The 110,297-nt window shown below is 53.3% G+C and overlaps 3 protein-coding genes and 1 non-coding gene across 4 annotated transcripts; all 4 read right to left on the reverse strand.

The window, feature by feature from the left end:
• Positions 1 to 2,599: 2,599 nt before the first annotated feature.
• On the reverse strand, positions 2,600 to 109,792 carry LOC141978939 (uncharacterized). Its single transcript, XM_074941340.1, is given in 11 exon segments — positions 2,600 to 4,271; positions 18,151 to 18,164; positions 30,013 to 30,782; positions 58,212 to 58,222; positions 64,207 to 65,012; positions 90,983 to 91,144; positions 91,147 to 91,505; positions 91,812 to 91,833; positions 103,659 to 104,714; positions 105,077 to 105,181; positions 109,671 to 109,792. Coding segments are annotated over 11 exon segments (4,614 nt in total). The 5' UTR covers positions 109,705 to 109,792; the 3' UTR covers positions 2,600 to 2,996.
• On the reverse strand, positions 31,449 to 41,396 carry LOC141978935 (zinc finger protein 785-like). Its single transcript, XM_074941336.1, has 4 exons — positions 41,033 to 41,396; positions 40,290 to 40,416; positions 35,861 to 35,945; positions 31,449 to 31,560 (listed from the first exon to the last, which is right to left on the reverse strand). The coding sequence occupies exons 1-3, from the start codon at positions 41,177 to 41,179 to the stop codon at positions 35,899 to 35,901; spliced, it is 321 nt and encodes a 106-aa protein (XP_074797437.1). The 5' UTR covers positions 41,180 to 41,396; the 3' UTR covers positions 31,449 to 31,560; positions 35,861 to 35,898.
• Positions 66,789 to 78,369, reverse strand: LOC141978930 (uncharacterized). Its single transcript, XM_074941325.1, has 6 exons — positions 78,178 to 78,369; positions 74,617 to 74,705; positions 73,841 to 73,967; positions 72,665 to 72,928; positions 69,058 to 69,267; positions 66,789 to 68,219 (listed from the first exon to the last, which is right to left on the reverse strand). Exons 2-5 carry the CDS (start codon positions 74,692 to 74,694, stop codon positions 69,116 to 69,118), a joined length of 621 nt encoding a protein of 206 aa, XP_074797426.1. The 5' UTR covers positions 74,695 to 74,705; positions 78,178 to 78,369; the 3' UTR covers positions 66,789 to 68,219; positions 69,058 to 69,115.
• TRNAG-UCC (transfer RNA glycine (anticodon UCC)) lies at positions 80,448 to 80,519 on the reverse strand. Its single transcript has one exon. It is a non-coding gene; the product is annotated as a tRNA-Gly (tRNA).
• Positions 109,793 to 110,297: the final 505 nt, after the last annotated feature.

The following is a 110,297-nucleotide window of genomic DNA, read 5'->3' on the forward strand; positions in this document are numbered from 1 at the left end:
TCCCATAAAATAGGATTTGCTACGAGAGATCTTCTGTAGGGCCTGGGTTACAAATGCTCTGGGAACCAAATATAAGGGCATTTTGCCTAGTTCCAAGTCACTTACTGTGGAATGATCTCCTCAGCTCATCTGAGAAAATATTGACTTAAACCAGCAGTTCTCAAACCGTTTTGAGGGGATCGCCAGGGTCGGCGTTAGACCCTGGACTCAAGCAAAAGCCCCGCTACCTGGGGTTGAAGCCAAAGCTTGAGGGCTTCAGTCCCCCCGCCGTCAGCAGGTCTCGGGCTGCAGCTTCATCTCCCCTGCAGAGCTCAGGCTACTGCCCTGCCGCCTGGGGCTGACGCACTTTGGCTTCCGCAGAGGGGGTAGGGGTCATGTAGAAATTTTTGTTGTCAGAAGGGGGTCACGGTGCAATGAAGTTTGAGAACCATGGACTTAAACAATGGAACTCCACTGTGATCATCTGCACTTGCTTCAGTTCGTTGCACAGTTTGGGGTTTGCTGCTGTTCACCATTTCCGAGTGGAGATTTCAAATCACGGCTGTTTCTTTGTTAGCATGTCCAGTAAATGGGAGAGTTCTCTCCTGTTGACAGAACTGCACTTCAGCTTTCTCCATGTCATCATGGAGAGGTGGGGAAAAAGCAAAGCTAACGTGAGAAGTAATGACTTTAACAAATGGTCATTTGTCTCAAAGTCTCCAATAAATCTGAGCTCCAGCCTGTCAAACTAAACAAATCTCCAGCTGGGTGACCAAACAGCCTTCGGGAAAGAGAGAAACCCACATCACAGAGAGGTAGACGACATGAAAATGCATGCATCCGATGAAGTGGGCTGTAGCCCACGAAAGCTTATGCTCAAATAAATTGGTTAGTCTCTAAGGTGCCACAAGTCCTCCTGTTCTTTTTGCAGATACAGACTAATACGGCTACTACTCTGAAACATGAAATTGAAAGTATCAAGTGAAATTTCAGAGGAGGTTACATCTGATGACTCAGAATTAGGACAGGAGGTTCTCCCATCACATTCTCCTCTGATCCATTCAAACCTGCTTCACTCAGCACTCTCATTATTGAGTTATGTCATATACAAAAGTTTTAGCATCCTCATAATGAGGGGAAAAAACAGCCAACCTTCCCACAAGTGGTGTTGCCAATAGATGGAAACTGGAATTTAAACCCCAAATGATCCCACTGTCTTTGGGATCCATTTGAAGTCCCCTTCCAGGTCTTTGACACTTTCATCTCCAGCCATAGCGACTCTGATTTAGGATTAAAGAAGTCAAAACATCATCTCCAAGCACAGACAGCTGAGAACACTGCATCACAGGACACTTTGAGCGGTGGGAGGTTTAGAATGTGATGAAGATAAACTCTGCATGCCTCAGCCAGGAGGTAACCGTTCTGGAGTGATGGGGAAGGAGGGAATCTCTCTGAGTCACCCCATCTCCTTCCAGTGTCACAGAGGCAGAAATGACATTTTTTTCCTGCCCCTGCTCTTCATTATATTTAAATATAGCATAAATTTAAGAAAAGGTCCAAAAATGCCATTGAGCACGCTCCAGAGCAATGTGAGAACTGGGAATGATACAATTTGTATCATCGGGGATTCTAAAAATAACTGTAGAATAAGAGCAACGGTATAAATGTGATGCTCCTTGTTTCGTGGAAGGAGAGACAAACTCCCATTACTCATGAGATAATGGAGTGGATAGAAAGGACAATCGGGTCCACCCCAAAAAAGGGTGAGCTGCCAAAGGGAAAAATGGGCAACTCGCCTGGACAAGCTGAGGGATAACACTGATGCAAATGGTTTAAACAGCTTTAGAGGTTACTACATGGGAATAGCAAAAGTGTTAAAGAAAAAAATGTCTGGATAGCCCTAGAGGTTTTTATGGTGTTCAGCTCCCTTGCAGATTCTCTGATAAGGGCTAAGCTCTGAGTGAAACTTTTCCCACACTCACAGTGTTAAAAAGGTCTCTTTCCTGTGTCAAGTCCCTTCTGTCGAGCGAGTTGAGGGCTACGATTGAAGGTTTTCCCACACTCACAGCATTTATAGGATATTTCTCCCGTGTGGATTCTCTGATGTGCAGTGAGTAGGGCAGTGAAGCCATTACAAAAATGAATCATGATTAATCACACTGTTAAGAATAGAATACCATGGATTTAAATATTTTTGGATGTTTTCTACATTTTCAAAAATATTAATTTCAATTACTGTGACAGGTTCTCCCCTGGGGTGCCACCTGGAACTGGGGTACCAATGAGACCCCCTGACCCACCAGCCTGGGTTTCCACTCACGCTGTACTGCTATGACAAGCTGCCAAGCCCTCCAGGCTTCACCCTGTATTTCTACCAGTGCACATACAGGTAGGGATACACCCAGCTGCAGCTACATACACACGGGTTCTTTAACTGGTCCCTGCATGGGAAGGCACAGTTAAGCCACCTCTCATTTTCTAAGGCACGCACCCCCACCTGGAGGGAAACCCAAAATGATACCACCTTGTGCTCCACAGAGAACTGTACAGCATAAGCTCATGAAATTCACCCCCTCCCTCAATGTGCAGAGGGAATATAGGACAGCTTTCTGCCCCAAGTTATGACTTCCATGCACTGATTTTAGACAAAACAAAAACAAGTTTATTAACTACAGAAGATAGATTTTAAGTGGTTATAAGGGATAGCAAACAGATCAAAGGAGATTACCTAGCAAATACACAAAACACAATCTAAACTTAATATACTAAAGAGACTGGCTATGAGTAGCAAATTCTCACCCTAGATGATGATTTAAGATGGTTGCAGAGATTCTTAAGGGGTCACCTGCCCTTCCTTGCAGCTTAAAACCCCCATGTATTCCTTTCACAGGCTAGAAACCCCTCTAGCCTGGGTCCAGCCCTTCTCCCCCCAGTTCACTCTTTGTTCCTTAGGTGTCTCCAAGAGTCTCTTTGGGTGGGGAGTCAGTGAAGAACCCTGATGATGTCACTCCCCTGCCTTAAACATAGGGTCTCTCCCCTGTGTGGATTCTCTCATGTCTAGTGAGCTGTGAACCACAATTGAAGGCTTTCCCGCACTCACCGCATTTATAGGGCCGCTCCCCAGTGTGGATTCTCTGATGTTTAATAAGGTTTGAGGTGGAAATGAAGCTTTTCCCACACTCACAGCATTCATAGGGTCTCTCTCCCGTATGGATTCTCTCATGTCTAATAACGTCTGAGCTCCTAGTGAAGGTTTTCCCACACTGAGAGCATTGAAAGGGCCTCTCCCCTGTGTGGATTCTCTCATGTGTAGTAAGATCTGAGCTGTAAGTGAAGGTTTTCCCGCACTCACAGCATTCATAAGGTCTCTCCCCCCTGTGCATTCTCTCATGTCTAGTGAGCTTTGAACTGCAACTGAAGGCTTTCCCACACTCACCGCATTTATAGGGCCTCTCCCCTGTGTGGATTCTCTGATGTTGAATAAGTTTTGAGCTGGAAATAAAGCTTTTCCCACACTCACAGCATTCATAGGGTCTCTCTCCCGTATGGATTCTTTCATGTCTAGTAAGGTCTGAGCTCCTAGTGAAGCTTTTCCCACACTGAGAGCACTGAAAGGGCCTCTCCCCTGTGTGGATTCTCTCATGGGTAGTAAGATCTGACCTGAGAGCGAAGGTTTTCCCACACTCACTGCATTCATGGGGTCTCTCTCCTGTGTGGATTCTCTCATGTCTAGTGAGCTCTGAGCTGCAATTGAAGGCTTTCCCGCACTGACCGCATTCATAGGGCCTCTCCCCTGTGTGGATTCTCTGATGCTGAATAAGGTTTGAGCTGGAAGTGAAGGTTTTCCCACACTCACAGCATTTATAGGGTCTCTCTCCCGTGTGCATTCTCTCATGTCTGATAAGGGATGAGCTCCTAGTGAAGCTTTTCCCACACTGAGAGCACTGAAAGGGCCTCTCCCCCCTGTGCATTCGCTCATGCGTAGTAAGATATGAACTGAGAGTGAAGGTTTTCCCACACTCATGGCATTCATAGGGTCTGTCTCCTGTGTGGATTATCTCATGTCTGCTGAGCTGTGAACTGCAATTGAAGGCTTTCCCGCATTCACAGCATTCATAGGGTCTCTCTCCCATGTGGATTCTCCGATGTCGAGTGAGGTGTGAGCTGCGATTGAAGGTTTTCCCGCACTCACGGCATTCATAGAGTTTCTCTCCTGTGTGGATTCTGTGATGTGCAATGAGGGCTGAGCAGTCACTGAAGTTTTCCCCACATTCGGTGCATGTGTATTTTTTCTTCCCCCTGAGCGTTTTCTGCTGGGCTGTGGTTTCTTTGTGGTCCTTGTGAGTTCCCCAACAGTAAATAAATGTACTCAATTTCTCCCCTGGCTGGTTTCCCTGCTTTCTCTCTGCTCTGTGCTGAATCTCACAGGTTTTTCCCTGCTCGTGACTTCTGCACATGTTCCTTTTGGATATTTTGGATAATACTCCGTGTGGTTCCACTTGCTCAGGATCTTCCTGCTGAGAATTCTGCTCCTCATTCTCACTCACCATCGCATCACCTGCTGCAATAGAGAGAGAAACCTCAAACTGGGAGGGAAAAGGGACGACCAAACCAAAATGAGAGAGATGTCAAAAAACAGGAACTGAATTCCCCTTCATATCCCATCCAGATTCTCAGACGGAAGGGAGGAAGCTCCTGCTAGGTGTCAGTTAGGATCTGTAGGAAGCCATGAGCTATATCTGCCCTGATGATACAACACCTGCTGGGAACAATCCTGATGAGAGCTCTCAAGCTCTTTGTAGGGTACCCCAGATTTTTCGCTCAGGCACTTACAGATTCTGAGTTGGTTAAATGTTTCTCACCTGTGCAGGGATCTCTCAGGATCTCTTTTTCCTCTGATTCCTGGAGGTCTGGGACGCATGGCTCTTCCCCTTGTTCCAGCTGGGAGATCACATCAGGTTTGGAAACTGGAAAGCCTGCTCAGATGAAAGAAAACAAAGGAGATCAGGTTAATTCATAAGACTTTGTCATGATAATAATTATTAATTTAAAACCCAGGCCTTAGTAAACCAGTGAAATCCCAGGGCCAGCTCCTCAGGTCCTCAAAGATGCAGAACACTCTGCTCAAGAGGGATTGAAATACACACATATCTGCTAGGAACACACACAGACACACACTGTGACACACTGTAATCCTGTATTCATTCTTTTGCAAAATTATGATACAGTTTGTACAAAGTATGCCATGTCAGGTATCATCTGGAAACTCATAATATGCTGAACATTATTGTCTTGTTAAACTATGTATTAAAATAGAAACACTACATATATAAAGTGTGACAGAGCTCCTTCTCCACCTCAGTGAGTTCCATGCTTCCTGATAGTGGTGGGCTGGGGTATTCCTCTCCCCCTCAGGATTTCCCCATGCCCCTGGGTTTACTGTCCACAGCTTGCCTGAGCAGGATTCCTCCCAGCCTTCTTGATGGCAGAAGAGAGAAAGGAGCCTTTTAATCTCTGGTAGGCCCTCCGGGCATGGTAGCAACAGGCCAGATACACAGTTCAGTCTCTCCCCTCTGGTGAGTTCTCTTCCCTCAAACATCTGGGGCCCGGAAGGGCTGTTTGCCCTGTTGGGTAGGGTTTCCCTCCTGGTGCTTGTCAGCATCTGCACCACCCAGCTCTCCACTAGCACGCCTGCCTCCCACAGCTCCTATCACGCGCTCATATCTGGCTCGAGGGGAGGCTCTTAACAGGTTCTGAAGAACTGAACTTCGGGAGGCGGGGCCCCTGGCTGAAAGGAAACCGAGCCTGTCACAGCATATGGTGAGCAAGAGACATTTGCTGTGCATCTGTTTTAGCTTGTTAAGTTAGACGTTAGTTTGCGTTTCATCTTTTATTTCTTTTGTAAGCAATTCTGACTTTTATGCCTCCTTACTTGTAGTCACTTAAAATCTTTTCTTTCTGTAGTTAATAGATAAAACAGTAAAACAACTTTATTGTTTGGATTAAAGTGTATGAGAAACGCCACTTGGGATAACAAGCCTGGTGCATGTTATTTTCCATTGATGAAATGACAGACTTTCTATGACCTTGTACCGTTTAGTAATGTGCTGGAGAGTCCAAGACACACATTTGTGGGGGGAAATCTGGGACTAGAGAATATGCCGGTATTCCCCTGTGCTGTAATTCACGAGTGGCTGAGTAGTAGCATTCAGTACTGTGTAGCTGGGAGCGAGTTACAAGCTGGACAATGTGTGTTAACTGGCCAGGAGTGGCTGTTCTCACAGCAGAGCAGTGTGAAAAGTACCCCAGGTTGGAGAACTGATGGGACACAGCTATTCGACAGTCCAGAGTGTACCCTGGGTAACGTCGCAGACACTCATTATCAAAGAGGCTCCTAAAACACACAGAAGGTAAATACATGTCTCAGAAAGTGAAGACTCCAGACAGTGAGCAAGTCCCTCTGGAACTGTTCCTTGCTGACAAACAGGTCCAGAGACAATAAGAGAGTCCTGGGGAGTCTGGGAACAGTCAGCATGTGCTCGTGGGGTTCGGTGGAGGAAGGAACAGGAAGGGCAGGGAGATCACTGAATGCAGGATCTCAGCAGTACTAGATGTCAGGAAAGCGCATACTGCGGCATCAGGGAATCTAGTGAGTCAGGTGTAACGGGAGGGAATATAAAAATCTCTGGGTGTGGAGAATGCTGGGAAATTAGCCGCTATAATTCAGGAGTAACATATTCTATTTCCTCTGGAAAAGCAGAATGTGAAAAATAAGAATCAGGCCAGGTGACTTCAGGAATGATGGAGCCCAAGATCCAAGGAGCCTGCAAGGAAGAGAGATTGTGGCTATTGCAGATGGGGTTGGGGGAGCAAGTCTCTCAAGATGTTTCACTACCAACCTAGGCCATTGTCACATCCTGGGGTGCAATCTGGAGCAGTGAGGAGTTGTGTCATCTGTAGTCCTGGGTGACTTTCAGTGTTCTGCTGCTGGAGCTCCCTTGTCTGGATGTTCCCAGCCAGCATTCAAGGACGCACTGAGTGTCTGTGAGATAAATAACCCTGGACCAGCAGCTCTGACTCCAGCAGCCTGCTTCTTACACTCCAGGCACATTCTGGCTTCCAGCAGGCTTGGATACACCTGGCAAGAGATAGCAACATCTGCATTTTCCCAAAATCATGTGCTCTGCAATGGCTACTTTTTCCTGGATCATTCAGAGGAATAATAAGGATTGCTTGCTCCTCAAAAGAGACAAATGGCCAGCTCATCACTTCAACTGGAGTTGGCTATCACTTGAATTCAAAGACAGCACCGGATTCATTTAGATTAAGACTACAACAAGTTTAGTAACAAAAGCGTTAAGGTGAGTTCAGGTGTAAAGGAGAAAGTCAGAAATGGTTACAAGCAAGTGAAAGTGAAAAATGCTTTCTGGAGACTAGGACGACTTAACAAAACTACAGTCTTGGTTCAAGGTAAGATTCTTACCATACTACTTTCCAGCAAGAGGGCAGAGCACCCCCTTACTCAACGTTAGAGCCTACAAGTCCACTCAGTCCTATTTCTTGTTCAGCTAATCTCTAAGACAAACAAGTTTGTTTACATTTACGGGAGACAATGCTGCCCACTTCTTATTTACGTCACCAGAAAGTGAGAAAAGGTGTTCGCATGGGACTTTTGTAGCCAGCATTGCAACGTATTTACGTGCCAGATATGCTAAACATTTGTATGCCCCTTAATGCTTCAGCCACCATTCCAGGGGACATGCTTCCATGCTGATGACGCTTGTTAAAAAAATGTGTTAATTAAATTTGTAACTGAACTCCTTGGGGGAGAATTGTATGTCTCCGGCTCTGTTTTAGCCACATTCTGCCATATATTTCATGTTATAGCAGTCTCAGATGATGATTCAGCGCACGTTGTTCGTTTTAAGAACACTTTTACTGCAGATTTGACAAAATGCAAAGAAGGTATCAATGTGAGATTTCTAAAGATAGCTACAGCACTCGACCCAAGGTTTAAGAATCTGAAGTGCCTTCCAAAATCTGAGAGGGACGAGGTGTGGAGCATGCTTTCAGAAGTCTTAAAAGAGCAATGCTCCGATGCGGAAACTACAGAACCTGAACCACCCAAAAAAAAAAAAAATCAACCTTCTGCTGGTGGCATCTGACTCAGATAATGAAAATTAACATGTATCGGTCCACACTGCTTTGGATTGTTATCAAGCAGAACCTATCATTAGCATGGACACATGTCCCCTGGAACGGTGGTTGAAGCATGAAGGGACACATGAATCTTTAGCGCAACTGGCATATAAATATCTTGTGATGCTGGCTACAACAGTGCCATGCAAACACCTGTTCTCACTTTCAGGTGACATTGTGAACAAGAAGCGGGCAGCATTATCTCCTGCAAATGTAAACAAACTCGTTTGTCTGAGTGTGTGAGCGACTGGCTGAACAAGAAATAGGACTGAGTGGACTTGTAGGCTCTAAAGTTTTACATAGTTTTATTTTTGAATGGAGTTATTTTTTGTACATAATTCTACATTTGTAAGTTCAACTTCCATAGTAAAGAGATTGCACTACAGTACTTGAAAATTACTATTTTGTTTTTTACAGCGCAAATATTTGTAATGAGAAATAGTGAGCACTGTATACTTTGTATTCTGCGTTGCAATAGAAATCATTGATTTGAAAATGTAGAAAACGTCCAAAAATACTTAAATAAATGGTATTCTATTATTTTTAATAGTCTGATTAATCACAATTAATTTGTTTAATTGCTTGACAGCCCTAATTGGTATCTTAGGCTAGATAGACAGTACAGATTACATCGGCATCAATTATGTTACATCTTCCTGAGCGACGCAAGTTACAGTGACGTGTTGGTGTGGACAGCACTATGTCAGTGGGAGAGCTTCTCCTTCCAACATAGCTACTCCTGCTCCTGGGGCCTGGAGTAATTAAGTCGATGGGAGAACTCTCTCCTGTTGGCTTAGAGTGTCAGTAGTGCAGCCATAGCCTTAAAAAGTTTAAAAAAAAGATTTGACACGAAAAGGAAACCATTTCTGTGCTAGTTTCATTTAAATTAGGACGGTTAAAAGCAGCATTTTTCTTCTGCATAATGAAGTTTAAAAGCTGTATTAAGTCAATGTTCGGTTGTAAACATTTGAAAGAAGAACTGTCATGGTTCCTTCCCCACTCTGAACTCTAGGGTACAGATGTGGGGATCTGCATGAAAACCTCCTAAGCTTACTTTTATCAGCTTAGGTTAAAACTTCCCCAAGGTACAAACTATTTTACCCTTTGCCCCTGGACTTCCACTGCCACCACCAAACTTTATCTGGGTTCCTGAAAAAACGTAGTTTGGACACGTCTTTCCCCCCAAAATCCTCCCAACCCTTGCACCCCACTTCCTGGGGAAGGTTTGGTAAAAATCCTCACCAATTTGCATAGATGACCACAGACCCAAACCCTTGGATCTTAGAACAATGAAAAAGCATCAGTTTTCTTACAAGAAGACTTTTAATAGAAGTAAAAAGGAATCACCTCTGTAAAATCAGGATGGTAGATACCTTACAGGGTAATTAGATTCAAAACATAGAGAATCCCTCTAGGCAAAACCTTAAGTTACAAAAAAGACACACAGACAGGAATATTCATTCTATTCAGCACAGCTATTTTCTCAGCCATTTAAATAAATCATAATCTAACACATACCTAGCTAGATTACTTACTAAGTTCTAAGACTCCATTCCTGTTCTGTCCCCGGCAAAAGCATCACACAGAGAGACACAGACCCTTTGTTTTTCTCCCTCCTCCCAGCTTTTGAAAGTATCTTGTCTCCTCATTGGTCATTTTGGTCAGGTGCCAGCAAGGTTACCTTTAGCTTCTTAACCCTTTACAGGTGAGAGGATTTTTCCTCTGGCCAGGAGGGATTTTAAAGGGGTTTACCCTTCCCTTTATATTTATGACAAGAACCATAATGTTTTGTTCAGAATTACAAACAAACTCCATTCCCCAGGTGTTTGTAACTCTGAGGTTCTACTGCACAGGTTACGACTTTAGTGAGTTGGGGTGCTCTGAAACCATGCCCACTGAAACCAACTCCTTCTTATTTCTTCCAGTCCTCCATTGCATTGCGACTCCCTATAGGACCTACTCCATGGTACATCTCCTTCCCCCTGCCTCCAGACATCCCAGCTCACAGGAACTCTTCACCCCAAACCTCCCCCCGCACCTCTCTGCTCTCCAACACCCTCCCTCCCCATGCCTGGACCCTCCCAAGGATTGGTATTTATTATTTTTATTACCATAATGCTCATATCCCCAGCCACTGACCATCATCCCTCTGTGCTGGATGTTCTCCAGACACAGAACAAAAACACAATCCCTGCCCCACGGAGCTGACAATCTAAGAATAAGACAAGAGACAGATGGGAACAGACAGGTGGGGGAAGTGTCCCAGTTTGTACACTGAGCCAAATGCTAATGAAGAAATTGTGAACTCTTCAAGAGAGGAAATTTACACGAAATAACAAAGAGAAGGATCCTGTTTATGAGGTAAGATAATGGCATGTCGAGGAATATTTAGCTGTACAGAGGTACACCCTGCATCCTCCAGCGTGGCGGCAAGCTGGCAGTGTGATTTGTCTCATGAACAGAAGGTCACAGCCCAGCCTGGCTGTAAAACACTGCAAGGCCTTTGCGTGAGCATTGCTGTAGGACATACGAAAGGCTCAAGGTCTGTACGTCTAGGATCTAGACAGAGCGCTCTGATTGTACTTGATGTGTAACTGTTTTTTCCCAAGACTTCTCCTTGCTATCACTGGAATCTCTAGACTTCATTCATTAAACTATGACTTGTTTTCTCTCTACACACATCTCAGACTATGTCTACATGACAGAGCCACAGCTGCACCACTCAGCTGTACCGCTGCAAGTCTCCCATGTCGCCTCTCTATGCCGACGGCAGAGCTCTCTCCTCTCGGCAGAATGAAACCCCTACAGGCGGCGGTAGCTATGTCAGCGGGAGAGCGGCTCCCGCCAGCATAGCGCTGTCCGCACCACTGCTTTTGTGGGGGATACTTCTGTTGGTCAGGGGTGTGTTTTTTTCACACCCGACCGACGGAAGTGTTACCGACAAAAGTGCTAGTGTAGACATCGTCTAAGTGCTGTGTTAAGCTGGAATATCTGTGAATCTGAGTGTACTGTGAGCGTCCAACGGAACAGGGGCTGGACTCTCCAGGGAGACTCTCAGAGGGCTCCGCGGTTGGGGTATGTCTATCGCTTCCCTGCTGAGAATATTTTGAAGTGTTGTCTCCTGCCTTTCACCATATGGACGGTAGCTAAACTTAAATCTCTGCAAACCCAGAAAATGAAAAGTAAATGTACACCCCATCCCTGCATTGCCCCTTAACTCTGTTGCTCCCATCCTCATCCCTGCAGCTGGTAAGAGCCACTGGAAATGGTTCTCTAAGGGCAGTGCAAAGATTAACAAACTACCCCAGTCCCTGGGGTATTCTCCGTCAGTTCAGGACTTCACATCAAGACTGGAATCCTTTCTGAAAATGATTTAGTCAAACAAGGTGTTCAGCTCAGTAACTGAAAGAAATTCTACAGTCTGTGTGATAGAGGAGATCAGCCTAGATGACCTAAACATCCCTTCTGGCCATAATCCCTTCAAGAGTCTATGAATCTAGAATATCTACAAGGAAGGACTAAGAATATGCTGTTGTTTGTGTTGTGTTCTACAGAGGGAATGCCAGCATTTATCCGCATCCCCTCCGGCTGTGTGCACTGGGTCAGGTGTAGCTGTAATCAGATGGTGGAAGGAGTACTTGGAGCAGCTTGGCAGAGCTGTGACTAGTATGCAGAGAGGTGCATGTGAACCCTGAGGGACCGAGTCTGCCCCATTTCAGTGCTCAGGGTTGTAGGTTGCGGTCACTAAAGGTGCACAAGGGGGAGTTCCTGCCCTGAGGATTGCCAGCACTCTGGTGGGATACACGCTAGTGGTCTCCAGGGCGTAGTGAGGGGCAAGTGAAGGCAACGACTCAGAAGGAAACCTCACGGTGAGGGTAAGGGAGTGGGATCACTTTGCAACTCGGAGCTGGTCTGGGTGGAGTAGGCTCGGGGTTCAAGTGAGGGGCAGGGGTAGGAAGCTTCTGTTCATTATGTGGGACCCAACCCCCAGTTTTACCTGAGCAAACAGGAGATATGTGACATTGTGCTGTAGTTCTCCTGTGCTCTGTTCCCACAGTGTTGTGTAGCAGGGGAAGACACAGTGCTAGCGCGTGTCATTGGCATGTTGGGGTGATGCTGAATCAGGGCCGTGTAATGGGTACATTGTAGGGGTGACATGAACCTTAATTAGTCACTTCCCCTTCTAGTAACCACGGGGACAGGAATCCTTACCCAGCGAGGTCACATTCTCGTAGTTCTCCTGCATGACGTCTCTGTAGAGGGCTCTCTGAGCGGGGTCCAGCAGAGCCCACTCTTCCCTGGTGAAATACACAGCCACCGCCTCGAAGGTCACCGGCCCCTGAAAAAGCAAGAGTCCCACACTCAGTGCCTGCTGCCCCAGTCATAGAATCTCAGGGCTGGAAGGGACCTCAGGAGGTCATCTAGTCCAACCCCCTGCTCAAAGCAGGGCCAATCCACAATTTTTGCCCTGGATCCCTAAATGGCCCCCTCAAGGATTGAACTCACAACCCGGGGTTTAGCAGGCCAATGCTCAAACCACTGAGCTATCCCTCCCCCTGCGAAACAACAAATGATTCGCACAGCTCTATTTGTATAAACAGTCCATGGTGGGAACATGCCTAATTTCTGCTCTGAGGCTCTAGAAGAGTTTGATTGGTTCCATATGCGTTGAAGAGAAACATCTTTCCCTGACTGGGAATTGAACACAGGCTGCAGCACTGAGAGCACCAAATCCTAACCACTAGACCACCAGGGAAGTAAAACATCATATCCCTGCATTGGCCGGGAATCGAACCCGGGTCAACTGCTTGGAAGGCAGCTGTGCTCACCGCTATACCCCCCCGAGAGGCATTGGTGGTGTCTCCTATGTGCCACTTATACCAAATGACTCACCACCACATCTAGAGAGAGCACAGCAAAATAACCCCACTATTCGTGGGGGAAAGGAGCCAACCAAATGAAAGCTCTGGATGGTTTGTTATCAACAGAGTCCCACCTCCACACCACTCAGAGCATCCAGGAAACACCAGGGTGAGGGGCGAAGAGAGAGCCCCTCATCTCTCCCAGCAGATCCATCACACACCTGCTAGCCAGAGACTGATACAGGAGATGGAGCCCCCAGCAGGGTCCAGGGACAGCTCCCTGGTAGGAAGCCCAACACCCTCCTCCTTGTGAGGAGCTGGATATGAGGGGAGAGACATGTCTCCTACGCCTCACCTGTGGGTGCCCCCTTCATACCTCATAGTAGCTGGTGGTTAGTCGGGTCAGGCTTCAGCACTGGGAATCTGGTTCTTCTTCCTAACCCCAGCTAGGTGTGTTGTTTCCTGTTCCACAAATTAGGGCGTTTCCACCTCCAAACCCCACGCGTGTGTGCAGTGAGACCCAGCGCAATGCTGGCCAGAAGAACTCCAGAGCTCACCTCTGGAGCCGGGCCAGGATACACGGGGCTGGTCTCAGAGCACGGACAGGACCAGCTGGTGGAGCATCAGTGTCCCCCCCATAGGGAAAGGCACCGGAGCAGTCACATCCACCTCCGCAGCCGCTCAGAGAAGGGTGGGGAAGGGGAGACACGAAACTGTCCCCTGAGGATCGTCCAAGGGAAGGGGAAACGAGACGACCCCAGGGGCGGCAGCAGTATGAGAGGTGGAGGGGAGAGAGTTGGAGAATACGACAGGGGCAGGAGCAGGATTGGGAGTGGGAACGGGATCAGGAGCAGAGGCAGAAGTGGGGTCAGTGTCCCTAGGGTACAGCACCTTTCGACTGGGTTCAGGGGCTGAGGGTACAGGGAGAGAAAGGGGGCCCTCAGTGACGCTCAGCACCCGCAACCACGGTGTGGGGCAGGATGGCATCTGCAATTGGGCCCCCAGCTGGGAGGAAAGGCAGCAGTCCGCCTCAAGAGGGGGTGCACCCAAGGGCTCGGGGCTCGCGCTCTCGGCACTGCCCATCGCCACAAGGGAACTGGCGGGCGCGGGCTAGGTGCTGTCTGGGGCTGGGCAGATGGACGAGCCCAGGAACACCCCAGGGTCGAGAGTGGAGGCAGTGGCCTGGGGTAGGGGAGGGAAAGGAGGCAGCAGCGTGACAAATCCGCTGCCCAGATCGAGGCCCTCTGGCAAGGGGTCGTCCTCCCGCTGGGTGACCGGGGTCAGACCCAGGGCCTCGATTTCCTGACAATTGGAGTGAAAATCTCCCCCGCCACCCCAGAGTTCTCCCCGCCAGCAACGGAGGCAACAATTGCCTCAGCGCCGAGGGGGGCACAGATGACGAGGGGGCGGGAGGGGCTCCATCCGAGGCCCCCTCAGGGAGCGACTCCAGGCGGAGGGCGGTGCCGTTCCCCACAGCATCCTCAGCTGGCTCCACCTGTGGGCCCTCTCGGGGGGTGCGACAGACGGCTCGGCAGTCGCAGCCCCCCTCGGTCTTGCGGGGGGCCTCCTCCCCCTCCGCGTCAAGGGCGGTTGTGAGCCCATGCCTTCCATTTGACGCATTCCCCTCTCTCAGCACCCAGCCCCACAGGGTGGAGGCAGAGGGCTGACTAACAGGGGCCGAGCCGAGGGGACAATGAGGGGAAGAGATACCTCCCACTGCGGTGGGCCCTCTCCCATGCCCGGCAGCAGCCCTGCTGTCCTCTCCTCCAGGGGCCCCACCAGACTGTGTCCGACGGAGGTGGGGCCCCACCAGACTGTGTCCGACGGAGGTGGGGCCCACCCACTCGTCTGGGCACCACGGGGGGGTTACCCCCAGTCTCTCCGGACATGCCCCATCACGTGGCAGAGGTAGCACCGGGCCTCCCCCGAAGAGTAAAGCACCAGAAAGGACCCCTCTAGCACCTCCAGCAGGTGGACCTGGACCTGCCGGCAGAAGGACAGGACGTGACAGAGGGCGGGGTCCTTACAGCCCGGGGGAGGGGGCTGATGACAGAAAGGGGTTTCCGCAGGGTGGAGAGGAAGGACAGTAGGGTAGCATTGGGAAGGGCGGGACTGGAGGTAAAAAGCACCCGCACACCCAGTGATGAGCTGGAGCCGGTTCGCACTGGTTCGCGCGAACTGGTTGTTAAACTTTGAAGCAGTTTTTAGAACCGGTTGTTAACCCGCTTCCCTGCACTTAGGACGGAAGAATCCCAGGCACCGCTACAGACTAGGGACCGAATGGCTCGGCAGCAGTTCTGCAGAAAAGGACCTAGGGGTGACAGTGGACAAGAAGCTGGATATGAGTCAGCAGTGTGCCCTTGTTGCCAAGAAGGCCAATGGCATTTTGGGATGTATACGTAGGGGCATTGCCAGCAGATCGAGGGACGTGATCGTTCCCCTCTATTCGACATCGGTGAGGCCTCATCTGGAGTACTGTGTCCAGTTTTGGGCCCCACACGACAAGAAGGATGTGGAAAAATTAGAGAGAGTCCAGCGGAGGGCAACAAAAATGATTAGGGGACTGGAACACATGACTTATGAGGAGAGGCTGAGGGAACTGGGATTGTTTAGTCTGCGGAAGAGAAGAATGAGGGGGGATTTGATAGCTGCTTTCAACTACCTGAGAGGTGGTTCCAGAGAGGATGGTTCTAGACTATTCTCAGTGGTAGAAGAGGACAGGACAAGGAGTAATGATCTCAAGTTGCAGTGGGGGAGGTTTAGGTTGGATATTAGGAAAAACTTTTTCACTAGGAGGGTGGTGAAACACTGGAATGGGTTCCCTAGGGAGGTGGTGGAATCTCCTTCCTTAGAGGTTTTTAAGGCCCGGCTTGACAAAGCCCTGGCTGGGATGATTTAATTGGGGATCGGTCCTGCTGTGAGCAGGGGGTTGGACTAGATGACCTCCTGAGGTCCCTTCCAACCCTGATATTCTATGATTCTAGGGGGCGCTGAGGCTTTGATGGGCTCTGGCCGGGAAGTGATGTAATTCCTCCTCCGGCCGCCGGGGGCGCTGCGCTGCGGGAGCCACGTGGGCTGCCGCCTGGCCCCGGGCACGAGCCCTGGTGCTGCTGCTGCACCCCCTCCCCCGACCCCTGGCCCTGGGGCTCCCGCTGCTGCCGGGTGGGTCCCCGGCTGCTCTGCTGGGCCTCGGCTGTGTCCTGCTGCTCTCCCCATGAGCACCCACCACCCTGCCCGCAGCCAGCCCCTGCCTCCAGCCACCCCCGCACCCCCTGCCCGCAGCCAACCCCCGCCTCCAGCCACCCCCTGCACCCCCTGCCCGCAGCCAGCCCCCGCCTCCAGCCACCCCCTGCACCCCCTGCCCGCAGCCAGCCCCTGCCTCCAGCCACCCCCTGCCCGCAGCCAAACCCCACCTCCAGCCACCCCTTGCCCGCAGCCAGCCCCTGCCCGCAGCCAGACCCCTGCCTCCAGCCACCCCCGCACCCCCTGCCCGCAGCCAGCCCCTGCCTCCAGCCACCCCCTGCCCGCAGCCAGCCCCTGCCTCCAGCCACCCCCGCACCCCCTGCCCTGCCTGCAGCCAGCCCCTGCCTCCAGCCACCCCCGCACCCCTTGCCCTGCCTGCAGCCAGCCCCTGCCACACCCCCTGCACCCCCTGCCTGCAGCCACCCCTGCCTCCAGCCACCCCCGCACCCCCTGCCCACAGCCAGCCCCTTCCTCCAGCCACCCCCTGCACCCCCTGCCTGCACCAGCCCCTGCCCTGCCCGCAGCCAGCCCCTGCCGCACCCCCTGCCCTGCCTGCAGCCACCTCTGCCTCCAGCCACCCGCGCACCCCCTGCCCTGCCTGCAGCCAGCCCCTGCCTCCAGCCACCCCCACACCTCCTGCCCACAGCCAGCCCCTGCCGCACCCCCTGCTCTGCCTGCAGCTAGCCCCTCTCTCCAGCCACCCCTGCACCCTCTGCCCTGCCTGCAGCCAGCCCCGGTGCACCCCCTGGCCTGCCCACACCAGCCCCTGCCGCACCCCCTGCCCTACCCACACCAGCCCGTCTCCAGCCAGCCCTGCACCCCCCTGCCCCTGCCTGCAGCCAGCCCCTACCTCCAGTCAGCCCCTGCCCTGTCTCCAGCCAACCCCGCACCCTCCTGTCTCCAGCCAGCTCTGCACCCGCTGCCCTGCCCGCAGCCAGCCCCGCACCCCCTTGCCTCCAGCCAACCCCCCACCCTCCTGTCTCCAGGCAGCTCCGCACCCCCTGCCCTGCCCGCAGCCAGCCCCGCACCCCCTGCCTCCAGCTAGCCCTGCCCCATGCCCCTGTCTGCAGCTGGCCCCACGTCCACTGGTGCCCTGCAGTTCCCAGTTTTAAAATTTAAAAATTCCTCCCGGGAAAATACGGACGTATGGTAACCCTGTTGGTACCAAAAATACATACTGGGGCACATCCCTTACATCAGAACTTTTTATAGGGAACCGGTTGTTAAGATTTTGGCAGCTCATCACTGCACACACCCAGGTCTTCCAGGGGCTCAATGGGAACATATACGCTCCCCACCACCAGGCCCTTCTCCACCGCTGCCTTCTCCACTGTTAGGCCCCGGGTCCCCCACCGCAGGGGTGGCAGCCTGCCCACCGTAGGCCAGTCTTCACCTACTGCCTGCCAAAGCTCGGGTGCTAGACTGTTCACCGCTCTGCCCTGCCTTAGGAATGGGGCCTTGGACCAATGGTGCCCACCCTGCCTGAGGCCTGGCCCCTAAACTGCTGTCTGCTCTGCCCCTGCCTAAGGGCCCAGAGCCTACAGACTCCTGGGTGACCTGCTCCTGCCTGAGGATCAGAACCCACATACTGACTGGGGTTCTTGCCTGTTAGGGAGGTCGGGACACTGACACCTGGACTGTTAATTCCCCTGAGACTAGGCAGTGATCCCGAGGACGTGGTGCGGCCTCCCTCCGACCCAGACGGAGAGGGACGATTCCACCATCACTACAGTCTGTTCCTAGAATCTAGGCCACTCATTAAACAAATCCCAGCAGGTTTGCCACACCCCGTCCTCCTCCCTTCCTCCACCCTGTGTATTTCCTGTCCCGCTCCAACCTCCAAACCAGACTGCGCAAACCTTCCCACCTCCTGTGTACTTACTGCCCCTCTCCCTCCTGCAGGAACCCACCAGCAACCCCCCCCCCGATAATCCCTACCTGAACTGGCTCCACTGCAGCCATTTCTCTCCCCTGTCCCATGGGAGGACGGGATCAGCTGGAGGGAAACGTGGGCGTCATTCTGCAGCCTGGCCGGGCGAGAAGGGCAGTTGTGGAGGTTTAGGAACGGGCTTTAGTTCATTTCACAACACAATTTCCCCAGGCTCCTTCCCTGCAGACAGACAGCCTAGATTCTGCCATGCTGGGAAAATGCTTGTTCTCTGTATTACAGTGTAGACCTGGCCCCTCCTGCCAGGCTAAGCCCACAGAGACATTTTTAGCCCCCCCAGTAACAAAGTGTCTGAACATAATGCTAGAAAAGAGCAGAAAGAAAGGAGTCACTTTGGGGGAGTGCCTCTGACACTGATCCCCGAGCAGGGGCACACCCCAGCAGGAGGAATGTGGAGTCAGGAACTGGCTTGTGCTCTCTCTGATCCTCACCTTGTCCACAGCAAAGTGATTCTGCCCAGGGATGCTGCAATACGTGTGACTGGGCAGATCAGAGATCTGGATAACTCTCTCCCCACTCATTTCTCCCACTGCCCCTTTCAGTCACATTCTTCTTTCCCCTTCTATCTCCTTTCCCATGTCCCCTCTCCCTGCCCCTGTGGCTCGGAAAGTCCCATCCCTGGGATGTTTGCTCTCCCATGGCTGGATTTTTTCCTGGAAATGGCTAATGGGAGGAGAAATGAGGAGAAGCTATTTGGCATGAAAGTGACTCTGCCTAATCCCCAGCACTTTCCCTGTGGGTCTCACACTTTTCTGGAGTCTCTGGCTAAAAGTTTACTATTAACAGAGCCTAGGGCTGCCCCCAGGGGCTAGTACCAGCTGGAGAAAGTCAATTCCCAGCTCCCGCTCTGCGCACGCACACACAAAAACAAAAATGTGGTCTCCCAGATCACAGTGGAGGCTGCAGCCTCTGACCCAGGAAGCTGAATCCTAATATCCAGGAGAGAGAGTTTGAGCAGCCTTCCCTCTTTTAGCAACAACCAGAGCTCTGTGGTAAGAGCAGCAAATGAAACCACCTCCCCAGAGGGACAGTTGTTCATGTCACTCCTTGTCTTTCCTTGCAGTGACTCTGGATTAACACTGGTCTCAATGACACCAGAAGCACAGTTCAGAAAGGATGAGGCCAGAATCCCCCTCAACAGATCACCGGGTACAAGTGCTAATCCCCTTCCCACCTCCCTCACCCCTAAGATGTAGGACAAGGACTCGGGGGAGGAATTTTCCCTATAGAACCTGAAGTTCCTGCAGTTTTCCAGAGGGAAGAGAAGAAAAAATCTGTTGGTGGTTTCACCTCACTGTGTTTGATAAGTGGATAGAAAGTTACCACCCTCCCCGCCCCACTGGCCAGTCGCACAGGCAGAGGGAGCCCTGGGGGAAGCTTCTTTAACAGGAGAATGGAGGGGGCCAAAATATTGAAGACACATCCATGCCCTGTCACTAGCAAATAATGGCCACCGTGGATCCACCCCAGAGGTGGCTGCATCTTAGCACTGTGGGAAGCACTCACGGAGACCCTTTGTCACGGGGTTTGGGATATTTCTGGACCCACGCTGCACTCAGAGGGACCTCCTCATCCCGTGCCAGCTGGAGAAAAGAAAAGGGTCCAGCCAACTCTCCTGTCGCCAGCTGGCAGCCACTGATCCCCCAAAGAGGGATTTGGTGGGTATTAAATACGTGGCTGGTCTCGTTCATCGGCAAACCTTTTAACAGAGATAACGGGGGGGGACAAACGAGTCTCAACGGAGAGGGGGAAGACGATCACTGGGCAGCTTAACCCCCTGCGATCTCCAGAATGGAGAAGGACTCAGGCCCACGGGTCCCCTCCAAGGAAGGAGAGGCTGCTGGGGTTTAGAGACCTGGGGAAGAGCCCCGAACCCAAGAGGATTTTTCACTGACGTTGGATGATGACCTGGAGCGAGGCCAAAGCTGGGAGGGGAGACCCGTGGTCAGACAAGGCCGGGGAACCGGCGGGATTTCCGAGAGGAGGTCGAGTCTGAGCGCGTGTCCCCGCAATGATGGACTCGGGGGAAAGGGGCGACGCTGGCAGAGATCGGATGCCCCCGGTGACGAGCTGGGGGGGCAGGGGTAACGCGGAGGCGTGGTTGGTGTGTTATCATGCCAAGAGCGGAGGGGATTTCGTGGGGGGGGTGGAAGGGGGAGGCGGGGGAGGCAGTTTGAAGGGATTTTTTGGGACTGGACAGTGACGCCTCCCCCCCATTCACAGGGGCTGCAGGGAGCTGGGGGGGGGCAGTGTGAAGGAGGGGCGGGAAGGTCCCTGGCCCAGGGAAGGGGGCAGCCAGTGGGGGAGGGGCGGGTGACGGGGCGGGGAGGTCTGGGGGCAGCCAGTGGGGGAGGGGCGGGTGATGGGGGGGGTCTGGGGGCAGCCACTGGGGGAGGGGCGGGTGACGGGGCGGGAGGGGTCTGGGGGCGGCCAGTGAGGGAGGGGCGGGTGACGGGGCGGGGGGGGTCTGGGGGCGGCCAGTGGGGGAGGGGCGGGTGACGGGGGGGGGTCTGGGGGCGGCCAGTGGGGGAAGGGCGGGTGACGGGGGGGGGTCTGGGGGCGGCCAGTGGGGGAAGGGCGGGTGACGGGGCGGGGGGGGTCTGGGGGCGGCCAGTGGGGGAGGGGCGGGTGACGGGGCGGGAGGGATCTGGGGGCGGCCAGTGGGGGAGGGGCGGGTGACGGGGCGGGAGGGATCTGGGGGCGGCCAGTGAGGGAGGGGCGGGTGACGGGGGGGGTCTGGGGGCGGCCAGTGGGGGAGGGGCGGGGGAGGGGGCGGGGGGGTCTGGGGGCGGCCAGTGGGGGAGGGGCGGGTGACGGGGGGGGGTCTGGGGGCGGCCAGTGGGGGAGGGGCGGGTGACGGGGGGGGGTCTGGGGGCGGCCAGTGGGGGAAGGGCGGGTGACGGGGCGGGGGGGGTCTGGGGGCGGCCAGTGGGGGAGGGGCGGGTGACGGGGCGGGGGGGTCTGGGGGCGGCCAGTGGGGGAGGGGCGGGTGACGGGGCGGGAGGGATCTGGGGGCGGCCAGTGGGGGAGGGGCGGGTGACGGGGGGGGTCTGGGGGCGGCCAGTGGGGGAGGGGCGGGGGAGGGGGCGGGGGGGTCTGGGGGCGGCCAGTGGGGGAGGGGCGGGTGACAGGACGGGGGAGGGGTCTGGGGGCGGCCGGGGGGGAGGGGCACAGACAGGGACCGGATCCAATTAACTCCCCCCCCCGGGGATTTCCTGCCGCCCAGGGACAGTTCAGCCCCCCCCGGCTCCGGCTCTTACCGGCTTCCGGGGCCGCAGCGCACCGGGCAGAACGGGCGCGAGGCGCGCGGCACAGGCCGGAAGTGACGCACCCGGCGAGCGCGGCGCGAGGCGGGTCCGTTAGGACGGTTGGAGCCACAGCGCGCCGCGCGCGGGGGGCGGGGCCGCTCCCCCCCGGCCCGTTCTGGGGGCGCTGCCTGGGCGGGGCCGGGGAATATCAGTGGGGCAGGAGGGGGCTAGTGAGGGGGGAGGGGTATGCTGGGGCAGGAATATCAGTAGGGCTGGGGGAGGGAAGAAGGGAGGCTGGCAGCGGGGTGAGGGGGGAGGGACAGGAATATCAATGGGGCAGGAGGGAGTCTAGGGGGAGGGAAGGAGGCTGGTGGGGGGTGAGGGGTATGCTGGGGTAGGAATATCAATGGGGCAGGAGGGGACTGGGGGAGGAAAGAAGGGAGGCTGGCGGCGAGGTGAGGGGGGAGGGACATGGTGGGGGATGGGGCAGGAATATCAATGGGGCAGGAGGGGGTGGGGGAGGGAAGAAGGAGGCTGGCCGTGGGGTGAGGGGGAGGGACATGGCGGGGGATGGGGCAGGAAGGGGACAGGGGGATGGGGGAGGGAAGAAGGAGGCTGGCAGGGGGGTGAGGGGGGAGGGGTATGCTGGGGTAGGAATATCAGTGGGGCAGGAGGGGGCTGGGGGAGGGAAGAAGGAGGCTGGTGAGGGGGGAGGGGTATGCTGGGGTAGGAATATCAGTGGGGCAGGAGGGGGCTGGGGGAGGGAAGAAGGAGGCTGGTGAGGGGGGAGGGGTATGCTGGGGTAGGAATATCAGTGGGGCAGGAGGGGGCTGGGGGAGGGAAGAAGGAGGCTGGCGGGGGGGTGAGGAGGAGGGACATGGCACGGGGGTGGGGCAGGAATAGCTAATGGGGCAGGAAGGGGACAGGGGGAGGGAAGAAGGAGGCTGGTGAGGGGGAGAAGCTGGGGTGGGCGGGGCAGGAATATCAGTGGGGCAGGAGGGGGATGGGAGGCTAGGGGAGGGAAGAAGGGAGGCTGGCGGGGGGGTGAGGAGGAGGGACATGGCGGGGCAGGAAGGGGACAGGGGGCTGGGGGAGGGAAGGAGGAGGCAGGTGAGAAGCTGGGGTGGGTGGGGCAGGAATATCAATGGGGCAGGAGGGGGATGGGAGGCTAGGGGAGGGAAGAAGGGGTGGTGGTGAGGGGGAGGGACATGGTGGGGAGCAGGGCAGGAATATCAGTGGGGCAGGAGAGAGTCTGGGGGGAGCGAAGAAGGGAGGCTGGTGGGGCAGGAATATCAATGGGACAGGAGGGGACTGGGGGAGGAAAGAAGGAGGCTGGCGGGGGGGTGATGGGGAGGGACAAGAGGGGGTGGGGCAGGAATATCAATGGGGCAGGAGGGAGCTGGGGGGAGGGAAGAAGGAGGCTGGCAGGGGGGGTGATGGGGGAGGGACATGGTGGGGGGCGGAGCAGGAGGGGGCTGGGGAGGGGCTCAGAGCACCTCTGTGTGGTCCGGCTCAGGGCTTGGCCCTGGCTGGCTGAGGCTCCGGGGTTCTTGGGTGCCGGCCAGCGGCCGTGGGGGTGGGGTGGGGTCTTGGGCAGAAGAGGCGGGGCAGGGGGCTCGCCGCCCCATACCAGGGGTGTCCCTGCCGCCCCTAAGAATCCCATACAACCCTTTCAGCCTTTCCCGCTCTCCCGTCAAATTATTGACCCGCCCTCAGATCTCAGTGTTTTGATCTTATATTATCCAATCTTTTGGTTTTGACCCGTTTTCTCCCCCGTTCTGCAGGACTGATCTGAAGTGCCGCGAGCGGCCAGGTGGGTGAGGTGACGCTGTCGCTGGACCGTGTCCGTTGGTGGAAGAGAAGCATTGGAGCCACAGAGCTTCTCCTCAGGTCTGGGAAGGTTCCGAGTGGAGCCGAAGCGTGAGAAATTAACCCATGTCGCCAGACACTCTTCCAGCTGAAGTGGGCCGTGACCGCCGCTGCGCTCGTTGGAGAATTCGTGGATTACAGACGGTTCCAGTGAGACCTGTAACCAGTGTCTCTCTTTTTTTCTTGGTTTGGTTGTTGAGAGCCCGATTTGTAGAGTCTAGCAACGTTATGCATTTCAGCTCCCAGGCTCGTCTTTTGAAGGGGTTTTGCAGGTTTCCTTCGCGGGCTCGGCCTGAGAGGTGAGATCTTGAGTGATCACGTTGTGAGGAGGGTTCGTCCACGGGTGATGGGGTGGTTTTGTCTTCTATTATTTGTCTGTGTGAGTTCGTGGATCTCGGCAGGTGTGTTTTGTGGGGTCGCAGCAGGGGAGTCATGGCGGCAGGTTTGGCAACCGTTGTGCTGGCGGAGTCTGGTGCAGCTTTGAGTTGGTGTGTCCTGGTCTGTAGGGAGCCTGGTTGGGCTGATGAGGTTGGGGGCCAGAAGAGTGGGTTGGGGAAAGATTTCTTTCAGGATGTGGTCCCCATCGGGTCTGGATTGTAATTGTTTGCTGATCCCCCACATGGGTTGTAGCGTGACCATTAGTGGGGTTGTGAATGTGTTCTTCTGTATTGAAGCAGGCTCTCTCGAGGTACGAGGGGGCCCATTCCATGATGCCCCGGCGATGGTCTGGTTGCTCAGGGAATTAGCTCTGTCAGCAGGGTGCCCTCCTCTTGTGGTGTCTCACTCTCTGTCGCTCCATCTCCACTGGCTGTGGGGACCCGTGTCGCTCCCGGGATGCGGCATCCTCTTCACGGCCCAGCCCTCCAGCTGTGCCTCAACTCCACTATCTCCCCCCCTTCCAGGGGAACCGGCAGTCCTTCGCCCAGACTCTCGTGGCAGTGGTGAACTGCAGCCCCTAGCCAGTCTTTAGGCTGGCCACTTCCCTCGGTGCCCAGTGGGGCAAAGGGGGCGGGCCAGGCCCACCTGCTACTCTGGGCCCCCACAGCTGGCAGCTGCTCGCTACCTCTCCTTCCCCCCTGCCGCTACCTGCTTTCCCTGGGCCACTTCCCCATAACCCCAGTACCTACTCAGCCCCTGTGTCAAGGCCTCAGTGTGGGAGCCAGCCAGGCTGGAGCTCCGCTTGCTCCTCTGACCCTGCCCAGCACGGCTCTGTCCCAGGCACTTCTCTCTGTGGACAGCCAGGCCTTCTCCCTCAAGCTCCAGGGAGAGACTGAGCTCCTCATTGCCCTGCAGCCCTTTTTATAGGGCCCAGCCTGGCCCTGATTGCCTGGGGGCTGCTATTAACCCTTTGCCAGCCAGTGTGGGGCAGCTGCCCCATCACAGGGAGACCCCAGGAAATCCCTCCAGCCTTGCACCCCAGAAATGTACCGTCTTACACTGCTCAAGACCTTCTCTGGAACAGTGCAAGCTCATTAATTAGTTTGCTGCTTCGTCAAAGGAAAGTGGATATGCACCAGCCTTTGTAATCTGAGCAGATTCCCCAAAGCACTTTAGACGTACTCACTAGTCAGTGTAAAACATTAAAATAAGTTTATTAACTACACAAAGATAGATTTCCAGTGATTATAAGTGGTAGGCATAAAGGTCAGAGATACTTTTTATTTCCTTAAGGTAACTAAACACTCATTTTAAATCCTAAACTTTTAGAGTTGAATCAAACAGCCTTTCTCACCCTAATAGATGTTACCAGTAGCTCATCGCTCTTAATACATGGGCTGAATTTCCTTCTCAGCCCCGAATCAATCTCCCCAGTTCAAAGTCTTTGTCTTCCCAGTGTTCTTGTTGTCGTCAACATAGCTGGGGGAGGAGTTATGGGCAGGGTGCATGTGATGGGGCTGTAGGCTGGGAACCTATGGGGTAGTGTTCTGATGGTCTGTGGATGTGGGTCTAGGATGTGCTGGGGTTCTTTTAGGGGACAGAGGGGAGGGGACAGGAAGTGGATGGGGTGGCAGAGGTATGTGGGGTGTGAGGGGTGCTGGAGTTCTTCTGAGGGGTGCTTGGGGTGGGGGGCTCTGAATGGAACTAGGGTTCTTGTGGGGATGGGGGCTACATAGAAGGTGAGTGTGACTTGGAGTGTCGGTTGCTAAAAGCTGCGTAGTACAAACAAGCCCTAAGCAAGATTTGAATCAAACTGGAACTGGAGAACTGGAGGTCCTGGTGATGTCAAGGAATTATGACATGATTGGAATAACAGAGACTTGGTGGGATAACTCACATGACTGGAGTACTGTCATGGATGGTTATAAACTGTTCAGGAAGGACAGGCAGGGCAGAAAAGGTGGGGGAGTAGCACTGTATGTAAGGGAGCAGTATGACTGCTCAGAGCTCTGGTACGAAACTGCAGAAAAACCTGAGTGTCTCTGGATTAAGTTTAGAAGTGTGAGCAACAAGAGTGATGCCGTGGTGGGAGTCTGCTATAGACCACCGGACCAGGGGGATGAGGTGGTTGAGGCTTTCTTCCGGCAACTCGCAGAAGCTACTAGATCGCACGCCCTGGTTCTCATGGGTGACTTTAATTTTCCTGATATCTGCTGGGAGAGCAATACAGCGGTGCATAGACAATCCAGGAAGTTTTTGGAAAGCGTAGGGGACAATTTCCTGGTGCAAGTGCTAGACGAGCCAACTAGGGGGGGAGCTTTTCTTGACCTGCTGCTCACAAACAGGGAAGAATTAGTGGGGGAAGCAAAAGTGGACGGGAATCTGGGAGGCAGTGACTATGAGTTGGTTGAGTTCAGGATCCTGACACAGGGAAGAAAGGTAAGCAGCAGGATACGGACCCTGGACTTCAGGAAAGCAGACTTCGACTCCCTCAGGGAGCGGATGGGTAGGATCCCCTGGGGGACTAACATGAAGGGGAAAGGAGTCCAGGAGAGCTGGCTGTATTTCAAGGAATCCCTGTTGAGGTTACAGGGACAAACCATCCCGATGAGTCGAAAGAATAGTAAATATGGCAGGCGACCAGCTTGGCTTAACGGTGAAATCCTAGCGGATCTTAAACACAAAAAAGAAGCTTACAAGAAGTGGAAGGTTGGACATATGACCAGGGAAGAGTGTAAAAATATTGCTCGGGCATGTAGGAATGAAATCAGGAGGGCCAAATCGCACCTGGAGCTGCAGCTAGCAAGAGATGTCAAGAGTAACAAGAAGGGTTTCTTCAGGTATGTTGGCAACAAGAAGAAAGCCAAGGAAAGTGTGGGCCCCTTACTGAATGAGGGAGGCAACCTAGTGACAGAGGATGTGGAAAAAGCTAATGTGCTCAATGCTTTTTTTGCCTCTGTCTTCACAAACAAGGACAGCTCCCAGACTGCTGCGCTGGGCATCACAACATGGGGAGTAGATGGCCAGCCCTCTGTGGAGAAAGAGGTGGTTAGGGACTATTTAGAAAAGCTGGACGTGCACAAGTCCATGGGGCCGGACGAGTTGCATCCGAGAGTGCTAAAGGAATTGGCGGCTGTGATTGCAGAGCCATTGGCCATTATCTTTGAAAACTCGTGGCGAACGGGGGAAGTCCCAGACGACTGGAAAAAGGCTAATGTAGTGCCAATCTTTAAAAAAGGGAAGAAGGAGGATCCTGGGAACTACAGGCCAGTCAGCCTCACCTCACCTGGAAAAATCATGGAGCAGGTCCTCAAGGAATCTCCTTCCTTAGAAGTTTTTAAGGTCAGGCTTGACAAAGCCCTGGCTGGGATGATTTAATTGGGGATTGGTCCTGCTTTGAACAGGGGGTTGGACTAGATGACCTCCTGAGGTCCCTTCCAACCCTGATATTCTATGATTCTATGATTCAAACAGTCTCTCACCCTAATAGATGTTACAGGCAACTCACAGGTCTCATTACTCAGACTGAACTCCCTTCCAGCCTGGGGCCAATCTCCCTAGTTCGAAGTCGTTGTCCTCCAGACATTGATAGTGGGGGTGGGGGGAGGAAGGGAGAGAAGCCAAGTGATGATGTCACTGTCCCTCTTTTATACTTTCTTCCAGCTCCTAGAAAGATCCTTGCTGTGACATTGGCTAGGCTGTCCCCATTACGTATTTGCCCTCTCTAAGGAGCCTCTGGGAGAGTGGATTCTTCTTGATGGACCATCAACGCCCGTCTGGCCAGCGACAGCTGTTCCTCTGTTGCAACAGAAAGGCTGGCTCTGGGCATTTCCCAACCTCACAACGTATTTCAGTAACACATATAGCAGTACTTCACAACTTCACATACAAAGACAGTACCTACAATTCAACAAGGTATTAAGGTTCAACAGACCAAGACTTCTAAAACGACACTTCACAAGGCATGCATTGTACAAACATATCAAGCATATGACAGTGGTGAATATGGGGATTCCAGGGTGCTACTGTCACCCCCCCCCACCCCCGTAGACAGTGCCATATTGGCGGGAGAGCTTCTCCTGCTGATAAAGCTACCACCTCTTGGGGAGGTGGATTAATCTCTCCTTTCACCTTAGAGCTTCTTCATTAAAGCGCGACAGTCACGCAGTTACACTGGTGCAGCTGTGCCCATGCAGCATTTGAAGGGTAGACGAGCCCCAAGACACAAAACCACAGAATCAGAACTCGAACATTTGTGTGTCCTGCAGAGCCAAATGAACATGTCGTTCATGACCATCGTTTCCACAGCGTGCAAGTGGCAGCCAGTTTGGGATTCACAGGGAAGGAATGTCCTTGGAAGGACTCTCTCTCTCTCTCTCTCGATTTGCCTCATGAAACTTTGGCTCCAAATGGTGAAAGATCAGTGTTCTCAAACTAACCATGGCATCCTTTGGGACTGTAATCCGTGACACTGAACTAGGAAGTGGTGTTGTACAAACAATGTTCCTTGGGCCATTGGTCACCTTAGCTTCCTTTGCTGGGTGAAAACCAAGAACTGGGTGTGTACTATTTCTACCCCCCCCTCTTTCCGAATCCTTGGCCATGGCTAGGGTACATTTACACTTCTCTGAAGTAGAACCCTTTATCAAACCACTCAAAATCTCAGCAGTGCTAGTGTGGAACGGCTTCTCCAAACACATCCAGGGTTTCTTTAACTTGGTGGCATGGGTCTAGACTAGGAACTAAATACAGGTCTGGACCAAAATCTCTGTAAGTTACCAGAGGTGGAGTTTCTATTCAAAAATAGATATTTTTCTGCAGCTATTCTGTGGCTTTCATTCCCTGAGCTGCCTGGGGCTGAAGTTCTCGGGCTTCGGCTTCCACCAGGGGGGAGGGGCATGTCATGTATTAATTTTTGTTGTCAGAAGGGGGGTCACATTGCAATGAAGTTTGAGAACCGCTGGCTTAAACAACTGAACTCCACTGTGATCATCTGCACTTGCTTCAGTTTGTTGCACAGTTTGGGTCTGCTGCTGTTCACCATTTCCAAGTGGAGATTTCAAATCACTGCTGTTTCTTTGTTAGCATGTCCAGTAAATGGGAGAGTTCTCTCCTGTTGACTGAACTCCACTTGAACTTTCTCCATGTCATTATGTAGAGGTGGGGAAAAAGCAAAAGTAAAGTAATGACTTTAACAAATGGTCATTTATCTCAAAGTCGCCAATAAATCTGAGCTACATCCTGTCAAACTAAACTAATATCGAATTAGGTGACCAAACAGCTTTCAGGAAAGATAGACACCCACATCACAGATATATAGAACGCATGAAAATGAAGGTCTCAAGTGAAATTCCAGAGCAGGTTACATCTGATGACTCAGAACTGGGACAAGAGATTCTCCCATCACATTCTCCTCTGATCCATTCAAACCTGTTTCATTCAGCACTGTTGAGTTATGTTATTTACAAAAGTTCTAGCATTCTCATAATGAGGGGAAAAAACAGCCAATCTTCCCCCAAGTGGCTTGGCCAATAGTTGGAAACTGGGATTTAAACTCCAAATGATCCCACACTGTTTGGGATCCATTTGAATCCCCCTTTCATCTCCAGCCATAGCGACTCTGATATAGGATTAAAGAAGTCAAAGCATCCTCTCCAAGAACAGACAGCTGAGAACACTGCACCACACGACACTTTGAGAGGTGGAGGGATAGAATGTGAAGAAGATAAATTCTGCATGGCTCAAAAAGGAGGTAACCGTTCTGGAGTGATGGGGAAGGAGGGAATCTCTCTGAGTCACCCCATCGCCTTCCAGTGTCACCAAGGCTGAAATGACATTTTTTTCCCCTTGCCACTGCTCCTCTTCATTTAAAATACATTTAAATATAATGAGGAAAAAAGGTCCACAAATAACTGCTCTTCAGCACAACCCAGAGCAACGTGAGAACAACTGAGAATGAAACAATCTGTATCATTCATGACCCTAACAATTACTCTGCAATAGGAGGAACAGTATAAATGTGATGCTCCTTGTTTCCTGGAAGAAGGGACAGACTCCCATTACTCATGGGACAATGGAGTGGATAGCAAGGACAACCGGGTCCGCCCCAAAACAGGATGAAATGCAAATGGCAAAAATGTGCAACTCATCCGGACAAGCTGAGGGATAACGGTGCTGCAACCGGTTCAAACAGCCTTACAGGTTACTTCATGGGAATTAACAAAAGTATTAAAGAAAAAAATGGCTAGATAGCCCTAGAGGTCTTTATGGTGTTTCTCTCCCTTGCAGATTCTCTGATGATATTTAAGGGATGAGCTCTGAGTGAACCTTGTCCCACACTCACGGCATTCATAGGGTTTCTCTCCTGTGTGGATTCTTTCATGTCTAGTAAGTTCTGACAACTGAATGAAGGTCTTCTCACACTCACAGCACTCATAGGGTTTCTCACCTGTGTGGTTTCTCTGATGCCTAATGAGGTGTGAGTGCTGAATGAAGGTTTTCCCGCACTCAGAGCATACATAAGGTCTCTCCCCCGTGTGCATTCTTTGATGTATAATGAGGTCTGAGCTCTGAGTGAAGCTTTTCCCACACTCGCAGCATTTATAGGGTTTCTCACCTGTGTGGTTTCTCTGATGCCTAATGAGGTGTGAGTGCTGAATGAAGCTTTTCCTGCACTCAAAGCATTCGTAAGGTCTCTCCCCCGTGTGGATTCTCTGATGTCTAGTGAGCTCAAAGCTCTGACTGAAGGTCTTCCCGCACTCGCAGCATACGTAGGGTCTCTCTCCCGTGTGGATTCTGTGATGTTTAAGAAGGGCTGAGCTGTCCGTGAAGCTTTTTCCACACTCTCCGCATTCATAGAGCCCCTGCCCGGTGTGGACTTTGTGATGCTTAGTAAGGTGTGAGCTGTCAGTGAAGCTTTTCCCACACTCGCTGCATTCATAGGGCCTCTCCCCGGAATGGATTCTCTGGTGTGTAATAAGGCTTGAGTTGTTAGTGAAGCTTTTCCCGCACTCACAGCATTCATAGGGTCTTTCCCCTGTGTGGATTCTCTGATGTCTAATAAGGGATGAGCAGTGAGTAAAGTTTTTCCCACACTCGGTGCATGTAGTTTTTCTCTTTCCCCTGAGGCTTTCCTGCTGGGCTGTGGTTTCCTTCAAGTCCTTCTGAGTTCCCCCACAGTAAATTAATTTCCCCATTTTCTCCTCTGGCTGGTTTCCCTGCTCTCTCTCTGGTCTGTGCTGAATCTCAGAGGCTGTTCCCTGCTCACGACTCCTGGACACATTCCCTTTCGATCTCTGCGATAATGCTCCATGTGATTCCACTTGCTCAGCATCTTCCTGCTGAGAATTCTGCTCCTCATTCTCACTCACCCTCCCAGGACCTGCTGGGACAGAGAGAGAAACCTCAAACAGGGATGGAAAAGGGAAGACCAAACCAAAATAAGTGCTGGAGAGAGGTCAAATAAAAACCAGGAACTGAATTCCCCCAAAGGGAATCAATTCTGCCTTCACATCCCATCTAAATTCTCAGTGGGAAGGGAAGAAGCTACTGACAGGTGTCAGTTAGAATCTATAGGAAGCCATGAGCTATATCTTCCCTGGGGATATGATGCTTGCTGGGGACAATCCTGAACTCAGAGAGCTCCCAAAGTTTTTGTAGGGTATACCAGAGGTCAACTTCAGGCACTTACAGATTCTGAGTAGGTTTAATGTTTCCTCACCTGTGCAGGGACCTCTCAGGATCTCCCTTTTCTCTGAACCCTGGAGGTCTGGGACCCATGGCTCTTCCCTTTCTTCCAGCTGGGAGATCACATCAGGTTTGGAAACTAGAAACCCTGCTCAGATGAAAGAAAACAAAGGAGATCAGGTGAATTCATAAGACTTTGTCATAAAGAATAGTCTAACTCCAATCCTTAGTAAACCAGTGAAATCCCAGGGCCAGCTCCGCAGGTTCTCAAAGGTGCAGAACACCCTGCTTATGAGGGATTGAACTACCTGCATATCTGCTGGGAACCCACACAGACAGACACTGTGTGACAGTCTCTACCCCTATGTTCACTCTTCTACAAAATTATGTATTTTGTACAAAGTATGCCTTCTGAGGTATCATTTGAAAACTCATAATCCACTGAACATGATCACCTTGTTAAAATATGTGAAGCAACACTGTTTGTAAAGTTATGAGATTTTACTGTATGATGTTACTGAAAATATTACAGTTTTGTGGAACACCCGGAGACCGGTTCCTCAGAGACAGCAAGGCTATCACCTGGTCAAATAGCCACTCTCTGGCAGGGGGACAGGCCAGTCCTTGCTTACAGACAGCCCCCGAACCTGAAGCAAATACTCACCAGCAACCACACACCACACAACAAAAACACTAACCACATACACTATCAGAGGCTCGTTCACTTGCACATCTACCAATGTGCTATATGCCATCATGTGCCAGCAATGCCCCTCTCCCATGTACATTGGCCAAACTGGACAGTCTCTACGTAAAAGAATAAATGGACACAAATCAGACGTCAAGAATTATAACATTCAAAAACCAGTCGGAGAACACTTCAATCTCCCTGGTCACTCGATTATGGACCTAAAAGTGGCAATTCTTCAACAAAAAAACTTCAAAAACAGACTCCAACAAGAGACTGCTGAATTGGAATTCATTTGCAAACTGGATACAATTAACATAGGCTTGAATAAAGACTGGGAGTGAATGGGTCATTACACAAAGTAAAACTATTCCCCCCCCCCCCCCCCCCCGTTCCTCACACATTCTTGTCAACTGCTGAAAATGGCCCACCTTGATTATCACTACAAAAGGTTTTTCCCCCCTGCTCTCCTGCTGGTAATAGCTCACCTCACCTGATCACTCTGGTTACAGTGTGTATGGTAACACCCATTGTTTCATGTTCTCTGTGTACATAAATCTCCCCACTGTGTATTTTCCACTGCATGCATCCGATGAAGTGAGCTGTAGCTCATGAAAGCTTATGCTCAGATAAATTTGTTAGTCTCTAAGGTGCCACAAGTCCTCCTTTTCTTTTTGAAGATATTTACATTCCATCACAGGGATGGCTTGAAGCTCACATCTGCAACTGACAGCCTGTTACCATGATTCAAAATTGAAGATGTTTCCAGTACAAAGGATGGAATGATTAAAGGAGGTAAGAAAATCGCTTGAGACTCTCTCTCTCTCCCTTTTCTCTGGGCTCATGACATCAACAACTCCTGAAGAACGGAACTTGGGCAGCAGGAAAGGGTGAGGGGAGCCCTGGCGGAAAGGGCCGCCAGCCTGTCTCAGCATATGGGGAAAGAAACATTTGCTTTGAATCCGTTTTAGTTTGTTAACTTAGACGTTAGCTTGTGTTTTATGTTGCATTTCTTTTGTAAACGATTCTGATTTTTATGCCTCATTACCTGTCGTCACTTAAAATCTTTTCTTTCGGTAGTTAATAAACCTGTTTTAACTAACCAGTGTGTTTGGATTAAAGTGTACGGGAAACTCCGTTTGGGATAATAAGGCTTGTGTATGTCATTTTCCGTTGACGAAATGACAGACTTTATAGGCGTATCCATAGTGTGCTGGATACTGCAAGAAGCGCATTTCCGGGGAAAAGTCTCAGACGAGTGAATTTGCTTGTATTGTCCCCTGGAATAATTTCTGAGTGGCTGACTAATATAGCGTTTCTCAAATGTGGTCACCAGGGGCTTTTCTTACCACCACAGCATGCTGGGTGGTGATTGGGGGAGGTAAAGCAGCAGCCTATCCCCCAGGGCTGGCAGCAGGGATTGGGCCCTGTCCCCGTTTCTGGGCATGGTGGGGCTCGGGCTTCAGCCCTGGGGTGGCAGACTCTGGTCGTGGGGGTTCAGGCTCAAGCCACACAGCAGCGGGCCTCATCCCAGGCACTCCAGCTGTGGGACCCCAAGATGCAGCCGTGGGGCTTACGGCCCCAGCATGTGGGGGGTGCCGGTTCCGGCCTCAACACCCCGCATCTCCCCTGGCCCCTGCTACCTCTTCAGGGTCTGGTCCCTGGCTTCAGCTGGGCAGCGGCAGGCTCTGGCCCTGGGATCCAGCTGTGGGGCTTTGGGCTCTGGTCCTGGCCACATGGTAGTGGGTGCCAGCCTGGGCTCAAGTCCCCCTCCCCACTGCCCCTGGCGCCCACTAAGGGCTCCGGTCCCCTGCTGCAGGACTTCAGGCTCCAGCCCTGGGTCCCGGCCACAGGGCTTTAGGCCCTGGCCACACGACAGTGAGTGCCAGCTCCAGTCTCACCCCCATCGACCCACCTCCCCCAGCTCGCCAGGGCTGAGTAAGTCTGCTGTGAAAAGTGATATTTCTATTTTAATATCACTTTTCACAGCAGACTTAGTAGCTAGCAAGTCTAGAAAGAAAAAAAACGACCACCACAAATGCAAAAGAAACGAGAACAAAAGAGAAGAACATGCAAAGCACCTTATTTGTTAAGCACCTCTCTGCTGTTAAGGTCCAACAAAGAATCGAGACAACTGTACACTATTTTATTATTGAGTCTGCAAAAACCCCCTACATAAATTACAAGGCTTTGGACATGCATAGGTGCCTATTTTTGTTTTTCCTAAAGCTAATTAAGTATTTTAGGGAAAATGGTCAGCGCAGCAGCCAGCAAGAGTTCGTGGCTGCACTCCAAGGCCACCAAAACCTATGTCGTGAGACCCCCCTGGACTAGTAGCACTCAATACTCTGCAGCTAGGAGCGAGTTACAGGCTGGAGACTGTGGGTTAACTACCCAGGAGTGCAAAAGGCACCCCACATTGGGGAACTGAGGGGACACGGCTGTTCAACAGTCCAGATTGTACCCTGGGTAATGTCACCGTGGCGCGGTGAGCAAGATCTACGCACAGCTTGTTATTTTAAGCAAGAAGCCACAGAAGCTGAGGAGGAGAGGAAATATGGGGGCGGGGGGGGAATCTCATTTTACCCCTAGGAAAAATGATATTTGGGAGCCGAGGCATTCCCCCCACCCCAAATCATTCCTCTCCTGGTAATCTCCATCGCAGACCCCCTGTGAAGGAAGAGAGCCCAAGAAGGTGTTATCAGTCTATCAGTACCCTGCTGAAAGAAACCAAGCCCCAACCAATCCATGTTAATGCAGCTAGCATTAGCCCAAAAGCCCCACAGGCGTCTGGAGTCTACCTGACACATTTTGGGAGAACTGGCTCTGCAGAGACAGATATGGAGCATATTAAGGTTGTCAAAATCAACGGGCAGGCATCCATGGGATGGAAATAGGATGGTGCACAGATTTCTCTGGTTAAACAAAGGGTGGTCCTAGAGACTGACAGGTTACCTGGTCGAATGGCAGAACTCGTGTTAACAGGAGGATCTAAGATTCTTGTGCCTTTAGCTAACGTGCCCTATTGACAGCCGTAGCCACATAGAAAAAAAAACATTCCCAAGAATGGGGATATCATTTACCTCCCCCAAGGTCAGATTACTTTCTAAACCTTCCCATTCTCACGGGGGATCACAGGTGCCTGAATTCAGTACAACAAGACATGTACACTAGGGGCTGGAGTGGGAGCCTGTCTGTCACCACCCTGTGTGCCCCGAGGAGCTGGCTGGGTGACTGCTCTCCTCCGAAGGTCAGCCACACGGTTCACTCTCTCAGCCTGAGTTACAGGCTGCCTCCCGGGGTGGACAGAGGCTGAGTTACCCCCTCTATCCTGGGCATTCACCCCTGAGTGACTAGCAAAAGGACAGTTATGTGCTAACAACATTAAACGCCCCCCCGCTGCTGGACGGGTACAATCAACTGCTTATAAGGCTGCCCAGGGCTTTTCTTCTTCCCCACAGGAGCCTCCCTTCTTATCTTCTTAAAGCGTCTCTCCCTTTTCCCTTCCAGGGGCCCCCTCCAGCACACACTTCCTTATGCTCTCTAGAGTGGGGTGTGCCCTCTGCTCAGCGGCAGAACGCGGTCAGCTGACAACTGGGATAGGCTCTTCTGTTACAGGCATCACTTCTCCCTCCCGCCCCGTTTGGCTCTGAGGGCGTGTTGCCTTTTGGTGCTGTGTAGGAGTTATTCTCATCCCCTCGCGCGTGCGCACACACACAGGTACACATTGCTTTCTACTTTAGCAGTTTCTGGGATTTACCATTTCCTTCTGGAAAAACAGAATGTGAAAAATAAGAATCAGGCCAGGTGACTCCAGGAATGATGGACTCCAAGATCCAAGGAGCCTGCAAGGAAGAGAGATTGTGGCTATTGCAGATGGCGTTGGGGGAGCAAGTCTCTCAAAATGTTTCACTACCAACCTAGGCCATTTTCACACTCTGGGGTGCAATCCAGACCAGTGCGGAGTTGTGTCATCTGTAATCCTGGGTGAGTTTCAATGTTCTGTTGCTGGAGCTCCCTTGTCTGGATGCTCCCAGCCAGCATTCAAGGACACACTGAGTGTCTGTGTGATAAGTGACCCTGGACTAGCTGCTCTGACTCCAGCAGCCTGCTTGCGGCACCCCTGACACATTCTGGCTTCCACAGCCTTGGACACAACTGGCAAGAGATCGCAACATCCCCACTCCTGAATTTTCCCAAAACCATGTGCTCTGCAATGGCTACTTTCTCCAGGACTGTTCAGAGGAATAAGGATTGGTTGTTCCTCAGAAGAGACAAATGGCCCAGCTTATCACTTTAATTGGAGATAGCCATCACTTGTATTCAAAGACAGCACCGGATTCATTTACTAAACGTTTAATCTAACACAAGCATTTAAAGTGAGTTCAGGTATAAACAACAGAGTTAGAAACGGTTAACAGGAAGTGGAAGTGAACAATGACCTAATAAAACTATAGTCCTGGTCCAAGGTAAGATTCTGACCACACTATTTTCCAGCAAGAGGGCAGAGCACCCCTTTGCTCAATATTTCCCCCAAAGTCCAAAGGGCTTGGTTCCTTTGTCTTCTTAAATGAAGTTCCATGGTGGTTTCTTCCCCTGCTGGTGTTTGCTAAAATAGAATTTGGTCTGTTCCTGCGATATCCTCCCCTGCCATGATGCTCAGTGGTTCTCTCTGCCCCTTGTTAGTGTGATAGGTTTGTTTATTGGTTATGTAAATTGCATTCCCATTGTCTCTTAATGTACCCTGAAAGTGCCTTCAAGGTGGCAGAACCACCTGCCTTTGTCTAGAGTGGGGGAACTTCAACCCTGGCTGACAGACATGCTTTAAGAACATCATTTCCCAGCTATCTGTAATCTTGCACTTCTCCTCCATACATATACCATGCAATAATATTAATGAACATTATGTCCGTAGCTTTCTGTTGATATCTTACGTGACACCTTTTCAATACCGGTGAAGACATTAGTGAGTTGGGGTACACTGAATGGGTCAGGCCAGCTGAAACTTGTTATCAGATACCACAGAGCCACTTGCCCCGGGATGCTGTGAGGGTCACAGACATAACCAAGGAAGCGCATATTTGTGCCAGGCCTGCTGGGTAAGCACAGTGGATAAATAGGACATTGTAGCCCTGGTCTATTCTAGGAGCAGGATAGTTGCAGAATTCCAGTCTCGGAGAGGAAAAGGCAGGAAGCCTGACACCTGTGGGTGGAGGGGGGGCACTGAGAGACACCAGGAAGGGGACAGGGTGCACCTAGTCCTCTCACTCGTTACAACACCCGCTCCCCTTTCACCCACTGCTCTCACCCCTCTCCACCTTCTTCGGCCCCAGGAGCACCCGCTCCTTGTGTTCTCTCCTCCCCTCCCATTGCCTGCAGCCTTCCTCACTAGAGCGTCCCCCAAATTTTCCTCTGCCCAGCCACTTCCTGTCTCACCTTCCCTCTGCCCCAAGTCGTCTTTGCTTCCGACTCCCAAGAGTGCCTGTTCCCTCCCTCCCATTGCTAGCTCCCCCATTTCCTGGAGCAAACACTACCCAGCCCCCACCTCCCCTTTACTCGCACCCCCCCTTCCCAACTCCTTGACATCCTGATCCAACTCCTTCCCATTTCTTCCAGCCCTCCATTGCATCGCAACTCCCTACAGAACCTACCCCATGATACGTCTCCTTTCCCCTGCCCCAGACGTCCCAGCTCACAGGAACTCTTCACCCCAAACCTACCCCCCACCAGCCTACCACCACCTGGACACTCCCCTGCTCTCCAACAGCCTCCCTCCCACTGCCTGGACCCTCCGAATTACAGTTATTTATTATTTTTATTACTGTAATGCTCATATCCCCAGTCATTGACCAGATCCCACTGTGCTGGAAATTTTACAGACACAGAACCCCCAAAGGGACTAAGATTAAGACAGGAGACAGATGGGGGAGGTGTTACAGTTTGTATGCTGAGCCAAATGCTAATGAAGAGATTGTGAAATTAGAAAATTTACACACAAAACAAACAGGATCCTGAGAGTTTAGATAATGGCATGTGGGGGGTACACCCTGCAGCTTCCACCATGGAAACAAACTAACAGTATGATTTGTCACAAGAAAGATAATGGAGGAAATAATTAAGCAAGCAATACGCAAACCCCTAGAAGATAATAAGGTGATAGGTAACAGTCAGCATGGATTTGTCAAGAACAAACCATGTCAAACCAACCTGATAGCTTTCTTTGACAGGGTAACGAGCTTTGTGAATAGGGGGTAAGTGATAAATGTGGTATATCTTGACATTGGTAAGACTTTTGATACAGTCTCCCATGACCTTCTCATAAACAAACTAGGGAAATTTCAACCTAGAGGGAGCTACTGTAAGATGGGTGCGAAACTGGTTGGAAAACTGTTCCCAGAGAGTAATTATTAGTGGTTCACAGTCAAGCTGGAAGGGCATATTGAGTGGGATCCCAAAGGTCCGGTTCTGTACAGTATCTTCATCAGTGATTTAGATAATGGCATAGAGAGTACACTTCTAAGGTTTGTGGACAATACCACGCTGGGAGGGGTTGCAAGTGCTTTGGAGGATAGGATTAAAATTCAAAATGATCTGGACAAACTGGAAAAATGGTATTAAATAAATAGGATGAAATTCAATATGGTCAAATGCAAAGTACTTCACTTAGGAAGGAAAAATCAACTGCACACATACAAAATGGGAAAGGACTGCCTAGGAAGGAGCACTGCAGAAAAAGATCTGGGGTTCATAGTGGATCACGAACTAAACATGATTGAACAGTGTTGCAAAAAAAGCAAACGTAATTCTGGAACGTATTAGCTCTTCTGCTCTACTCTGCACTGATTAGGCCTGAACTGGAGTATTATGTCTAGTTCTGGGTGCCATATTTCAGGAAAGATGAGGACAAATTGTACAAAGTCCAGTAAAGTGTGTTTTGCTTCCCCGTTGAGAATATTTTCAAGTGCTGTAAAATCCACACGCAGGCTCTGACATGGTCTGCTCTTTACAGTTTTGCCAGGACAGCTCTGCTCCATAGGGGCCCCTCTCCCCCTAAACCAACATAGCTATGTTGGCAAAAGACACAGTTATAGTGGCAAAATGTCCACTAAAAAAATGTAGCAAACGAAATGCCCAGAAACGACTTTACTGCAGAGCTAAGGTTGCCCAGTGCTGCCCCCCTGCAATGCAACCTTAACTCTGCTCCCAACTGAAACCCTGCAGCTGGTAAGAGCCTCTGGGAATGGTTCTGCCAGGGTGGTGCAAAGGTTAACAAACGACCACAGGAACTGGAGAATTCTCCCTCTGTTGAAGTCTTCGTGTCAAACTGGCTGCCTTTCCGGAAGGTGATTTAGTCAAACACAACATATTCAGCTCAGTGCAGCAGTAACTGGATGGAGTTATACAGGAAATCAGACTACAAAGCCTAATCATCCCTTTTGGCCTTAACAAAAAAAATAAAAATCTATGAATCTAGAATAGATATGAGGAAGGACTAAGAACATGCCGTTGTTTGTGTTGTGTTCTCCAGACGGGAATCCCAGCATTTCTCCACATGCCCTCCGGCTGTGTGCACTGGGCCAGGTGTAGCTGTAATCGGACGGTGGAGGGAGTACTTGGAGCAGCTTGGCAGAGCTGTGACTAGTATGCGGAGAGGTGCATGTGAACCCTGAGGGACCGAGTCTGCCCCATTTCAGTGCTCAGGGTTGTAGGTTGCGGTCACTAAAGGTGCACAAGGGGGAGTTCCTGCCCTGAGGATTGCCAGCACTCTGGTGGGATACACGCTAGTGGTCTCCAGGGCGTAGTGAGGGGCAAGTGAAGGCAACGACTCAGAAGGAAACCTCACGGTGAGGGTAAGGGATTGGGATCACTTTGCAAGACGGAGCTGGTCTGGGTGGAGCAGGCTCAGTGTTTGAGAGAGGGGCAGGGGTTGGAAGCTTCTGTTCGTTATGCTGGACCCAACCCCCAGTTTTACCTGAGCAAACAGGAGAAATCTGACACTGTGCTGTAGTTCTCCTGTGCTCTGTTCCGACGGTGTTGGGTAGCAGGGAAGGGCAGCGGGCTAGTGTGTGGGTCACTGGCATGTTGGGGTGATGCTGAGACAGGGCAGAGTAGAGGTGGCATTGTGGGCATGACATATACCATAACTCCTCATTCCCCCTTCTAATAACCGAGGGGATGGGAATCCTTACCCAGCGAGGTCACATTCTCATAGGTCTCCTGCATGACGTCTCTGTAGAGGGTTCTCTGAGCAGGGTCCAGCAGAGCCCCCTCTTCCCTGGTGAAATACACAGCCACCTCCTCGAAGGTCACCGGCCCCTGAAAGAGCAAGAGTCCCACACTCAGTGCCTGCTGCCCCACTCACAGCCCCACTATTCATGGGGGAGAGGAGCCAACCAAATGGAAGCTCTGGGTGGCTCACAGTCAACAGAGTCCCACCTCCACACCTCTCAGAGCATCCAGGAAACACCAGGGTGAGGGGGCGAAGAGAGAGCCCCTCATCTCTCCCAGCAGATCCATCAAACACCTACTAGTCACAGACTGATACAGGAGATGGAGCCCCTAGCAGGGTCCAGGGACAGCTCCCTGGTAGGAAGCCCAACACCCTCCTCCTTGTGAGGAGCTGGATATGAGGGAGGGGAATCTCCCCGAAATCTGACTGGTGGGTGCCCCCTTCATATCTCACAGCAGCCGCTGGTTAGTTGGGTCAGGCTCCAGCACTGGGAGTCTGCCCAGTTTTCCAAGTTGATTGTTTCCTGTTCCATAAATTAGGGCATTTCCACCTCCAAACCTCACTGGTCTCTTCCTAGAATCTAAGCCACATATTAAAACTAGTTCTGGCAGGTTTGCCAGACCCTGTCCTCCTCCCTTTCTCCACCCTGTGAATTTCCTGCCCTGCTCCAACCTCCAAACCAGACTACCCAAATGTTCCCACCTCCTGTGTATTTGCTGTCCCTCTCCCACCTGCAGGAACCCAGAAGTAACTCCCAATAATCCATAGCTGATCTGGCTTCACTGCAGCCATTTCTCTTCCCTGTCCCAAGGGAGGCTGGGATGAGCTGGAGCGAAACGTGGGCGTCATTCTGCAGCCTGGCAGGGCGAGAAGGGCAGTTGTGGAGTTTAGGAACGGGCTTTAGTTCATTTCACATCACGATTCCCCCAGGCCCTTTCCCTGCAGACAGGCAGCCTAGATTCTGCCATGCTGGGAAAATGCTTGTTCTCTGTATTACAGTGTAGACCTGGCCCCTCCTGCCAGGCTAAGCTCACAGACACATTTTTAAGCCTCTCCAGGAACAAAGTCTCTGCTAGAAAATTGCAGAACCAAAGGAATCACTTGGGGGGATTCTCTCTGACACTGACCCCAGGGCAGCCACACCCCAGCAGGAGGGATACAGCATCAGGAACTGGCTTTTCCTCTCTCTCATCCTCATCTTGCCCACAGGAAAGTGATTCTGCCCAGGGATGCTGCAATACGTGTGACTGGGCAGATCAGAGATCTGGAAATCTCTCTCCCCACTCATTTCTCCCACTTCCCTTTTCAGTCTCTTTCCTGTGTCCCCTCTCCCTGCCCCTCGGGCTGGGAAAGTCCCATTGCTCTCCCATGGCTGGGTTTGCTCCTGGAATTACTAGTGGGAGGGGCTGTCTGAGCAGAGTCGCTTTTTTGCCAGACCCCAGTGTAACAGAAAGAGAAAGTCTGAGACATGAGGCCTGGTAGAAAGGCCGCAGGCTCTGCTCCTGTAAAGCAAAGTTACCAAGAGTCAGACTATGAGCAAAACTCAGGCCCTGTTATGAAACAGAAGCCTGCTTGCAAGTTCACCGTCTGGTACGTGCACTTGGTAAGAACAGGGCTGGCGTTGGACAAACGCAAGCAGTTCCAGGCACTAAGAAGTCACGGAAACACCTACCAGAGGGGCAGTTCCAGAACACCCCGATACAAAGTTATGGTATAAACACACTCCCCAGAGATGATACAGGGACACACTGACCTTTCCTAAAGATCAGGGCAGGATGACAGGGTGATGGACAGAGATCTTTTGATCTAACCACCAAGTGCAAGGTGAAGGGTGGTAACTAACTACGTCAGAGAGGTAACACATAACTTGTTTGTATCAGTGTAGAAGAGAGGGGTTCCAGAGGGGGTGGAAAGTCCCAGCACTGTCTGAGCCAAGTCCATTGTAATGGGCATCCCTGTGTTATTGTCGCCGAACAGCCTGCCGGGCATTAGGACCGTGCATTGTTAACAATAAACCTGGCCAAGCGCCTTTGCCACTCAACCCAAATCTGTGGTCTTCTTGGGCAGTTCGATCCAGGCTTGTGGTGCCGGCTACCTGGCCAGAGCTGGTGCAGCACCCAGAGGACACACACACAGCCAACCCCTGACAACAGCCAGCATTTTCCTTGGGGTCTCTCTCAATTACTTGGAGTCTCTGGCTCAGAATTTAGTATTAACAGGGCCTAGGGCTGCCCTAGGGGGCTAGTACCAGCCAGAGAAAGTCCTCATCTTGGCCGGGCACAGAGGAAGCCTTAATTAAGCACCTCTCTCCCCCTGCCCCCTTGGGGGAAGCAGCAGCTGCTAAGCCTGGACTCCGGCCTCTGACCCAGGGAGCCAGACCCCCATATCCTGAGCAGAGAGGGACAGAGTTTGAGCAGCCTTCCCTCCTTTAGTGTATTTCACATCAAGATTTGATAGCTAAATACAAGAAAAAGCAGCAGCGTTTACAAAGATTTTACGTTCACGTTCAAGAATTTGAGAAAAGGGGTAAATCTGAGATTGTTCGTATAAAATACGAACAGAGCCAGGAAAAATCTCTGGGCATATTCAGTTAGTAATAGAGACCTAGAGAGAAAGTGGGGCAAACGTTTAAGGTATTTTAGGTCCGTCTTTGAGCACGGGAGAGAAAACGGGGTCCCAAACGCCGCCTTCGACCACCTGAGGGGAAAACACCCAGGCCTGCGGGGGTGCTACGGGGCTACGAAAGGAGGGGAGCGGGGAAGGGGGGACCCTTTGAAGGGATTTTATGGGGCCGCCCGCCACAGAAGCGGAAAGTGACGGGTCCCCACACGGGCCCCAGGGAGCCGGGGAGGGGGCGGGATGAGTTTTAAGGGGGCCGGGGAGCGGGAAGGCCCCTGGGGGCGGGAAGGGGGGGCAGCAGTGGGGGGGATGGGCAGGGGGCGGCTGTGTCGGCAGTTTGGGGGGGGGCAGCCGCGGGGATTGGGGAACCGGGTCGGGGCCGCCCCCACGGGGGGCACGTGCCCCGCCCTGGCAGAGACCGGCCCCCCCCCGAGGCAGCCGGGTCTCAGGGCTCCCCCCAAACAGCCCCCCCCGGAAGGACCCATTTCCCACCCGCCCCAGGAGGCACCGCTGCCGGGGGGGGGGGACCCCCGGGGAGGAGACGCCAAGGGGCACGGGAGGGTTAGGGGGAGAACGGGGGGGGGCGGAGGGGAAAGGGGGGGTCGCCCCGGGTTTTACAGCCACGTGTGGGGCGGGGAGAGAGAATCTGTACCGGGGGGGGGCAATTAACTCCCCCCCCAACCGGCTTTCCCCCCCCCCACCCTACAGGGCACCCCCCCCGGGTCTCCCACTCACCGGGCGGCTCCCACCGGCGGCCCCGGACTGAGGGGGGGGCGGGGATGTGCCAAGCGGGGGGAAGCAGAGGCCGGAAGTGACGCGACGCACCGCACGGGGGGGGCGGGCGCGCGGGGGGGGGGGCGGCGGCGCCGCGCGCAGGAGGCGGGGTGGGGCAGCTCGGGGGGGGGGGCAGCTGTGGGGCTGGCTAGGGCAGGGCAGGCGGGCTCCCTTTATCCCCAGCGCGGGGGGTTGTCTCCCACTCTGTGGGGCTGGAAGGGAGATGTGGGGGGCAGCTGTGGGGCTGGCTAGGGCAGGGCAGGCGGGCTCCCTTTATCCCCAGCGCGGGGGGTTGTCTCCCACTCTGTGGGGCTGGAAGGGAGATGTGGGGGGCAGCTGTGGGGCTGGCTAGGGCAGGGCAGGCGGGCTCCCTTTATCCCCAGCGCGGGGGCTTGTCTCCCACTCTGTGGGGCTGGAAGGGAGATGTGGGGGGCAGCTGTGGGGCTGGCTAGGGCAGGGCAGGCGGGCTCCCTTTATCCCCAGCGCGGGGGCTTGTCTCCCACTCTGTGGGGCTGGAAGGGAGATGTGGGGAGCAGCTGTGGGGCTGGCTAGGGCAGGGCAGGCGGGCTCCCTTTATCCCCAGCGCGGGGGGTTGTCTCCCACTCTGTGGGGCTGGAAGGGAGATGTGGGGGGCAGCTGTGGGGCTGGCTAGGGCAGGGCAGGCGGGCTCCCTTTATCCCCAGCGCGGGGGGTTGTCTCCCATTCTGTGGGGCTGGAAGGGAGATGTGGGGGGCAGCTGTGGGGCTGGCTAGGGCAGGGCAGGCGGGCTCCCTTTATCCCCAGCGCGGGGGGTTGTCTCCCACTCTGTGGGGCTGGAAGGGAGATGTGGGGGGCAGCTGTGGGGCTGGCTAGGGCAGGGCAGGCGGGCTCCCTTTATCCCCAGCGCGGGGGCTTGTCTCCCACTCTGTGGGGCTGGAAGGGAGATGTGGGGAGCAGCTGTGGGGCTGGCTAGGGCAGGGCAGGCGGGCTCCCTTTATCCCCAGCGCGGGGGGTTGTCTCCCACTCTGTGGGGCTGGAAGGGAGATGTGGGGGGCAGCTGTGGGGCTGGCTAGGGCAGGGCAGGCGGGCTCCCTTTATCCCCAGCGCGGGGGGTTGTCTCCCATTCTGTGGGGCTGGAAGGGAGATGTGGGGGGCAGCTGTGGGGCTGGCTAGGGCAGGGCAGGCGGGCTCCCTTTATCCCCAGCGCGGGGGGTTGTCTCCCATTCTGTGGGGCTGGAAGGGAGATGCGGGGGGCAGCTGTGGGGCTGGCTCTGGGACGGGTGGGGGGGCAGCTGTGGGGCTGGCTAGGGCAGGGCAGGCGGGCTCCCTTTATCCCCAGCGCGGGGGGTTGTCTCCCACTCTGTGGGGCTGGAAGGGAGATGTGGGGGGCAGCTGTGGGGCTGGCTAGGGCAGGGCAGGCGGGCTCCCTTTATCCCCAGCGCGGGGGGTTGTCTCCCACTCTGTGGGGCTGGAAGGGAGATGCGGGGGGCAGCTGTGGGGCTGGCTCTGGGACGGGTGGGGGGGCAGCTGTGGGGCTGGCTCTGGGCAGGGCAGGCGGGCTCCCTTTATCCCCAGCGCGGGGGCTTGTCTCCCATTCTGTGGGGCTGGAAGGGAGATGTGGGGGGCAGCTGTGGGGCTGGCTCTGGGCAGGGCAGGCGGGCTCCCTTTATCCCCAGCGCGGGGGGTTGTCTCCCATTCTGTGGGGCTGGAAGGGAGATGCGGGGGGCAGCTGTGGGGCTGGCTCTGGGAGGGGTGGGGGGGCAGCTGTGGGGCTGGCTAGGGCAGGGCAGGCGGGCTCCCTTTATCCGCAGCGCGGGGGGTTGTCTCCCACTCTGTGGGGCTGGAAGGGAGATGTGGGGGGCAGCTGTGGGGCTGGCTAGGGCAGGGCAGGCGGGCTCCCTTTATCCCCAGCGCGGGGGGTTGTCTCCCATTCTGTGGGGCTGGAAGGGAGATGTGGGGGGCAGCTGTGGGGCTGGCTCTGGGAGGGGTGGGGGGGCAGCTGTGGGGCTGGCTAGGGCAGGGCAGGCGGGCTCCCTTTATCCCCAGCGCGGGGGGTTGTCTCCCACTCTGTGGGGCTGGAAGGGAGATGTGGGGGGCAGCTGTGGGGCTGGCTAGGGCAGGGCAGGCGGGCTCCCTTTATCCCCAGCGCGGGGGGTTGTCTCCCACTCTGTGGGGCTGGAAGGGAGATGCGGGGGGCAGCTGTGGGGCTGGCTCTGGGACGGGTGGGGGGGCAGCTGTGGGGCTGGCTCTGGGCAGGGCAGGCGGGCTCCCTTTATCCCCAGCGCGGGGGCTTGTCTCCCATTCTGTGGGGCTGGAAGGGAGATGCGGGGGGCAGCTGTGGGGCTGGCTCTGGGACGGGTGGGGGGGCAGCTGTGGGGCTGGCTAGGGCAGGGCAGGCGGGCTCCCTTTATCCCCAGCGCGGGGGCTTGTCTCCCATTCTGTGGGGCTGGAAGGGAGATGTGGGGGGCAGCTGTGGGGCTGGCTCTGGGCAGGGCAGGCGGGCTCCCTTTATCCCCAGCGCGGGGGCTTGTCTCCCATTCTGTGGGGCTGGAAGGGAGATGTGGGGGGCAGCTGTGGGGCTGGCTCTGGGCAGGGCAGGCGGGCTCCCTTTATCCCCAGCGCGGGGGGTTGTCTCCCATTCTGTGGGGCTGGAAGGGAGATGCGGGGGGCAGCTGTGGGGCTGGCTCTGGGAGGGGTGGGGGGGCAGCTGTGGGGCTGGCTAGGGCAGGGCAGGCGGGCTCCCTTTATCCCCAGCGCGGGGGGTTGTCTCCCACTCTGTGGGGCTGGAAGGGAGATGTGGGGGGCAGCTGTGGGGCTGGCTAGGGCAGGGCAGGCGGGCTCCCTTTATCCCCAGCGCGGGGGGTTGTCTCCCATTCTGTGGGGCTGGAAGGGAGATGTGGGGGGCAGCTGTGGGGCTGGCTCTGGGATGGGTGGGGGGGCAGCTGTGGGGCTGGCTAGGGCAGGGCAGGCGGGCTCCCTTTATCCCCAGCGCGGGGGGTTGTCTCCCACTCTGTGGGGCTGGAAGGGAGATGTGGGGGGCAGCTGTGGGGCTGGCTAGGGCAGGGCAGGCGGGCTCCCTTTATCCCCAGCGCGGGGGGTTGTCTCCCATTCTGTGGGGCTGGAAGGGAGATGTGGGGGGCAGCTGTGGGGCTGGCTCTGGGAGGGGTGGGGGGGCAGCTGTGGGGCTGGCTAGGGCAGGGCAGGCGGGCTCCCTTTATCCCCAGCGCGGGGGGTTGTCTCCCACTCTGTGGGGCTGGAAGGGAGATGTGGGGGGCAGCTGTGGGGCTGGCTAGGGCAGGGCAGGCGGGCTCCCTTTATCCCCAGCGCGGGGGGTTGTCTCCCATTCTGTGGGGCTGGAAGGGAGATGTGGGGGGCAGCTGTGGGGCTGGCTCTGGGAGGGGTGGGGGGGCAGCTGTGGGGCTGGCTAGGGCAGGGCAGGCGGGCTCCCTTTATCCCCAGCGCGGGGGGTTGTCTCCCACTCTGTGGGGCTGGAAGGGAGATGTGGGGGGCAGCTGTGGGGCTGGCTAGGGCAGGGCAGGCGGGCTCCCTTTATCCCCAGCGCGGGGGGTTGTCTCCCACTCTGTGGGGCTGGAAGGGAGATGCGGGGGGCAGCTGTGGGGCTGGCTCTGGGACGGGTGGGGGGGCAGCTGTGGGGCTGGCTCTGGGCAGGGCAGGCGGGCTCCCTTTATCCCCAGCGCGGGGGCTTGTCTCCCATTCTGTGGGGCTGGAAGGGAGATGCGGGGGGCAGCTGTGGGGCTGGCTCTGGGACGGGTGGGGGGGCAGCTGTGGGGCTGGCTAGGGCAGGGCAGGCGGGCTCCCTTTATCCCCAGCGCGGGGGCTTGTCTCCCATTCTGTGGGGCTGGAAGGGAGATGTGGGGGGCAGCTGTGGGGCTGGCTCTGGGCAGGGCAGGCGGGCTCCCTTTATCCCCAGCGCGGGGGCTTGTCTCCCATTCTGTGGGGCTGGAAGGGAGATGTGGGGGGCAGCTGTGGGGCTGGCTCTGGGCAGGGCAGGCGGGCTCCCTTTATCCCCAGCGCGGGGGGTTGTCTCCCATTCTGTGGGGCTGGAAGGGAGATGCGGGGGGCAGCTGTGGGGCTGGCTCTGGGAGGGGTGGGGGGGCAGCTGTGGGGCTGGCTAGGGCAGGGCAGGCGGGCTCCCTTTATCCCCAGCGCGGGGGGTTGTCTCCCACTCTGTGGGGCTGGAAGGGAGATGTGGGGGGCAGCTGTGGGGCTGGCTAGGGCAGGGCAGGCGGGCTCCCTTTATCCCCAGCGCGGGGGGTTGTCTCCCATTCTGTGGGGCTGGAAGGGAGATGTGGGGGGCAGCTGTGGGGCTGGCTCTGGGATGGGTGGGGGGGCAGCTGTGGGGCTGGCTAGGGCAGGGCAGGCGGGCTCCCTTTATCCCCAGCGCGGGGGGTTGTCTCCCACTCTGTGGGGCTGGAAGGGAGATGTGGGGGGCAGCTGTGGGGCTGGCTAGGGCAGGGCAGGCGGGCTCCCTTTATCCCCAGCGCGGGGGGTTGTCTCCCATTCTGTGGGGCTGGAAGGGAGATGTGGGGGGCAGCTGTGGGGCTGGCTCTGGGAGGGGTGGGGGGGCAGCTGTGGGGCTGGCTAGGGCAGGGCAGGCGGGCTCCCTTTATCCCCAGCGCGGGGGGTTGTCTCCCACTCTGTGGGGCTGGAAGGGAGATGTGGGGGGCAGCTGTGGGGCTGGCTAGGGCAGGGCAGGCGGGCTCCCTTTATCCCCAGCGCGGGGGGTTGTCTCCCATTCTGTGGGGCTGGAAGGGAGATGTGGGGGGCAGCTGTGGGGCTGGCTCTGGGCAGGGCAGGCGGGCTCCCTTTATCCCCAGCGCGGGGGCTTGTCTCCCATTCTGTGGGGCTGGAAGGGAGATGCGGGGGGCAGCTGTGGGGCTGGCTCTGGGACGGGTGGGGGGGCAGCTGTGGGGCTGGCTAGGGCAGGGCAGGCGGGCTCCCTTTATCCCCAGCGCGGGGGGTTGTCTCCCACTCTGTGGGGCTGGAAGGGAGATGTGGGGGGCAGCTGTGGGGCTGGCTAGGGCAGGGCAGGCGGGCTCCCTTTATCCCCAGCGCGGGGGGTTGTCTCCCACTCTGTGGGGCTGGAAGGGAGATGCGGGGGGCAGCTGTGGGGCTGGCTCTGGGACGGGTGGGGGGGCAGCTGTGGGGCTGGCTCTGGGCAGGGCAGGCGGGCTCCCTTTATCCCCAGCGCGGGGGCTTGTCTCCCATTCTGTGGGGCTGGAAGGGAGATGTGGGGGGCAGCTGTGGGGCTGGCTCTGGGCAGGGCAGGCGGGCTCCCTTTATCCCCAGCGCGGGGGGTTGTCTCCCATTCTGTGGGGCTGGAAGGGAGATGCGGGGGGCAGCTGTGGGGCTGGCTCTGGGAGGGGTGGGGGGGCAGCTGTGGGGCTGGCTAGGGCAGGGCAGGCGGGCTCCCTTTATCCCCAGCGCGGGGGGTTGTCTCCCACTCTGTGGGGCTGGAAGGGAGATGTGGGGGGCAGCTGTGGGGCTGGCTAGGGCAGGGCAGGCGGGCTCCCTTTATCCCCAGCGCGGGGGGTTGTCTCCCATTCTGTGGGGCTGGAAGGGAGATGTGGGGGGCAGCTGTGGGGCTGGCTCTGGGAGGGGTGGGGGGGCAGCTGTGGGGCTGGCTAGGGCAGGGCAGGCGGGCTCCCTTTATCCCCAGCGCGGGGGGTTGTCTCCCACTCTGTGGGGCTGGAAGGGAGATGTGGGGGGCAGCTGTGGGGCTGGCTAGGGCAGGGCAGGCGGGCTCCCTTTATCCCCAGCGCGGGGGGTTGTCTCCCACTCTGTGGGGCTGGAAGGGAGATGCGGGGGGCAGCTGTGGGGCTGGCTCTGGGACGGGTGGGGGGGCAGCTGTGGGGCTGGCTCTGGGCAGGGCAGGCGGGCTCCCTTTATCCCCAGCGCGGGGGCTTGTCTCCCATTCTGTGGGGCTGGAAGGGAGATGCGGGGGGCAGCTGTGGGGCTGGCTCTGGGACGGGTGGGGGGGCAGCTGTGGGGCTGGCTAGGGCAGGGCAGGCGGGCTCCCTTTATCCCCAGCGCGGGGGCTTGTCTCCCATTCTGTGGGGCTGGAAGGGAGATGTGGGGGGCAGCTGTGGGGCTGGCTCTGGGCAGGGCAGGCGGGCTCCCTTTATCCCCAGCGCGGGGGCTTGTCTCCCATTCTGTGGGGCTGGAAGGGAGATGTGGGGGGCAGCTGTGGGGCTGGCTCTGGGCAGGGCAGGCGGGCTCCCTTTATCCCCAGCGCGGGGGGTTGTCTCCCATTCTGTGGGGCTGGAAGGGAGATGCGGGGGGCAGCTGTGGGGCTGGCTCTGGGAGGGGTGGGGGGGCAGCTGTGGGGCTGGCTAGGGCAGGGCAGGCGGGCTCCCTTTATCCCCAGCGCGGGGGGTTGTCTCCCACTCTGTGGGGCTGGAAGGGAGATGTGGGGGGCAGCTGTGGGGCTGGCTAGGGCAGGGCAGGCGGGCTCCCTTTATCCCCAGCGCGGGGGGTTGTCTCCCATTCTGTGGGGCTGGAAGGGAGATGTGGGGGGCAGCTGTGGGGCTGGCTCTGGGAGGGGTGGGGGGGCAGCTGTGGGGCTGGCTAGGGCAGGGCAGGCGGGCTCCCTTTATCCCCAGCGCGGGGGGTTGTCTCCCACTCTGTGGGGCTGGAAGGGAGATGTGGGGGGCAGCTGTGGGGCTGGCTAGGGCAGGGCAGGCGGGCTCCCTTTATCCCCAGCGCGGGGGGTTGTCTCCCATTCTGTGGGGCTGGAAGGGAGATGTGGGGGGCAGCTGTGGGGCTGGCTCTGGGAGGGGTGGGGGGGCAGCTGTGGGGCTGGCTAGGGCAGGGCAGGCGGGCTCCCTTTATCCCCAGCGCGGGGGGTTGTCTCCCACTCTGTGGGGCTGGAAGGGAGATGTGGGGGGCAGCTGTGGGGCTGGCTAGGGCAGGGCAGGCGGGCTCCCTTTATCCCCAGCGCGGGGGGTTGTCTCCCATTCTGTGGGGCTGGAAGGGAGATGTGGGGGGCAGCTGTGGGGCTGGCTCTGGGAGGGGTGGGGGGGCAGCTGTGGGGCTGGCTAGGGCAGGGCAGGTGGGCTCCCTTTATCCCCAGCGCGGGGGGTTGTCTCCCATTCTGTGGGGCTGGAAGGGAGATGTGGGGGGCAGCTGTGGGGCTGGCTCTGGGAGGGGTGGGGGGGCAGCTGTGGGGCTGGCTAGGGCAGGGCAGGCGGGCTCCCTTTATCCCCAGCGCGGGGGGTTGTCTCCCACTCTGTGGGGCTGGAAGGGAGATGTGGGGGGCAGCTGTGGGGCTGGCTAGGGCAGGGCAGGCGGGCTCCCTTTATCCCCAGCGCGGGGGGTTGTCTCCCATTCTGTGGGGCTGGAAGGGAGATGTGGGGGGCAGCTGTGGGGCTGGCTCTGGGAGGGGTGGGGGGGCAGCTGTGGGGCTGGCTAGGGCAGGGCAGGTGGGCTCCCTTTATCCCCAGCGCGGGGGGTTGTCTCCCATTCTGTGGGGCTGGAAGGGAGATGTGGGGGGCAGCTGTGGGGCTGGCTAGGGCAGGGCAGGCGGGCTCCCTTTATCCCCAGCGCGTGGAGTTGTCTCCCATTCTGTGGGGCTGGAAGGGAGATGTGGGGGGCAGCTGTGGGGCTGGCTAGGGCAGGGCAGGCGGGCTCCCTTTATCCCCAGCGCGGGGGGTTGTCTCCCACTCTGTGGGGCTGGAAGGGAGATGCGGGGGGCAGCTGTGGGGCTGGCTCTGGGACGGGTGGGGGGGCAGCTGTGGGGCTGGCTCTGGGCAGGGCAGGCGGGCTCCCTTTATCCCCAGCGCGGGGGCTTGTCTCCCACTCTGTGGGGCTGGAAGGGAGATGCGGGGGGCAGCTGTGGGGCTGGCTCTGGGATGGGTGGGGGGGCAGCTGTGGGGCTGGCTAGGGCAGGGCAGGCGGGCTCCCTTTATCCCCAGCGCGGGGGGTTGTCTCCCATTCTGTGGGGCTGGAAGGGAGATGTGGGGGGCAGCTGTGGGGCTGGCTCTGGGAGGGGTGGGGGGGCAGCTGTGGGGCTGGCTAGGGCAGGGCAGGCGGGCTCCCTTTATCCCCAGCGCGGGGGGTTGTCTCCCACTCTGTGGGGCTGGAAGGGAGATGCGGGGGGCAGCTGTGGGGCTGGCTCTGGGACGGGTGGGGGGGCAGCTGTGGGGCTGGCTCTGGGCAGGGCAGGCGGGCTCCCTTTATCCCCAGCGCGGGGGCTTGTCTCCCATTCTGTGGGGCTGGAAGGGAGATGTGGGGGGCAGCTGTGGGGCTGGCTCTGGGCAGGGCAGGCGGGCTCCCTTTATCCCCAGCGCGGGGGCTTGTCTCCCATTCTGTGGGGCTGGAAGGGAGATGTGGGGGGCAGCTGTGGGGCTGGCTCTGGGCAGGGCAGGCGGGCTCCCTTTATCCCCAGCGCGGGGGCTTGTCTCCCATTCTGTGGGGCTGGAAGGGAGATGTGGGGGGCAGCTGTGGGGCTGGCTAGGGCAGGGCAGGCGGGCTCCCTTTATCCCCAGCGCGGGGGGTTGTCTCCCACTCTGTGGGGCTGGAAGGGAGATGTGGGGGGCAGCTGTGGGGCTGGCTAGGGCAGGGCAGGCGGGCTCCCTTTATCCCCAGCGCGGGGGGTTGTCTCCCATTCTGTGGGGCTGGAAGGGAGATGTGGGGGGCAGCTGTGGGGCTGGCTCTGGGAGGGGTGGGGGGGCAGCTGTGGGGCTGGCTAGGGCAGGCGGGCTCCCTTTATCCCCAGCGCGGGGGGTTGTCTCCCACTCTGTGGGGCTGGAAGGGAGATGTGGGGGGCAGCTGTGGGGCTGGCTAGGGCAGGGCAGGCGGGCTCCCTTTATCCCCAGCGCGGGGGGTTGTCTCCCATTCTGTGGGGCTGGAAGGGAGATGTGGGGGGCAGCTGTGGGGCTGGCTCTGGGAGGGGTGGGGGGGCAGCTGTGGGGCTGGCTAGGGCAGGGCAGGTGGGCTCCCTTTATCCCCAGCGCGGGGGGTTGTCTCCCATTCTGTGGGGCTGGAAGGGAGATGTGGGGGGCAGCTGTGGGGCTGGCTCTGGGCAGGGCAGGCGGGCTCCCTTTATCCCCAGCGCGGGGGCTTGTCTCCCATTCTGTGGGGCTGGAAGGGAGATGTGGGGGGCAGCTGTGGGGCTGGCTCTGGGCAGGGCAGGCGGGCTCCCTTTATCCCCAGCGCGGGGGCTTGTCTCCCATTCTGTGGGGCTGGAAGGGAGATGCGGGGGGCAGCTGTGGGGCTGGCTCTGGGAGGGGTGGGGGGGCAGCTGTGGGGCTGGCTAGGGCAGGGCAGGCGGGCTCCCTTTATCCCCAGCGCGGGGGGTTGTCTCCCACTCTGTGGGGCTGGAAGGGAGATGTGGGGGGCAGCTGTGGGGCTGGCTAGGGCAGGGCAGGCGGGCTCCCTTTATCCCCAGCGCGGGGGGTTGTCTCCCATTCTGTGGGGCTGGAAGGGAGATGTGGGGGGCAGCTGTGGGGCTGGCTCTGGGAGGGGTGGGGGGGCAGCTGTGGGGCTGGCTAGGGCAGGCGGGCTCCCTTTATCCCCAGCGCGGGGGGTTGTCTCCCACTCTGTGGGGCTGGAAGGGAGATGTGGGGGGCAGCTGTGGGGCTGGCTAGGGCAGGGCAGGCGGGCTCCCTTTATCCCCAGCGCGGGGGGTTGTCTCCCATTCTGTGGGGCTGGAAGGGAGATGTGGGGGGCAGCTGTGGGGCTGGCTCTGGGAGGGGTGGGGGGGCAGCTGTGGGGCTGGCTAGGGCAGGGCAGGTGGGCTCCCTTTATCCCCAGCGCGGGGGGTTGTCTCCCATTCTGTGGGGCTGGAAGGGAGATGTGGGGGGCAGCTGTGGGGCTGGCTCTGGGCAGGGCAGGCGGGCTCCCTTTATCCCCAGCGCGGGGGGTTGTCTCCCACTCTGTGGGGCTGGAAGGGAGATGCGGGGGGCAGCTGTGGGGCTGGCTCTGGGACGGGTGGGGGGGCAGCTGTGGGGCTGGCTCTGGGCAGGGCAGGCGGGCTCCCTTTATCCCCAGCGCGGGGGCTTGTCTCCCATTCTGTGGGGCTGGAAGGGAGATGTGGGGGGCAGCTGTGGGGCTGGCTCTGGGCAGGGCAGGCGGGCTCCCTTTATCCCCAGCGCGGGGGCTTGTCTCCCATTCTGTGGGGCTGGAAGGGAGATGTGGGGGGCAGCTGTGGGGCTGGCTCTGGGCAGGGCAGGCGGGCTCCCTTTATCCCCAGCGCGGGGGGTTGTCTCCCATTCTGTGGGGCTGGAAGGGAGATGCGGGGGGCAGCTGTGGGGCTGGCTCTGGGAGGGGTGGGGGGGCAGCTGTGGGACTGGCTAGGGCAGGGCAGGCGGGCTCCCTTTATCCCCAGCGCGGGGGGTTGTCTCCCACTCTGTGGGGCTGGAAGGGAGATGTGGGGGGCAGCTGTGGGGCTGGCTAGGGCAGGGCAGGCGGGCTCCCTTTATCCCCAGCGCGGGGGGTTGTCTCCCATTCTGTGGGGCTGGAAGGGAGATGTGGGGGGCAGCTGTGGGGCTGGCTCTGGGAGGGGTGGGTGGGCAGCTGTGGGGCTGGCTAGGGCAGGGCAGGTGGGCTCCCTTTATCCCCAGCGCGGGGGGTTGTCTCCCATTCTGTGGGGCTGGAAGGGAGATGTGGGGGGCAGCTGTGGGGCTGGCTCTGGGCAGGGCAGGTGGGCTCCCTTTATCCCCAGCGCGGGGGGTTGTCTCCCATTCTGTGGGGCTGGAAGGGAGATGTGGGGGGCAGCTGTGGGGCTGGCTCTGGGAGGGGTGGGGGGCAGCTGTGGGGCTGGCTAGGGCAGGGCAGGCGGGCTCCCTTTATCCCCAGCGCGGGGGGTTGTCTCCCACTCTGTGGGGCTGGAAGGGAGATGCGGGGGGCAGCTGTGGGGCTGGCTCTGGGACGGGTGGGGGGGCAGCTGTGGGGCTGGCTCTGGGCAGGGCAGGCGGGCTCCCTTTATCCCCAGCGCGGGGGCTTGTCTCCCACTCTGTGGGGCTGGAAGGGAGATGCAGGGGGCAGCTGTGGGGCTGGCTCTGGGAGGGGTGGGGGGGCAGCTGTGGGGCTGGCTAGGGCAGGGCAGGCGGGCTCCCTTTATCCCCAGCGCGGGGGCTTGTCTCCCATTCTGTGGGGCTGGAAGGGAGATGTGGGGGGCAGCTGTGGGGCTGGCTCTCAGAAGGGAGTGGGGGGTGGGCTCCCTTTATCCCCAGCGCTGGACCCCCCCCAACCCCCGGATCTCCCTCTTCTCCCAGGACAAACCCCGCGGCCTCACCGCCTCCTTAGGCGGGGCCTCCGCGCCTGCAGCCCCCCCGCGGCCCCCCCTACGCTGCGTTCAGCCCCCCACGTTGCTGTCCCCGGAAAGGACTTGGGCTTTCTGCCCCACGTCGGTGGGCGAGTCCTAGAGTCGCAGGCCTAGCCGGGACCTCGGGAGGTCGTCCGGTCCCCGGCACTCAAGGCAGGACTCATCTGGACCGTCACAGACCGGTCATATGAAAGGGGGTGGGCCCCAAACGTTCCCAGAAGGTCCAGTATTGTGGACATCGGGGAGTGGCCACCTCAGCCCTGCCCCTCACAGGCCCGGCTACCGCCCCACTGGAGACCTGTTTGCAGTTCCCCCCACTGGGGGCAGACACAGGAATAAAAGCAGGATGCGTGAGGGGTTCAGTGGGGCAATAGATCTGGGGGAAGAGGATAAATAGGGCAGGGGGAGGTGGTCTGTGCTGGTGGCTTGAGGATTAGCGGTGGCCCCAGAGAGAGCGGTGAGCAGGGAAAAGGTGTCTAAGCAGCCGCTGTCTGCTGGTTATAGGGTCTGGGGGGCTACAACCCAGAGGAGAGGGTGGGCCTGGGCTCCCTACAGACCCGGGGAAAGGGGCATGAGACCCCCAAGAAGGGGCCAAAGATGACGGAGAGCCCCGCGGTAGACTGGGAGGCGAAGAAAAGATTGAATCAGAGAGGAAGGCTGATGGGGTGGAGTTGGGGGGCTGGTGGAGGACAGCCACGTGGGGTGGGATAGAAGGGGGCTGAATCCTTGGGTGCTGTTCTGCCCCAAATCCTCGGACGGGTAGGGCAGTCAAGGCAACCTGGGAAGGGCCAGGATTAGGGGAGGAGATGTTTGTTCTTTGCGGGGGATGTTTAACTTTTCCTTCCCCTTCTTTCCGCCCCCCCAGCATGCATTGACACGCAAACGGAGCTAAGGAGAGGCTGGACCCAGCTGCAGTGGGGATCCTGGGGACCCCACGATGGACGGCTAGGCCATCTCCTTACCCGCGCAGCTGCCGGGTGCGCTCGCTGCCCTGCGGTGGTGATCTCTGCTGAACGGAAATTTCTAGCTGTGGCTTGGGTCCTGCTTTCCCGCGTCTAGGGGATGCCGCATCCCTTCTGGCCTGAGCACGGTGGCAGCGTAGTTGTGGCCAATGACATTGCGGTAGCTTCTTGTTCGTGCCCCACTGTGACAATTCAGACAGTCCCTTTCCCCGTAGCGCCCGTGTGGGCAGCAGCGTGCCAGCAGGAGAGCTTCCGCCATGTCGCGGGCCAAGGGCGCCCTGTCCCTTTTTGGGTTGCGGGTGCAGGAGGGTACTCTGGGCTGGGGCAGGGGGTTGGGGTGCAGGGGGGGGGTTGGGGATGTGGGCTCTGGGGTGGGACTGGGGATGAGGGGTTTGGGGTGGAGGAGCAGACTCAGGGCTGGGGCAGGGGTTGGGGTGTGGGCGGGGGGGTGCAGTCTCCAGGAGGGAGTTTGGGTGTGGGAGGGGCTCAGGGCTGGGGAAGGGAGTTGGGGTGTCGGTGGGGGTGCAGGATCTGGGAGGGAGTTAGGGTGCGGGGGGAAGGGTGTGCTGACCTGGGGCAGGGGTTTTGGGGTACGGGCTCTGGCCAGGTGGTGCCTACCTCAGGCATCTGTGAGTCGGCAGTGCAGTGGGGCTAAGGCAGGCTCCCTCCCTGCCCTGGCTTCGCACTGCTCCCGCGAGCAGCTGCCGTGTCCGACTCCTAGGCGGAGGGGCCAGGGGGCTCTGTGCAGTGCATGCTGCCCGCACTCACAGGCGCCTCCCCTACAGCTCCCATTGGTCGTGGTTCCCAGCCAATAGGATCTGCGGAGCCTGCGCTGGGGGTACGGGCAGTGCATGGAGCTTCCCTGATCACCCCTGCTCCTAGGGGCAGCAGGGACGTGCTGGCCACTTCCGGCAGCTGGAGCTGACTCTAGCTTCCCCCTGCAGCAGGGCGAGCCAGTGCTCGCGGCTCCAGCCCCGCGGGGGGCGCCGAAGCTCGGGGCTTCTGGCCCGCAGTGCGGAGACTTGCCACGGACTGGATCCAGCCCGTGGGCCATAGGTTCCTCACCCCTGGCTTTCAGGTGTGTGAAAACCCCAACCCCTGAGCTACGTACGTTACGTCACCTTAAAGGGGTGTCGGCGGGAGATACTCAGAGAGAATGGGTGATGGGAGACCGCTCTGAATCAGGAAAGATCTGAGTGCTGGGGCCAGAAGAAGAAAGGAGAATTTGGGAAAGGCAACTGTGCCCAGAGACACTGATTACGGGGTTGTCTACACTGCAAAGTGAAGTCGACATCAGGCAGTTTGCGTCCATCGAACTATGGAGGTGTTCACATGGCAAAGCGTGCCTGCATTGTAAAACCAGGGCCGAAGGGCGTAGCGCTCGTGGTTCTCAACCGATTTATCATTGCAGCCCACCGTGTGTTACCTGGGCCGCTGATTGAGAACCACAGCGGCCCCCCCACAGAGCCCTATGCCCAGCGCCCCTGCCCTGAGTTCCCTCCACAGAGCGGGGCCAGAAGCAGACCCGGCTGAGGGGCTGGGTGGCAGGGCAGCCCCAGGCCCGGCGGCATGGCAAGGCAGTGCTGCCCCAGTGGCACCAGACCCCACCATGCAGAGCAGCCCCGGACCCCGCTGCCTGGGGCAGAGCGGCCCTGAATCCCACGGCTCGGGGCAGAGCTGTTCAGCAGCCCCGGCGGCCCAGATCCTGCCGCGTGGGGTAGGGAAAGGCAGGACAGCCCAGCAGCAGGACAGCTGTGGGGCCCTGGACCCCACTGCAGCGGGTGGCAGGGCAGCTGGGACCCCACCACATTGGCTAGGGCAGCGGGACCCTGTACCCAGACCCCGCCACGTGGGCCCTGCCGTCTTTAGCGCACAGCTGTTTTTTCACACCCTTGAGCAACAAAAGTTTGGCCGATGAAAGTGCCAGTGTAGACGTAGCCTCGTGACCCTTACAGTCTAACTGGGTAAAAGGTTATACACCTTGTCTCCTCGGGTCGTTTTCTTTTTGATTGAAACGGACTTGGAAGCTGCTCTAAATAAATTCCATTTGAAATACAAAATATAAAATCTATACTGGGCCAATATTCTCTTATATATTATTTCTCACACGTATTTCCACACTCCAACCTTTGGAGTGGGGTTTTACATCGCAATTCCTTACGCTAAAGGAGGTAAATTACATTAGCCACCATTTCCTGTATGACTAAGAAAACAAAAACCAAGACAACTTTCAATTTTCCAAAATAATTCAGGTGATCACATAGTTAGTCTCTTACTCTTTGACCCATAACTTCACCTTTAATTTCCTTTTCACTGGTGTAGCCCATAGGGCTAGCCTGCTGGTTGCTTTATGATATCCTGCCTTTATTTATTGGTTTGCTCTTTGTTTTATTATATTTGGCTTATATTTTTGTATTGGATTATTCTATGATGTTTGGCTGTAATGCTAGGATCCAACTGGCCTGTATCTTGTATCATTAGCTTAGTAAATTAGCATAAATTTGGCTTGTGACCTTTGGCATAGATGAATGGCCTAATAGTTACCCTTTTGGATTTTGGGGAACTAAACATGTCTACCTAAGACATTTGGGACTTAACAGTAACCACAAGGTACATCACAAGAACATGGACGTAACGACCAGAAACTGGTTTGAGCAACCGGTTTCCAGAACGAGCTCGTTGGCGTTAATATGACTATGCTAGCCTATAGGATAAGTGCACCCCAATATTATGTGGGTGAGGAAATTAGATTTGGGCATGGAAGGTTGGGCACTGGCATGAATATTCAGAGTGCTGAGACCCCAGAAGAGGGCAAACCACCATGTGGAAGCCACTCTGGCTAGCTTTTTCCAGCTCTTGGCTTTTTCATCTTAATTTTTTGACTCTCTTAGCTGGTAACTTAGCTACTCAGCATGTGACCCTTCAGCTCTATTATTTGCCATCAATGTCGAGTGTTGAGGAACCTGGACCATCGGACTCATTTGGCATGCCAATGATGAGGCTGGTCCTTTGTCTCTCACCACTTGGTCCCCAAGGAAGGTGTGAGGATGCTAATCAAGGAAAACTTTTATACAACGGTCCCACACGTACCCCCCGAACTGTATTATTTCCTTTTGATTTGTGGTTTGGAGCTTTGATAACTTTCCCATTTATTTTAATAAAAGTCTCTCAGTGCAAGTGTTCTTGTCACACACCCCAAGGATCCTTGCAAGATCTTGAACTCACGACAACTGAGTCTGTGTAGCCTGATTCCGGGACAAGAACCTTATTATCTTCTGGTCACATCAACTGCTCATACAACCCTCTAAAAATCAGGCTATAGTGGTGCCAATCACACATTCAAAGATCACAAAATCTTGTTGTACACGTTCATTTTCTTGTAATTCTGTTCCACCGCACCCCATATTCGTCAGTGATATGATGATGAGGCTCATGGCATAATTATGATACATTTTGTACAAGATGGCTCATGTAAGGTACCGTTCGAAAAGTTACGATGTGCTGAACACAACAGGCCTATTTGTATGCATGTATCATTTTTGTACCCGAAGTTATGAATATGGACTATGGATCTGTATTTCACATGTCGTCACACCGGGTGACGCCCACTTGGCAAGATGCTTCCAGTCTAAATAGCTGGTTGTGAAGGACCCATTCAGGGTAATGGGCCATTAGGGAAAACAACAGGTTTTAGGAGAATCTTCCTGAGAATACTCCAGACAGCCTATGAATAATGGCTGCTATGAATCTGCAAGGACATGTGATCAGATCACGTGACTCTGGATGCCATTTTGGGTACCTGTATTTTTCCACAAACTGGACTGGGAACCAAGTTTGAAACAAAGGGTTCCTGGCCTGTGGAAAAGTTATATAAGGCAGGGAGTGACATTATCTGTTGTTTTTCACTCCCCCACAACTCAACACCTAAGAGAAGCTCCAATGGAAAAGGACTTGGAATGGGAAGCCCAAGCTGCAGCTTAATCATAGAAGATCAGGGTTGGAAGGGACCTCAGGGGGTCATCTAGTCCAGCCCCCTGCTCAAAGCAGGACCAATCCCCAATTTTTGGCCCAGATCCCTAAATGGCCCCCTCAAGGATTGAACTCACAACCCTGGGTTGAGCAGGCCAATGCGCAAACCACTGAGCTATCCCTCCCCCCCTTGTCCCTCAAGAATCTGCAAGCCTGCTGGTATCATCAGTCAGGGTTCGAAACGGCTAGATAATCTGCTTTCATCTGTTTGTTAGCCCTTAAAATCTGTCTTTCTGCAGTTAAACTTGTTTTATGTTTTAATCTAACCCAGTGTGCCTTTAAGTGAAGCGTTTGGGGAAAAAAATCTCAGCTTTGTGTCCAAAGGCTGTTGGCTGTACCTCTCCCCAAGGAGGGCGGGGTGAACCAGGTAATAAATTCATACTGGTCGGGGTTTTGACCAGGCAAGTCAGTACAGATTTGGGGTCCAAGGCTGGGAAGCTGGTGGTGACTTAGCTGTAGCCTGTCGTTGGGTCACGCAGCGACTGGTCAGCCTGCATGTAACTGCAGCTGGGTGCGTCCCTGCCTGCGTGAATGCTGGTGGAAGTGTAAGACTGGGAACAGGTCTGCAGCTTGTCTCAGCAACGCAGTGTGAGAGGGAGGCCAGACTGGTGGGTCAGAGGGGTCAGTGGTATCCCAGTTCCAGGTGGCACCCGGGTCACAAATTCCCATTGCCAGCAAGTGAACCCGTAAGGCAACTTGTGGTTTGTCCCAGTGTAGGGGCCTCCCACTTCCGTGAGTTCGTATCTCTCTGAATCTTCTGCCGCTACAGTCCCATATTGGTACAACTGTGTTGCTCAGCATGTGAAAAATCCACAGCTCTGAGCAATGTAGCGATACCAAACTAACCCCCTGTGATGGGATCCCTAGAAAGGCACCTGCCAATCACTCCAGCCCCCAGGAGAACACCCCTGAAACATGCCGTCTTACACTGCTCAAGACACCCTTGGACAGTGCAAGCTCATTTGCCACTTCGTCAAAGGAAAGTGGACATGCACCAGCCCGTGTAACCTGAGCAGAGATTCCCCAAGCACTTCAACCAAAGCCACGCTGGTTTAGGTAAAATATAAAACAGATTTATTAACTACAGACAGATGTTAAGTGACTATAAGTAGCAGGCACAGAGATCAAAATTAGTTACCTAAGAAACAGAAATAGAAACAGTCTAAATTCGAACTTTAACAGACTAAGCAAGATTTGAATCAAAGTGTCTCACCCTAATAGACGTTACAGGCAGCTCACAGTTCTCATTACTCAGACTGAACTCCCTTCCAGCCTGGGGCCAATCTCCCTAGTTCAAAGTCTTCATCTTCCAGACGATCTTCCAGGTGTTGAGGTGGGGGAAATGTCACTATCCCTCTTTTATACTTTCTTCCAGCTGCTAGAAAGATTCTTGCTGCGACGTCGGTTAGGCTGTCCCCACTGCTTATGTACCCTCTCTAAGGAGCCTCTGGGCGAGTGGATTCTTCTTGATGGGCCATCAATGCCTGTCTGGTGACTGATAGCTGCATCTCTGTTGCCACAGAAAGGCTGGCTCTGGGCGTTTCCCAACCTCACAACGTATTTCAGTACCACATACAGCAGTACTCCACAACTTCACAAACAATGATACTACAAATAATTCCACAGGACATCAAGGTATAAAGATTCAAGCATGCATTGTTCAAAACATATCAATCACATGACAGTGGTGAATATAGGGGCTCCAGGATGCTACTTTGAGGTACACGGTATAGTTTCCCCCCGCCATATAGACAGTGCCTTGTCGGCAGGAGAGTTTCTCCTGCTGACAAAGCTGCCACTTCTCGGGGAGGTGAATTAATTGAGATGATGGGAGAGCTCTCTCCCTTCACCTTAGAGCTTCTTCATGAAAACGCTACAGCAGCAAAGTTGCACGGATGCAGCTGTGCCCATGCAGTCTCTTAAGTGTAGACAAGCCCAAAGAGACAAAACCATAGAATCAGGACTTAACATCTGTGATTCCTGCAGTCTGAAATTGGAGCCCAACACATTAATTCCCCCATTAGTTACCATCACTTCTACAGCATAAAAGTCCTTTTCACCCAATCGGGCAGCCAGTTTGAGATCCACAGGGAAGGAATGTCCTCTAAATGACTCTCTCTGCCTAATGAAACTTTGGATCCAAAGAGTGAAGCATGATTGTGCTCAAACTAACCATGGCATCCTTTGGGACTGTAATCAGTGACACTGAACTAGGGACTGGTGTTCTACAAACATTTTCCTTGGGCCATTGGTCACCACAGCTTCCCTTATTGGGGTGAAAACCAAGAACTGGGTGTGTACTGTTGCCAACCCACTTCTTTTAAAATCCTTGGCTTTGGTTAGGTTAAATTTACCTTTCTCTGAAGTAGAATCCTTTACCGAACCACTCAAAATCTCAGCAGTGTTAGTGCGGAACGGCTTCCCGAAACGTGCCCAGTTTTTCTTTAATTTGGTGGCACAGGTCCAGGCTAGGGACTGGATACAGGCCTGGATCAGAATCTCTGTTAGTTACCGGAGTTGGAGTTTCTATTCAAAAATAGCTATTTTTCTGCAGCTATTTCATTTTCAACACTGATTTCACTTTATACACATCTGCAGCACCTACGTAGGGTAAATTCAACAAAACCCATTTCTATTTCCTCGACATCTGCATCATAAAGGGCAGCATTTCCCATACCATAGCATTACCTAAGAGAGATCTTCTGTAGGGCCTGGGTTACTACTTTGGGAACCAAATACATGAGCATTTTGCCTAGCTCCAACTCACTTACTGTGAAATCCTCTCCCCAGATCATCTGAGACAATACTGACAAACAATGGAGCTCCACTGTGATCATCTGCACTTCCTTCAGTTCGTTGCACAGTTTGGGGTTTGCTGCTGTTCACCATTTCCGAGTGGAGATTTTAAATCACGGCTGTTTCTTTGTTAGCATGTCCAGTCAATGGGAGAGTTCTCTCCTGTTGACAGAACTCCACTTGAACTTTCTCCATGTCATCACGGACAGGTGGGGAAAAAGCCAAAGTAAAGTGCCAAATATCAGAGGGGTCGCTGTGTTAGCCTGTATCCACAAAAACAGTGAGACGTAATGACTTTAGCAAATGGCCATTTGTCTCGAAGTCTCCAATAAATCTGAGTTACATGCAGTCAAACTAAATTAATATCCAACTGGGTGACCAAACAGCCTTCAGAAAAGATAGAAACCCATATCACAGAGAGGTAGACTACATGAAAATGAAAGTGTCAAGTGAAATTCCAGAGCAGATTGCATCTGATGACTCGGAATCAGGAGAAGAGATTCTCCCATGACATTCTCCTCTGATCCATTCAAAACCTGCTTCACTCAGCACTGTCGCATTATTGAGTTATGTTATTTACAAAAGTTTTAGCAATGTAACATCCTCATAATGGGGGGAAACACAGCCAACCTTCCCAAAGGTGGCTTGGCCAATAGATGGAAACTGGGATTTAAACTCCAAATGATCCCACTGTGTTTGGGATGCACTTGAATTACCCTTCCAGATCTTTGACACTTTCTTTGGCAGACATAGTGACTCTGATTAAAGAAGTCAAAACATCCTCTCCAAGCACAGACAGCTGAGAACACTGCACCACACGACACTCTGAGAGGTGGAGGGATAGAATGTGAAGAAGATAAACTCTGCATGCCTCAGACAGGAGGTAGCCGTTCTGGGACGATGGGGAAGGAGGGAATCTCTGAGTCACCCCCTCTCCTCCCAGTGTCACAGAGACTGAAATGACACCTTTTCCCCTGCCCCTGCTCCTCTTCATTGAAATATAACGAATAAAGGTCCACAAATAACTGCTGCTCAGCATAACCCAGAGCAACGTGAGAACAACCGGGAATGCTACAATCTGTATCATTGGTGATACAAATAACTTGGCAAAAGGAGGAAAAGTATAAATATGATTCTCCCGGTTTCCTGGAAGGACAGACCCACTTCCATTACTCACGGGACAATGGTGTGGACAGCAAGGACAACCAGGTCCACCCCAAAACAGGGCAAATGGCAAAACTAGAAAAGGTGAAAATGGGCAACTCTTTTGGACACAAAGAGGGATAATGGTGGTGCAAACAGTTCAAACAGCTTTAAAGGTTACTACATGGGAATTAGGAAAACTATGAAAGAAAATAAAAGTTTTGATAGATCTAGAGGTTTTTATGGTGTTTGGCTCCCTTGCAGATTCTATGATGATAGATAAGGGCGGAGCTCTGAGTGAAGCTTTTCCCGCACTCACGGCATTCATAGGGTCTGTCTCCCGTGTGGATTCTATGATGTCTAGTCAGGGCTGAGCTCCGAGTGAAGCTTTTCCCGCACTCACGGCATTCATAGGGTCTCTCTCCCGTGTGGATTCTATGATGTCTAGTCAGGGCTGAGCTCCGAGTGAAGGTTTTCCTGCACTCACAGCATTCGTAGGGTCTCTCTCCCGTGTGGATTCTCTGATGCGTAGTAAGGTCTGAGCTCAGAGTGAAGTTTTTCCCACACTCACAGCATTCAAAGGGTTTCTCTCCTGTGTGGATTCTCTGATGCCTAATGAGGTGCGATCTCAGAGTGAAGCTTTTCCCACACTCACAGCATCCATAGGGTCTCTCTCCTGTGTGGATTTTCTGATGTATAGTCAGGTGTGAGCTCTGAGTGAAGCTTTTCCCGCATTCACCACATTCGTAGGGTCTCTGTCCCGTGTGAATTCTGTGATGTGTAAGAAGGGTTGAGCTCTGAGAGAAGCTTTTCCCGCACTCCCAGCATTCATAGGGTTTCTCTCCCGTGTGGACTCTCTGATGAGAGATAAGGGATGAGAGATCAGTGAAACTTTTCCCGCACTCACAGCATGGATAGCGTTTTTCACCTGTGTGGATTCTCTGATGCGTAATAAGGTGTGAGCGCCGAATGAAGGTTTTCCCACACTCACAGCATTCATAGGGTCTTTCTCCTCTGTGTATTCCCTGATGCGCAAGAAGGACTGAGTGGTCCCTAAAGCTTTTCCCACACGCAGTGGATGTATTTTTTCTCTGTCCCCCGAGGATTTTCTGCTGGGCTGTGGTTTCCTTGAGGTCCTTGCGAGTTCCCCAAGAGCAAATGAATTTATCCAATTTCTCCCCTGGCTGGTTTCCCTGCTCTCTCTCTGGTGTCTGCTGAATCTCACAGACTTTTGCCTGCTCATGACTCCTGGACACATTCCCTTTGGATGTTTGCATTAAGGCTCTGTGTGGCTCATCTTTCTGATGAGAATTCTGCTCCTCATTCTCACTCACCATCGCATCACCTGCTGTGATAGGAAAAAAAAAACCTCAAACAGGGATAGAAAGGGGAAGAGCAAACCAAAATAAGTGCTGGAGAGATGTCAAATAAAAATCAGGAACTGAATTCCCCCAAACTCTTCCCCGAAAGAGAATCAATTCTGCCTTCACATCCCATCTAAATTCTCAGTGGGAAGGTAAGATGCCACTGACAGGCGTCAGTTAGGATCTGTAGGAAGTCATGAGCTATATCTGCCCGGAGGATATGACATTTGCTGGGGCAATCCTAAAATCAGAGAGCTCACAAGGTCTTTCTAGGGTATCCTAGATGTTTCCCTCAGGCACTTCCAGACTCTGAGTAGGTTTCATGTTTCCTCACCTGTGCAGGGACCTCTTAGGATCTCTCTTTCCTCTGAACACTGGAGGTCTGGGACCCATGGCTCTGCCCCTTGTTCCAGCTGGGAGATCACATCAGGTTTGGAAACTGGAAAGCCTGCTCAGATGAAAGAAAACAAAGGAGATCAGGTTAATTCATAAGACTTTGTCATGATAATAATTATTAATTTAAAACCCAGTCCTTAGTAAACCAGTGAAATCCCAGGGCCAGCTCCTCAGGTCCTCAAAGGTGCAGAACACCCTGCTTATGAGGGATTGAACTATCTGCATATCTGCTGGGAACCCACACAGACACTGTGACAGTCTGTACCCCTGTATTCACTCTTTTACAAAATTATGATATATTTTGTCCAAAGTACGCCTTGGAAAACTCAAAAACCTGCTGAACATTATCAACCTTTTAGACCATGTGTAGCACCACTATGTACTGTTATTAGAGTTTACTGCATGATGTTACTGAAAACGGTACAGTTCTGGGGAACACCCACAGACCACTTCCTCAGAGACAGCAAGGCTGTCACCTGGTTAAATGGCCATTTTCCGGTCTGGGAAAGGTGTGAACAAGACATTGACATTCCATCCCATGGATGGCTAGGCGCTCATGAACACGACAGACAGCGTGTCACCATGACTCAGCTGAGGATTGAAAGTGTTTCTAGCACAAAGGACTGAATTATAAAAAGAGGTGGAGTAAATGCTTGAGACTCTCCTCCCCAGCCCCCATCATGACATCAACTCCTCCTGAATAACTCAACTGGGCAGGGGAGAGGAAGGAAGAGTCCTGGCTGAAAGGAAACCCAGCCTGTCACAACATATGGTGAGAGACAGACATATGATTTGAATCTGTTTTAGCTTGTTAAGTTAGAAGTTAATTTGACCTTGTCTACACTACCAAATTATGTCAACAAAGGCGATGTTGACACTCAAAAATCGGTATAATAAAAGTCGGAACGTCATGTTCACACTCGCTCCCTGTCGGCAGAGCGCGTCCACGGTTGGGGCACTATCAACAGTGTGAGCAATGCACTGTGGGTACCTATCCCACAGTCCACCTCGACATCTTCTGTTGCTACGTGTTGTGGGAAGGCGAAGCGGATCGTGGCATCTCTTGGGACCGGCCTTGATGCATTGCTTTCTGTGCCAGCACTCCATGGGCTTCCCGCTTTCTTTCACAGCATTTTTCAATGACCCTTCTTTGCTGTGCACCCCGGCATCTTTGTGAGTAGGGATGGATCCTGCACTGCTCTCCTATGCTCTGTTAACTGTCATGAAGACATTGCGGATGGCAGTGCAGTTAATCGTGAAGTTCTTAACTGAAGAAGACTCTCAGGTGCCTGACATGATGCAGGATATGAACAGGAACAACTTAAGATTGCTTTTGGCATTCATAGAACAGCTGCATAGGGTAGACCATGGCTTTTGGGCTCGGGAAACAAGCACTGAGTGGTGGGATCGTATCGTCGTGCAGGTGTGGGATGAAGAGCAGTGGCTAGAGAACTTTCAAATGCAGAAAGCCTCCTTCCTGGAACTGTGTGCGGAGCTCACCCCCAGACCTGCAGCACAAGGATACCAGAATGAGAGCTGCCCCATCGATAGAGAAGTGCATGGCAATCGCTGTGTGGAAGCTGGTGATGCCAGACTGCTACCTGTCGATCACAAATCAGTTTGGAGTCGGGAAGTCAAACGTTGGGGCTGCATTAATGCAAGTGTGCAGGGCAATTAATTGCATCCTGCTACGAAGGACCGGGTCCATGACTCTGGGAAATATGCATGAAACAGGGCAACCGATTTCTGCAAAGCCATCCACTAACTGTGGAGGGGAGATAGATGGCACACATATTCCAATTTTGGCATCATACCACCTTGTGACAGAGTACATCTATAGGAAAGGGTACTGCTCCATGGTGTGGCAGGCACTTGTGGATCACTGTGAGAGTTTCACTGACATCCATGCGGTCCAGGAAGGTGCATGACGCACACATTTTCAGGAACACAGGCCTGTATAGAAAGCTACAAAGCAGGGACTTTATTTCCAAACCAAAAGATTACAGTAGGGGATGGTGATCCTCGGGAGACCTCTTACAGCTGTAGCTCATGAAACTTTACACAGGAAACCTGAAGAGCAGTAAGGAACGGTTCAACAACAGGCTGAGGTGGTGCCGGATGACAGTTGAATGTGCCCTTGGCAGACTGAAGGCACGCTGGTGATGCCTTTATGACAGGTTAGACCTTAATGAAGATAATAGTCCCATGGTCATAGCTGCATGTTGTATGTTGCATAATCTTTGTGACGCTAAGGGTAAAAGGTTTGCTGAGGCTTGGAGTGCTGAGGCAGATCGCTTGGCTGCTGATTTTGAGCAGCTGGATACCAGGGCTTTCAGAAGAGTCCAGAGGAGCGCAATTCAAATCAAGGAGGCTTTGAGGCAACACTTTGAAAATGAAAATGTATCTCTCTGTGATTGGTGCTGCAATGCTGCATTACGCGTAGTCTCCATTGCTTTCCAGGAAAACATTTGGGCAGCACGTTCCCGCAAGCACAGGAATAAACTGGCTGTGTATGTATTCGTAGCGCCTGCTCTCTCAATCTGCAGGGAACAAAGATGAGTTACCGTTCAAAAACTTTGTTTTTATTGACAGGTTTCAGAGTAACAGCCGTGTTAGTCTGTATTCGTAAAAAGAAAAAAGAAAAGGAGTACTTGTGGCACCTTAGAGACTAACCAGTTTATTTGAGCATGAGCTTTCGTGAGCTACAGCTCACTTCATCGGATGCATAGCATATCGTGGAAACTGCAGAAGACATTATATACACACAGAGACCATGAAACAAAACTTCCGCCCACCCCACTGTCCTGCTGCTAACAGCTTATCTAAAGTGATCATCAAAGATTTGTGCTGGAAATGGCCCTCTTTGATGATCACTTTAGATAAGCTGTTAGCAGCAGGACAGTGGGGTGGGAGGAAGTTTTGTTTCATGGTCTCTGTGTGTATATAATGTCTTCTGCAGTTTCCACGATATGCTATGCATCCGATGAAGTGAGCTGTAGCTCACGAAAGCTCATGCTCAAATAAACTGGTTAGTCTCTAAGGTGCCACAAGTACTCCTTTTCTTTTTTGTTTTTATTGCACAAGAAACAGCACACACAGACACACACAAAGAGGCTTGGTGGGAAAGGAGGAACCAGGGAAGGGCAGACTTTCAAAGGTGCGTGTATGTCTAACTCTCAGTGTGAAAGTTGTCCGAGGGGGTGGGGTGAAGGGGAAACCAGAAAGTGGAAAGGACTGTGCGGGCGGAGTTGGGGGGGAGGGCGGGTGTATGTGAATGGAAAAGGGTTCTGAATGTGCTGCAGGGGAAGGCAGGCACAGATCTGCTCAGTCTGCAGCATTATTAAGGACGTCAGCATGTGTGTTTGTTCCTCCATTTACTTTAATAATCCGTTCAGTAGCGTCCTTAAATTCCTGATCTTCTTTTCTGTCCTGCCTTTCAGCTTCCCAGCACTCCTTGCATTCCCTTTTCTCTGCACTGGAGCAGTGCAGTACCTCCCGGAACATGTTTTCTTTGCTCTGTCTTGGGCGCTTTCTTATCTGGCGGAGATGCTTGGCCAGGGTGCTTGGGGGCGTTTCTGAAGGCCACATCTGCCGAAGCACAAGGAACAATGCACAGAAGCAGGATTGTTAAATTCACGCACAGCATTGACACCATTTCAGTTAAATACACCTTTTGCAACATAACAATCTCTTCTCACTGACCCTCGGCAAGCACACATCTCTGTGAACACCCAAAGCATGGTGAATGTTTTCCACAGGTGCGGGTCATTCTAGCAGATCTCTCACTGCTAGGGGTAAACAGGGAAATGAGGTGTCACGCTGTATGGAATCTGGGGGACACGTGAGGATATTATGAATACCAATGGTGTAAAATTGCAATGAGATGTGCCAGATATGCCATGGAAGATATCTGCAAAAGTGTTATAATTTGCCAGATATGATAATCTCATTTATGTGTTTGTATCACCTTTGTATTATGAGTTTAGATATGTACGTATGTCTGTATTTCCAAACTTGTGCTATGCTTCTGGGTGACACCCCCAGACAGTTTGGCATCAGCACTGCCTAGCCTGTTTGATGGCCCATTAAAGACCATCAGCTATACAACTGACCCATTGAGAGAAGGCAAAGGATACACCTTATGACTCAGCAAGGCATGCAGGGACATACCTATGGACGGAAAAGGCTTCCAAGCCATGTGCTGGGCAGCTTGTGTTTGAAACAAAGGAAGTACAAGCCAAATGGCAAAAGTCTATAAAAGGCAGCTGCATCTTCTCCATTTTGTCTTAAATCCTGCTTCTTACTTCTGGAGGAACTTTGCTACAAACTGAAGCTCTGAACAAAGGACTGAATGACCCATCCAAGCTGTAGATGTGTTCCAGAGGAACTTTCAAGCCAGCAACTCACCAATACTGCTAAGAACCCGATATATGGACTTTGAAATCTTTGTGTGTATGTGATTGTTTTACCATTTAATATCTCTCTTCTTGCCCTTTCTGTTTCTTTATAAAAAAGGGAGTACTTGTGGCACCTTAGAGACTAACCCATTTATTTGAGCATAAGCTTTCGTGAGCTACAGCTCACTTCATCGGATGCATACTGTGGAAAATACAGAAGATGTTTTTATACACACAAACCATGAAAAAATGGGTGTTTACCACTACAAAAGGTTTACATTTGGGGACAATGTATACCTTCAAATCAGCGGCACTGCTATGGGTACCCGCATGGCCCCACAGTATGCCAACATTTTTATGGCTGACTTAGAACAATGCTTCCTCAGCTCTCGTCCCCTAACACCCCTACTCTACTTGCGCTATATTGATGACATCTTCATCATCTGGACCCATGGAAAAGAAGCCCTTGAGGAATTCCACCATGATTTCAACAATTTCCATCCCACCATCAACCTCAGCCTGGTCCAGTCCACACAAGAGATCCACTTCCTGGACACTACAGTGCTAATAAACGATGGTCACACAAACACCACCCTATACCAGAAACCTACTGACCGCTATTCCTACCTACATGCCTCCAGCTTTCACCCTGACCACACCACACGATCCATTGTCTACAGCCAAGCTCTGCGATACAACCGCATTTGTTCCAACCCCTCAGACAGAGACAAACACCTACAAGATCTCTATCAAGCATTCTTACAACTACAATACCCACCTGCGGAAGTGAAGAAACAGATTGATAGAGCCAGAAGAGTTCCCAGAAGTCACCTACTACAGGACAGGCCTAACAAAGAAAATAACAGAACGCCACTATCCGTCACCTTCAGCCCCCAACTAAAACCCCTCCAACGCATTATTAAGGATCTACAACCTATCCTGAAGGATGATCCAGCACTCTCACAAATCTTGGGAGACAGGCCAGTCCTTGCCTACAGACAGCCCCCGAACCTGAAGCGAATACTCACCAGCAACCACATACCACACAACAGAACCTCTAACCCAGAAACCTATCCTTGCAACAAAGCCCGTTGCCAACTGTGCCCACATATCTATTCAGGGGACACCATCACAGGGCCTAATAACATCAGCCACACTACCAGAGGCTCGTTCACCTGCACATCTACCAATGTGATATATGCCATCATATGCCAACAATGCCCCTCTGCCATGTACATTGGCCAAACCGGACAGTCTCTACGTAAAAGAATAAATGGACACAAATCAGACGTCAAGAATTATAACATTCATAAACCAGTCTGAGAACACTTCAATCTCTCTGGTCACGCGATTACAGACATGAAAGTTGCGATATTACAACAGAAAAACTTCAAATCCAGACTCCAGCGAGAGACTGTTGAATTGGAATTCATTTGCAAATTGGATACAATTAACTTAGGCTTGAATAGAGACTGGGAGTGGCTAAGTCATTATGCAAGGTAACCTATTTCCCCTTGTTTTTTCCTATTCCGCCCCCCCCGTTCCTCAGACGTTCTTGTTAAACCGTAGATTTGGGCTGGAAATGGCCCACCTTGATTATCATAAACATTGTAAGGAGAGTGATCACTTTAGATAAGCTATTACCAGCAGGAGAGTGGGGTGGGGGGAGAGAAAACCTTTTGTAGTGGTAAACACCCATTTTTTCATGGTTTGTGTGTATAAGAACATCTTTTGTATTTTCCACAGTATGCATCCGATGAATTGAGCTGTAGCTCAGGGAAGCTTATGCTCAAATAAATTGGTTAGTCTCTAAGGTGCCACAAGTACTCCTTTTCTTTTTGCGAATACAGACTAACACGGCTGTTACTCTGAAACCTGTTTCTTTCTAATAAACCTTTAGTTTTAGATACTAAAGGATTGGCTGGCAGCACGGTATTTTGGGTAAGATCCAAATCTATACTGACTTGGTAATGTGGCTGACCCTTTGGGGTCAGAAGGATATTTTATATATGTGAGCAGAGTTTTTAAAATAACTTCTCACTGTACTGGAGCTAGGTGCTGACTGGAATACAATAAGGGGGCTGTGTGATTTCTTTTTTGCTTCTTGATAACCAGTGTGAGGAATCAGAAGCACAGTTTGTGACTGGTTGGGGAGTTTAACTTCAGTGTTACTCCCTAGACTGGTGGGTATCTGCACTCCCTTTTGCAGCCTGCCCTGAACTTGGTATTTCCAGGGAGGGCTGCCCCAGGCACCACAGGTCACCTGAGGGTACATCTACTCCATGCTTGTGGCTTCCGCCCCTGTGCTGCTCACCTGCACAAGTGATTGCCAAATGGCGCGGGAAAGTTTCCTACAATGCGGGAAGGAACAAAGCTGCTCTGTCAAGGAACCTTTGGCAGAGGATTGCCGAGTACCTCCAGGAGATCTCTCTGGACTATTCCCGTGAGATCTCGGCGTGCATCAACACCCTGTTCTGCCATACCAATTATCTATACAGGAAACTGTCCAGCTCACAGAAACACAGCCAGCCTCCCACGTTTCCATAACCAGAACCCACCTCCGCACTACACAGGCCACAGCCACTTACCAGGCATCTTATCTCCTGCTTCTTGCTCCCCAGAAAGCAACTGCTGAGACTGCCTAGACACCTCTGGAGTGGAGAACAGTTCCTGGCTGCTTGTCCCACCAGACGAGCCTGCTGGGAGCTGCACATCATCATCTGACTCCACCTCTTCATCGATTACTTCATCCTCTGGGTTAGATCCTCTTTCCACCGCCTCCACGTCCGCCGAAGTATCCACGGGGCTCTTGGTGGTGGAGGTGAGGTCACCACCAAGGATAGGCCCAGCTCCTTATAGAACCAGCAGGTCTTAGGTGCAGCACCAGCCTGACGGGTTGCCTCCCTCGCCTTATGGTACGCCTGCCTCTGCTCCTTTATCTTCGCTCTGCACTGCAGTGTGTCCTGATCATAACCCTTTTCACACAAGCCTCGAGAAATGTGCCTGTAGGTATCCCAATTCCTACAGCTCCAGCACAGCTGGGACTGCACAGCCTTCTCTCCCCATATACTGAGCAGAATCCCAATGGTCCAAGCGGGAGAGTGTTTGCTGCAATAACCTGCCCTGGTCACCTGGGGAGATGCGATAAGAACTCTCCACACCAAGCAGCAGGAAATGGAATTTCAAAAATTCCCGGGGCTTCTAAGTGGGAGGGGCAGATGGTTCTTTACCTGGCTGCAGGGCAGTGGAGTTCAAAATGTTGACCAGAACAGTCATGATGGGCATTGTGGGACACCTCCCAGAGGCCAATTAAAGCAATAAATACACTGCCACTTTGTCAACAAAAATTTAGAGGAAAAAGATGTATGTCTCTCATCAGGGTGGTTGTATTTTATTGCCAAAACAGGGCATTTTTGCCGCCAAAAGTCACATCGCAGTGTGTACGCATTCATTCTTTTGTCGACAAAAGCTGGCAGTGGGGGTAAGGGAGAGGTATCATTTTGCAAGTCGGAGCTGGTTTGTGTGGAATAGGATCAGTGTTTGAGTGAAGGCCATAGGTAGGAAGCCAGACCTGAACCTCAGTTTTGCCTCAGCAAAGAGAAGTTGTTAGATTTTGTGCTGTAGTTCTCCGGTGCTCTGTTCCCAGTGTTCTATAGCAGGGGAGGGCAGAGTGCGAGTGTGCAGAGTTGAGATTGCATTGTAGGGGTGATGAACATTAACTGCTCATTTCCCCTTGTAATAACTATGGGGATAGGAATCCTTACCCAGCGAGGTCACATTCTCATAGGTCTCCTGCATGACATCTCTGTAGAGGGCTCTCTGAGCGGGGTCCAGCAGAGCCCACTCCCCCTTGGTGAAATACACAGCCACCGCCTCGAAGGTCACCGGCCCCTGAAAGAGCAAGAGCCCCTCACTGAATACCTGCTGCTCCAATCACAACCCCACTACTCATGGGGAAAGGAGCCAATTAAATGGGAGCTCTGGATGACTTCCCATCAACAGAGTCCCACCTCCACACCACTCAGAGGATCCAGGAAACGCCGGGGTGAGGGGACAAAGAGAGTCCCTTTGTCTCTCCCAGCAGATCCATCACACACCTACTAGCAACAGACTGATACAGGAGATGGAGCCCCCAGCAAGGTCCAGGGCGAGCTCCCTGGTAGGAAGCCCAACACCCTCCTCCTTGTGAAGAGCTGGATATGAGGGAGGGGCACCTCCCCTAAGTCTGACTGGTAAGTGCCCCCTTCATATCTCACAGCAGTCACTGGTTAGTTGGATCAGGCTCCAGAACTGGGAGTCTGGTCAGTTTTCCTAGCCCCATCTAGGTGGTTTGTTTCCTGTTCCACAGATTAGGGCATTTCCACCACCAAACCCCCTGGGTCTGTTCCTAGAATCTAGGCCTCCTCCCTTTCTCCAGCCTGAATATTTCCTGCTCCGCTCCAACCACCAAACTAGACTGTGCAAACCTTACCCTCTCCGGTGTATTTGCTGTCCCTCTCCCTCCTGCAGGAACCCACCAGCCACCCCGGTTAATCCCTACCTGAACTGGCTCCTCTGCAGCCATTTCTCTCCCCTGTCTCACGGGAGGACAGGATGAGCTGGAGCAAGACACGGACATCGTTCTGCAGCCTGGCAGGGCGAGAAGGGCAGTTGTGGAGATTTCAGAACAGGCTTTAGTTCATTTCACATCACGATTCCCCCAGGCCTTTTCCCTTCGGACAGACATGATAGATTCTGCCATGCTGGGAAATTGCTTGATCTCTTTATTACAGCGTAGACCTGGCCCCACCTGCCAGTCTGAACTCCCAGAGACATTTTTTAAGCCTTTCCAGTAACAAAGTCTTTATTAGAAAAGAGCAGAACCAAAGGAGTTACTTTGGAGGATTCCCTCTGACACGGACACCATGGCAGCCACAGCCCAGCAGGGGGAATATGGAGTCCGGGACTGGCTTTTCTTCTCTCTGATCCTAATTTTGTTTACAGGAAAGCGATTCCATCCAGGGGTGGCTACCTTTTTCTCCCACAGTCAGTCTCTCTTTCCCCTGTCCCTGCCCCTCGGGCTGGAAAAGTCCTATTTCTGAATTGTTTGCTCTCCCATGGCTGGATTTGCTCCTGCAATTGCTAATGGGAGGAGAAATGCGGAGGGGCTGTTTGTGCAGAGTCACTTTCATGCTAGTCCCCGGTGTAGCAGAAAGAGAAAGCCTGAGACAGGATGGTGTAAGGCTTAAGGCCCAAACTAAAATCAAGCTCTTCGGATACAAAGCAAAGTTTGCAAGAGTCAGGGTCTGAGCAAAAGTCTGGCGCAATTACAAAACAGATGCCTGCTTGCAAGTTCACTGTCTGGTACTTGAACTTGGCAAGAACAGGGCTGGTGTTGCAAAAACACAACCACTCCTAGGCACTAAGAAGCCACGTAAACACCTACCAGAGGGGCAGTACCAGAACACCTCGATACAAAGTTATAGTGTAAACACACTCCCCAGAGAGGATACAGGGACACACTGACCCCTCCTAAAGATCAGGGCAGGATGACAGGGTGATGGACAGAGATCTTTTGATCTAACCCCCAAGCACAAGGTGAAGGGTGGCAACTAATCACGTCAGGGGGCAATATATAACTTGTTTGTATCAGTGTATCAAAGAGGGGTCAGAGGGGGTGGAAAGTCCCACCACTCCGAGCCGAGTCCATTGTAATGGGCGTCCCTGTGTTACTGTCACCGAACAGTCTGCCGGGCATTAGGACCGTGCATTGTTAACAATAAACCTGGCCAAGCGCCTTTGCCACTCAACCCAAATCTGTGGTCTTCTTGGGCAGTTCGATCCAGGCTTGTGGTGCCGGCTACCTGGCCAGAGCTGGTGCAGCACTCAGAGGACACACACACAGCCAAGCCCTGACAACAGCCAGCATTTTCCCTGAGGTCTCTCTCAATTACTTGGAGTCTCTGGCTCAGAATTTAGTATTAACAGGGCCTAGGGCTGCCCTAGGGGGCTAGTACCAGCCGGAGAAAGTCCTCATCTTGGCCGGGCACAGAGGTAGCTTTAATTCAGGTCACTTCTGAGTACAGGTTCTCTCCCCTTCCTCCCGAGGAAGCAGCAGCTGCTAAGCCTGGACTCCAAGATCACAATGGAGGCTGCAGCATCTGACCCAGGAAACTGAACCCCTGTATCCGAGCAGAGGGACAGAGAATTTGAGCAGCCTTCCCTCCTTTAGCAACAACCAGAGCTCTCTGGGGAGAGCAGCAAATGAAACCACCTACCCACAGGGACAGGTGCTGATCTCATTTGCCCCCCTGTTCATCTGGAGTCACTCCTTGTCTTTCCTTGCAGTGACTCCGGATTAACACTGGTCTCAATGACACCAGAAACACAGTTCAGAAAGCATGAGTCCAGAATCCTCTTCAACAGATCACCGGGTGTGAGTACTAACCCCCTTCCCACCTCCCTCACCCCCAGATCTAGGACAAGGACTCAGGGCAAGAGTTTTCTCTCCAGAACCTAAAGTTCCTGAGGTTTGGAAGAGGGGAGAGAAGCAAAATCAGTTTTTGATAACTTTCTGTTCACTTATCACCACCCCCTGCTGGCCATTCACACAGGCAGAGGGAGCCCTGGGGGATGCTTCTTTAAAGGGAGACTAGAAGGCCTGGAGAGCCAAAATATTTAATAAATTTCCATGCACCGTCACTAGCAAATTATGGCCACCATGAATCCACCACAGAGGCAGCTACTTCTTAGCAGTGCGGGAAGCAACCCCTCATGGAGACAATTTGTCGTGGGGTTTGGAGATACCTCTGGACTAGCACTGCACTCAGAGTGACCTCCTCATCCTGTGCCGGCAGGAGAAAAAAAAAGGGGCCACCCAACTCTGCTGTTAGCAGCTAATGAGGGGGAGGCCTCTAGCTTTGATGTCTATTAAGTATGTGGCTGGCCTCTTTAATCGGCAAACCTTTTAGCGGAGATAAAGGTGGAAACAAACAATTCTCAAAGGAGAGGGGAAAGATGATCATTGGGCAACTTAACTCCTGCAACCTCCAGGATGGAGAACAATTTAGGGCAATAGGTTCCCTCCAAAAAAGGAGAAGTTGCTAGGATTTAGAAGCATGGGTACCAGCCGCAAACCTGACAGGATTTTTAATAGACATTTGATAATGACCTAGAAAGAGGCAAAACCTGAGAAGTGAGACCCGCGTTCAGAAACGAAAGAGAAACGGGTGAAAATCTGAGGAATTTTGGATCCATTTTTGTAAATAAGAGAGGAAAACTGGGGGGATTTGCTATCATTTGAGATGAGGTAAAATCTGAGTGTGTTTCCTCATCAATAGCTGATAAATGAACAGAGAGAAAACGGGCAACATTTATAAAGATTTCACATCCTTGGTCGGGAATTCGAGAAAAGGGCTAAATCTGCGATTTCGTTCGTCTTTTATCATTAGAGAGACAGAAAAAATTCTCAGGGCATATTCGGGCAATGTGTTCGCGTAGTTGATAGAAAACGGGGAGAGAAAACGGGGTCCCAAACGCCGCCTTCGACCACCTGAGGGGAAAACACCCAGGCCTGCGGGGGTGCTACGGGGCTAGGAAAGGAGGGGAGCGGGGAAGGGGGGACCCTTTGAAGGGATTTTATGGGGCCGCCCGCCACAGAAGCGGAAAGTGACGGGTCCCCACACGGGCCCCAGGGAGCCGGGGAGGGGGCAGGATGAGTTTTAAGGGGGCCGGGGAGCGGGAAGGCCCCTGGGGGCGGGAAGGGGGGGCAGCAGTGGGGGGGATGGGCAGGGGGCGGCTGTGTCGGCAGTTTGGGGGGGGGCAGCCGCGGGGATTGGGGAACCCGATTCGGGGCCGCCCCCATGGGGGGCACGTGCCCCGCCCTGGCAGAGACCGGCCCCCCCCCGAGGCAGCCGGGTCTCAGGGCTCCCCCCAAACAGCCCCCCCCCGGAAGGACCCATTTCCCACCCGCCTCAGGAGGCACCGCTGCCGGGGGGGGGGGACCCCCCGGGGAGGAGACGGCCAAGGGGCACGGGAGGGTTAGGGGGAGAACGGGGGGGGGCAGAGGGGAAAGGGGGGTCCCCCCACCCTACAGGGCACCCCCCCCGGGTCTCTCACTCACCGGGGGGGGGGCTCCGGCCCCAGGGCTGGTCCCGGCTGGAGAAAACGCCCCCCCACCCCACCGCGGCCGGGCACGGAGGGGTTAATGACGGGCTCGCTCTGCCCCCCCCCGCAGGGTTCGCAGGGGCCGGAAGTGACGAAGCTTCCCCCTGGCGCCGCCGCGGCCGTTTGCGCCGTTAGGGCGGTTGGGTCGCGCCGCGCGCCTGGGGGGCGGGGCTGCGAGCGGCGCGGCGCCCGTTGGGGGCGGGGCTTGTGCCGCGCGGGGCTGGGGGCGGGGCGGCGAGGTGCGCTGACCTTTCCCCCACTTCTCCCAGCCACCCTCTGGGGGGGGCGCCTGAGGGGAGAGGGGTGGGGGCTATTAACCCTTTCCTGGTGGGTGTGTGGGGGGGTCCATCTCCCTCTGGGTCGTTGGTTGATTGGTGTTGCTGTCCGGGCCATTGTATTTGCCTTCATCTTCTCAGATGCCCCATTGATAGAGGGGCGAAGGCCCCCCCCAACCCCCGACTGCGCGGCAACACCCCCACCTATGTCCCCCAGAGCAAGCAGCCCTTTCCCACCCCGCCGGGTCGCAAGGCAGCATGCCGGGGAAACCGAGGCACGCAGCGGCTTCCAAAAGATGGCCGACTGCTCCAGCTTCCTCACCCGGGCCTTCTAGCCAACGCCGCGGGGGCGAAGGCCCCGACCCCTGGGCGACACCCACATTATAAAAAACCTGCACATAAAGACGTAGTCTGTAATGAAAGGCAGGTGCCCGGTTCCCCCAGTTCGGTTCCAAATTCTCTTCGAGAAACGCCCCCGCCGGGACCCCCGCGCTCCCCAGCAGGAGTGAAGGGAGAACCCCCTCCCCAGCTCTGCCCTTAGGCTGATTTACTGGGGAAGGGGGGTGAAATTATTCTTCGCTGCTGAGCAGGGAGCCAGGGCAGTTCCCTGGGAATCAAGGTTCCCAGCCTGGCCCGGCTGCTTCATTGCCCCCCGGGGCCCTGCAGGCTCAGACGGTCCCGGAGCTGCTCCGTGAGCTTCCCCCGTGCGGCTGGCCGTGCCTGAATATCCCACTCTAAGGGCCTGAGTTCGGCCATCAGCGAAGGCAGCAGCTTTGCCCCCCACTTCAGACGTGTCGAGGCGGAGCTCCGGGGGGGAATCCCGGGGAATAAGGACTCACTCGCTTTGCCAGCGCTCGGGATTCTGCCATGAGTCGCGTGAGAATTATTGTTTTTCCGTAAAGCCCCAGATCCTGGAGTCAAGTGAGTATGTGATGATTTCAGCCTTGGCTCTTAAAGAAACAGTACGTGGCTGTGGAGAAAGCTTCAAAATGGGACCCCCGTGCGCCCTAAATGCTCAACAGGCAGAAGGCGATTAAAAAGATCCAAAGCTCTCTTCCTTTTTTGCAGAATCTCATGGTTTTAAAGCCAATCTCCTGATTTTTGGTGCTCTTGACTCAGGGTTTTTGAACGTTTGGGGTTGGCCGCTCTGCAGACAGAGAGCTGGGCACCCTCCTTCACACCCAGCGTACCCAGACTTTGCTAGAGCTTTAACTCTCTCTTCTCCTTCCTGCCGCTGTCATGCAGCGGGGAATCCCCGCTCCTAGACGTGCTTTTCCACAGACAGTGACGTCCCCCAGGGCCGTTCCGGGGGCTCCAGGCCCCCACCCCAGGGCAGACGGGGCAGTAACCGCACATCATCCCTTTGTGGCTCCCAGGGACCCCACAGGGATAGCAGCTCCATGCTGGGCCCTAGGGCCCCCCCAAAGCACCTGGGGGAAGGGGGAAGTTCAGCCCCCAACTCAGGGGGGCTCCTGCTGCCTGGAGGTGACCATATTCTCACAGCCCCTCCCCCTCACAGAGACACCCCATAGCCCTCCCCCTCACAGCCCCTCCCCTCCCACATAGAGGGACTTGTTTGCTGGGGCCTGACATTACAAACCCAGGTGTGAGATTTCTGAGGATTTACTCACGGAGCCCCCAACCCGGGCCCACACTGCTCCCCTGAGTGCAGAGGGGCTGGGCTCAGGTCCACCGGCGCTCGGACCCTGACCCCGCCTGGGCTCGGCCTCTTCCCCCAGGGCCCCACCCACGCTGCTCCTCTTCCCGCACTTGCTCCGCCTCTTTCCCCCCCCAGACCCTCGCACCCACACTTCTCTGGGGGAGGGGGCAGAGAGGGCCTCAGAGGAGGGGTGTAGGGGCAGGAGCAGTGGGCAAGCTGGGCCTTGGGGGAGGAGAGGAGCAAGCGGTGACTCCTTGGAACCAATTCCCGGCCAAGAAAAGAGCACATCCCTGCATTGGCCGGGAATCGAACCCGGGTCAACTGCTTGGAAGGCAGCTATGCTCACCACTATACCACCAATGCCTCTGGGAGAGTGTCTCCTACGTGCCACTTACACCAAATGACTCACCCCCCCAGCGCTCAGGAGCTGGCCGGACAGGCTGGAGGCGGCCTGTCAGCTGGGAGCGGAGACGGGCTCCCAGCGTGACGGACAGATGGGGACACGGGGGCCACATCCCAGCCTGCGGTAGCGCCAACCCCACCTCTGCCCCCTGAGACGGGCAATGAAAATCCATGACCAGAATGGCAACTTTCACCGCAGAAGGAAGGAGACAGCTCCTTCTAAAGCACCTTTGCGTTGGTTCCCGCTACGCACAGAAGGGTTTGCTGCTGCTGACGATTCCCATCCTTGGGCTCTGCCCGGCTAAGCAACGACTCAGGCTGTCACTCAAGTGGAGCCAGGAGATGATTTTTGACAGGGACGGCTGCCTCGTCTTAAGGGTGTTCGTCGGTCACCACTGCTTGGTACGTGCAGGCAGCCCCCGCTCCTGGGTCTCTCCCGAGGAAAGAAAGTTTCTGCGCAAAAGCCCAACGCTTTTCACCGAAAGGAGGGAAAGGAAATGGCCAGCAGGACATAAGGAAGGTAGCGATTCTTAGGGGTGATCCATTATTTTTTGTCAAGGTCCAAATGTCTTGCTCCAGAGAAAATAATAGTAAAAAATAACAATAATGATAATAATCGGTAAATAAAAAGATTTTGGCATCCGTTCAAAAGCGTCTGGCAGTCCGGATTTGGCCCGCCATCTGCCTGTTGACTACCCCTCTTCTACACGCATTGACTCTGAGAGGTGATTTCTCTCCACTCTCTCGGCTTTGAAGAGCTGGTCAGTTTTACCCTCGGTGTCCTACCAGGCTGACCAAGCCATGTTATCGACGACGGCGACACTAGGATTGAAGGCTTATGTCGTATTATAAAAAACTGTAAAGAAAGATGTTGTCTGAACGTGAGCTTTCCGTTCTGAACGGCCGGTTCCCCCAGTTCAGTTCCAAATGCTCGTCTAGAAATGCCCCCGGGACCCCCGCACTCCCCAGCAGGAGTGAAAGGAGAAACCCCCCGCTCTGCCCTTGGCTCCAGGCTGATTCATCAGGGGTGGGGGGAAGGGACTTTCTTTGCTGCTGAAAGGGAGCTAGCGCAGTCCTCTGGGAATCAAAGTTCCCTCTCTGCTTCCTGGGGCCCTGCATGCTTTAGACCTGGGGTTTTTCTGAACCCCCCAACATGCTATAAAAACTCCCCAGCCCACCTGTGCCACAATGGTTTTTCTGCATCTCCAGTAGATTAAAAGCCATGGCCAGTGTTAGGGGGTAGCAGGCAGGGCGATTCCCCGGGGCCCCAGGCCACCGGGGGCCCTGTGAAGTTAAGTTGCTCGGGCTTCAGCTTTGACTCCGGGCAATGGGGCTCAGGCTTCAGCTTTCCGCCCTGGGCCCCAGCAAGGCTAATGCTGGCCCTGCTCTCTGGTTTATTTTGGCAGGTCCCCTGAAACCTGCTCACGGCCCCCCGTGACCCCGGGTGAAAACCGCTGCTTAGTTCCTGTCCCGGAGGCCAGGCAGCTGCTCAGTGAGCTTCCCCCGTGCGGCTGGCCGTGCCTGAGTGTCATAATCTGAAGGCCTGAGTTCAGCCATCAACAAAGGCAGCAGGTTCGTCTCCCCACTTCAGCCTGGTCGGAGCAGAGCTCCGGGGGTCCCGGAGAATAAAGGCTCAGTCGGATTGATTGCCCCTCCACGCCCAGCGCACCCAGACTTGGCTGCAGCTTTAACGCTCTCTTCTCCTTCCTGCCGCTGTCAGGCAGCGGGGAATCCCCGCTCCTAGACGTGCTTTCCCACAGACAGTGACGTCCCCCAGGGCCGTTCCGGGGGCTCCAGGCCCCCACCCCAGGGCAGACGGGGCAGTAACCGCACATCACCCCTTTGTGACTCCCAGGGACCCCACAGGGACAGCAGCTCCATGCTGGGCCCCAGGGGCCCCCCAAAGCACCTGGGGGGAGGGGGCAGTTCAACCCCCACCTCAGGGGGCTCCTGCTGCCTGGAGCTGACTATATTCTCACAGCCCCTCCCCCTCACAGCCCCTCCCTTCACACTGACACCCCCATGGACCCTCCCCCTCACAGCCCCTCCCCCTAACACTGACACCCCCATGAACCCTCCCTCTCGCAGCCCCTCCCCCTCACACTGACGCCCCCATGGACCCTCCCCCTCACAGCCCCTCCCCCTCACACTGACACCCCTAGGGACCCTCCCCCTCACAGCCCCTCCCCCTCACACTGACACCCCCATGGACCCTCCCCCTCACAGCCCCTCCCCCCACACTGACACCCCCATGAACCCTCCCTCTCGCAGCCCCTCCCCCTCACACTGACACCCCTAGGGACCCTCCCCCTCACAGCCCCTCCTTTTATACTGACACCCTCATGGCCCCTCCCTTACAGCCCCTCCCCCTCACACTGACGCCCCCATGGACCCTCCCCCTCACAGCCCCTCCCCCTCACACTGACACCCCTAGGGACCCTCCCCCTCACAGCCCCTCCTTTTATACTGACACCCTCATGGACCCTCCCTTACAGCCCCTCCCCCTCACACTGACGCCCCCATGGACCCTCCCCCTCACAGCCCCTCCCCCTCACACTGACACCCCTAGGGACCCTCCCCCTCACAGCCCCTCCTTTTATACTGACACCCTCATGGACCCTCCCTTACAGCCCCTCCCCCTCACACTGACGCCCCCATGGACCCTCCCCCTCACAGCCCCTCCCCCTCACACTGACACCCCTAGGGACCCTCCCCCTCACAGCCCCTCCTTTTATACTGACACCCTCATGGACCCTCCCTTACAGCCCCTCCCCCTCACACTGACGCCCCCATGGACCCTTCCCCTCACAGCCCCTCCCCTCACGGAGACACTCCATAGCCCTCCCCCTCATAGGCCCTCCCCTTCACACTGACACCCCCATGGACCCTCCCCCTCACAGCCCCTCCCTTCACGCTGATACCCCCATGGCCACAATGATGCCCTGTAGTCCCGTCACCCCAGGAACGTCCACCTCTTTCCCCTGTGGGCCCCAATCCTTTTGCCCCCATGGGCTGGGCTGAGTGAGGGGGGTCCGGGCCTTTCCACCCCATGACCATGCTTGCTGCATCTAGCATGGGCCCCTCTGCCCCTCCCCGGGGGCTCGGAGGAGCTTTGGGAGACCTTGGGGGAGGGGCTATGAGTGGTTTGTGGGGAACAGGGGGGTTATCCGTGCAGAGCATCCAGGGGGGTACAGTAAATGGGGATGTATGGGGCAGATTGGGCAGCAGCCAGGCCAGCAGGATAAGGGTTGAACCCCCTGCACTGCAAGGTTGCCCCCACCAGGCACCCCACTCCCAGCACTGGGCCTGGGGAGGTTACAGACTGCTCCCCCATCTGCTAGCAAGGAACCCCCTGATCCCAGCACTGGGGCTGGAGGGGGGGATATACTCTGCACCGCTGTTGCCCCCCTGATGCAAGCTGGTGCAAAGTAGGAGACATTTCTGTGCTGGGGGTGAGGGCTGGGATTGGATGTCATTTTACAACCCCAAACCCTTCAGAAATCGTGAGTCAGTCCCCTCCTCCTCTCCCCCACCCAGGTGAGATTTTGAACACATGGGGTCAGTTTGTTCCCTGCCCAGTGAGAGCAGCCCCAGCTCCCTGCCCCTCCTGAGCCAGGCCATGCTCAGCTCCCCAGAGAAAAGCCCCAGGATGCTGCTGCTCGAGGGGACCCCTCCTACACACAGCCTAAAGTCCCTCTAAGCTGCCCCACTGGAGAGGGACTCCACCCCTGTGCTGCCTCTTCCCCCCTCCCCCCTCCCGGAAAGGCAGCCCCGGTCCGAGCTGGCTCTGGAGACTGGACTCGTCTCTCACTCCAGCGCTTTGGTCTCCTCCCCTCCAGGGATTGTGGTTCTGATGGCGGCAGACCCCGGGTGGCCCTGCGTGCTAGCAAGGCGGGCCTGTTCTGTGCTTCAGCCTGCGGGCACAGGCTCCGTCACTGTGGCAGACAGGCTCAGTCCGGCACTCGCTAGAAATAGCCTCACCACTCGCTTCGTTCGGGGCCTACACCGCTCCTGGACGGCCTGCAGGCTCCAGCCTCAACTTTCTACTGCCCAGTCTATGGCCCAAGACAGACACCTCCGTCATTCCAACTTGGCACAGGCTTTTCGACTCCGTTTACAGCGCTTCACAGCAGACCCCCCCCAACGTCAGCTGGGACTGATCAGGCCCAACGCTGGGAAAACCAGAGAGGACCACAGCTGGACTTGGCCATGACAGCGACTGCAGAGAAAAAACTCCTGCCCGCAATGTTCCCTCTAATTTTTGACAGGTTTCAGAGTAGCAGCCGTGTTAGTCTGTATTCGCAAAAAGAAAAGGAGGACTTGTGGCACCGTAGAGACTAACCAATTTATTTGAGCATAAGCTTTCGTGAGCTTCCGATGTATGCATCCGATGAAGTGAGCTGTAGCTCACGAAAGCTTATGCTCAAATAAATTGGTTAGTCTCTAAGGTGCCACAAGTCCTCCTTTTCTAATTTTTGACAGGCTGTGTGCACAAAAAATTTCTTCGTTGCAAATTGTTGAGCTTCTGTGCAAATTTTTGTGCGCGTGGGGTTTCGCCGTGCGCGCGGGGTTTAGGATCTGCGTGTGCGTGCTCACGCACACCGCTTAGAGGGAACAGTGCCTGACCCTGCTTAAAGATACCCCCCCACCTCACTGACCCCTCCACAAAACCCTGTACAATTCAGCCACTATGATGTTGACAGACTAAATGTATGCGTGTTAAGAGGGCATATTGGGGGGTTGCCCTGGATTTGAGGGGTGTGTATACCCCAGAATGTGATCAAGCTAATTGCAGCCATATTATGTGCATTCAGCCACCCTGAAGTAATGAAATAGAACACCGCATAGTTAAGGGTTAATTTGGAGACAGGCTTTCAGACGCAAGGTCAAATCTAGCTGGCAGTTTTTCTAAACAGAATGGGAGGGAGGGATAAACATGTAAACAACTGAGCCAGAAAACCTGGGTGGTTGGGAAACCTTGAGTCTGGATGCCGCTGATATGAAAAGTTTATTGAAAGTTAGAAAAGTGATGATTTAGTAGGTGTCATTATGACCTGTGTGTTGTGTAGAAGTTAGTTTTAAAAGATTAGCTAATATATTGCACTTTGGAGCAGTCCTCTGAGGCCATCTTGACACCCTTTCGCCCCGGCGGGACAGCAACTGTCCACTGCGAACCTGCTGTTAATTACTCAATACCGTTCCCGATGTTAGGTAAATATCTGGGATGTTCTAAACCTATTGCTTATGTTCGTGTGTGCTTAAATCTGATAAACGTCAGTTTTAGATAGCGCACGATGCCTTGCATGAATCTTATCAGACGGAAGTGCTGTGTTCCTGTTGATTTATTCCTCACACCTCCTCGAGTGAAATAGTTAAGTTGCCCCTGTTAGGGGTTCTGTTGGGGGTTCTGCAGTTTTTCTGCAGAAAAGGACCTAGGGGTGACAGTGGACGAGAAGCTGGATATGAGTCAGCAGTGTGCCCTTGTTGCCAAGAAGGCCAATGGCATTTTGGGATGTATAAGTAGGGGCATAGCGAACAGATCGAGGGACGTGATTGTTCCCCTCTAGTCGACACTGGTGAGGCCTCATCTGGAGTACTGTGTCCAGTTTTGGGCCCCACACGACAAGAAGGATGTGGAAAAATTGGAAAGAGTCCAGCGGAGGGCAACAAAAATTATTAGGGACTTATGAGGAGAGGCTGAGGGAACTGGGGATGTTTAGTCTTCAGAAGAGAAGAATGAGGGGGGATTTGATAGCTGCTTTCAACTACCTGAAAGGGAGTTCCAAAGAGGATGGCTCTAGACTATTCTCAGTGGTAGAAGAGGACAGAACAAGGAGTAATGGTCTCAAGTTGCAGTGGGGGAGGTTTAGGTTGGATATTAGGAAAAACTTTTTCACTAGGAGGGTGGTGAAACACTGGAATGCGTTACCTAGGGAGGTGGTGGAATCTCCTTCCCTAGAAGTTTTTAAGGTCAGGCTTGACAAAGCCCTGGCTGGGATGATTTAGTCGGGGATCAGTCCTGCTTTGAGCAGGGGGTTGGACTAGATGACCTCCTGAGGTCCCTTCCAACCCTGATATTCTATGATTCTATGATTCTATGAATGATGGATGGACGGTGGATGGACAGACAGATGGACAGTGTACACGGTGAGGGAGGGCCTTCTCATCTGTATCTGAGGTAGGCTGAAGAGGAAATGACTGGCAGTTCCTCATGCTATCCTAAGCACACAGACTCTGGAGGGAGCAGATGTAGGGTTTGTTAATAGAAGACATTCAGGGTAGCAGTTAACTATAAAGCAAAGGATTGTGTGGAGAACAGGGTTTTCTCTTGGGGACCTGGGAGGGAAAAGAAATCTGCTAACTTTTTCCTGTGAATTCAATTTGCTTTTCTTGTTCTTTTCTTTTATACTGAAGACACCCAGAATGGAGATGGTGAAACATCTCCCTTAGGGAATGGTTTTGAATCCCTTTCCTTCACTTCTTACCACCTTTACCAGAGCAGATAGGAGGCATATGATTTGTTTTCAAGGACTTCTGGCCAATTTTCATTGTTTTCTTTCTAAACGTTTATCCCTGCAGTCAGCCTTGCGAGTTGGTTAACAGCTAGTGGGCAGCCATGACCACCCCTCCTTGGCTTAATTAAAGGGCAAAAAACTTCATTAACACAGAGTTTAGGGTGCCTGGTGGGATATCATCCCTTGCAGAACCTCAACTTCAGCACAACTCAAATGTCTGAAAACCAGGAAATTCACCATTAAGGTTGTTCACACAACCTTAACTCTGCCCTCTGTCCAGAATGCCCCAATGTGCCCTCTTAATGCACATACATTTACGCTGTCAGCATCACAGTGGCTGAATTGTACAAGCTTTCTACCTCCATTTACAGCCCTTCAAACCAGATCCCCAGCGTCAGCTGGGCCTGACCAGGCACAACCCGGGGCAAATCAGAAAGGGGCGCAGGCTGGGCTTGGCCCTGGTCATGACTGCACAGCAAGCCCCCTTGCCTCTACTCAGAGACACTCTCCCACCTCACTGAGCCCCCTTCAGTGAGCCACACTGCTCGCTCGCTCTCTCTCTCTCTTTCACACACCTCCCCCCCCCAAAAAGCCTGGGCCGGGAGAGCTGATTTTCTCTTGTGGTGTTCTGAGCCCCACACGATACAGCTGGAGTTGAGATCAGCACACCCTTCACATGCTCCTCCATGAGGACCAGGTTAATTTAGAGGGACTGGCTAGAATTTGAGGTCAGCTGGCGGATCTGCCCTCAGATTCTCTGGCCCATGTTGCTTATTGATGGAAGCAATCCATCATATCCGCTTATAATTTTTATTAAAATGAACAAATAAAATGACGAAGACACACCACACTAAGGCTAAGCCCCTATAAACACTAATAAACCAACTATGAGTTGAACGCACAGTTAGGAAGTTCAGCTCAAACCAGTAAATCAATGCATTAACAACAATATTGCACTGAAATCAGGTCACCAAACTGAGTCAAATCATCAGATTCATACAACAGATATTCTAAGCTTATAAATCCTAGCACAGTAACCCGAGCGGATGGGTGTTCATTTTGGGTACATCTCCACTGGAATAAGACCTGCGGCATGGCAACAGATGGCCCGGGTCAGCTGACTTGGGCTTCCAGGGCCCAGGATGTGGGGCTAAAAATCACAATGTGTAAGTTCAGGCTTGGGCTGGACCACGGGCTCTGACACCCCACGAGGGGGCAGGGGTCTCAGAGCCCAGGCTCCAGCCCAGGTCCTCACGGTGGGCAGGAGGTGCGGGGAGGGAGCGGGAGGTGCTGATCGGCGGGGCTGCTGGTGGGTGGGAGGTGCAGGAGGAAGGGGAGGAGCTGATGGGGGGGGCTGCAGATGGGTGTTTAGCATCCACCATTTTTTTCCCCCATGGGTGCTCCAGCCCACTGCAGTGTAGACCGGACCTTTGACACGAAACCATAGAAACAGGACTCGACATTCGTGTGTTCTGCACGCTGGACACAGAGGCTGACCCATCATTCCCTCACTTGCACAGCATGGAAGTCCCGGTTGCCCAACCAGGCAGGCAGACTGGGATCCACGGGGAAGGAATGTCCTCTGAAGGCATCAACTATTCCTTTCTTCAGCTTACGACACTTTGGATCCAAACGGTAGAGGACAATTGTTCTCAGTCTAACCACGGCATCCTTTGACACTGTAATCAATGCAATTGAACTAGGGAGTGTTCTCAAAACAGTTTACCATAGTAACCCATAACTTCTTTCTCGTGAGGCGAAAACCAACCACGGGGTGCTGCTGTTTCTGCCTGAGTTCTTGACCTTCATCAGGGTAAATTTACACTTCTTTGGGAGAGAATCTTTTTTCCAAACAACCCAAAGTCTCAGCCGTGTTAGTGAGGAACGGCTTCCCCAAACATGCCCAGTTCTTTTCTTTAATCTGATGGCACAGGTCTAAGTTAGGGACTAGTTGCAGGTCTGGATCAGAATCTCTGGAAGCTACCAGAGGGGGGGTTTCTTTCTGAAAATAGGTGGGGATTTTTTTTTTTTGCCGCTATCTTACATTTAACACTGATTTCATTCTGTGGACATCTGCAGCACCGACAAAGGGTGAGTTCAACAAAAACAGCACCTCTGCATCTGCATCGTTCGGGACAGCATTTCCCAAATCACAGGAGTAGCGAGGAGATCTCTTCAGGAATAATCCCCTGTAGGGCCTGGGTCACACCTTCTTTTCGAACCAAGAGACTTACAGTTTCCCAGTTCCAAGTCACTTACTGTGGAATTCTATTCCAAGATCATCTGAGACAATACTGACCCAAACAGTTGAAAACCACTGTAATTGTATTCAGTCACTTCAGTTAACTGCACGATTTCGGACGTCCTGTGGTTCACCATTTCAGAATGGAGATTTAAAGACAGTGCTGTTTCCTTGGTAACATGTCCAATAGCGCGGAGTATTATCCTTTGTTGACTAAAGTGCACCTGAACTTCCTCCATGTCATCACCGAGTGGTGGGGGGAAAGCAAAAATAAATAAAGAAATGACTCTTTTAGCAAATGGTCATTTGTCTCAAAGCCCCCAATAAATCTAAGCTAGATTTGGTCAAACAAAATTAGTATCCAGTTATCTGACCCAATGGCCTACAGGAAAGAGAGAAAAACCCACATCACAGAGGGGTAATAAAGACACTTTCAGTTACATATAAAATGAAATTCCAGAACAGGATACATCTGATGACTCAGTCAGGACAAGAGATTCTCCCATCACATTCTCCTCTGATCCATTCAAACCTGCTTCACTCAGCACTGTCTCATTATTATTGAGTTGTGTTATTCACAAAAGTTTTAGGATTATCATAACGGGGGAAAAGCAGCCAACCTTTCCATCTACAAACAATCCCATGTCAGCAGGGAAAAGCCCAGGAGTGTCTCTGCCAATAGATGGAAACTGGGATTTAAACTCCCACTGTGTCTGGGATCCATTGGAATTCCCCTTCCAGATCAGTGACACTTTCATCTCCAGCCCTAACGAGTCTGATTTAGGATCAAAGGCACCAAAGAGAGAGTCTAAAGCACAGAGGGCTGAGAACACTGCATCATGGGACACTTTGGGCGGTGGAGGGGTAGAAGGCAAAGAAGATAAACTCTACACAGCTCTTGTAGAAGGTAACACTGCTGGGGTGATGGGGAAGGAGAGAATCCCTCCAACCCATCCCATCTCTTTCTGGTGTCACAGAGGCTGAAATGACACTGTCCCTCCCCCGCTCTTTGATATATTTAAATATATTTGTAATGAGAAAAATGGTACCCCAAAATAACCGCTGTTCAGTACCACCCAGGGCAATTTGAGAACAAGTGGGAATGAGGCAATCTGTTCCCTAAAGGGGAAACTTGGTGACCCTAACAATTGCTTTTCAGGGAGAGGCACAGTATCAGTGTGATACTCCAGGTTGGTTTAGACTAGGACAAGTCATGGCTAGGTGAGGTGATGAGGAAACGGGCGTGATAACCCCGGCCACTCGACACGGGCTACATCTTTTGTGCAAGCGTAGTTCTGTTTTAACATGAGACTAGCTAATGCAAGCTAGCCAACTCCATGGAAAACCCTAGTGGAGAAAAGACCCTGGTAGATTTTATCTGGTAGATGTAGCTAGTGGAGATCACCCATATCTCTCCCATCTGGTGCTGATGGACATTCTTGGCACAGACTGCCAGGACTCATAGGACAAAAGAGTTGATAGAAAGGACCACAGGATTTGCCCCAAAAAAGGGCAAGCTGTAAAAGGCAAAAATGGGCACCTCTCTTGGCGCATCTGAGACGTAAATGGCACAAATAGCCTCAAAAGTCACTATGTGGGAATTAGCAAAAAGATTAAAGAAAAAAAAATCTATCTTTGGTCATATTTTTTTTTTAATGATTTTTTATCACCCTTGTGGATCTTCTGATGTGCAACAAGGTTTGAGCTCACAACGAAGTTTTTCCCACACTCTGCGCATAGATAGGGTCTCTCGCCTGTGTGGATTCGCTCGTGCCTGATAAGGTGTGAGCTGTCCGTGAAGCTTTTCCCGCATTCGGAGCATTCGTAAAGTCTCCCGTGTGGGTTCTCTGATGCCTGCTAAGGGCTGAGCTTTGAGTGAAGGTTTTCCCACACTCACAGCATTCATAGGGTCTCTCTCCTATGTGGACCCTCTCGTGCCTAATAAAGGAGGAGCTGTCAATGAAGGTTTTCCCGCACTCACAGCACTCATAGGGTCTTTCTTTTGTGTGGGTTCTCTGATGCTTAATAAGGGCTGAGCTGTCACTGAACCTCTTCTGACACTCTGTGCATCCATAGGGTCTTTCTCCCGTGTGAATTCTCTGATGTCGGACAAGGGTTGAGCTCTGGGTGAAATTTTTCCCGCACTCACAGCATTCGTAGGGTCTCTCTCCTGAGTGGAGTCTCTGATCTCTAACAAGGTGTGAGCTCTGAGTGAAGCTTTTCCCACACACACAGCATATGTAGAGTCGTTCTCCTGTGTGGCTTCTTCGATGTGTGATAAGGGCCGAGCGGTAACTGAAGTTTTTCCCACACTCAGGGCATGTGTTGTTTCTGTCTCCCATGGGGATTCCCTGCTGGGCTGCGGTTTCTTTGAAGTCTTTGTGAGTTTGCCAACAATTAATGGATTGACCCACTTTCTGCCCTGGCTGGTTTCCCTGCTTTCTCCCTGGCCTGTGCTGACTCTTGCAGGCACTTTCCTGCTCACGACTCCTGGACACATTCACATTAGATCTTTGTGCTAATGCCCGGGGTGATTCCACTTGCTCCGCATCTTTCTGCTTTGGAGTCTACTCCTCATTCTCACTCACCCTCCCATCACCTGCTGGGACAGAGAGAGAAACCTCAGAATCAGGAATGGAAAAAGGAAGAGAAAATCAAAATAAGTGCTGGAGAGAGAAAAAAACCAGGAACTGAATTCCCTAAAATCTTCCCCATTGGGGAGAGAAGAGGGGGATCAATTCTGCTTCCACCTCCTATCCAAAGGCTCACAGGGAAGGGAGGTCGGGAAGGGATCTGCTACAAGATCTGAGACTGAGAGCTCACAAGGTCTTTTCAGGGAATCCCAGCTCTTTCCTTCAGGCACTGACAGATTCTGAGTTGGTTTTAATGACTCCTCACCTGTGCAGGGACCTCTCAGGATCGCCCTTTTCTCTGAGCCCTGCTGATGTGGGACCCACAGCTTCTCCCCTTGTTCCAGCTGGGAGATCACGTCAGGTTTCGAAACTGGAAACGCTGCTCAGGGGAAAGAAAACAAGTGGCGATCGGGTGAATTCAGGGGACATTTGTCACATTCTGTTAGTTTAAACCCAGCCATAAAATCCTGGGCCCAGCTCCCAGATGCTCCAAGAGGCAGGTCACTCTACTTTGGAGGGATTTAACTATCGTCATCTCTGCTGCAAACACGCACAACCAGACATGTATCATCCAGGGGGCTCCTAAAACACAGAAGCTGACTCCATATCCCAGAAAGTGGAGAAGCCAGCTAGCGGGGAAGCCACCGTGTAACTGCTTCTTACTGACAGAGAGAGGCCCAGAGCCAGTGATGGGGAAGATGGGCTGGCCATCTAGGGATGACGCTCCCTACGTATGTCAGGGGAGAGGAAAGCATATTTTGAAGAACTGGGGAATCGAGTAAGTCAGGTGTGAGGGGGAGAAGTATGGGAAAATCCCCCGGTGTCTGGAGAAGTTTGGAGAGTTAGAGGCTATAATTCAGGAGCAATGTGCTAATTCCTCTTGAAAAGGAAAATATAAAAAGATTAAAATCAGACCAAGCCCAGGGGCTGACTTTTGTTTTTGCTGGTGGGTGCTCCACCCCTGCTCTGCCCCTTCCTGCCCCCTCCCCTGAGGCCCCCCTTTTGCTCACTCCTCTCTGCCCTCTCCCCCCCGAGTGACTCCCACCCATTCCTCTCCTCCCCCTCGGCTCCTCCCACCCCCCCACCCACCCGCCGCTTGCTCCTCTCTGTCTCCGGAGCACCCATGGAGTCGGCGTTTATGAGACGACGTGACCTCGGGAGGCGCCAGCTCACAGATCCAAGGCGCCGGTAGGGAATAGAGATTGTGGCTGCTGCAGGTGGGGAGGGATGAGTGAGAACCGATGTGTCCCCAGAAGTGTCACTACCCACTATAACACCACCAAAGGCACATTTGTGCCAAGGAAAGGCTCGTCTTGGGGCCGTGAGGAACATAAAGGGTTCAGGAAGGGTGGCTCGGGCCACAGTGAATGGATTGGCTTGCAAGGGTTAGATTTTTATTGGTACATGTCAGTAAACGTTGATTTCGTACACACAAATCAAGCAAACAAAATTCCACTGATGATAACAGAGTAGCGCAGCTAGGCAAAAGAAGAAAAATACATCTTGAGAACTTATTAGAGATTGGTTTAAGGATATTTAATTTGTATAGTCTGACATGGTGATGCTGATAAGTTGTTTCTAATGGTTATAACTATTTCAAGGTCTTCTGTGCCCTGTTCCCAGAGCGTTGGGTAGCAGGGGAGGGCAGAGGGCTAGTGTGTGGGTCACTGGCATGTTGGGGTGATGCTGAATCAGGGCAGAGTTAAGGTTACATTGTGGGGGTGACATGAACCTTAACTCTCCATTTCCCCTTCTAATAACCGAGGGGACGGGAATCCTTACCCAGCGAGGTCACGTTCTCATAGTTCTCCTGCATGACGTCTCGGTAGAGGGCTCTCTGAGCGGGGTCCAGCAGAGCCCCCTCTTCCCTGGTGAAAAACACAGCCACCGTCTCGAAGGTCACCGGCCCCTGAAAGAGCAAGAGCCCCCCACTCAGGACCTGCTGCCCCACTCACAGCCCCACTATTCGTGGGGGAGAGGAGCCAATCAAATGGAAGCTCTGGGAAGCTCCCAGTCAACATAATCCCCCTCAGAGCATCCAGGAAACACCAGGGTGAGGGGCGAAGAGAGAGCCCCTCCTCTCTCCCAGCAGATCCATCAAACACCTACTAGCCAGAGACGGATACAGGAGATGGAGCCCCTAGCAGGGTCCAGGGCGAGCTCCCTGGTAGGAAGCCCAACGCCGTCCCCACTGCCAGCAGCTGGATGTGGGGGCGCAGAGCATCTCCCCTAAGCCTCACTGGTTGGTGCCCCCTTCATATCCAATGGAAGCTTCTGATTAGTAGTTTCAGACTCCAGCCCTGGGAGTCTGGTGAGTTTTTTCCCCACTCCTGCCCTGGGGAGTTGTATCCTGTTCCACAAATAAGGGAATTTCCACATTGACACCCCCACCCCCACACCCCATTCTCTGTTCCTAGAACCTAGGGCCCAGGTTAAACAAGTCCCAGCAAGTTTGTCCCACGCTTTCCCCCCTCCCTTTCTCCACCCTGTGTATTTCCTGCCCCACTCCAACCTCCAGACTAAACGCCCCAGAAGTTCCCATCTCCGGTGTATTTGCTGCCCCTCTCCCTCCAGCAGGAACCCACCAGCAACCCCCCGATAATCCCTACCTGAACTGGCTCCTCTGCAGCCATTTCCCTTCCCCGCGACCGTCCCGTAGCAGGCTGGGATGAGCTGGAGCGAAACATGGACGTCGTTCTGCAGCCTGGCAGGGCAAGAAGAGCAACGGGGGAGATTTCAGAACGGGCTTTTGTTCATTTCACTTCACGGCTCCAACCGGGCCCTTTTTCAGTAGCCATTCTAGCCTCTGCCATGAAAATAAAAGGAGCACCCAACAGATACGAGCTGATAGCAATGGGATGACAGTAGCTGCCAAGACATCTGTTATGGCCAAAGAGAAAATGGCCAGTACGTTTTTGGAATGTATTGCGGACAACTTTTGTTTCCGAACACGGAAGAGGTAACCACGGGAGAGCCATCTGAGACGGGATTCTGACTAGCAGGGAGGAATTGGTTGTGAAGGTAATTTGGGTGAAAGCGATCATGAGATGATGGATTTAATGAGTCTAAGGAAAGGCAGGTGTGAAAGCCGCAGAATGAGGACACTGGACTTCAAAAAAGCAGATTTTAACAAACCCAGAGAACGGGTCGGTAAGGTCCCGTGGGAAGGAAATCTAAAGGAAACAGGAGTTCAGGAGACCTGGCAGTTTCTCGAAAAGATCATTTTAAAGGCTCAGCGGGAAACTATCCCAAACGAAAGGTCAGAGTAAGAGGCCAATAAGGCTGCATCAGTAGCTCTTGAAAAGAAGAAGGAATCCTTCGAAAACTGGAAACACGGAGAGTTGCTAAGGATGAGTCCAGACGAACAGCACAAGGGTGTAGGGACAGAATTAGAAAGGCTAAAGCACAGGGTGACTCACTCCAAGCAAGGGACATAAAAGACAATAAGAACTGGTTCTAGAAGTCGATTAGGCCATGTCTACACGAGAGACCTTACAGTGGCCTAGCTGTACCGATGCAGCTGCACGGCGGTAAGGCCTCCCGGGTACCTGTTCTATGCCAACGGGAAAGAACTCTTCCGGCGACATAATTAAACCACCCCCTAACGAGCGGCGGTAGCTATGTCAGTCGGAAAGTGTCTGCCATTGACATAGCACTGTCCACACTGGCGCTTCTGTCAGCGTAACTTATGTCAGTCCGGGGTTTGTTTTTTTCACACCCCTGAGTGACATAAATTTTACCGACAAGAGCAGACATAGCACTTTCCCCAAACTCTCCCTCAATCACTTGGGAGTCTCCGGACCATGAGCTGATGTCGGCAAAGCCCAGGGCTGCCCTAGGGGGCTAGCACCAGCTGGAGAAAGTCCTCACCTTGGCTGGGCACCTAGGAACCTTTAATTATGGCAACTCCCTGGCACAGATCCCGCTGGGGGAGCAGCAGCTGCTAAATCTGGTCTCCCAGATCACAATGGAGGCTGCAGCCTCTGACCCAGGAAACTCAACACCAATATCCTGAGAGAGAGACACACACACAGAGATAACTTCCTCCCATCCTTTAGCAGCATCCAGAGCTTCTGGTGACAGCAGATAATGGAACCACCTCCCCACAGGGACAGCTGATCTCATTTGCCCCCCTGTTAATCTGGAGTCACTCCTCATCCTCCTTTGCAATGAATCCGGATTCACTGGTCTCAACGAGCCCAGAAACATGGGTCAGGAGGGAGGCAGCCACAATCCTTTTAAACAGACCCATTGCTGAGGGGAGTTTAACCCCCTCCGTCCCTCCCCATCTCTAGAAAAAGGACTCAGGGCATCAGTTTTCCTTCCAAAACCTGAAATTCCTCCAGTTTCAAAGGGGGGGGGAGAGAAGCAAAATCTGTCATGATTTTATATCAGTGTTTGATAAGTGGATAGAAAGATATCACTACCCCGTACCAGCCATTCACGCAGGTAGAGGGAACCCTGGGTGGGGTGCTGCTTTCACAGGAGAATGAAGGATCCAAAATACTTAAGAACTGTCCATGATCTGCCACGGGCCTCCCTGGAGCCCCCCCCAGAAGTGGCTGCATCTCAGTGCTGCAGGAAGCAACCCCTCGTGGAGACCGTTGGCCGTGGGGTTTGGGACATTTCTGGAGAAAGCGGCGATGGGTTAATACAGGAGCACGGAGAGTCTCAGCCACTCTGGGCACTGCTTGGGCTAGCAAAGAGCCAGTTACACCCTACAGCGGAGGAGTGAGCCCCTCATCCTGTGCCATCAATGTCCAGCCAAATATCCTGTGAGCACTGATTCGCTGAAGAGGGGGAGGCCTCTGGCTTTGATGGGCATTCAATGTGGGGCAAGTTTCTTTCACCAGCAAACATTTTTAATGGAGATAAAAGGGGGGGAACAATTGATTCTCAAAGGAGAGGGGAAAGTTGATCATTTGGGAATTTAACCCTCCGGGATCTCCAGTGTGGAGAATGACTCGGGGCTACTGGCTCCCACCAGAAACGGAGACATTTCCGCAACTAAAAAACACGAGGAACATCCCCCAAACCGGAGAGGATTTTTAACTGACATTTCATAATGACATGGAGAAAGGCAAAAGGCGAGGTTTGAGAGCCATGTTCGGTAATGGGACAAAGACAGGTGGACATCTGAGGGATATTGGATCCATTTTCTGAAAGGACATTTTCTGAAATGTGGGATTTTCCATCCATAGTGGGTGATAGGTAAAGAAGTAAAATTTGAATGACTGGCTTATCCATATTTTATAAGCAGAGAGAAAACGGGCAACATTCGCGAGGACTTTGGTATCAATATTCCAGACAGGGGCAAAACCGGGGGAGATTTTATATTAATAATCTTTTAGAACTATTGAAACCGGGAGCAATCTGGGACATATGAAATCAGTAATAGCTAACTAGCGAGAGAGGAGGATGGGGGGTTAGGGTGTTTTGTATGTAGCTTTGATCATGGGGGAGAAAATGGGTCCAAAATTGATACTATGAGGGGGGAAAAACCACAAAGTTCTATGGGGATTTTATATTGATATTCAATTCTGAGTGGGAAAGTTTGAAAGGATTGTAGATGACGGTTCGGTAAACCAGCCCCAGTCCCACGGGCAGCAGGGAACCCTTGGGGAGGCTGTTTTAAAAGGGCAGAAGAGGGGGTGTGGATCCGGACGGCTCCTTGGCAGTGGGGTGGGGATGGGCAGGGGACAGGCAGTTGGTGGCTGTGGGTACTTCCATTGGGCAGACGGGCAGGCACCTGCTGGGAGTGATTACCCCATTGGTGACACTTGCTCCTGCTTTCCCCTGCGGTGCCCCTTCCAGGCTCTGTTGCTGGCAGAGAACGGCCGCCCCACCCCAGAGCCAGCCGGGTTTCGGGGCTCTCCCAGGCTGCATCCCCTAACCCCTTTCCCATTTAGGGGATGACTCACAATTTCCCACCCAAACAAGGACACATCACTGCAGATAACACAGGTGGGAAAATATCCCAAATCAGAGGAGATTTTAAACAGGCCTTTGAGAATTAATGCAGCAAAATCTCGGGAGGAGACCAGAGTGTCAAGTATCGGGGGGTAGCCGCGTTAGTCTGTATCCACAAACACATTTTCCCTCCATGCAGCTGAAGAAGTGGGGTTTTTACCCACGAAAGCTTACGCCCGAATAAATCTGTTATTCTTTAAGGTGCCACCGGACTCCTCATTCGTTTTTGAGGAGACCAGAGAAAGGCTCAGTCAGCTGGGAGAAAAGGTGACGTGGATTTGATACCAGTACTTGCTGATTAGAAAGAAAGGGGGAAGATTTGTATGAGTGAGAAGTGGGACAATCTGATTTCACACAATCATAGGATATCAGGGTGGGAAGGGACCTCAGGAGGTATCTATTCCAGCCCCCTGCTCAAAGCAGGACCAATCCCCAATTTCTGCCCCAGATCCCTAAATGGCCCCCTCAAGGATTGAACTCGCAACCCTGGGTTTAGCAGGCCAATGCTCAAACCACTGAGCCGCCCCCCAGCCCCTTGCAATCTCCTGCCCGCCCAGAGCCAGGTCCATCTCCCCCCGTTCACACGGTCTGCCCCCTCCCTCCACCCCGGCTCATTTCTCATCCCTCCCTCCCTGACCCACAAAGGTAGAAACCGCAGCTGGGCCCGGTTTCCTTCCCCACCTGAATCCCCCCAGCGGGGCCCCAGGGCAGGGGGCTTCCCAGATGCTGCCAGATGTGAGCTTCCCAGACCCCTTTGTGCAGAGGGGCACTTTCCTACCCCTCCCCGGGGGTCCCTCACTCACCGGGGGGCTCCTAGTGCGGGCAGAGTCCGGGGGAGCTGGTCCCAGCTGGAGAAAGCTCCCCCCCCCCGGGCAGGGAGGGGTTAATGACGCCCCCCCCCCAACACAGACCCCGGGGAGCAGCAGCAACCTCTGGTCCGGGGTCTGGGCTTTGTTCTCCCAGCCCCTTCCTGTGTCTTGCAAACACCGACCCGGGCTGCAGCCAGAGATACCCCCCCCAATACACCCTGTCTGCCAGTCCCAGTCCCAGGGGCATGTGGGTCCCCCGTGGGAACAGGAAAGTGACCCATTCTCCCAGCCAGAGAGGGAGAGGAGATGGGGAAGGGGCTAGAAAGGGAAAGAGGAGAGAGAAATTGAAAGGGGGGTGGGGTGGAGGGAGAAAGAAGTGGGGCCGGGGGGGAAAGAGTTTCCCAGCTCCTTTTGCTGCCTGGCCCTGGCTGGTTCCCACTGGGCGCTGGGGAAATCCCCACCCCAGTGTCTAGTGAGTCCCTGGCTCCCCAGGGAACTCACCCCGGGGGTCTCCTTCAGGCTGGTGACCCGCTGGGCTGAGAATGGCGAAATCTCAATGCTGCTGCTGCCCCTTTGTTACCCCTAGGGTCTGCTTCCCTGGGGCAGGGACTGTGCGGGGGGACACCAGGAAAAGCCTCACACTTAAGGCCCCCCATTATTACATTACCCTGCTGATACCAGCCTGGCCCCGCTGCTGAGCGAGAGGTGACCTGGGCCCTGCGAGTCGGCGGCTTCCCAGGGCAGGAGAAATCGTCTGTGAATTCTAAGTGTGATTTGCTTTCTTTACACAAATACTCCTGCAATAGAGATCAACCGCACACGGACAACCCCTCTCCACTGTTCCCTCTAAGCTGTGGGCGTCTGCGTGCGCACGCAGATCCGAAACCCCGCGCACACAACAATTTGCACAGAAAAATTTTTGCGCACACGGCCTGTCAAAAATTAGAGGGAACATTCATAGATTCATAGATACTAAGGTCAGAAGGGACCATTATGATCATCTAGTCCGACTTCCTGCACAACGCAGGCCACAGAATCTCACCCGCCCACTCCTGCGAAAAACCTCTCACCTGTGTCTGAGCTACTGACGTCCTCAAATCGTGGTTTAAAGACTTCAAGGAGCAGAGAATCCTCCAGCAAGTGACCCGTGCCCCATGCTACAGAGGAAGGCGAAAAACCCCCAGGGCCTCTTCCAGTCTGCCCTGGAGGAAAATTCCTTCCCGATCCCAAATATGGCGATCAGCTAAACCCTGAGCATATGGGCAAGATGTGTTTGTGGTAGTTTATTAAGGGGTCTGGTATATTCTTGAATGAATTGCCTGCAGTAATTGCAGATGGCCAGGAAACAACATAGTTCTGACACATTGGAAAGAGTATTAAAATTCATCAGAGTCTGCAATTTATGAGCTTACAGTAGAGCGAATTTTAAAGGCTAAATAATTTACTCTTTTCTGGCTCATTGACTTTTTACTAATGACAAATTTTCCCCAGCAATAGTGGTACTAAAAATTAAAGTATTATTAACATAAGTGGTTATTTTTTATTTGCTTGCTTGTTTTGCTGTAAATAAAGCTTCGTGAATGAAATAATTAAATTTACTTGGGGAAATTTTTACTCCAAAGGGCATTTTTTTTCAGCTATATTACGTTTTTTAACAAATGAAAGCTAGTTTGTGTTGGGGTTTTTTGGAATTACTTTTAGGGTTTAAAAACTTTGCTACGTTTAAGAGGTTGGTTTGTTTGTTTTTTAAACTTAGCTTGGCTAAATTGTGATGTACAGATTGCATGGGCTACTTATTTAGGAGAATTTTCTTAGTTGTTTATAATTAATTAACTTTTACAGCTTAGATTTTTTTTTTAAACTGGCACAAGGGTACATTATATGGAGAAGAAATTCTTCAATATATTTATGTATATATCCTAGGAAGTTTAAATTTTCTGTATGCATTTTTGAGCAGTTCATAGCATATATCATTTTTCACACAGTGATTTGATTATGAAGGGGGTTTAATTTTTATTGTGTGGAGGTTTTTTTTACACACGTCAGACAGTTTTTAGAAAACAGATCTTTTTCATTCAGTTTTTATCTTTAAAGGCTAAACTATTAGCAAGCTTCGTTTCATTTTTTTCACTTGTTTTGGAAAATATGCATCTTTGGGGGAGGAATTGCCATTTCTTTTAACTTTACGCAGCGTGATAGATGGTCGAACTGATGTTGTTGCACTAGAATTAAACAGGATTTCATTTGTGTGTGTGTTTCATTTGTTATTTAATCGTATTTTTCCACTTTAATTAGCTAGGTGTAGGGAGAATTTTGTGATTTATTGTTTTTGAATGAGTGTTAAATTGAAAGGAGGGTACAGTACAACACACACCCTCTCTATTAAGTTTAGTTTGGGGACTTTACCAATAGTGGGTAACTGATGGGACAAAGTTTTGTCCTTCCCGTATGGAAGACAACGCAATACCTACATTAAATGGTGCAGGAATTTTTTAATACTTTTAGACAATGGATTATGCACTAAAACAAAGGCATTACCCTCCTTAAAATTTACAAGATGGACTTCTTAAAGCTAATATTAGGCTCATTTCCTGGAAATGTTGAGTGGGATTGAAATAACGCAGGGGATCATCCCACACTTGTCCTTTCGGAATTACCATATGTTCTGGGTAGCACCGCAGGCCGTCAGAGGTACTCTGAAAAATGAGACCCACACGCAGCTAAGCCGCGAGTTATTGGCTTTATTGAAGGTTAGTGACACACCCACAACGGGGACTCCAAGCGTTGCTGTCACGGAGGCGGAGAACCCAGCACACTGGAGCTTTGCCTGGGACAGAGTCCGACGAAGGGGTGAACAGCGAGCCATAATAAGCACTTCCGCTACCTGGCAAAGGGGCATGCAGGGCAGACAGAACCGGCCTAAAGCTGGTTACAGCTGGTTTCCCATGTCCTACAGTGACTGGGCAGCCTCGAGAAAGCGGAAGTTCCCTAGCTAGGCTGTAACAAAGTCTTCTGCAGTCCCTTACACCATATTTATAGCAAAATTCTCTGCAAAGGGTGGAATTTCTCTAGAAAATTCACACATTACCCGTGTGACTTGAAACCGTTTGGTCAGATTTTAACAGGCCTTTGGTGGGATTTAGGGACACTGGATTGTTCTTTAAAGAGAGACAATCTTGCTGGTATTCAAAATAGACCAGTGCAGTTGCTCCTCGGTGTAGATGAAAAACGAGAGTAGGCCTAAACTCTGGTCAAGACAACTGTGTACGTGGTCAGCGGGCAGAAGAAGAGAGTGTGGAAAATTACTAACAAAACACAATTGCAGTAGCCAGTCTTGTCTAATGTAACTTCAACAATTAGTGTGGGGAAAGCCGGTAACCGCAAAAGAACAACCTGTGAATAACAGGAAAAGCTTGTTTTTTCTGTGTTCCTAATAAGGGAAAATATTAATAAGGAAGTATGTGTAACTAAATTGTGGTTTTGAGCTGTCTAAGCTTCTGTGTTCCCTTTTTCAGCAGAGCAGCAGCTTGGCTGGCTGACTCGCCCTGCATGCGCATGCTTGAATAAAGGTAGCCTCACGCGGATCTGATCCAAACACAACGCATGGTTAATTTTCCACAGCACTGGGTATGGTAGCTCTTGGACTACGCTTCGGCAAAGGGTGAATTTCATATTCCCTACTTGCATGGGGAGCCAAATCACTCTCCAAACCTCAACATTTTGAGCTTTCCCAAATAAGTTTATGGAAGAAAATTCTTTTATATCTAGGCTGTATCTTGGATTGCTTCGGTATAGCTGTTTATATACATTAAAGACTATTTAGAAAGGAGAGAAAGACACCCATTAAGACAGTGATGTCCTTTTTATTTTTATCGGTAAAAACACTTTTTGCATTCATTTTTGGGTAAAGAACACACAAACGGCAGGAAGTGACGTCATCATTTGTCCGCACTCCCCTCCCAACTCAACACGTGGAAACATGTCTGGAGGACAAAGACTGACCTGGGGAGGTGGTGAATCACAGCCTGTGTATGAAGGAACTATGTCATCAGGGTGAGACACGGCTTGATTCAAATCTTGTCTAGTTTATAGAACTCAGATTGCGATTTTACTTTTTATTTCATAGGTAACCAACTTTGATCTGTGCGCTTATTACTAATAATCACTTGAAATCTACCTTTCTGTCGTTAATAAATCTGTTTTATATTTAACCTAAAACAGAGTGTTTTGCTTGCAGTGCTTGAGAAATCTGCTCAGGAACAAGAGCTGGTGCATGTCCTCTCCACATTGAGGGAGGGGCAAACTGGGTTATAAACTCACACTGGTCAGTCTTCTAACGAGGGCAAGATGGTACAGACCTGGGGTCCTAGTCTGGAGAGCTAGAGAAATTGGCTGAAGCCTCTCTATTGTTGGTACATGAGTGCCTAGGAGAAGCATTCGTATTACTCCGTTGGATGTATCCTAGCCTCTGGATGGCTGTGTAACCGCAGGACCTGGAGAGGTTTGCAGCTTGTCACAGCATCATATTGTGAGAGGGAGCCCAGGATGGTAAGACAGAGGGCTTACCGGTACCCCAGTTCCAGGTTGCACCCCAGGGAACCTGTCATAACTCCTATCTCTCCCACATGGGGCTGATGGAAATATCTGGTAGGAAGGACACATAGTCACAAGACTCATAGGACAAAGGAGTTGATCATAAGGACCATGGGAGAGACTCCAAAGAAGGGTGAATTGCAAAGGCAAAAACTGGCAATTCACATGAGTAAGCTAAGGGGACAGAGCGAAGCAAACGGTGCAAATAGCCTTGCAGGTCACTATGTAGCAAAAGACCTACAGGGAAAAAAAAATCCTTTGTCATGCCTGGACAAGAGCTGTATGTTGTTCATCTCCCTTGCAGATTCTCTGATGATAAATGAGCTGTGACCTCTGACGGAAGCTTTTCCCACACTCGGAGCATCTATAGGGTCTCTCTCCTGTGTGGACTCTCTGATGTCTAACCAGGGCTGAGCTCACATTGAAGTTTTTCCCACACTCACAGCACTCATAAAGTCTCTCTTCTTTGTGGATCCTCTGATGTTTACTAAAGGCTGAGCTGTCAATGAAGGTTTTCCCGCACTCACGGCATTCATAGGGTCGCTCTCCCGTGTGGATTCTCTGATGATTAATAAGGGCTGAGCTGTCAACAAAGCTTTTCCCGCAGTCACAGCACTCATAGGGTTTGTCCCCCGTGTGGCTTCTCTGATGCCGAACAAGGTGTGAACGCCGAGTGAAGCGTTTCCCGCACTCACAGCACTCATAGGGTCTCTCTCCCGTGTGGATTCTCTGATGCGTAAGAAGGTCTGAGCGGTCACTGAAGCTCTTCCCACACTCTGGGCATTCGTAGGGTCTCAGTCCTGTGTGGATTCTCTGGTGTCTAATAAGGTCTGAGCGGTAAATAAAGTTTTTCCCGCACTCACAGCATTTGTACGGTCTCTCTCCCGTGTGAATTTGCTGGTGTCTAATAAGGTCTGAACTCTGACTGAAGCTTTTCCCGCACTCACAGCATTCATAGGGCTTCTCTCCCGTATGGTTTCTCTGATGTCGAGTGAGGTGTGAGCTCCGAGTGAAGGTTTTCCCACACTCACAGCATTCGTAGAGTCTCTCTTTCGTGAGGATTCTCTCATGGTTAATAAGGACTGAGCGGTTACTGAAGTTTTCCCCATGCTGAGTGCATGAGATGTTTCTCTCTCCCACGAGGATTCTCTGCTGGGCTGTGGATTCCTTGAGGTTCTTGTGCGTTCCCTCACAATTAATGGATTCACCAGCTTTCTCCTCTGGCTGGTTTTCCTGCTCCTTCTCTGGTCTGCGCTGACTCTCGCAGGCTTTTCCCTGCTCACAACACATGGACGCATTCCTTTTAGATCTTTGCAATAATCCCCTATGTGCCTCTCCCTCAGCCACTTCCTGCTGAGAAATCTGCTCCCTGTTCTCACTCACCATCCTGTCACCTGATGGGATAGAGAGAGAGAGAAACCTCAGAAAGAGGAATGGAAAAAGAGGAGAGCAAACCACAAGTGTTGGAGAAATGGGGGAAAATTATCAGGAAACTAATTCCCCTAAACTCTGCCCCATGGGGGAGAGAGGAGGGAATTGAGCCTGCCTCTATGTCGCAAGCAAACACTCAGAGGGAAGGGAAGGACCTCCTGCCGGGGGTCGGGATGGGTAGGAAGCCCTGAGCATATCTGCCCTGAGGACCTGACCCCTGCTGGGGACAATCCTGAACACGGACAGCTCCCAAGGTCTTGGTAGGCAAACCCACTTGTTTCCTTCAGGCACTGTCAGCCTTTGAGTTGGTTTAATGAGTCCTTACCTGTGCAGCCACCTCTCAGGAGCTCTCTGTCCTGGAGCTCCAGGACCCACGGCTCCTCCCCTCGTTCCAGCTGGGAGAGCACATCAGGATTGGAGGCTGGAAACCCTGCTCATGAGAAGGAAAACAAGGGAGATCAGGGGAATTCATGGGACATTTGTCACCGAACAATGTTCTACTATTTTAACCCCAGCTCATTTTAAAGCAATAAAACCCCGGGGCCAGCTCCCCATATGCTCAAAGGTGCAGGTCCCTCTGCTTTTGAGTGAATTCCCTATCTCCATCTTTGCTGGGAACAAACACAGACAGACACGCCTCATCAAAGGGGCTCCTAAAACATAGGGTGGGTAACTCCATGGCCCAGGAAGTGAAGACTCTGGCCAGAGGGGAAGTCCCCCTGAAACAGCTTCTTACTGACAGAATGAGACCCAGTGATAGTGGGAAAAGTCCTAAGGAAGCTGGGACTGGTGAGAATGGGTTAGTGGGGTTCCGTGCAGTAAGGAAGAGGAGGGAGAAGGGATGTCACTGAATGCAGGATCTCAGGAGTATGAGACGTCAATAAAGCCCATTTTGAGGAATTATGGACTATAGAGAGTCAGGTGTAACGGTGGGGAGTAGGAAAATTGCCCAGCGTGTGGAGAAGGGGGATAGAATTATAGAAAGGTAGCAGTGGAAGGCACCTTGAAAAGACGTCCTGTGGCAGGACAAAGAAACCTTAGACCATCCCTGACAGGTGTGTGTGTCCAACCTGTTCTTAAAAACCTACAACTATAGGGATTCTACAATCTCCCTTGGGAACCTATTTCAGTAATTAACTCCCCTTACCGTTAGAAAGCTTTTCCGAATATCGAACCTAAATCTCCCTTGCTTCAGATTAAGTTAATCGTTTCTTGTTCTACCCTGGTGGGCATGCAGAATTATTCAGCGCCATCCTTCTTACAGCAGACCATAACATTTTTATCCGATCCCCCTCTCACCCTTCTTTTCTCAAGCCTAAAATTGTCCAGTTTTTTGTAACCTTTCCTCACGGGTGAAGTTTTCTAAATTTCATATTTTTTGTTCCTTTCTTCTGAACTCTCTCTAATTTTCCCGCATCTAAAGCGTGATGCTCAGAATTAGACACTGAGACCGCATCAGTACCAAATAGAGCAGGACAAGTATGACCCGTATCTTACATCTGACACTCCTGGTAATACACCAAACAACGATCTTAGCTTTATTTGCAACAGCATCACATTGTTGACTCGTATTCACTTTGTGATCCGCTATAGCCTCAGATCTTTTTCAGCAGTACTGCCACCGAGACAGATATTCTCCATTTTGTAGTCGTGTATTGGATTTTTTCCTTCCGAAGTGGAGTACTTTGAACTTGCCTTTATTGAATTTCATCTTGTTGATTTCAGAGCAATTTGTCAGAGTGATTTTAAATTCTAATAGTGTTCTCCAAAGTGCCTGCAATCCTTCCCAGCTTGGTGTCAACCACAAATTCTAGAGGCATACTCTCCACTCCACTGTCCACGTAATTAATTAAAATATTGAATAGTACCAGACCCAGGACCGACCCCATTTAAGAGACACCCTCCCAATATGAGAGTGAACTATTGATAATTACTCTGTGATTACTGTCTTCCAACCAGTTGCACACTCATCAGTACCACTCACGTTTCATCTACCCCATATTCCCCTCATTTCCTTGTGTAAATGTCACGTGGGACTGTATCACTATTCCTCCGATCAAGCTATAATAACTCTACTGCTTCCCCCGCATCCACTAGGCCAGTAATCTAAGTTCCCTCTAAGCTGTGCGGCCGTGCAGCAGCCTATCAAGGGCCATGCAGGCGCTCAGGACTGCAGCCGGGGAGAGGCGCCTCTTCCCCGGCCCCAGCCATGTAACGATAAGGCCTTTGTTTGCAGCCAGATTAAACGAGCATCCGAGCAGCAGTCAGTAGCTGAGAAGCAGGAAGTCACATCCTCACATTCCATCTAACTTATATTAAAACAATGTCATATCAGGCTGTCAGGAAGGAGACCCCATCTTAACGGCACCCACTATCACCAGATAAAGAAACAGATATTAAGATGGCTAAAGAAAACTCAGTTCGATGGCGTCCTGTCTGTCAAGAAATCACTTATCAATAGTAGTGGTTGTGAAGTCCTCATTTCTTTATTGTTTTGTCATTATGGTCCTCACTTCCCTATTGTTTGTCTGTATAGTCTCTGTCTGGTTCTTTAATTGTTTCATAATTAATTTTGCTAGGTGTAAATTAATGAAGGTGGTGGGGTAGGATAGCTTAAAGAATTTTGTTACACTATGTTAGGCTTGGTTAGTAAAATTTTAGTATAATGATTGGTTAAGGTCTAGCTAAGCAGGACTCAAGTTTCACTGTATAAAGTGAGGTCCAAGAAGGAGACCGGCTGGGAAGAGAAGAAGAAGAAGACGACGGAAAGACCTGGAAGAAGAAGAACTCACCCCCAAGACTCAGCCTAAGATCAGGGCTGTTATGAATCCTCTGCCCGACCGTGACGTGCAGCAAATAGGACCCAGACGACACCAACCTTGCCTGGCCAACAGGGAAAGTTCGCCTGCGTGATCAGGGCTGGTGAGCATGGCATTGTAGGCTTAATGTGTATTCTGCTTGGTAATTGTTAATAAATAGAGGATCGGGATATTACCGTGTAAGGCTCTTTCACTGGTAAAAGGTCCTGCACACCTGCAGAAGTAGGATACACCCAGAGCCCTACGTACTGGGAAAGGATGTGGGTACTTACATTGACCAGGTTAGTTACACCCTGAGCCCTCCAAATTGGGAACGGGTAGGTGCTTTTTGCCTGGAGCCTTACGAATTGGGACAACGTGTGAGTGCCTACATTAACCGGGTCACACCTGGAGCCCTATGGACTGGGAAAAGGTGGGGTGCCCTATTGTGTGCAGGTAACAGCCCCGGACCTGCTGTGGTGGGGAAAAGATGCTCTCCCCCGGCCCCAGCCCCAGAGCTACTGCAGTGGGGAGGGGCGCCTCTCCCCCCACAACCCAGGTGCTGGTGCAGGGAGAGAGGGTTGTGGGGAACCTGCAACCCAAACCCCTCATCCCCGAGCCCGCACCCCTAGCTGGAGCCCTCACCGCCCCACCCCCACACACACACACCCAAACCCTCTGCCCCAGCCCTGAGCCCCCTCCTACACCCTGAAACCCTCATCCCCACCCCTGCCACACATCACCTCCATGCTGGTGCACGTAACAAAACTCATTCCGCACATGGATGGGAAAAATTAAGAGGGAACACCGCCAGTAACCTTGTCAAAGAAGGAAATTAGCTTGGTTTGGCATGATCATTCTAACAGTGGTGACGTACTCACGCTTACGCATGTTGTCTTGAAATTTGCTACTCTTCATTGGCATGCCAAGCAGGGTTCTTGGTTGAAATTTGGGTTTAATGGATCAAGGGGCTCCTGAGATAAAGCTTTCGGACAACGTGTGTTGTGTATTTTTATTGCATTTTGAAGGAGTTCCTTTTGGAATTTTTGTCCTCTGATATCAACATGCCTGGGTTAAGAGCAATATTTTAGAGTACTTAAATCCAAATGTAGACTTTTCCCCGGTCTACACTTAGAAGTGTGGCCAACACAGCTCTGTGGGTTAGGGATGTGAAACCCTCCCCCCCCAAGAGCTACACCAGCAAAATCTCTAGTGTAGACACAATTACAGTGGCAAAAAAAGTTCATTAAAAAAAAATGAAGGAAATCAAATGTCCATAAACTACGTTAATTAACTACAGTTGCCCAGCGCTGCCTCGTGCCCTTCCAGCATACGGACGGTGGCTACAGTTAAAGCTCTGAAAACCAGAAAATGAAGAGGTAAAGTACACTACATCCCTGCATTGCCACCTTAACTCTGCCCCCGGCCACTAACCCCGGAGCCGGCAATAGCCACTGCAAATGTGTCTGTCAGGGTGGTGCAGAGGTTGAGAGCTACCGAGGGAAGTGGAGGTTTCGCCATCTCTTGAAGTCTTCAAGTCGAGGCTGGACGCCTTTCCGGAAGATGATTTAGTCCAAGACAAGGTATTCAGCTTATGACAGCAGCGACTGGATGAAATTCTACCATCTGTGCTGTACAGGTGGCCCCTGAGGGCCCAAGTCTGCCTCATTTCAGGGCTGAGTTTTCTAGGTGGTGCCAGGGAAGGTGCGCAAGGGGGAGTTTTTGCCGTGGGAATGGTCAGCGCTCTGGGTTAATGCCCTCCAGGGCTTCAGTGAAGACAATGACGCAGAAGGAATCCTCACGGGGAGGGTAAATGGGTGGTAAGATTTTGCAAGTCTGGGTTGGTTTGCGTGGAGGAAGCTCAGAGCAGCTTCCGTTCACGAGGCCAGACCTATCCCCCCCGTTCTGCCTTAGCAAAGAGTTGTTAGCCTTTGTGCTGTAGTTCTCCCGTGCTCTGTTCCCCGTGTTGTGTAGCAGGGCAGGGCACAGGGCTGGTGTGTGTGTCCCTGGCATGGTGGGGTGTCGCTGAAACAGGGCAGAGTTAAGGTTACATTGTGCGGGTGACATGAACCTCAATTAGTCACTTCCCCTTCTAGTAACTACGGGGACAGGAATCCTTACCCAGCGAGGTCACATTCTCGTAGTTCTCCTGCATGACGTCTCTGTAGAGGGTTCTCTGAGCAGGGTCCAGCAGAGCCCCCTCTTCCCTGGCGAAATACACAGCCACCGCCTCGAAGGTCACCGGCCCCTGAAAGAGCAAGAGCCCCACACTCAGGACCTGCTGCCCCACTCACAGCCCCACTATTTGTGGGGGAGAGGAGCCAATCAAACGGAAGCTCTGGGTGGATCGCAGTCAACAGAGTCCCACCCCCACCCCACTCAGAGCATCCAGGAGGCATCAGGGTGAGGGGAGAAAGCGAGAGCCCCTCACCCCTCCCAGCAGAGAGAGCGGACAGGGGTCCTCACATCCATCACTCCCCTACTAGCCAGGGGCTGATACAGGAGATGGAGACCCCCCGCCCCCAGCAGGCTCCAGGCCCCTTGGTAAGTAGCCCAACTCCCTCCCCATTCCCAACAGCTGGATGTGAGGGGATGGAGCATCTCCCATAAGCCCCACTGGTGGGTGCCCCCTTCTTCTCTCACAGCAGCCGCTGGTTGATCAGTTCCGGCTCCAGTCCAAGGGGTCTGGAAGGTTTTCCCAAGACTGTCCAGGGATGGGGGGGGGGTTGTTTCCTGTTCCAAAAATGA

Source organism: Natator depressus, chromosome 28 (assembly GCF_965152275.1).
Source record: "Natator depressus isolate rNatDep1 chromosome 28, rNatDep2.hap1, whole genome shotgun sequence".
NCBI lineage: Eukaryota > Metazoa > Chordata > Testudines > Cheloniidae > Natator > Natator depressus.

Excerpts from the sequence above, each read along its gene's own strand:
- LOC141978930 (XM_074941325.1), bottom strand. The coding sequence starts at position 74,694 with ATGTCCGTGTCTTGCTCCAGCTCATCCTGTCCTCCCGTGAGACAGGGG. Across the intron at positions 72,929-73,840 it reads TGAGAATGTGACCTCGCTGG|GAGCTGGGCCTATCCTTGGT; the intron begins GTAAGGATTCCT and ends TGGTTCTATAAG. Across the intron at positions 69,268-72,664 it reads AGCAGGAGATAAGATGCCTG|ATGTGGCCTTCAGAAACGCC; the intron begins GTAAGTGGCTGT and ends GTGCTTCGGCAG.
- LOC141978935 (XM_074941336.1), bottom strand. The coding sequence starts at position 41,179 with ATGACGCCCACGTTTCGCTCCAGCTCATCCCAGCCTCCCTTGGGACAG. Across the intron at positions 40,417-41,032 it reads GGACAGCAAATACACAGGAG|GGGCCGGTGACCTTCGAGGA; the intron begins GTGGGAACATTT and ends TTGCTCTTTCAG. Across the intron at positions 35,946-40,289 it reads TGAGAATGTGACCTCGCTGG|GCTCCTTGGATCTTGGAGTC; the intron begins GTAAGGATTCCC and ends TCTTCCTTGCAG.